This window comes from Pongo pygmaeus, chromosome 8 (genome assembly GCF_028885625.2).
Source record: "Pongo pygmaeus isolate AG05252 chromosome 8, NHGRI_mPonPyg2-v2.0_pri, whole genome shotgun sequence".
Lineage (NCBI taxonomy): Eukaryota > Metazoa > Chordata > Mammalia > Primates > Hominidae > Pongo > Pongo pygmaeus.
This window is the reverse complement of record NC_072381.2, coordinates 129,407,402-129,550,031: the sequence shown is the minus strand read 5'-3', so window position 1 is coordinate 129,550,031 and position 142,630 is coordinate 129,407,402. Positions and strand designations below refer to the sequence as shown.

Sequence of the window (142,630 nt, the reverse complement as noted above, 5' to 3'; positions counted from 1 at the left end):
GCTAATTTCTTTCAGATACTCTCCGAAAGTATTATGCATATTGAAAATAACAGAGCTCTCCTCTACTAAAACAAAACTTCAAAAGGGATTTCCAAATACCATGTACTGCTTGTTGTGGGGTTGCTAGACGCGCCCCCCGCCTTCCCACTACACCAGCCCCTGCCCCATGGTAGAGAGATCCAGTGTTGGTAACCACAGGTGACCACCGACTCTCTACTCTCCTTTTTGCCCAGGCTGGCCCTGTGCAGGTATTTCATGCCGGAACAATGCTTTTGTTTTTTCCCCTGAAAAATTATGGGATTAAAGCAACTGGTAGTTTGGGAAGTGTACAAATGCTAAAAATATGTAGAAGTACCCAAGCAGCTTTAAGTGGTGCCATTACCTTCAAAACCAAGCCAGGCACATAGCTCGATTAACATTTGTGCAGTGAATGAATGAAAATGTCAAACCCTTGAACCACGGGGCAGGAAAAATGATCACGCAGTAGCCGACTTCTTAAATTCTCTACTTTAGCTTGTTCTTGCTTTAAGAAAAGCGCACATGCCCGTGTTAATTTTTAATATCCAGGAACTTCCAAGCCTCAGCCTGAGGCTAACTAGAAATATCAGTGACTCTGGAGAGATCTGGCGAAGTGACAGGAGAAAAAGGGTAGAAACGGCTTCCACCCAAGCGTCTGCAGGGAGGTCCCAGGACGTTGAGTGCAATGCTATCAATGACGCTATTTCAAAAGACTTTTTTTCTGACTTCATTTTTTTGAGCTACTTGGATTCCTTCTTTATCTTCTTATCCCATTGCTCGTGACCCCCAGGCTCCTATCACCCCTCGCTATTTTCCTGCTTTCTGGGTTCATCTCTGTCCTCTGGACACATAGCATATGCCTGGTGGTGACCTGAAATCTGGGAGCATGAGGGAGGCTGAGAGAGGAGTGAATGACAGATGGGAAAGCCAAGCAGGAGAAGCGGCGGAGCAGGAAGAGGAGCAGAAAGAGGAGCTTTCTACCTGCCCATTCTGTTGCCCTGCAATAGGGTCGCTTGTGCCTGTCCCTCAGGCTTCAGACTCCCCCCGCCCCAGACAATGGGACAGCACCTGGGAGCATGTGACTGTCCTGCCTATGATGTGCTAGCCATGAGCCCTGGGTGAGTGGGCCTTTCCACCATGCCACAGCATCAGGGTGCTCTGCATTCTTGGGTGGCTGCCTCAGTTTCCCTGTTCAGCAAACCAGGTCTTAAGCTAGTCCTAAAACGTGTCCTGAGCTGTGGCCTTCTTGGCTGGAACCCTGACAAGCAGGCTTCACTTCTGCTCAGACAAGGCAGCCTCTCTTGTAGCACCCACAGCTGAGTTATTTTCCAAAGTCCCTTTACACTTTCCTCTGACTCCAGCAGGTGAGTGGAGGCTCTGAGGCCCCTGTGCATCTCAGGGCTGAGCCATTGTGCATGACAGTGGGCTTGGACTGTGCACAGAGACTGCGGGGTCCCTCTTTTCTTCATCCCTCCACTCCAAGGAAGAGGCAGTGCCTCCCAGCTCCCCCAGGGAAGGCTCTAGGAGGGGTGGCAGGTGCTCAGCAGGAGATAAGTTTGTTCATAGTGATCTGGCAGCTCCTAGGGCAGGGAGAAGGGAATGGCATTTGGAGAACACGGCTTAGTCCTGGCCCTGCTATTCCTGAGCGTGCGTGTGGCACTGTATAGGATGCCTAGCATCTCTGGGGCTCAGGTAGCACACCCGTAAAACCAGTGACCTACTTCTCGGCTGCTGCAAGAGTGGGGCGCCCTGGCTGGGAATCACACTAGGCTGCATCCTAGCTTTGCTCCCTGGTGGCGACAGCCGGCTGTCCCTGCTCCTCCAACCTCAGAATCGGGCAGTCTAGTTTCACATAGCTTCCCCTTTGGAGACCAAGAATCACTCTTTATAAAAAGAGAGTGGAGAGGGAGAAATGGTGGCCCAGCCCTCTGGGAGAACCCAGGCAAGGCCTTTGGGTGGGGTATGCTTTTGGGACAATGGCTGTCTGTCTCCCTGCATTGCACCTAGACACAGGCCTGGATCCTAGAAAAGTGGGACTCCTTCTTTAACAATCCCTGGAACAGATGTAAGTGGATGGGACTCCTTGGAGGACACACATAGGAAAGGCTTAGGTGCTTCTAGGAGTATCTCAGGAGGATTTGTAGGAGGAAATCAAAGCTGAAGCAGGAATCATCATTGGAAACCCCTTTGTGACATTAATTACTCCTCTTGGAGATGAGAGCCGTGTCTTCCCAGGAAGCTTTTAACATCCTGCATTACGGCCACGGATGTCTCAGGGCTCCACCAGAGAGAAGAAAGTCTCATCAATTATACATGGCCTGCTGCCCCGAGAGTGACTCGATATTGACAGGCAGGAGTCTCAGAAGGATGATCTGCTGGGAGAGGGGATGGAATGCGGCTCATTTCCCAGGCCGCCCCTGCCTGGCCTCGCCCCACATAGGCTGGGCCTCCCCTCAGAAGTTCCTTGGGAGTGAAAAAAATATTATTTGTAGGTTAAAAGGGAAAATAACTGTTTGGAGATGTGCGTAAAATGGGGCTAGTTAACATGTGTGGACGTGGAGCAGGAAGAGCTTGGTCTCTGGCTTTCCCAGGCCTGGGTTGGACACTGGAGTTTGGATTTTTAAAAGCTTCTGCAGGAAAAGCCTTGAAGGACATCTAATCCATGTCCCCAGTTCACAGTGAGGCTGCACAGAGGGGAATGCAGTCGTTTAAGGCCACACAGCAGGTCAGAGAGAGTGAGATGTGGCAGAGCTGAGGGTGAGCACAGAGAGGCTGCTTGGAAGGAGCCTGGGAGCCTGGGATGGGGCAGAAAAAACTGCTCGCCCTGCTAGGTTTTGTGGCATCACAAACACGGGAGGCCGAATGTCTGCTGGTCGCTCCTGGCCAGAAATTCAAGTGTCCTGAGGCCTCCAGATCCTGAGGGTTTGGGGAGAGAACCATGACAGCAGAAGAGGAAGGAGACAGCAGGGTCACGGGAGGCAGGGGGAGGAGACAGAGCTAGACATGTGATGGCGACGTGTGCACAGGAGCGGGAGTCGAAGCCACCTGTGTCCTCTGCAAAGAGGAGGCTCTGGATAAGTATTTTCTAGGCACAGACCCTGCACCCAGCAAGGGCTAAGCACTTGTCACATGTCACCTGCTGGCATCCTCTCAACGGCTGCCCAAGACAGGTACAATTGCTATCCTGTTAACCAGAGGTGACAGCGACCCTGGCTGCAAGAGGTCAGGGACTTTCCCAGGCTCCCAGTCAGCAGATGGCAGAGCCGGCCTGGGCCTGTCTTCTTAACTAGACAGCCTGTTCCACCTCCTCCAGCTGTGGGCTGCTCCCATGACCCCATCCCACCCCGCTGTCCCCACCACGGCCCTGCCTTCCCTTCTGGGCCTGCCCTCCCCTTCCAGCATGTGGAGGGAGAGTGCTGGGCTGAAGTCCAGGACCTGGTTCTAGTTCTGCTCCATGGGCCAAACTGTGGTCACAGGCAAATCATTTGTCCCCTCTGGGCTGGGCCGTCCCATCTCAGACCTCTCCCGGGCTGGCATTCACCGAGTCCATCTTCTCCGGTGGATTCCAGATGGTTCTCACCCACCCCTCCCACCCACAGGAGGTGGAGTCTCCTGAGTTCTCTTGTGACCGCTATCCCCACCCTCAACACCCCCATCCTCATGAGGAGGAGAAGGGGGCCCCAAAGCAGCCCTCCAGGCTGGTGTCAGAAGTGGCAAAGTAGTTTCTGTCCACCCTGGGGATTGGCCCCAATTTTAAATACACACTGTTTAGAAATGTTCTCGGTGTGTTTTGAGATTCTCTCCAAGCAGTAGTCATTGCTAAGGACCCTACGGGCAGTTAGGGCAGTGTAGGACCAGGACAGGCCTGTGCAGGCACAGCTTGCAGTGCCCTCCAGCCTCCTGTGCCTCTGTCCAGTGCCTGGCCAGCCAAGCAGGGTGTAGGGCAAGGCTCTGTTGCAAGGAAGGAGTGGCGGGGGAGGGAGGAAGATGCCCCTGTGTGGGCCAGGCCTTTCCATAGCACGTTGACTCACAGCCACCCGTGAGGCTCACTGGGTCATCTCCTTTCCCCAGAAGAGGAAACCAAGGCCAGGAATCAGGAACAGCGGGGCCACAGTCAGAGGCACCAGCGGCAGAGTAGGGACTTGAGTCTAGCCTGCCATCCTGAGCCTTGCCCCCAACCTGACCAATGTGGGATCCCAGGCCATGCCAGGAAGCTCCGGCTGAAGCCTGCCCATACCTGGCACTGTCCTCAGTCCTTGTCACCAGGGATGACCCTCAGTCCCACTGGCCAGCCCTGCTGTTCTAGGGCCAGGATCTCTGCAGCCCCCAAGAGTGTGTGGAGCGGGGAGGGTGGCTGTCCCAGTGCCTACCTGGTCATGGGGGCCACAGGGCCGATCGAGAGGATGGAAGGAGGCTTTGGAAGGTCAGGCTGGGCTCGGTACTGCCTTGTGAGAGGAAGATAGTGGCAAAGGAAGTGGGCGCTAGGGCTGATTCTGGACAAGAACTTATGTCTTTCCAAAGGAATGTTGCCACCTGGTCATGGTGACCATCTAAGTAGGTCACTCTCCTGCCTCCCACCCCTGGAAGCATGTCATTTCCCACTTTCCTTGGGGACCAAGGGCCAAGCCCTCAGCACGGCCTGGGGACTGCCCCGAGCAGTGGCTGTGGCTGGAGCCTCATCTTTGCCTACACCCAGCTCACTGGCCAGGGCCCCAGTGTCTGCCTCACCACTGCCTTCCACTGCCTCTCCAGTCCTGCTGTTGAGCCTCCTGGGAGACATATCCCTGCTTTCCCCCTCTGCTGACCCCTCCCTCCTTTCCTTTGCATCTTGCTGGGGTTGGGAACAGAGCTCAGCAAAGGAGTGCTCAAGCTCAGAGGAGGAGGCTGAGCTTCTCCCAGCCCGGTCCACCTCCACCGCGGTGCTGGGCTGGCTCTGCAGGGGGGATCCTCTTGGCCCTTGGTGAGGCTGGTGCCTAGCCTGGCATCCTGGGTGGCAAATAAGCCATGGACTTCTCAAACCATCAGCTGGCCAAGGCTGCAGCTGAATCCCAACACCAGAGCCTGGCCAGGTGAGGGGGCAGGAATGGCAGCTGTGGCCATGTTTTCAGAAGCCCCTCTGTACCCACAGCAAGGAAAAGAACAAGATGAGGGCCTGGGGTGGGCTGACCAGCCAGTGAGTGCTAACAGGAGGAGCAGCTGGGAGGCTGATGGCTGTGGAATCTTCTGGGGGCCGCTCAGGGTTGAGTGGATGGGGGGATTGGGGAGGGATGATCCTTCCTAGGCCAGAGCGGCTGGAGGGGGTGGGGTGGGGTTGGAGGCCCTGGTGAGCACAGACTGCAGACTGGATAAACAGTTCATTTCTGTAGGCAGCTGTGCCACCCCTCCCCCAGGGTCCCACTCTGCTGCTCAGGGGGCCTCCTGGGTGAGGCCCAGTTAGGGTGAGGCAAGCCCGGTCTTGCCCATGGGGTCATCACGGGGGCTGCCGCCTACTCCAAAGAAAACCCTGATGGCCTGGGCTTGTCCAAGGAGATTCAGGTTCCCTGGGGCCAGGGTCCCTCAGGTCTCTCAGGGACCAGGGGAGGCTGGAGGGCTGGTGATGCAGCAGGGGGCCAGGCCACTCCCCGCCAGCAGGAGGGCCTGCTCGGAAGGGGTGACTGTAGGACCCTGGTAGGAGGGACCCATGGACAGCAGGATTAACAGATCCCTGGGCCGCTCACTGAGCACCTGTGCTGGACTTGCTGCACCAACTGTGGGCTTGACCCAGTTCATTTCTCCCTCCCAATCTCCTGGTTTACAAGCCAGAAACCGAGACTCATTCGTGTTCCGATCTGGTGTGTCTAGAAGCTTCCACCCCCTTGGTTGGGCCAACTGCCCCTGTTGTCATCCTCTCAATGATGTCCTGAGCATCGGATCTGGAAAGCTCTTCTAGGCTTATCCAGTGCAACCCGTGAAGGGTGCATGAGAAAATTGAAGCCCAAGGCCCCAGGGCCAGGGAGGGTCAGAACTGGGAGTGGAGGGGAAGCTGCCTTCCCGACACCCTCACCCAGGCAGTGAGCTTCCTTTAGAGTTGATCTTCCTTTAGAGTTGAGGCCAGCACCTCATGCAGTGGGGACGGAGGAACTGCCAGGGCTCTGTGGAAGACCCAAGGCCTGGGGCTCAGGAAAAGGGCTGCCCGTAGGTCTAGAGGATCCAAGAGCTCAGAGGCACACTGATGTTCCTGATAAAGAAACCTCAGCTCTGAGGTGCCAATTACAAACATTTAGAGAAAATACCAGCTTAAGTTCTCCCCACCGTCAGGCAGGATTGGCAGAGAGCTAGATCATGGGCCCAGTGCGACCAGGAGGCAGAGAGCTAGACCATGGGCCCAGTGCGACTGGGAGGCAGAGAGCTAGACCATGGGCCCAGTGCGACTGGGAGGCAGAGAGCTAGACCATGGGCCCAGTGCGACCAGGAGGCAGAGAGCTAGACTATGAGCACAGTGAGACCAGGAGGCAGAGAGCGAGACCATGGGCCCAGTGCGACCAGGAGGCAGAGAGCTAGACTATGAGCACAGTGAGACCAGGAGGCAGAGAGCGAGACCATGGGCCCAGTGCGACCAGGAGGCAGAGAGCTAGACTATGAGCACAGTGAGACCAGGAGGCAGAGAGCTAGACTATGAGCACAGTGAGACCAGGAGGCAGAGAGCGAGACCATGGGCCCAGTGCGACCAGGAGGCAGAGAGCTAGACTATGAGCACAGTGAGACCAGGAGGCAGAGAGCTAGACTATGAGCACAGTGAGACCAGGAGGCAGAGAGCTAGACCATGGCCTGGTGCGACCAGGAGGCAGAGAGCTAGACTATGAGCACAGTGCGACCAGGAGGCAGAGAGCTAGACTATGAGCACAGTGAGACAGGGAGGTAGAGAGCTAGACTATGAGCACAGTGCGACCAGGAGGCAGAGAGCTAGACTATGAGCACAGTGAGACCAGGAGGCAGAGAGCTAGATCATGAGCACAGTGCGACCAGAGCTGCTGCTCCCCTGCACACAAGAAGGTGCTCAGGGCATACTGGGTGAGTGGAAGGCGGTGGAGGGACAAGCTTGGATGTCTGGTCTTGGCCTTGCATCCAGGCTGTCCTCAAAAGCTGCTCTCGGTCTCCAGTTCCTCATCCCTCACCAGAGGGTGGAGTGAGGCCATCTCTTGGGCTCCTTCCTCAGGCTCCAAAACCTCCCACTGCTGGTATCTGCTGCCATCCCCGGGTGCTCAGGTCTGGCGTCCTCGTGGGTGCGTGGAAAAGGCATCCACAGGGACCTTGCAGGAAGGTCCGGGCCACAGGCATCACAGGGGTCCAGCCAAGAGCCCCACGTGCTCACCCTGGGGAAGAGGCTGCTGTGGAGCATGACCAGATGCATCTCTAAGTTCTGCTTCCACAAATGGGCTCCGTGCAGTAGCTGAAGAAAGGCCAGGGTTTTGTAACTATGAGTTCAAAATGAGAATAGATTTGGTGTCTGGCAAGAATACCATATTGAGGAGTAATTTTTTTCCTGTTATAAATCCATTAGGAAATTAAAAATCTAGGCTGTGACTTTAAAATATGGAATGTAATTTTCTTCTGAGCCCCCTAGGTAAATTTTTTTCCTTGTTAAAGGCAGAAATCTGATGAATCTAAATCTTCTCATTGAGGATAATGTTCCCAGAGGCGACTGCTGCACCTTAGCTATTCACTGACATGCAGCTAGGATCAGATTTTCAAAAAAAAAGTTAACATAAAATCTGACAATGTTTGCCCTGGGCTGGAACTGAAAGCTGAAGGGTATTAAGAAATACCTACTGTGTGCCGGGACACAATGGGTGCTGGGCCAAGGTGTGGAGAGGGGAGGGGAAGAGGGACGGGAAGACTCTGAGATACGATCAGCCCTCAGCGGCTCCCAGCTCAGTGTGGGAGGCACAGACTGGAGAGAAACAGTACAGAGATGGTTTGACGAATGAGCATATCAACCAGGACAAGTGTACAACCAGGAAAAGTTAGTGTACAACCAGGATTAGTCAGTGTACAACAAGGACAAGTTAGTGTACAACATGTGAACACCCTAACACTCCACCAATCTAGAAATCAGAATGAGTAAACCTGGATCTAGAATAAACTCGAGATGTGGATCTGGGGCTGCAGAGAGAAGTCAAGTCGGGCTCTGCAAACCCTGGCATTTGACTGTGTGGGCAGAGAAGCTTCGGTCCTCCCTCATTATGTGTTCTTCTATGAAGGTTTGAGTGGCAAGCAGCAGCACCTCCAGCCTCACCAACCAAGCCATCAACAGCAGCCAGGAACCAGAGAAAAGACCCATGGCGAGCCCCAGGGCTCAGAGCCTCACACGCTACCTGCGATGGAGCAGGTGTCTCCGTGTTAGCTCATGCCCCTAGTGGTGATCTTAAACTATCAAGAAAATTGTAGTCATCCTATTACGTGAGAATCCAAGAAATGCACAAAACATTTTATCAAGGTTTTTGATCAATGTGGTTGAATTTTAAAAACGTGTATCACTGGTCTGGGATAGTTGATTTCATTGGATGCACATTCTCCAACCATGCTGGGTGAAGTGCAAGTGTGTGTGTGTGTGTGTGTGTGTGTGTGTTATATGTGTGAGTGTATGTATGGTGTGCATTGGTGTATGTGTGAGAGTTTGTGTGTGGGTGTGTGTGTGAGTGTGTGTTGGTGGATGTGTCAGTGTATGTGTGAATGTGTGTGGGGGGAGGGGTTAGATGTGTGAGTGTGTGTGGGAGTGTGAGTGCGTGTGTGTGGGGTTATATGTGTGAGTTTGTATGTTGGTGTGTCAGTGTGTGGAGTGTATGTGTGACAGTGTGAGGGTGTATGTGTGAGTGTATTGGTGTGTCAATGTGGGGGGGTGTGAGTGCATGTATGTGGGTGTGTTATATGTGTGAGTGTATGTGTGAGTGGGTGTGTGTGCGGGTGTTGGTGTATGAGTGTGTGTGTTGGTGTGTCTGTGGGTGTGTGGGTGTGAGTGCATGTGTGGGGGAGGGGTTATATGTGTGAGTGTGTGTGTGTTGGTAGGAGTGTGAGTGCATGTGCGTGGGGGGTTATATATGAGTTTGTATGTTTGTGTGGGTGTGGGTGTATGTGTGTGTTGGTGTATATGTGAGTTTGTGTGTGAGTGTGTGTTGGTGCATGTGTGTGTTTGGGTATGTGTGTGTTGGAGTATGTGTGAGTTTGTGTGTGGGCGTATGTGAGCGTGTGTTGGAGTATGTGTGAGTTTGTGTGTGGGTGTATGTGTGAATGTGTGTTGGTATATGTGTGAATTTGTGTGGGGATGTATGAGTGTGTTTGGGGGGCATGAGTGTGTGTGTAGGTGTATGACTGCATGTGGGGTGTGTATGTGTGTGTGTGTGTTTATTTGCTGACTACTGAAGTGCCAAGGAGATGTCGACCATGGGCTTAACTGGTCAGGAAGGGTTTTAAAGAGAATGGGAATTTGCGATGACCTGAAAGGTGGGGAGAGTGTGTTGTAAGCAGGAAAGGTATAAACAACTGAACATACTGTTTTGACCTCCAAAATCAGTGAACAGTTTTCTCAAAATATTTTTGCACAACTTGGTTGCATCTAAGCCTTATCAACAAAAAGACGTCCCCTTGGCAAACATCCCGACAGGGCCATTGGAGGTTTAAGAATGTTACAAGGAACTTGTAGATGTAATTCCTGAACAGGGAGCTCTGTCATATAATCTATGCAGTGCTAGGAGACCAGGTTCTGGTTCCATCTCTGCCCCTGCCTAGCTGTGTGACCTAGTACAATGATCTTTCTGGGTCTCATTTTCTGTAAAGTCTGTAAAACGAGGAAGTTTGTCTAGACTTCCAGAGGATCGTGATCAGAGTTTGTATCAGAACCACCTAGAATGCTTTTTCAAGATGTGCATGTCCAGACCATCCACGAGATCTACTGAACCAGGACATCCGGGGTGGATCTCAGGGGACCTAAGATGTCAAAGAAGGTCCACACGTGATTTTAGTTGTGAGCCAAAGTTGGGATCCGATCGTGTTAGATGACACTGGCTCCTGTAACGAACAACGCCTCAAATCTCACTGTTCAACATGATCCAAGTTTGTTCTCATTCATGTGTCAATCCATGCAAATGCACCAGCAGCCAGCCAGCTTCCAGGTGGACGATTGGATGACCCTGCCTCCTCTGTCTTGTGTCTGTCATCTTCAATATCATCTTCAGCTACCTCCATGGTCTCAGTGTGGTCATCTCCATGCTGGTGAGTTGGAAGGGGAGACAGCGTGGGACATACTATGTGGAGATGTGTCGATGGGCCAGGCCCAAAGTAGTGCACACCACGCCCATTTCTATCCCTGTAATGGCGACGCAGTCACCAGCCACTCCTACTGCACGGCTAGCTGGGGAGGGGAAGGTTGTCCACAGGAAGCAGGGAAATGGGTCAGGGTCACAGCTGTCAGTCTCTGCCACCAAACTAACATGAATAATTTTTTTTTTTTTGAGATGGAGTTTCGCTCTTGTTGCCCAGGCTAGAGTGCAGTGGCATGATCTCGGCTCACTGCAACCTCCGCCTCCCGGGTTCAAGCGATTCTTCTGCCTCAGCCTCCCGAGTAGCTGGGATTACAGGCATGCACCACCACACCTGGCTAATTTTGTATTTTTTGGTAGAGTCGGGGTTTCTCCATGGTGGTCAGGCTGGTCTCGAACTCCTGACCCTCAGGTGTTCTGCCTGCCTCGGCCTCCCAAAGTGCTGGGATTATGGGTGTGAGCCACCGCACCCGGCCCATAAATAATTTCTAAGATTCTTTTTAGCTGCAAAGTTCTGGAATGTTTATCTTTTTGCTGCCACAGTCCTCACTAAGAACCTCTACAAAGAGCTAGTTTCTTTCCACCTTGCGTTCAAGTGTTTATCTGTGTCATCATCCGCCCCAGATGGTGCTGTCCCTGAAGCAAGGTTGCACCTTATTCATCATTGTTTCTGTTCCCCAAAGCACCTAGCGCAGTATTTTGCACATATTATGAACATAATATTAACTGAGTGAATGACTTAAATGCATGATTTAGAAAAAGTTCATTAGCCCAAGGAGGAAGGGCAGGAGGCCTGGTGTCTGCAGACACAGGATCCGTCACAGCGCTGTCTTGTACTCAACTGTAGTGCCTTCCCCAGGCCTTGGTTTCAGTAGAATTTGGCAACAGCAGAACCGGCTCATTAAGTTGTTGAAAGGATTAATGAGATAATGGTTGTGAAGTGCTGAGCACAACATCTGGGTGAACAACTGCGTCTCCTTTCATCTTGGCATGGGCTCGTGCTACCTCGAGACAGTCTCAGCGGAGGTCATATTCACAACCGGCAGGACCGGGACTGATCAGCTCCATTTCGTATTTGCAAACGGCCTGGAAGTTTGGCATCATGGAAAATCACATCTAGAATGGTTGATACTTTATCCAGGGGGCCCAGCAGACTCTCGTGAAGTCCTGGCAGGATGAGGGACAATGTAACTGTCGCTAGAATTCCTCATATTTATGCAGTGCTTTGTGGTACTCCTGGATCTTTTACATTTGTTTTCCCTGTTCAGGGTTCAGAAAACATAGCAAAAATGTTAGTCTTTGCAGGCCATAGAGCCTCTGTCACGACTACACAACTCTGCTGTTTTAGTGTGAAAGCAGACACAGACAATGTGTGAATGAATGGCTGAGGTCATGTTGCGATGAGGCTTGATTTACACAGACAGGTGGCAGGTGGGATTTGGCCTGCTCACAGCCCCACTGAAGGCTCAAGCTTGGTCAACTCGGTGTCACGCGACTCTTCCTGCCATAGCTGATGGACCAGGGGTGATGGAACCCAAGACCAGCCAGGGTTTGGCCAGTGACCAGTCAGATTCTTTCCTTGGAGAACTGGAAATACCAAGTGAGCACATGAGGACCGATCTGCCCTACTCACTCTGCATCCCTTTTGCTTCTCAGTGCCTGGGCGTGGTGGGCACCTTTCGGATACCCAGTCAGATGGAGGAATGGCCCAAGCAACCTGGAGACTAGTAGAGGGAATGTCAGCACTGCAAGATCCTGCACACTGGATCCTGCACACCGGGTCCTGCATACTGGATCCTGCACACTGGATCCTATATGCTGGATCCTGCACACTGAATCTTGCACAGTGGGTCTGATCAGAAGAGAAAGCAGAGAGGCCACGTGGCCCAGGAAGAAAGGAGAGGGGAACAGAGAGGCAAAGAGAGACACAGGCAGAGACAGAGATGGAGACAAAAAGACACTGAATCCTATTGACATTCCAGCTCCACCTGAATTCTGCTGATTCTTAAGACAAACTCCCCTTTCTGAGCTTTCTCGTGTGGGTTTCTGTCCTGGCCAAAGCAATGGTATGGTGAGAATCAGGATTCAGGCTTCCCAAGTCTATCCGGGCAGTTTTCTGCTATCAACAGTTCCCAACCCTTTACCTTTTAGTCTGTGAGTGGCTCTCCCAAAACCCCTGGGCTCCTCCACGTTGGACATGGAAGCAGGCTTCCTGAGAGCGTGGCCCCAAGTCCTGGGTGTCCTGGGCTCCATGCTGTTCCGAGCTCCTGACACCTCACTGCACGCCATCCTCCCATCCCCGGGATCACCCTGGGCCTGGAGAGCTCCTGGGGGTCAGGACGCACCTCAGGCCACCCCATCCATGGGTGGGCTCACTCCACAGCCTGTCCACACCACACACACACACACACACACACACTATACATCCATATACACACCACACACACACCCCCATATACACACCACACACACCCCCACACATATACCACACACACTATACTCCCATATACACACCACGTACCCACACCCCCATATACATACCACACACACCCCACATGCTATACACCCATATACACACCACACGCACCACACACACACACACACACAATACATCCATATACACACCACACACACACCCCCATATACACACCACACACACCCCACACATATACCACACACACTATACTCCCATATACACACCACGTACCCACACCCCCATATACATACCAAACACACACCCCACATGCTATACACCCATATACACACCACACGCACCACACACACACCCCACACACTATACACCCATATACACACCACACACACACTCCACACACTATACACCCATATACACACCACACACACACCCCACACATATACCACACACACTATACTCCCATATACACACCACGTACCCACACCCCCATATACATACCACACACACACCCCACACGCTATACACCCATATACACACCACACACACACACACACACACACACACAATACATCCATATACACACCACACACACACCCCCATATACACACCACACACACCCCACACATATACCACACACACTATACTCCCATATACACACCACGTACCCACACCCCCATATACATACCACACACACCCCCCACACGCTATACACCCATATACACACCACACGCTCCCCACACACACCCCACACACTATACATCCATATACACACCACACACACACCCCCATATACACACCACACACACCCCCCACACATATACCACACACACTATACTCCCATATACACACCACGTACCCACACCCCCATATACATACCACACACACACCCCACACGCTATACACCCATATACACACCACACGCACCACACACACACCCCACACACTATACACCCATATACACACCACACACACACTCCACACACTATACACCCATATACACACCACACGCACCACACACACCCCCATACATGCACCACACACACTATACATTCATTTACACACCACACACCACAGACACCACACACACCCCCATACACACACCACACACACTATACATTCATTTACACACCACACACCACACACAACACACACCACACAAATGCACCACACACATCACACCACACATACATCTCTCACACACACACCACACACGCACTCCACACACACACCACACCACAGACACCACACATACCATACACCCACATACACCACACCCCCATATATACCCCACACACCCATATATACACTCCCCACACACTACATACCCATGTACACACATGTACACACACACCACGCACACCCCCATACATACACCACACACACTATACATTCATTTACACACCACACACACACCACACACACCACACACACCCATACATACACCATACCCCCCACACACACACCACACACAGGCACCACAAATACACATGCCATACACTCATACACATATCACATGTACATCACATACCACACATACCACAGACACCACACACATCACAGACACCATATGTATACCACATCACATATTACACACACCACATATCCATACCACAAATACACACCCTACAAATACACACACCCTTCACACACCACCCCCCACCACCCCCCGCAGACACCACACAAATGCACATACCACACACCACACCACCCATACCACAAACACACACACTCTACACACATCACAAACACACATCCACACACAAAGCACACTCTATACACACACCACAGACACCCCACCCATACCGCAAACACACACACCACACCCCCCACATCCACCCCACACGCCCTGCACAACATAGACACACACACACCCCACATACGCACCACATGTCACACACACATCAGACACGTCCAACACCCCCAGCTTCCCACACCAGTTCCTGTTTTTTCACTGTCAGGCCCACCCTCTTGGGCCTCCTCTCCACACCACCCGCATCTTCTATGCAAGGCTCCTGAACAACTGGGCAGGATTCAGGTAGCATTCCCAGGCCCCCTCATTTCCGCCTATTGTTCCCGGGGACTGTGTCTGGTGCACGTGGGTTTGTAAGGCGGAAGCTGCCGCAGGATGGACTATGTTTGTCTGGTTTATCAGTGATGGGGAAGGTGGCTTCAAATTCTAATTTCTGGAGAAGAAACACAGAGGGGAGGCAATCCCAGTGCCTTTCTTTCTGGGCACTTTTTAACACATTTAACACAAATTTGCAAAATATTTGTGCAAGTGCCTGGCCAGGCACTAGAAATGCTGGTGGGAACTAGGAAATGCAAAGGGAACTGGGAAAGGCCTGGCCTCAGGGGCAGGAGGGGCTGCCCATGGTCATGAGGGGCTCAGGGAAAACAACACCGTTCGCTGGGCACTGTGGTGTGCCTGGGACTGTGCTGACCACGCTCTTCCCCCTGCAGCCCCAGGAAGGTAGGCTCCGCTTCATCCCCATTTTAGAGATGACAATGAGGCTCTGATAGGAGGTGACACAGCTACTAAGTAGAAAATCTGAGACCTGAACCCAGGTCTGCCAGGGCTGGGTCACCAGCGGCCCATGAGACAGGAGCTGGAGTACAAAGAATTTAGGCAGCAGCCAGGGTGAAGAGCAGGCTCCTTGGCAGAGGAGGTCCTGAGGGAGGTGGAGCAGTGGCCAGTTCTGTGTTCAGAGGGGAACCTAGGAGCCCGAAGTGGTGGGAGTGCCCATGCCAATCTCGAGGCTCCTAGGGCCAGGCCCTGCCCAGGGTCAGGGGCTGAGTATCCCCTGCTGCATCGGGGACCTTCCTTCCTGGCCTGAAGGGGCTTGGATCCAGCAAAGTTTCCTGCCCTGGCCTGCCTCCCCTTACCTCCTCCTCCCCATCTCCCATCCCTATCCCGCCTCCTCGTCCCCATCTCCCATCCCTATCCTGCCTCCTCGTCCCCATCTCCTATCCCTATCCTGCCTCCTCGTCCCTTCAGGCACAGCTGGTGGGTGCGGTGTTCGATGAGCTGGGGCTCTTCGTGTCTGGAATGAGCTTAAATGTGAATGTTTCCCTAGAAAATTGCTTATTTCACAATGTGACAAACGAAGAGCTATCTTTCTCAAACGTATGGAGCCCTGGTCTTAATAATACCCTCCAGTGAGAAAGGGAGATGGCTCTGAGCCATCCTTCAGAGTGCTGGCATACGTGGGCTGACTCACCTGCAGTTGGCAAATTAAAATGGCACAGGTGGGCAGAAGCTCCGCTTGGGCCACAGCTCTGTTACCAGGGAAATCAGGAGGTCGCCTCCCCCCTGGACCCTGCGTGCTGCTCCCAGAGCCTGGCCCAGGCAGTGCAGGGAGCTGGGGTCCTGCTCAGGCTCTGAGATCAAATCATGGTGTGACCTGGACAAACTTCTCTCCCCTCTTGGCCTTGGTTTCCCCACCAGTTCAGTGAAGTTGTTGGACAAGACAATGGCTGTGTGTTAGAATCTATGAGGAGCTTTAAGAACACGACTAAGCCCAGCTCCAGCCCCAGTGATTCTGACTCCATTTGATTGGGGTGGGACCTGGTTATTAATGTTTTTTTGTTTGTTTGTTTTTGTTTTTGTTTTCCGAGATGGAGTCTCACTCTGTCACCAGGCTGGAGTGCGGTGGTACGATCTTGGCTCACTGAAACCTCCGGCTGCCTGGTTCAAGGGATTCTCCTGCCTCAGCCTCCCAAGTAGCTGGGATTACAGACATGTGCCACCACGCCTAGCTAATTTTTGTATTTTTAGTAGATTCGGGGTTTCACCATGTTGGCCAGGATGGTCTCGATCTCTTGACCTCATGATCTGCCCACCGCTGCCTCCCATAGTGCTGGGATTACAGGCGTGAGCCACTGTGCCCAGCCAATTAGCACTTTTAAAAATATACCCCAGCAGATTCTATCATTCAGCCAGGGTGGAGGGCCACGGGGCCAGACGGCCGCTCCCGTGCTCCCCCAGGTCTCTTGTGGTGGGTGGGGTCTTTTTCTTGGAAGGAGGCACGAGTCCATTTGGAAATCAGAACTGCTTCACTTTCGTCTGCATCTTTATGTTGTTGATCAACTCAGAGAGTTTGCAGGTAATGTCATTGCATGGTTGGCTAATGCTATTGCATCATTCTGGAGTGTTGGATGAATGGCCAGCGTGGTTAGAGTCTGACACGGTAGCTACCAGCCACATGCGCCTACTCAAATTTAAATGGATAGAAATTAAATAAAAAAGCCAGTTCCTCAAGTGCTCAATACCCACACGTGGCTAGTGACAGCTGACCTGGGCACACAGATGTACAAGTTCCCATTATCGCAGAAAGTTCTACAGCACTGTGATGATCTAGAGGTTATAGTCCAGCCTTTTCACTTTACAGGTGGGGAAACTGAGGCCTGAAGCGGCTAAGTGGCTTCCTCTCTGTCTCAAAGCTGAGTGAGGCTGGGAATCCTGGGATCCTGACATTCCGCGCCAGAATCCTTCACTCTGGGGGAACTGGGGAAAGAGTCTGGACATGCGAGACTCGAGCCTTCTTGATCTGCACCTTGTTTGTCTTCCTATCTGCCTTACCCGCTAACATGGACACTCAGTGTCTATTCCCCCCTGCCAGGGCCTGGCCCAAAGTGGGTGCTCAGATATCTACTGATGGAATAAGGAAGAGCAGGAAGCTGGATGGAACCCTGCAGGGGTGTGCATGGTGCCAACGGGATGGGAAAGAGACCAAGGCAGAGAGGGAGGGTGGCCCCTAGTGACAAGTGCTGTCCAGAGGCTAAAATCAGGACCAAAAATGTGCAGGGGCCTTGAGGGCATTTCATGGCATCAGGGCTGAGGGCAAGGACCAAGGCAAAGGACCGAGTTTGGGTGAGGCCAGGTTTGCACAGCCCCTGGCTCCATGTTTGGCTGTGTTCCTATTCTTCTGGAGACTTCTATGCCAGGGTGTGTCCCAAAGGGCTTCCACTTCCTTGCCCTGGATCCCCATTCAGCTGAGGATGAATAGGCAGAGCACTGGCCTATGAGGGGAGCAGACCACGCTGGTTACCTGAAGAGCTGCCTTCCCTGGCAGCTCCCTTTCCTGCCACACCAGGTGCGGAAGAAAGTGGATCTTCCTCCAAGGTCCCTTGGCTCTCAACCCCAGAACCTGGAGCTCCAAAGCCTCTTGACGAAAGGGTGCTGATTTGATCAAGCGTGGCTCAGAGCCAAGTCTGTTATCTGAAGAGAGGCCTCAGCTGGGCTGCTGTTAGCCCATGGCACCTGGAAACAACCTCCCACTGAGGCCTCCTCCTTCTCCTGCAGGCCTGGCCCAGGCTGTCCCCTGGAGCCCCCACAGCCATGTCTTCACACTGAAATGAAATCCCAAGTGGAAGGTGTTTTTAGAATAACATTGAGTGGATTTTTAAAAGTACAATTTCATTTCCTTTTCTTTTTTCGTATTCTCAGTGGAGCATATAACTATTAGTATTTCGGGATGTTTTTAGTATTCAGGAGGCTGAGCCATGGCGATTAGAACAGTCACTTTAAAAATTCCACCCCAGTGCTCTACAGTGGTGTGCTAATGGTGATCAAATTATAAGTGTTAGCAGGCTTCCTACTGGAAGGAGGAAAAGAAGGGAGCAGCTTTGCGAGTTTGTGTTCTGCTTTGCGAGTTGGGAGCAAGAAATAACGCTGGCAGGAAGGTGCCCTCGCCCCTGCAACACGGTTGAGATGTTACAAGCCAACAACACAAAGATGTGTGCTGGCATCCTTCGCATCCCCATTGCGAGGTAGGAAGGAGGTTCTGACCGCCCCTTGAGATGCAAGGCTGCCCCATCCTTAGGGAGACCACACAATGTGTACAGTGGATGGGCTGAGGTCAGATAGCTGGCTTCCCTGGTTAAGTTGCCGAGTTCAACTGAAAGCTGGAGTCACTTGGTGTCATGCCACATCCATATAGACTCCAGTGGGGATGGCATTAGGTTTAAGAGGCCAAAGAAGAGACCCAGAGCCAGCGAATGAGACATGGGGTTTTACTGGGGGCTACATACAGAAGAGAGAGTCCAGGGCCAGTGGGCTGGACAGGAGAACCATAACCACTTGCAAAAAGCATGCACTTTATGTAGCATTTTCACTTAGCACACTCCCCCTAACGACCTCCACCTGGCAACCTTCATGTAACCCAAAACAAAGGGCCTCAATCCCCTGTATGGCCAGTGCTCCACGGGACAGGCTGGAGACTCAGATGTTCCCTATAGATGAGGAATGAGCCTCTGGGTTGGGCATTCCCGATTCCTTAGCTCAAACTCTGAACTGCATTCAGGTGCATCTTCCATACAGGGTCATTCTCAGGGGATGCACAAGTTATTGCTGTCAGGTGCATTTACCATACACTGGGGAGGTCTCTCAGCCAATAAAGGTGAAGTTAGGATTTGAACCCAGATTTGGGACTTTAAGTCACGCAGGGTTTTGCCTCAATGCACTGCAAAAAACCATCCTTTGGGAAGGCTTCCTCCTCTTTGTGCCTCAGTTTTTCTACCAGTAAATGGGTTTATTGGATAGACTCGACGAATAGTTTGTAAACGAGGTAGGATCACTACCTTTTCAAAGCAGGGTGGGGGTTCCATGTGTGGAACGGGTATTGGGGAATGGTTAAGAGCCTGGCACTGGAGTCAGACTGCCTGGGCACACGTCCAGCTCTGAGGCCCCCTCTGTGGCTGGGAGCAAATTACTTAACCTCCCCAACCATGTCCATGTGACTGGAGAATGGTACTAATTCTCCCTTATTATCTTGTTAGAATTAAGAAGGACAATCTATGCACAGGGCTTAGAACAGGGCCCGCCATGTGTAAACATGTGAGTAGTCCCTGCAGCACTATTTGTCAGAAGCTCCAGGGAGGTGAGTGATTTGAAAAGTACCCCAAAGTGTCTTCTTCTAAAGGGACCATAGGAGCCTGGAGGGGGTTGCCATCCATCCACCCATCCACCCATCCATGATCTCCTCACCTGATTGTGCTTAGGGGAATGTTGGCCTCATAGAAAAGCCCAGCAAATACTTGAGTGAAGATTTGCCCAAACCAGAGCCACAACTGGTATTTGAACAACCACCCCCTGCCTTGGTTTCTTCCAATCCGACGATCCATTGACCCATCAGGAGGTTCTGTCCCTTGGTCCTGCCATCTTCTCACTGTCCCCCACCCCATCCTCACCCAGCTTGAATTCCCTGGGCTGTCATCATGACCACTGCCTCACATCCTTCTCCACGCCCCAGCCCCTTTTGCTTTTTTGTGCTTTCTGGGTAAACCACACCCCTCTTAAATCTACCTTTCTGCTACGTACCCTGGCCTGCACTCTGGAAGCCAAATGTGGCTGGAGGAAGACACAGCCACAGTGCCTGGTCTGCCTTGGGATGCTGGTCCAGGACCACACGCAGCTGGCCATATGTCCACTCTCCTGTCCCTGCAAACCCCAGGGCCTCTGCCCCATCTCCGCTCAACACTGAAGGCCTTGTACCTACTTTAACGAGAAAATTAAAGCAACCCAAGAATGTCCATAAGCGCCCCACCCACCAGCCTGTTGGCCCTCACAATCTTCTCTCCTATTACTGTGGACAAACCATCTCTGTGTCCAGCTAAGGTCAATCTCTGGTGCCAGATCCCATCTTCTCTTTCCTGCTCTAAAGGATACTGTTCTAGAAATTTCCCCCTCCTCCTCCTTCAAGGAGGTTTCTCTCTTCATGGGTTCATTCCCATCAAAACCCAAACGTGCCATACTTTCTCCTTGTATGGAGAACCCCTCCCATGACCCCACCTGCCTTCCAACTCCAACCCACTCAGTTCCTTCCCTTCACAGCTAAACTCTTGGAGAACCTGGTCTCTGCTCACCATCTCCAATTTCTGTCCTCTTATCCTTTTATTTCTCCTTCCCTGATGTACGTTTTCTCTTTACATTTTTTTGCCACTGAAGTGTTACACATTTTACTTATTCGTCTCATCACCTGCCTCCCTACTAGAAGCCAATCTCTCTAAGGGCAAGGATTCAGTCTGGTTTACTCATGACTGTAACCTTAGTACCCAGAACAGTGCTGATGTATTTGGGTTGCTTTAATTTTCTCGTTAAAGTAGGTACAAGGCCTTCAGTGTTGAGCAGAGATGGGGCAGAGGCCCTGGGGTTTGCAGGGACAGGAGAGTGGACATATGGCCAGCTGTGTGTGGTCCTGGTCCAGCATCCCAAGGCAGACCAGGATATATATATATATATATATATGGAGAGAGAAAGAGAGAGAGAGTTGGAGTTTTGCTCTTGTCACCCAGGCTAGAGTGCAATGGTGCAATCTCAGCTCACTGCAACCTCCGACTCGCGGATTCAAGCGATTCTCCTCCCTCAGCCTCCCGAGTAGCTGGGATTACAGGCATGCACCACCACGCTTGGCTAATTTTTGTATTATTAATAGAGATGGGGTTTCACCATGTTGGCCAGGCTGGTCTTGAACTCCTAACCTCAGGTGATTCACCTGCCTCGGCCTCCCAAAGTGCTGGGATTACAGGCGTGAGCCACCGCACCCTGACAATAAACATTTTTAAATGAATGAGTAGATGCATTCATAGATTACAGAATGCTTTTATGTACAGCAATGAGTTATTTCATTGGATTTTCACATATGAGGTGGTTTTCAGTGGGTCTCACTTTGCAGCCAAGGGGACAGAGACATAGGGGGTCTCATGGGGTAGGATGAGGGTAGGATGAGGGTGGAGGCAGCCTTGGATGCACATCTCTGACTCTTGGTTCAGTGCTCCATCCTTTGCCCACAGCTCACTCCAGCAAAGTGCTCCCATCTCTGTTTTCTAGGCCCCTGGTGGGAGGGGCTTCCTGCCCACCAACTTTGTTGATGGCCAAGAATGAGCAGGAGGCGCTGCATTGAGCCCACTGCCCAGTGCTTTAGTGCTCCCCTGCCCCCGCCTGGGGCTGCACTGCCATCGCCTTCCAAACCTGCCTAGTTCGGCAAAGCATCGATTGTGTGGTGCATTGGTTAAGATATTACATGTGGGGGTGTCATTAATTCAAAGGCAATTAGGTGTTCGATATTTCTTATTCTGCATGCCAGTAGGAATTAATAGAAAACCTTTCAATCAGCAACAACTGCAAAACAACTTCTGGCCCCAAAGATAATCAATATTAGCCAGCAGAGCCTTCTTCTGTCTTCAGGAGGCTATTCATTTCTGGTACTTTCAAAACCAGAAACGGACATTTCCATTTCCATCTTCTTCAGAAGCCCCTGCCCGCACAGTTCTTTAGACACAGTCTTTACAGTCATCTATACGGCTCTCTCGGGCCCTCCCTCCCCATGTCATGTTCCCAGTGCTAGGAGTATTCATAGAATAGCCTGCCCAGTGGGAAGCAGACGAATGATGTTCGAGTTCTTAGGAACATTGGTCGCCACCTTCCCCTGAGCATCCCGACCAGAGTTGCTGGGGCTCATGATGGGAACCTAAGGATATAAGATGCTAATCTTGCCACTAGGTGGTATGTCCTGGAACTCCTCCAGAGCCAACGAACCTGACATCATCCAAGGAGCCCCTCTGGAGCACTTGATAGTGTCTTCCCTTCCCTCTGCTCTACAGGCCCAGTCCCAGGGCTGGCTTCTGCCTCAGTTTCCCTGCTTGGCAAGGTGCCTGACATCCTATCCAGCTCTTGCCAGCCCTCTCCCCTGGATGGGGCTGAGTGAGGAGGCTGTGTAGAAGGTTTATTGTTGAATTCTACTCCCTCTATCTCATATCCCCTGACTTTTCCTGCGCTCACACCAATGTTCTGCTCTTAAGCCGGCAGGAATTATGAGACGGACTCTAGAATAATGTCCATCAACGGCCTGGGAAGGTTTTTCCTCTGCTATTAGGGGAAGTCGATCTCAGACCCCCATATATACAACAGGGTAAGGGGGACTCTAGGTCAATCAGGTCACAGAGGAGATGCAGAGAATGATCTAGAACAGTGGCATTTTTTGCACCAGCTTCCCAGATATGTGGATTCATTGGAACTGACACCATTTATGTACTTTCTGGCTTTTCCATCCTCTTGTGGAAACTCCACAGGGTGAGTGCCCAATACTTTGGGTTCATCCTAATGCTGGCCACATAGGCTGCTGTCTTGGAGACACCATGGGAGTTTTGAAAGCTCATGGAAAAATGACCACATAAGCACCCCTGCTGAAGCTCCTCACCTCCGCCTCCTTCCCTGACCCTTACATAAGGGCAGGGGGACATACGGGGCTCAAAGAGTATGAAGTCAGAGGTGAACCGTGAGGGTGTCCCTGGCCAGCTGAACCTGAGGGTGCTGGTGAAATTGGAGGAAGCCTGTGAATCCATCAGGGTGCTGACAATCTTGGTTTGTGATAAGGTGGATTAGGGAGGGGTGTGGCTCAGCTCCGGCCAACACAGAAAGTGCTTCATTGGACTTTCACAACTGAGATAGGCCTCGGTGGGTCTCATTTTGCAGATGACTGATAAATAAACTGTTTAAGCGGAACCCAACAATGTAATATTGAATCTATGGCAGAGAATAAAATTTTAGGAGGCTAAAAATCATGGTGAGAAAACATGAAAAAGCCAGCCCTTCTGTCACCTACACATTACACCCTCCCTCCCTCCCAACTGAACTCCCTGCTTTCAATTCCTCCAAGGAACCCAGCTCCTCTGCTCTCCCTGACATGGACCTAACCCTTACGGAAAAAAATCCCCCCTCAAACCGCCATGTTACACTTGCCGAGGAGAGACCACCTCAAGATCATCCAGGCGGGAAATGACAGAGCCGTGATATAAGCCCAACCAAGTGTGATTCCCCGTTCCTGCCCCAATAGGTTCTCCCAAGAGATTTCAGATGAACTCCACACCAATGTCCTGTAAGCACCCTGAGCATCTGTTGTCCATGACCCAACAGTTAATGAGCATTTAGGATACACAAGGTGGCTGCCTCGGGCAGGGTGGCTTATCGGAGTAGCAAGCGTATAGGAGAGTAAATGCCCTAATTTCGTGATCTGTTTTCTTCTCCCAAGTCCCCACACTGACATTTCTTGGGCTTTAGGTCTGAGATTTACTTCTTCGTTTATTAAAGGGAATAGGAGGTGATGGCTGTGATTATGTGGTTGTGTTTTCAATGAAACATGCTTTTTAATGACTGTGTGCTGACACAGTCAGACACACAGTCACTCCACTTGTCTCTGTGGGTGGAGAGACAATGCACGTTGTGCCTCTGCAGAGTTTTACTCATGTCGGCATGACAACAACAGTGGGAGCCGTGTTGCACTGGATGCCTGATGTCCTTCTAGGTCATGGCGCCATCTCAGCAGATGGATAGGCTGACTGCTCCATGCGGGGGCTTCCCATCTCTGGTGAAGATTCTCTGCAAAGGTGGGGCTGGCATGGACTGGTAGGCCCCTAACTCCTACTAGATTCCAATCCTTCCTGCTTTTGGCTCCTGAAGCCTCCTCCTGACAATCCATTTCCTTTATAGCAGCCTCATGTTTTTTGACCGGGCAGTGACCATCAACCATCCATCCATCCATCCATCCATCCATCCATCCATCCATCCACCCACCCACCCATCCATTGATCTGTCCATCCATTGATCCATAGATCCATCCATCGATCCATTCATCTGTCGATCCATCCATCCATCCATCCATCCATCCATCCATCCATCCATCCATCCACCAGCATTCATTATCTATTCTCCATTGCCCCAGGATAAGACCCAGACTCCCAAAAACATCCTTAGGATGATGTTGTTATAAGCAATAGAAGGTCTCAACTCAAACTAACCTAAGACTTAAGGACATTTGTCATCTCACAGCCCAGAAATCCTGACAGGGCATGCTCCAGACAGGATGTCAAAGCTCTGACTTCACTTCTCCTGGATCCCATGAGCTCTGCCCATTGGCTTCATCTTCAGGGTGGAGGTGAGGTGCAGCTGCTCTGGGCATCACAGCCAGACACAAACATGACAGTATCCCAAGGGAAAAGAGGGGCTCTCTCTTCCACTGTCTCCTTCCTGCAGATGGTGGAGGTGGGTGGGGCAGGAGACAGCTTTAGGCTGTGGATTTTCTAATCCCCAGGAGAAGCTGATCATGAAGAGTGAATTCAAACCCCACAGGCTGTCTCAGTGGGTCTTCAGGCAGGCCAGGCAGAGCAGAAAAAGACAAACAACTACCTTCGGCGGGTTCCCGAGGCCCAGTGACCAGTCAATTGGGTACAGCCATGCCAACAAACCCCTGCCCACGGAAGGCAGAGTCACTCTCTTCTGCCCAGAGCTTGGCACCATGCCACCAGTCATGGAAGGACAAACTCCAAACTGTCTGCTCACCTTGCAGCCCTCCTCCTTCCATCCAAACCCCCTCCCAGAGCTGACCACCCACCCACCCCCAACTCCTCGGGGACTCTCAAACAGCCTTCTCACTTGTCACCTTGGCTGTGCTTTTCTTTTGCCCAGGAAGGAAGACAATTGGCATAATGGTTCTTTGTGCTGGATGTGTCACCAGAGCAGAGGCTTCCAGAGCCCCTGCAAGCTCCCCTCTTCATCCTGGCTCCCAGTGCCCCACCCAGTGGCTCAGGCCCAGCTCAGCCATCTCATCCTCCCTCCCCCAAACAGAGGTGGTGAGAGGCAGGGGCAGTCACCTGGGCGCTGCTGCCAGAGGTCCTGAGGCCAAACCACAGCCTTTAGATGAGTGTCAGGGTGGATGCAAGCGAAGAGGACTGTGGCCAGCCCATCCTTCTTCAGTTTTCTTTTGAACAAAGAAAGGAAAAAAAGGCCCATCACAAAAGTACCCTGCAACTTGAGTTGAGGGAGAATGTCTGGAGTCACCTGCCCTGGATGTACCTTCCTGGGCACAACTTGCCATTTGTCCCCAGTGCCCAATGGGAAACCCACCCCACTCGCCCAGCCCCAGGCTCCACTGCATAAAAGGAAGGTCAGAAGGTGGAGCATCTTTTAGGTATTCATTCAACAAACTTCACCAGGCTCCCACTGTGGGCACCCCTGTGCTAAGTGCTGGCTGTGGATACTGATGTGGAAAGCATGTGGGCTTGGACAGGCTGTCCCTCAGTAGCGGGGTGGCTAAACAAGCCACTTAACCTGTAAGAACTCAGTTTCTGGGTTGGCAAAATGGGAATAGTATAGACCTCAGAGGGCGACTATTGGGATTAGATGAGATGTGTAAAGCATTTAGACAGAGCTCAGAACATGATAGGCAGTGATGGCAGCAATGACTATATTAGTCCATTTCGCATTGCTATAAAGGAATACCTGAGGCTGGGTAACTTATAAAGAAAAGTGGTGTGATTGGCTTACGGTTCTGCAGGCTATATGAGAAGCATGGGTCCAGGATCTGCTTCTGGTGAGGACCTCAGAGAGCTTCTACTCATGGAGGAAGGCAAAGGGGAGCTGGCATATCACGGAGTGAGAGGAGGAGCAAGAGAGAGGGGAGGAGGTGCCAGGTTCTTTTTTTTTTCTTTCTTTTTTTTTTTAACAACCAGCTGTCATGAAAACTCGCTTGTTACTCTGGTGGATGGTACCAAGCCATTCATGAGGGATCTGCCTCCATGACCCAAACACTTCCCACCAGCCCTCACTTCCAATATTGGGGATCACATTTCAACATAAGATTTGGAGGGGACAAACACCCAAACTCTATCAGACACAAAGCTCCTTCCCTCAGGGAGATCACAGGATACTATGGAAGCACCGCTTGGACTTGAGTTTAGCTGGGGGCTCCTAGAGGAGTGACTGAGCTGGGCTTCGCCAGGCATAGCAGTCCACGTATGCGTACTCGGCATCCAGGTGTCTTTGCAGTGACTCAGGGACTGTGGCTGCCTTGACCTTGGGGGTCCTTGGTCTCATCCTGAGGGAGACAGCACTTGGGGAGCTCCACCTGCTCCTCTGGGCCTCAGCTGGAAATGACACTGACCATCCTGCTCTCCGTCCCTGGATCAGGACTCACCACGTGGCCCCACATCACTGCAGAGGGGCTGGGAAATGCCGGGAAGCACATGGATACTCGACCAGCTGTAAATGTGCACCAATCAGAGGGTGGGGCCAGGGGGGTTCCAGGCCGGGAGAGCCGGGACAAGAGGCAGAAGGGCCTCTGGGAACCGTCAGTGCTCCAGGTGCCTGCAGGGTGATAGCAAGGAAGGTGGGTGGGGGCTGCTTGGTGGCAAGGATGAGACGGTGGGTGGGGCTGGGCTGGGCCGGGCTGGAGAGCTCTGGCTACAATGAAATGAAGGCAGTGGAGTGTATAGGACACAGAGACCTTTTGGGAGGCTGTTGCAGAGATCTACACCCGGGGGATGGACTCCTGAACTGGGGCTATGGCAATGCAGTAGGGGAGGAAGAGGCAGGGCCTTAAGCTATCAACAGTGGAATCCAGCTGGGGAGGGGGCAATTCCCAGACTCCTCACTTGGGCGACTGTCATTCACTGAGCTTGCGATCAGGGAGGCTAGGGCAGCTTTGGGGAAAGATGACGGGCTTGTTGATGGATTGCCCCAACAGGCAGCAAGATACAGCGTTAGAGGGCTCAGAGAGACCTGGGCCAGAGTCATCAACCTGCTGAACACCAGGTGCCCTGGCCACCTCCCCTCACACCCTGCAAAGCACCCACCGCCCTTCTGCCTCTGACCCCTGCTGGGCAAGCTTAGCAGCCAGTCCCCAAAGAACAAAGGGGAGCCTGACAGATTAAAAAGCCGCGTGTGTTATCCTGGCAACTGAAGCTCAGAAGCCAGTGATCAATTCCCAGTCTGAACATAAGTAATCCCAGGACAGGCAGGGGTGGTATCGGGGGACAGACATGAAGGTGCTCATTAAGGCAAGTGGAAGGATGCTTTTAACACGGAGACGGCCAGGGCACATCACGTAAATATCATGCTTTGCAATTGTGGAGGTAATTGAAACATGATTAACCCCCCTGGTCTTTGGTCGTTGGGATTTGGAATCCAATATATTATGAACACTCTGTTCTGAAACTGGCTCTGTTGGCCTCTCCTCTGCAGACAGGAGCTCTTCTCATAAGCATCATAAAAAGCTTTGTGCATTATTGAACAGTGGAGGTAGTTTTCCTGTGCCCTGAAGTCCTTTGCCATTTTCTCTGTTGCATTCTGGCATTTATTTCAAAGGCTCCTTTCAAGTCAACACGGGCCCACCCGTTCAGCCTCCAAGGAGCCCCCTCAGCCCCAAACACAAGCCCTCGCCTCTCACTTCTGGGAAGAATCAGGTTATCTGGAGGTGAATCAGAGGCTAGCTCTTTACAAATCAATCAGCGTCTACATTACATTCTAGCCATTTCACAGATGGGTAAACAGAAGTGCAGAGGAGTTAAGTCATTTGCCTAGTTCACCAAGCAAAACCAAAATAGGGTGAAAATAGAAACTGAAAAACCTGCTCTGACTTAGGTAAATCATGGCCGCACCCTGTGCTCTGCAGAGGGAAAACACAAGCTCTATTGGACAACTGAGGATGAAGCTACCCTTGAATAATCCCAGTGGAAAGTGGCAGGCTTGGGAAATAGAGTCGTGCTCGCTAGAGCCTCTCTGCCCCACCGAGAGGCCTGAGTGCCTTTTATTAAACAGAGGACTATTCAACAATAAATATTTCTCACGCAAGGCCGGAGAAGTTACCACACTTGGCTCCCTCCCAGCCTGGCTGAGTCAGCAGGGAATTTGCCAAGGTGCGGAAACCTTGTGTTCTGTGGTTTTGGTGTGTTGATATTTTTTAAATACTGAGCTGGAAAGCCTGAGGACTGCAAAACACACATGGATGGACCACCCCCATGGGTTCTGATCCTGAGAAACATGGGTTAGGCTCCTAGGGTGCTGGGAAGCTACAGCGGGGAATGGGTGGGTGGACGGATGCTACAGGGGATTTGGGAAGGGGTCAAAGGCAATGCTCTCTCTCAAATACAAGTTTCCTTTTCTATAGAATGGGTCGAATAAGGTGTAGACCCAGGGATGCTGTGAGATTAAGATTTTTAAAGTGCAGGGGCTTTAGCAGGGAGAGCACTGGACTCGGATTTCAATCCTTCCTGATACAGTTATGACTTATCGGCTGTGAGTCCCTGGGTAAGAGGTTTCCCCTTTCTGAGCTTATTGTTTCATTTACAAAATGGGGCATTAATATTTCCTACATGAACCTTTAAGAGATAGGTACCAGGGCCCAAAGAACTGGATGAATATAAATGCGTTTGCACAGAGATACTTACGGCATGATTATTTTTGGTGTGTTGCTACTGCAGCGCTTTGCCTGGGGCAGGTCCTGTTCAGCCTCGGGACCTTGTTTATTTGTATTAGGCTTTTTGATGAGACTGGGGAGAGCTCCTTCACTAGGACTTCACAGAAAAGAACTCGTCTGTCAGTCCCTTCACATAATTAATATTCCAAATAAGAATTACACAGCCATTTCTATTAATATTTTATTCCTTGCCTCTTCAACTATTGGCTCAGTTTTCCGACTGAGATGAAAGAAGAAATAATTGTTTTTATAGCCACTCCTACTGAGGAAGCGGCTGTAGACCCTGATCGCAGCTAGGGAAGTAACAACTTTGTTTGGCCTGAGGACAAGAGGTGGGATGCCTGTGTTAGCCTCGGTGGTTCCTGCGGGGACAGAGAAGCCCCCCTCGGCTGCTTTTGAGGCAGATCCTGAAGGAATCACCTTCTGAGTTCTGAGTGCCTTGGAGGCACGGGGAAGGCCTGCTGGAAGGCTGGTTCAGATGTGCTCCCTGCTGGGAAGAGATTGGTGCTCCGCTCCCAGGACTTACAGAGGCCCAGCCTGGGGGAGGCAGATAATTAGCAGGTGGGGCCAGAGGGTCACTCTCAGCTTTGTCTCCAACACAGCCCCTGTTGGGCACCTGCAGGAGGCAGACAAGGACCTGGCTCGGAGGACGACTGAGCACGGCCTCCTCATCTTGGTAAAGACGATGGGGCTTCCCACTCTGGAAGGACAGAAGCCAGCCCTACACATGGTGCAGGGCCTGGGGGCCTCTGTGGTCCAGGAGATGTCCTTCTCCACTCCTTCACTTCTCAGAGGCTGGGCTCCTGCCTCCTGGAATTGCCCTCACCTGGGGCCCAACCAGAAGCCAGAGGCATGGGGATAGTGAGGGGGTAGCCCCTGATCAGAGTCTCCACCTGGACTGAATTCTTAGAATTTTACGTTGCCCCAGCATCCATTTTGAATATAAATTTAACTTTCTCAGACTAGAGGTAGAACTTAGACCTGCCTGACAGTTTCCACTTCTCTGGCTCCTCCCAGTTCCTCAATGTGTTTGATCCAGACATCTACCTTATACCAGGCCTCCTGGTGGCCATGACCCCCACCACCTATGGGACAGCTGGGTACAGCCTACTCGATTCACCCCACCGATGTCCAGACTGCATGGACTGAGCAGATATGCCGCAGCGACCCCCTCTCGGCCACAGCAACCCCATGGAACGTGTGCCTGCTTGCTCCAAACCCAACAGCTAGAACTCCCATGGGAAACCTGCTTAGGTAAGGCCCTGGACCCCAGTAAAGGTTCTGGCCCATGGATCCCCCCGGCCCTGTTCCCGACATGCTGATGGAGCCTGCGTGCCCCAGACAGCTCCCTGCTGCTTGCTGGCCCTGAGGCATGCTGCCCTCTTCTCTCTGGGACCTGTAGGTAATAATACCTGGTTCTGTTATTTCATGTGTTTTGCTGAGTTGCCTCCTCTGTGTCTCACTTCACTGAGACACCCAAATCTACCTTCCCTCTTGTTCAGTGCTGTCCTAGAGAGTGGCTGTCCTGGTAGGAATAAACTGGACAAAAGTCAGGCAAGAGTCACAAGGGCATCTGCCAGCACAAAGGACAGGGACACCTGGTCATGGGTCAGACACTTGGGCCTCAATCAGGTCGTTCCCCAGGGCAAAGAAGCATCCCATGAAAGGTACACAACCACCTCCCCTGCAGCGCTGTCAGGGCAGGGCTAGAGCTTATAGTTGCTCTCCTAGGAGAGATCTGAAGGCCACATTAGGGGACAATATAACACCAGCCTTGGAGCCTTTGCAAATTCTGTTCCAAAGCAAGAAGTCATTGTGATGCCATGTTTAGAGGCAGGTGGCCCCAGGCAGCAGGGACACCATCAAAGGTGGTGTCCACCGTGAGTTGTGCCCCATCTGTAGGCCCTGCTCCACCTCTGTTTTGTCCTAGTCTCAGCTCCATCACCCCTCTACCCTCTCCCATGATAGAGCCTGGCCTGTCTTGGGAATAAAAGGAGAAAACAGGAAATAGCAAACTGCCCCAAGGATTGTAATTGTGACATTGTCATCTGAAAATGTTTGCAGTCCTTGTTGGCATACGCTGCTGGAGCAAAAACATGCAAATCTGGAGCAAGGTGACAGGTGGCCCTCAGGATCCTGGAGGAGACCCCTGGGTTCCAGTTTGGTTCTATTCTGCTGGGGTGGGATTCTCAGACAGCATCTGGCCCATTTCTGGGTTGGATGGTACTCTGAACAGGGCACTGATTCAAGGGCCAATGAGTCCCATCCCAGCTCCTGCAAAGCTGTGTGCATTTTGCCAACCGCATGAGCTTATAGACGGGGTAGTGTCCTCTTAGCCCTATTCAAGCCCTTGCAGGCTCAGCTTAGCTGGAGCACCTGGAAACCATTGGTGCAGAGCTGCAGACTCAGCCGCTGGTGTTTATCACCCCAGAGGTTGCAAAGTGATGGCCTGTGGGACTCTCCTGCAATCTGATGGCATTGGTTCTCACTGTGTTGTACAATTATTTTTTCTGATTTAGTTGCCAATCCAAGATTTATTTTTTAAATTGGGCTATTTCACAATAATGTTCAAGTTTCAGACTCCCATGCTCCATCCAGTGGGAGCTGAGACATAGCTGCTTCCTTGGATGGGCGTGTGTGCTCCACCGTGATGAAGACCCGTTTCCTGTTGGCCACCTCAGGTCCTCTCATTCATTTCCCAGCCCCCCTGGCCTGGGTGGGTCAGGACTGCCCAACCATGCTCTACACCATCTAAGAGAAGCCAGAACAGGGCAGGTGGCAGGCTGCGGTGTCTTTGCCTGAGCTAACAGGCATGCCCTAGTATAGTGCTGGCCACAAGGTCAGTGTGGGATGAGCATCCTCTTGCCCTGTCCCTTGCAGTGAGGTCAGGAGAACACTCACTGCCCCTAGACCCTGTGCTCTTTGAGGGGGATCAACTTCTACTCCCATCCTTCCCCTGTAGCTTCAGCACAGCCAGTAGTTTGCTATAGCCTTGCTCAGCCTCTGTCCTTGGAGACTGGGGTGGGCTGGAGACCTGGACTCAGAGAGGCCAAGAGGCCAGGAGGCCTGGCCTCACCAGGGACCCTAAGGCCCAAAGCCCAATTCTGGATGGAGGGACCAGCCGTGAAGCTGGCCTCCCTCAGGGTTTCAGGGATGTGGCCCACAGGTGTAGGCCCCTGAGCTGTGCCTGGGCTGAGAACACGACACCTCAACCTCCTCAAATGCTCAGGACATAAGAGGCTTAGCAGACAACGAAGTACTCCCCTCTTAGACCTGGGGATGGCGGGAGGGGCAGGGTTTTCACTGGATGCTGAAACCAGGGTATGGAGGGCCCTTGGGCCCTTTCCCAGAGCAAGCTTGGGGCAGAGGGTGGGGAGCATGAACAGTGCTTCCAGGTCTTGAGTCTTAAGGGCAGGGGGATTGCAAGTGGGACCCAGAGAAGAAGGTCGGGTCCTGAGGTGGGAGGAGGGGCCTCGGAGGCCATCTCTGAGCCCGAGCTTCCCTTGCCGGAGTAGATTCTCCCTGGCTGCTTCTGGTGCTCTCTCCATCCTCTGGCCCCTCTCCCACCTGCATTCCTCTTCCCCCTGCACACATGCAATGTGCCCAGACAGGGCTCACCAAGACCACAGGGGATCCTAGGTGATGCAAACATCCAGCACTAAAGACAGCAGGGCCACAGACTAAGAATGGCATTTTGTTATCAGCTTTCTTAAAATCAGAAAGATAAAAATAAATCTGATGCATCTTCTTAAAAACTGATCCCTGTGAGAAAGCCTGCTGGACCCTGGGCCCTAAACTCTGGCACTCACTCATATTCCTGTTAACAAGGAAAAAGGACTCATTAGTACCTAGTTGAAGTTGAGTAACTTTGTTTTCTTTTCATTGTATTTACTTTGTGATTTTTTTTTATGGTAAATGATGGTGGTTTTTCCTTTGTGATGAAGACAAAAATTGTCATTTAAAATGCATTTTTAAAACGCTTTTTTAATGAGTTTCCAAATATAGACCAGAAATAGGGATGAATGCCAGCATGCCACCCGCCAGCCTCAATGACCTTGGTTAGTCTCATTTTTTGACACCCCAAGCTCATCCCACAGCCCATTATTGAAGCAACTCCCAGCCACCATAGAACTCCACCTGTGTATATTTCAGTGTCAACTGCTTCTGTGTGACTATATCAAAAGAACATGGTGAGTCAGTCATTGCGCAGGGAGTCCCCATGTAAAGCAAATCCCTGAGCATGGCCTGGAGTGATGTGGCTGGGAACACTTGCCTGGGCTGGCTTCTCACTGAGTGCACAAGAACTTGCACCTGATAGGGGGCAGCCACCTGCCCCAGCCCTGACGTGGGCATGGCACCTGGTTCTTCCCTGTCTGTAGCCTTTCAGACTGTGGGCCTCCCAAGGATAGGGCGGGAGTCCTGGAGGCTCATGTGTGATGTCCCTGGAGCCTGCTCAGAAAATATTTGCTGAAGAAGTGGGACAAGCTAGCTGGTTGGAACTCCTAACACAAAGGGTGAGGTAGGTCGAATTTTAAATGACCCCTGGGATGGTTAATTTTTTGTGTCAACTTGGCTGGGCCATGGGGTGCCCAGATATCTGGTCAAACATTTTTTTCTGGGGCTGTCTGTTGGGGTATGTATTAGTCCATTCTCACGCTGCTAATAAAGACATTACCAGAGACTGGGTAATCTAAAAAGAAAAAAGGTTTAATTGACTCACAGTTCAGCATGGCTGGGGAGGCCTCAGGAAACTTACAATCATGGTGGAAGGGGAAGCAACACGCCCTTCTTCACATGGCAACAAAAAGGAGAAACACTGAATGAAGGTTGGGGGAAAGCCCCTTATAAAACCATCAGATTTCATGAGAACTCACTCACTATCATAAGAACAGCATGGGGGTAACGGCCCCTGTGATTCAATCACCTCCCACCAGGTTCCTCCCACAACACATGGGGATTATGGGAACTACAATTCAAGATGAGATTTGTGCAGGGACACAGCCAAACCACATCAGAGTGTTTTGGGATGAAATTAATATTTGCATTGGTAGACGGAGCAAAGCAGACTGCCCTCCCCAGGGAGGGCGAGTCTCCTCTAATTCAATAAGGGCCTTAATAGAACACAGGGCTGAGTAAGAAAGAGTCCTCTCTCTCTCTGCCCCACTGTCTTTCACCTGGGATGCCGACCCCCTCCTGCCTTCAGAGTCAGACTCAGGCTGAGACTTGTGGGCCAGGATTCCTTAGCTTCCATGATCATGTGAGCCAATTTCTTATAGTGCACAAATACATACATGCATGCATTTATACATACATCCTATTGGTTCTGTTTCTCTGGAGAATTGTGACCTTTTCCCCCATCACCTTTACCTGTGCCCTGGTGTCATGCTCGTGAATATGTCGGGTTACGTAAGAAATGAGACTCTACAAATGTAATTATGGTTACTAATCAGTTGACTTTAGCAGAGGGGTTTATTTTTGGATTATCCTTGGTGGGCTTAATGGAATCACATGAGCCCTTAAAAGCTGGCAGAAAAGGAGGGCAGAGGGGTTTGAAGAGTGAGAAAGGCTTGAAATGCTGTTGCTGTTTGGAAGGTGGAGAGGGCCACATAGAAGGAATGTGGGTGACCTCTAAGCATAGAGAGTGCACCCACGTTGGCACCCAGCAAGGAAACGGGGGCCTCAGTTTTATCAACAGCTAAGACTTGGATCCCTCCCCAGGACCTATAGGTTTGAGCCTAGCCTCACTGACACCTTCCCTTCATTCTTGTGAGACCCAGAGCAGAGACCCCACCAGAATTCTGGTCTACAGGCTGTGAGATTAAAAAAAAAAAAGGATGCTGCTTTAAGTCATGAAGTTCTGGTAATTTCTTACTCAGCAACAGATCAATTCAGAGAGGGAGGAAATCCCTTTCTGTTCACTTGCCACAATGAGTGATAGTGATTTTGGATGACCCTGGACAGGGGACAGTCCCAGAAGAGAATCCTGCTCCACATTTCATGTCACAGGGAGGGATGTGAGGCTCAGAGGGGGTCACAGCAAAGGAGGAGTGGAGCTGAGGTCAGAGCTGGAGTCTGGGTGCTTGCAGCCCATGTACCAAGTGCTCAGGTGAGCCTAGCACGGGTCTGGTGGGGGTGGGGCACACCCCTGAACAGGTGCTCACACTGCTCCCCGCCCCCAGCTCTCACCCACACCCATAGCCATACCTACAGCAGGCTTCAATTTTGCCTAAGCAACTCCTAAGAGCCAACCCCCATCTAAGAGCAGAGAGTCCCTGGAAGTAGACACCAGTGTTCTGTGGTGACATTGTCACAGGACTCATCTTTTCAGAACCACTCTGTCTATTGCCCCTGAGCCACTTTGGGAAGCCATGTGGGTGGAGCTGATGGGTGTCCGGGAGCCAAGGAGGAGATGGGCCCAGGGAAGAGGCAGGACCACAGCTGCACGGCCTGGCAATGTGGACTCGGACCTGGCTAACCTTGTTGGTGCAGTGGAGGTGCTAAGGATGGGCATCAAAGGTGTTTAGTCATGGGGCTGACAGGATCAGATCTGTGTTTTGGAAAGACCCTGGCTGTGTAAGTAGAAAGAACCAGTTAGCAGATGTCGGGAGAGGAGGCAGGGAAAGTAGCAGGAGAAGGCTATTGTGACAGCCCCAAGGGAGACATGAGACCGGTCCAACCAGCAGCTATCAAAGGTCAATGCGAGCTGAGGGAGCTTGTTAAATCCACAGGTGCCCAGGTGCCACCCCAGACACTCTGATTCAGATGACTGGCCCCACCCCACTGTAATAGAATCTCTGGTATTGGGGCCTAGGAATCTGCATTTTGAAAACTGTCCAGGTACTTCCAAGACGAGCCAGGCTTGGGAAGAGGATGGTGGCTCACTGAACTGGGGTAAAGGAGCAGCAGTAAAGATGTCATGGAGACTTCTCCCACAGGCGCCACCTGAGAAGGTGCACAGTGGACACTCACAGAGCCCGGGGTGGTGGGGGTGAAGCAGGTCTGGGTTGGAGCTGGCAGCAAAGCTGGGCTAGGGAGGAGTGCCCATCATGATGCACTGCTCGCCACGTCTGCCTGTGGGTGTTCATTTCTATTATCCTCCTAAACACCGCTTTGTAACATTTCACTGCATTAAATGCTCAACCAGGAAAATGAAATTTATTTAGAAGGCTGAGGTATTTCACATCTAGGGCAGGCAATGCTGCTCTAAATTTACCAAGTCAACAGCTCATTTTTGCTGTTGAATGGGTTGTAGATCTTATGACAGAAGCAAGTAAGTGAGAACGCTACCAGCTGTAAACTTTATCTTATTGGCGAAATGTCTATTATGCAGCTAAAAACATCTACTTAATAGGTGCTGTCCTTCAACAGTTGGTAGCAACAGAGTCTTAGGTGGTGATAACAATGACATTATGTCTCTTTTATCACCTGTAGGTTCTTTGTATTGTCAGTTACTGGCTGCATATTCCTTCCGGCCTCAGAGGCTGTAGGATAAACAGGTTGCACCATTCTGATGAGGTGGTCATCCCTGGAGGCACTGGGGGTCTGCATCTGATTTTCCTTCAGAGGCTTCTGCCTGTATTTTAGGATCCCCAGTCTTCATCAGGACATAGTGAAAATCATATGAAGCTAACTAAGTCTGATGGATGAGTAAGTGCTAATCAAGCCAGGTGATTCCAACTGGGTCATTTGTAAACATTTACAGGCTCTGCGCTAGGGGAGGGGAATGCAGAGACATACAGGACTCCATTGCTCTGGAATAGAGTTCTGAAATCTTAAAGCTGCAGCAGCACTTTTGGAACAAGCGAACTGCCCCTCAGGGGGACCCTGTAAGAGCAGACGGCGCTCGTGAATATACAAGTCTGGACATTGGTTTAAAACAAGCCCCATTCCTTTTTTCAGTGAAGGTTTGATGCAGAGCCAAAGTCTGCTGTTCTAAGGAACCACTAGTTGTTATTGTCCTAAATCCGGTAGAGGTTTTGGATGGGGTGTAGGAAATTTTCACAAGAACCCAAATTTCATGTTGATTTGTGATGGATTAGCATACCAAAATGGGCTTAAAGTGCACTTAATGGATGCATTACTGCAGAAGGAAGCCGCCTAACCAGAGCATTGCTAAATTTATGAAATTGAAATGCACTTCAGGTTACTGAGCAGTCTAAATTTGTCAAAGTCACAGAGTGGGAAGCAGGTCGTTACTGGTGGCAGAGGTGGCAGAAATCTGAAGCCAGGGCTCCCAAAATGAATTTGAAGGCCTCCGCAATGACCCCAAGGGCTCCCTCACACCCAGGCGCAGCCTTTTTCAGTAGCAGGAGCAGGACGTGGGGCTCCTGAGCCTCAGTGTTTACTGAGCCCCTCCTAGCACGCAGGAGGCAGAGAGTGACAAGTTGTGTCCATTCTTTGCCCTGCCCCACGGTGCTTCCCTAATGGGTCTGCCCACTATGAACTTGAATTCATTGGCACTGGTGCACACTCATGAAATAGGCATGGCCTTTTGTCTTTGAGTGTTTGGTTTGTAAGCCTCAGTCTCCTGGCCTGAAAAATGGGGATAAGTAATACGGGCCTCATAGGCATGGGAAAGTGCTTAGCACAGTGCTTGTCACAAGGTGGGACTTTGAAGGTCCCTTTCTTCAGGAGGGGGCTGAGTCTTAGTGAACTTTGTGGTTCCCACATTCAGCCCTGTGAGTGGCACACAGCAGGTGTTCAGAGAGTGTCTGCTGAATGAATGAATGAATGAATGAATGAATGAGTGAGTGAATGTGATTTTAAGGATTCTGGCAGGTCCCTGACATTCCAGGTTGCTGGTGTCCTTGTAGCATCTCTTACAGAATCTTTATTCAAGTTATACTTATTAATGGATTCAATTCATTACATAATTGCATGTTAACAAACATTCAATTATGTGACTATCATGGGTAAAACTACTTGCAATAATAATGATTACTAATAAGAACTACTATTTTCAACTCTTACTGTGTCCCAGGAATTGTGCTGAGCATTTTTAAAATACTTTGTCTTCAGTCTTGACACCAGCCCACTGAGGCCATGTATCAGCCAGCTACAGCCACAACAATGCTGCGTAACAAAACACTTTGCAACATTCAGTGGCTTGCAACAATAAGCATTTTCCCTGCCTTGCTCATGTTCTGTAGGTTGCCTAAAGCAGCTCTGAGTCCTGCTGTATGTGGAGTGACATGGCTCCAGACAGCGAGTCAAGTTCAGGTTTCTTCCTTGTGTGTTCATTCTGAAGCCTCTCTGAAAGAGGCAGCCAAACGTTCATCTCATGGTGGACCACCAGAGCAGAGGAAAGCAGGTCTGGCCCTGCAAGCACATTCCAAGCCTCTGATCCAGTTATATTCCCCATTATCTCATTGTCTAAAGCAAGTCCAAAGTCAAGGAATGGGGAAGTACAGTCCCTGCACTGGAAGGCTGTGACAAGGATGCAGATGTGTAATAACCAGCACAAGAGAATGAGGAGTTGGGATCAACAGCTCAATTGACTGCTCGTAGGTGCTATCAGAAGCCTCAAACTGAGGCACGGAAAGAAGTGACTTGCCTAGTGTTGCTCAGCTAGTGGGTGGCAAAGGTAGAATTTGAATTTACTTCTTGAATTTACAGGCAATTTAAATCCACAGTTGTGGGGGCCTAGAGTGTACACACAGGAAGCGGGGATTTATTTTCTGAAAGTACCTGCATTTTTTTTTCTTTCTTTTTTCTTTTCTTTCTTTCTTTTTTTTTTTTTTTTTTGAGAGGGAGTCTCACTCTGTTGCCCAGGCTGGGGTGCAGTGGTGTGATCTTGGCTCACTGCAACCTCTGCCTCCTAGGTTCCAGGGATTCTCTTTGAATCTACAGGCATGCGCCACCACGCCTAGCTAATTTTTGTATTTTTAGTGGAGACAGGGTTTCACCATGTTGGCCAGGCTTGTCTCGAACTCCTGACCTTAAGTGATCCACCCGCCTTGGCCTCCCAAAATGTTGTGATTACAGGCGTGAGCTACCGTGCTTGGCCAGTATCTGCATTTTTTTCAGCCATGACTTGCTAATACCATGTTGGTACCAATCTCTCTTGCAGTTACACATTTATTTGTCTATCCTTCCACCCATCCACAGGGACCTGGCATTTGGGTGTTCTTTCAATTCTCTGCAATAACAGGCCCAAGTGCAATTCTTGGGTAATTTTTTGAAATTAAGGTTGAGAGGAAAAAATCACCCTCTAGTTAATCTCAGGCACGTGTATAAATACCTTTGGAAAGTCCCTGGTGGAATTCGTATCAAAGCGGCACCGTGATTTTTACTTAAAAACAATTTGCTCCATGTCAACCGTGGTTTCTGACACCTGAATTTGAAAGTGATCTGGGTGGGCCCAGCGCCATCTCCATAATGGAGTTATGTGTTTACTTGGAGGGAGGAGAGGAAAGGCATTACTCCCTGGCAGTATGTGTGGCCCTGGAATAATGTTCCACACACCCTTACAGGAGGGGATTTCCTCCTCGCTGTTTCCACAGACCCTTCCCTGTGTTTGTTTAAACCCGTTGCACACTGGTCTGACAGCTGCCTGGCCCAGGGCCTTCCTTGCAGACGCATGTACAACCAACCCTCTTTAACAGCAACCTGCTCTGTGTCCCCTGATGCAATTACTCGAGTATATAAACCTCAGTGAAAGGCAGGCTTTTCTTGGGAGCTAATAAATAAGCCCCAAAGCCACAACGTGTGTGAGACCTTGAAAAATGGCATCATCATCTATTGGGAATTGTGAACGCTGCAAAAAGCAGCTCATTGTATTTTCAGAAATAGGTTTTTGTTTAAAAAAATAATAAAGAACAAAAATCACCAAGTGGAGTCTATATGGAAAAGGCAATCTAGTCTGAGATTCTAAGGCAAGTCTCTTTGCTACATTCATCTTTCTTCGCAGATTTTATGTAAGAGGCATTATTTGTAGGAAAACAAGACAGGATTTTAAAGAACTCCCCTCTCATCCCGGTTTCCCATCTGCAGTTATAATCCTCTGATGGTGACCTCTGCATTAGTTGCCATGGATGCTGAGCAGAAGTTTATGACCTCAGGGTGGACTGTAGCTTCAGGGGGGGTGAGATGAAGCCTCCAGCAATAAAGAGATAATGGGGAGAAGCCACTGTCAGGAATGACCCTTTGGTGGCATGCAGTCTATAGTTAACGGAGCACTTTCATTTCCCCTTCTGGTTGCTTCGAGGAAGAGGGTGCTGGACTCTGGCCACGGGAACACAGGCCGGCAAGACTGCAGATTCTTTTTGTCCCTTGGACCTCAGTTTCCTGAGAGGCTGGGCTTGGTGCTCCAAGCGCCCTCTGAGCGAATCTGCCAGAGTTTCATGTGTCTTTTCTTTAACTGATGGCATCTTCAGCCCAGAGTCAGTGGAGTCGGCCACTGGTGCCGCTTTCTTGCCCTCGGGCTGTCCAGGTGGTTCCCTGGGGCAGCCGACTCCAGGCCACTGCGGCAGGCAGTGGCGATTGGGGTCCTGCAGAGCTTTACCTCCCCGCAGAAGCAAACACGCCGGGCCACAGAGCCGGGCCAGCCTTCCCGGCATGCAAAAATACAACAGAGGGCGCCGAACTCACCAGCGCTGTGGCTTTGAATATTAATGTATGGGCTGGCTCCAGACCACCAAGTTCCTTAAAGATGTCTCTGGCGGCCGGGCGCGGTGGCTCACGCCTGTAATCCCAGCACTTTGGGTGGCGGAGGCGGACGGATCATCTGAGGTCGGGAGTTCGAGACCAGCCTGACCAACATGGAGAAAAATACAAAATTAGCCTATTTTGCGTGGTGGGGCATGCCTGTAATCCCGGCTACTCGGGAGGCTGAGGCAGGAGAATCTCTTGAACCCGGGAGGCGGAAGTTGCAGTGAGCCGAGATCGCGCCATTGCATTCCAGCCGGGACAACAAGAGCGAAACTCCGTCTTTAAAAGAAAAAAGTATCTGGCAAGGTGTCACTGCCAGACTTCAGGGGTTTCGATGTGCTTTTATTTGGAGTCACCGCAACACACAAGCAGTGTTGACTCGGAGGGGGAGGGGGCAGGGGCCAAACCCACCGCTCGGCGCACACGCCTTGATCTCGCATTCCAGACTGGAGCTGATGTGTGTCAGCGCGACATGGGGCGGGGGGAGGGTTCTCTTCGGATGTTTCATTCGCCGTCTGCACGTCACTCCCAAACTTTTCCTCCCAGCGCTCGGGGAGTCAGGTTGACGCGCCCTGGATGCCGGGCTAGAGGCTCGGGGCTGGGCGCGCTCCCGCGGAGCCGGAGCCGCAGAGGCTCCCGGGCTGGACTCAGGCTTCTCAGGTACAAGTTAGGTGCCAGACGCCGAGGTGGGGGCGGCGAGGAGCGGCGGTAGTAGGTCTGGCCCTCGGCTCGGGGCTCCGGCGCCCCTCCGCGGGTTCGGGCCAGGCAGCGCCGGCGGCGGCCGGGGCTGGGCGTAGGGAGTCCAGGCCGGCGGAGGCGGCGCGCAGCCTCACTCCCCGCGGCGCTCCCGGCGCGGTGGTGGCGGTGGCGGCGGCGGCTCAGGCAGACAATGAACTTGCTAGCGCGACGAGCCGAGGCAGGTTTGGGCCCCGGGCTCCTTGGCCCGGCCTCCCCGAGGCTTCAGCGATCCCCAGCGGCAGGAGTCCCTTCGCCATTGGTCCTGGCCGCGCTCAGGGCGCCCTGCGCGCTTGAGGACCCCGCGGGAAGGGTTACCCAGCGGCGACGCACGCCCCCTCCCTCGCAGAGAGGACGCGGCCGGAGCGAGGGGACAGGGGACCGAGCAGTGGCGTGGTGGCGCCGTGGATAGCCGGAGGCCGGCGGGGGGCGCACGCCGCGTGGAACGCACCGGCGGGCTGTCCGGGAGAAGGAGCCCAGTAGTCGGAATCGGGGCGCCCCTGCACCGCCCAGCTCTGGGAGCCGCAGGCGGGGGACCCACCGACGGACGGACCAGTGCTTTCGCGGTGTGAGCGCGCGTCGTTTGGTGGTAGGGGACGGGGATTCCCCCCAGCCTTGCGCTCCGCCCCCACACCCCTATCGCACTTTGGGGAAGTTTCCAGGGGCGGCCCGGGGCAGGTAAGTGGGCATCCACCACTCTCTCCCCGGTCTCGAGCTCGGATGCGCTTCCAGAACCCTGGCTCTAGCCTTGCGGCGGTTCCGGGCGGGGAGGCCAGAGCTCTCCCGCGCCTAAGCCCGTGGGACCCGGTTCAGGGAAGGGGGATGGCGGGGCGGGCCTGGGAAGAGATGGGGGCGCGGCTGAGCCCCGAGCGGTGTGAACTTTTGCTCCCCACCCCCTCCTCCTTCCTCCTCCCCGCCCCGCCCCCACTGCTGTCCCCTCCCTGCGCCCCGCCGCGTCTCGGGAGGCAGCGTGACTCGGGAGTTGCCGGCGCTTCCCGGCGGTGGCGGCGGCGTCCCTGGCCGGCCTGGGTGCGGCGAGCCGAGCGAGGCAGGTCTGAGCCGCGCGGTGGGGCCAGAGGCGGGGAGCCGGGGCTGCGGGGCGGCGAAGCTGGGGAGCTGGGCGGCAGCGGCCGGGGCGCGGAGGCGACGCTGGCGGTGGAGATGTAATGCGAGTCTGTTGGGTTGTGTGTGCCGGGAGATAGGACGCGGTGGCTGTGGGTGGCTGGGTGGCGGGCTGTGGAGCAATTGGCCCCCTGGGATGGCAGGATAGAGGCGCCGGGGCGAAGAGAACCTTGCCTTTGGGAGAATGAATGAATGAAGAGCCGTGGAAGCACCTTCCCGACTCCTCCAGGCAACCGATTGGCCGGCGTGCGCCCGAGTGTGTGCGTGTTGAGGCTTCGGAGCCGCCTGGGTCCTGGGCACAGCTGCTTGACCGCCCCGTCGCGGTCCGGGTGTCCACGTTGCCCGCCCGCTCTGCGCCCGGGGCCGGCCGGCGCGGCTGGGACCGCGGGTATAGAGGAGGAAGGCTGGGGCTGGGTTGCCGGCTGCTGGCGGCTGGAGGTCCGCGCCCAGTGTAGGGAAGTCCGCGAAGGAGGCTGCCAGGCTGGGGGCTGGGACCAGCTCCTGGGGGCGGAGGCCCTTCTTCGTCTGCCTGCGTGCGCGGAGCCGCTGTGACAGCTGGGCGCCTTCGCCTTGTTCACGTTGGGTAAGTTAATGGTACCGAGTTGTCGGGAATGAAGTGTGGCTCCGGGATGCCCCGCAGAAGGATGTGACAAGCCGGTCAGTGAGGCTGAGCAAACGGGCTCACCTTGCCTCTGGGCGCCCTAGCAGTGCCCCCAGCCCCTGTTTATCAGCTGCAATTCCTGAGTGTTGTGGGATGCCTCGGTGGGTTAGGGTAGCCACCCAGTGTTGGGGCAGAAAGGCCTCGGAGGGCATCTGCACCCCCCTGAGGGGCCCTGAAGTAAACTGAGGCCTAGAGATTTGCTCAGCGTTTCTCGGGGACCCTCCTTGGACCTTCCTGGACCACTATCCATCCCCCGCTTTCCTGCTCCTCCTCCCACGACCAGCAACCTTGCAAAATCAGGAACCCTCCCTTCCAGAACATGGCACTTACTAATTTTACAAACTGAATGTTGAACTAGGATCTCTTGATTGATACATAAAGACATACATAGATCATATATGATTTTATTCAAAGTAGTATAGGAATAAAAATGCCTTGTAAGTAGATAGGTTTTTCCAAACAAGTTTTTCTCCCCCAAGTTCCTGAGAAACTGTCAGAAGATTTTCTTTCTTGCCACCTCCTAGATGGGCACACTGAGGTGGCGAGGTAAAGTGGCTTGTTATGGCCTTCCTGTGGGCACATAGGTGAGCTGGAGGTGGAGCTGCAGGTCTGGGCTTCCCTCCAAAGTCCAGCTCCCGAGGAGAGCCAGCTCAGGGGCCCTCTGCAGAAGTCCAACCCTGTCTTTGCGGCTCTCTCCTCTGGGCATTGGATGATTGCAGTGAGCTGGCTTGTAGGTGAAGCATGCAGGGATAATTCATCCAGAATATTGTCCAGGGGGGTGGCAGGCAGGTTGGCCCACAGTGGTCACATGTGTGCCTTGCTTTTCTGGGACAATCAAAGCTCTCCATGTCTGAGCCACTGTCCTGGCCAGGGACCCAGCACAGTCACCGTGGCTGCTGTGAGGGCTGCAGTTTCCTTCCACAACTTTGTCATCCCTGGTTGCTGCTGCCCCTGGCTGGGAAAGGTGAGATATCAGAAGCATTTGATTTTTCACATGCCTGGAAGAGAGAAGATTAATTCCTGCGTCAAGAAGAAGTGTTCGGGGAAAGGTTGGTAAAATGGGAAGCAGATTCTACTTATTTGGTGTCTTGAGAAACGGCAGACAAGAAACTCCAAGTTAACTAGCTGGGCCCCAGGAGTCTGCAGTAGGGGAAGCTGTAGATTAGTGCTGGATTGTAGTAGTCCAAGCCATTTCGAGTTCGGCTGGAAGGTCCCCTGCTAGTGGAGGGGGCTGGGGAGAAGAGGGAGACCCCAGGGCTGTCCTGAACAGGTGAGCACATGCCCATCTACAGGGGACAGACTCAACTCAGCTCCAGCCAGTTGGGGGGAAAACAGAGTCGACAGGTCTTGTGAATTTTCGAGAGGATTCTCCAGCCTGGGTATTTAAATGTGGGCTCAAATTCTAGAAGTATGTTAGAGGGTTAGGGGTGAGTGCCCTTCCAGGATATCTGCAGCTTGCCATCTGGCCCGGTGCTTATCTACTGGGAAGGGTGTCACTGCATCAGAGAGCAGGGCACAGGAGCCACACCCATTGTGGGCCCAGGGACTAAGAACTGATGGCTGCCTATTATGCCTGCGGCCAGGTCCCTAGGCTGGAGGTGAGGCGGGCAGAGCTCCTTCATGTACTCGTGTGCCATGTGTTCATTCAGCAGCTGTTGAATGAATTCCCATGATGTAGAAAGTCATCTGCATAAACCTTTTCATATAATTCCTTTCACCAAATAGATCCTACAGCTGAGCCTCTGGGATGATTTGGCAGGGCTAGGACAGACAGGGTCCCAGCCCTCATGGGATGGGGACAAGCGGAATTGGCTGTGTAGACAGACAAAAATGGTCCAGAAGCTGCTATAAGAGCCCAGAAGGGTGGTGATGCAAAGCAAGGCTTGGGAGCAGGGGTGGGGGAGTGGAGGGTGGACTCAGGGGAGTGTGCAGAGTCTCCTTTTCCAGATGTGGACATTGAATTTCAGAGCAGTGGGTGGGAGGCACCCACCCCCTGAGCAGGGGATGCTCAGGTATGATATTAAGTTGGGAGTGACTTGCCCAAGGTCACATAGCCAGTAAGTGGAAAGTCAGGGGGTCTCTGATCTCCAGCTCTTGGCCAGCTCCTTCATCTCCACTGTACTGGGCTGAAGCCTCTTAGAAACTCCCAGAGGAGTGGACACTCCCTGTAATTGGCAGCTCTCATTTTTCCCATCTACACGTTCAGGCCCTGTCCCCGTTCCTAGGGCCTCAACAGGCCCAGGATTGCAGAGATGCCCTTTGGAGCGCATTTGTATGAAAGAAGAGTCGTCTAAATTCTAAAAGCAGAGACTGTTTTTAAAAGTGGTAGCTGACTTGGGAGTGTCATTGATCTGAGCAATCAGCCAGCGGACGTCTCTTTAGCAGCTTGTGATTTGGAAGTGACTCAGTCGCTGGTGAGAATCACGCAGCCTCCCTCCCCTTCTGGTCTGTAAATAAAGGGGATGCTCAGGTATGAGATTAAGTTACTTCAAAGGGTCACTCTGTTCCTGTGCTGTGAATGAGGAGATCATGTTTGCACTTAGCTGGCTAAGTGTTGGGAGACTGAGTGTTTCCACTGCTCAAGGCATTTCTTTATTGGCCTCCAGTATGAGGGTCTGATTTCTTTACTGAGATAGTTTTTCCTTTTAAATAAAGCACTGGGACAAAATGATTTATGTATAGACCTGTGTCTCCACAGCAGGAGATGGAGCATAAAGGGAACAGTTATCTAATTAGTGTTCCAGTCTAAGTGTCTAGTTAGGAGTGTCCAGGAAGAAGGAGAAAGGATTTGTGTCCATTTGGGCCAACACAAATTTTTTAAATTGTAAGTATAGGAGTTGGGGAGGAAGACAGTTCATCGCAAGACCTATCACGTGCTGCGTGCGTCCCTATAGGTTTGAAGCTGGCCCTCTGCTAGGCAGGTCACACAGGTGTATCCCTTTGTGTCCTTTAGAGGGCTGGGAAGCTGTTGGAGATGACACACACCAAGCTCTCAGCCATCCGGATGTGCAGGAGGAGGGATTGGGAATGATGGTGGAGGCAGGAGGGAAATAAGGGGGTGAGGGGAGAAGAACAACTGTGGCTCCAGAAGGAGGAGGCGGCGTGAATCAGCAAGTGGTTAAGTTGTGGGGAGGTGGCAAGTGGGAAGCAGTTTCTCATCTTCGCTGATTTCCAAAGGGATGGAGAGGAAAGGAGACTGTCTGCAGCAGGACCTGCAGCATTTCTGCCCTGCAACCCTGGGCCAGGTGCATGGGGGCAGAGAGTCAGCGCTCAGCACACAGCACAGCACTCAGATCAGTGGGCGAGGTGGAGCTCGTGCAAGTCAGAGTTATATAACGCCGTTGACAGGCACCTTACGGGGCTTGGCAAAGTGCAGCAGGAGCCCGGGGTAGCGACTTTGAGATTGGAGTGTTCTGGGAAGACTTCGCCCCCTGGCTTGAGGGCGGGTGTCTTTTCAAAGAATTAATACCTGCCAGTGCTTGGCACAGTGCCTGGCATCCAGTAAGTGCTCAGTAAACACTGGCTCGGGTGATATTCTTCAGCCCCGGAGCTCCTAACCATGCATGTCTCCATATTTGATTCCAGTATATTCTACCTCAAAGGATATAGGCAGGAGTCCCTGCAAGCCTTGGCTCCAGCTAGGTTTCCTTAGGTTAGTGGCTTCACTCTCTGGACTCTGTCTCCTCCTCTGTATGAGGAGAACACTGGTAAACAGCTACCCTTCAAGACCCTTCAGCTGACCTTGCAGCCAGGCTGTGGAGCAGCTCGGCTGTGCCCATATTTGATACAATTAACCAGAGAGAGGAGACCACGCGGCTCTAGGTGGAACTGTGCTGGTGTAGCTCGCTTGTGAATGTTACATCTCGCCCCACTCTCAGCTTAAAAGAGCCCAGAGGGGGTCTGGGGGGGGGGACTCCTGGCTTCGGCAGGCTCTCCCTGATGCCTATTTTACATTTCTAGAACTTATCGTGGCCCAGGCCTTTTAGATCTCTGAAGAAAGTAAGGTTGGCAGATCCTCAAAAGTAGAGGGTATCATTATAATGGAAACTTGGACACTTTCCAGAATTGCATTTGTGGTAAAAATATTGAAACAGACAGCCCAGGCACCCAGGTGCCTGGAAAATACCCCAACATGGGCAAATAATTAGATACAGGCCAGGCACAATTATGTTTTTCTGACAATAGGTTGGAACTTGGTGGCTTAGCATTTTCTCTTGAAATGGAATACGCCCCTGCCAGACCCTTTTGCTCCCTGTGGTCAAAAAGATAGTGGTGTGGCCACCAAGGGGGAAGGCATACAAGGAGAAGTGGCAATCCCATCCCTCCCAGGGTGGCCCTGGATCTATCTCAGGGAGGTTCTGTCCTGCTTTTGCTTTTCTGTGTCCCTGTAGGTAGCTGTCCCGAGGGACTGGGCCCATGGCACCTTTGCTAGGAGGCCAGAGCCTGCATTTCAGAGTCTAAGAGGTCGAGAGAGGTGTAAGATGTATCATCTTACCCTTCCACGAAAGCGGTCTGGGCAGCTGTGTTCCCTTTTGTAACCCCTGGCAGCTCACTCATGCTGATGGCGGTAAGTTCACCTGTACCTTCACGTTTCTTGTCAGCCAAATGTTTGGCGCCCATGACATGGACACTCTTTTAGCCCAGGTGTTAGATCTCATAGGCACTGGGTGGGGCAGGGCAGGTAGTAGGTTGATCCTGGGATCCACGCTGACTCAGGTTCAAGTTCATGCAGTGCTGCTTCGTCCCATTACTGTGACTCTGGACAAGTGGCTTAGCTTGCATCTCGGTTTCCCCATCTGTAAAATGGGGTTAATGATCTCTACCTGGTTGGGTGGCTTGAGTATTTGAAATAGCACAATTCAGGGTTCAGGGGAGCTCCCCACATGGAACCACTTTTTTCTGGGCGAGGTCTAAACCTATGAAGAGATAGAGGAGGAGGAGGAAGGCAGGTGGAAATCCGCATGCGATGGCCGTTCCCGACTGCAGCTGTTGTTGGAGAATGTGGCTGAACCAGTGGGCAAGGAAGTAGGGAACAGGGGCGGTCAGGCAGACCCGCCCACCCCATCGCCTGCGGAGCTGGAGGAGCCTCTCCCAGCAGGGCAAAGGGCCTCCTTCCCATGAGGAAAAGCAGGGCTGGGCTGTCATGTCCAGGCCCTCCTTCCATATTCCTGGGATGGTGTAGAAACCACCAGGTATAGACAACAGGAAAGTTACACAGGGGGAGCTTCCTCCTCATGGAAGGAAACATCTGGAGTGGTGGGGAAGAGTCGCCCCGTGGCAAGGAATATGATGTGCTGGGCTCCGTGCCCGGCCCATGGTTAGAGGGTGGTCAATGGCATCTGTTAGGTACGTACTTGGTAGAGGTGGCCACAGTGTGTCAAATAGGTGTTGTTGTCTGCTCTAGGAAATAATCTGGCTTTAAATTCAAGAACATCTCTTTCCTACTTGTTGGCAGAGCATGATTGAGATAATGGTGAGCCATGGATCTCAAGGTCACATTCTAACTTGAACGCAATTCACAGGTTGCTGAGGTAGTGGTTGACTCCTAGCCTGGGCCTGGAGAAGCTTCTCCGCCTCCTCTCTCTTGGTCCCAGCCCCCAACAGGGCCTGTGCTTCTACCAGACCTGGCTCTGTCTTCGCAACGAGACGCCTGGCCAGCTGGGCCTGGACCTGCTGCACTTGGGTCCACCGGCCACTGGAGAGGGGGAGCCCCCACATCTGCCTACTTCATCATCAACCCCCCCCCAACCCCCACTGCCTTCAGGAAGCGTTTGCCAGTCATTCTTGCTATCTCCTCCCCGTACCTCCCTCCCCCATCCAGGTGTGGAGCCTTCCTCCTCTGAGCTTCTGCAGTTTTCCTCTATTGTATTTCTCAATCTTGACTCTGTCCCACACTGTGCTGGGCTCTAGTTTCCTGGGTGCAGTCTGCTCTCCCACACTGATGAGCCTCTTCTCAGGAGGAGGGTGTCTGGGGCTCACGGCACATCCATGTAGCTGGACTCTCACTTAGTGGCCAGTGACTGCCGTGTGTTGCATTAATGCATCAATTAAAAATGATTCTTCCAAAGGCTAGTTTCTCCTGGAGGTTTTATGTGAACCCTAAGTTTGATAGTGTGGTACAGGAGAGCTCACACTTGTCACTCAATTTCCCAAGGAGTCGAGAGTCTAATGGAATAACCTTGGATTTCCTGGCATTAGGTTTTGGGGCTATTAAAACGTAGTGACCCCAGTTTTTTGTGTCTTGAGAGCCTTAGGGGAAAATGTTATGGAAATTTGGTTGTTGTTTCAGGAATATAAGCGGAGCCGTCTACTCAGGCGAGAAATGTGGAGGCTGCTGGTGTTTCTTATAGCTGGTATAAATAGCTTGGCTTCAAGTTCCATGCTCCTTTGTTTGGAATGTAAATATTTGCATTAAAAATATAAAGTATGTCCTGGCATGTATTTTTAGGGACTATAATTTCCAAACCCCAAATCAGACTATGGGTCTACTGAGGATTAATTTTATCTGCTTTGTGAACCTGTGTATGTAAAGAGTCTTCCAAATGTACACACCAAACCCTGTTTGCTTTGTGCATGGAAGGAACCACCAGGATTACAAGAAAGCAGGGTTGCCCCGGGGAGTGTGGGCCGAGGGCTTGCATTTCTCTCCACACACTTCTGATGGTTCTGCCTGGTAGCTGCAGCAGCCCAGGGCGCTGGGGTGGAGGAGTTTTGGCCGAGATCTTGTTGGTATCATCAGGGGCCTGGCTTCTCTGTTGTTGGTTTCATGGACCTCCAGGTGGGGATTTGGCTGCAGCTGGCTGACCTCTGTGTCACGTAACCAGACACTTGACTTCGGAGTTGCTGTTGCTCTAGGAAGATGTTCGGGAGTTTTAGTGCCCTTTCTGTGGTCTGCTGGAGGGAGCAGGAAGTTCTCATGTCCAGTTCAGAGGTGAACTGTGAAGGCCTCTGTGTGGTGTCTTCCTCCACTGGATTCCTGGGGGCTGTTTAGCTTTAATTTTTCTATGAAGGACAACCCAGGTGATTTGTTAATCCCTTACTGTGGGTGGGATGTCGTCTCTGGTCTGGCCTCGGCCCGTTCTCGGTAGTGGGGGGCTTGGTGGGGCAGCAGGAGCTGGGCAGGCCATTTGCCCCTGGTATGGGGGAGCTTGTTCCTAAGGCTCTCTGGGCAGCCTTCAGTGGACACCTTCTGGCCCAGAGGTTCTAATGGAGAAGGCTGGGCCGTGGAGGTCAGCTGGCCTGCAGGGGAGGACCGAATGCAGGTGGGCCCCCAACTGGCAACCTCCCTCTTGTCTCATAATAGGATGAAGGACAGATGAGAAGACAGCCAGGAGGGTCCTGGGCCCTCAGCTGTGACTCCCCAAGAGGCAGGTACCAAGGGCTTCCTTTGTCCTTGCTTCACAGCCAGCACATGGCCCCTGCCCTTGGGAGGGTCAGCTCCTCCTCTGTCCCACTGAACACTGATGCCTCAGGATTGGACTCCTTGGAGCAGCGGGGACCCTTCTGTCTTTTCTTCCCTAGCTCTGCCTTGCAAAGGTGCAGCCTCCTGAGCCTCAGAGTGTCTGACATCTCTCTGCCTGGACACCCTCTCAGAAACATTGTGTGGGCTTAGAAACCGTGAGCCTTGGGAGGGACCGTCTTCCTCTGAGCTCTGGGTGTGTTGAACTGTGGAGGCTTACCACTTCCTCGCCTGTGGTCATCTCCAGCCTGACCCACGGTGGCGTGATCCTCTCTCATCATCCGTCACAGTTTTTAATAAAGAAAATATGTTCCAGAAAGGCCGAGTCCCATGCCGCATCAGGTCAGTGATCCAAGTGCATTATAGTGAAAGTCAGAGGAAATAGCTGCTTTTAGGACATGCTGAACTTGCCTAAGAAAGTTATTACTGGGAATAAATGAGGGGGAAGAAAGCACGCTCCGACTAACGAGAACAGTATCAGCCTGACATTTTGTGTCGTCCTAACTTTGAAAAGCTATTTATACCCACTTGATAGCAGTTTCTATGAGAAATTAGATATGAGGAGATGTGCAGAAGAGAAGAGTGGGAGCTGGGTGACTGTGAGCTCCTCCTCAGAAACATCTTCCAGGCAAAAAAAAGAAAAAAAAAAGAAAAAGAAAAAATCATTTGCTCACCTATCGACAATTGAAAATCCAGGGATCTTTTTCATTGTATAAAATTTGGCTCAGAGAAGAAAAATGATGTATTGAAAAGAAGATGAAGCTTCAGTTGCCATTTGAGTGGTAGAAAATAAATTGCTTTTGGCCGTTAAAATGGAAACAAGTCAATAGAAAAATGCAGGCCTGCCCCCTTTTGAGTCAGCAGTTTTTTTGGTTTGTGGAAGGCTGAGAAGACTTGCTCACTGAAAGTCACCCACTGGATCACTTAGGAAGCTGCAGAAGTGTTGAAAGCCATGCATGTGTATCTTTCAAAGTTCTCAACTGATTTATTAAAAAAAAATCCTAAAGCAGACTTTTGAAAAACCTGTTCAATCTATTCTTCTTTAACAGCTTTACTGAAATATAAGTCACACACCATAAAATTCACCCGAATTATACAATTCCATGTTTTTTAGTATATTGACAGATATGTGCAACCACTACCACAGCTAATTTTAGAACTTTTTTTATCTCAGAAAGAAATCTTGTATCCCTTAGCTATCACCCCTTTATCTCCCCATTCCCCCACATGTACCCTTCAGCCTTGAGCAACCACAAATCTACTTCCTGTCTCTGTCCAATCCAGTTCCTCTCTTGTGGACTTTCGTATGAGCAGAATCACATAGAATGAGGTCTTTTGTGACTGGCTTCTTTCACTCTGTGTAACCTTCATGGTTCATCCATGCTGTGGCATGCGTCAGTGTTTCCTTGCTTTTCGTGGCTGAATAATATTCCATTGTATGGATAGACCACAGTTTCATGGATCCATTTGTCCATTGATAGACACTTGGGTGGTCTCCACCTTTGGCTCTTATGAATGAGGTGGCCATAAACGTTTGTGTACAAGCTTCTTTGGGTGTGGACATGTGTTTCCGTTTCTAGGGTTATGTTTTATGAGATGTTTTCACTTTCTTCTAATACTAAGATTCCTTTTTTAAACAATGCTCTTTCCCTGGCCCTAGAAAAGGCTTTCTTCTTAGATGGGATCCCGATCCCCCTGTCAGCGATCCTGGCTGAGATACTGAATTGTCTGAATTTTAGAGCTGGAAAGGCCTTCAGGCGAACGTGGTTCAGCCCCTTTTTATAGATGGGGAAGCTGAGGGCCAGAGAGGCCATGCATAAAGAGACAGGATTGAATACAGGTTTTTGGAGTTACAATCCAATTACTCCAAATGTTCTTCCTAAACTCTTACTAAAACCCCAGGTTGCCTTCTTGACTGGCCTGGGGTAGCAGATTAAGGTGGGTTGGGTGAACAGACAGTGGTTAGCTTGCCCTCTTTTGTGTGATTATGGGTCAAGGTTTTCAGTTATCCAATGTACTCTTGCCTGTTTTCCTTTCACCCATCTGTCTGTCCATCCAATGTCCACCTGATGTCCAAGAACCAGAACATCTCCCCATCCACCAGCAGCCAAATAAGAACTGCAACTTGTGGCGCCAGCATCTTTCTAGTTCTTTCTCCCCTGCAGTGATGGGCGGCCCAGCTGCTTATCCGGGGAATAATTAAATTAGGAACCAATTTAGAGAATGAAATTTTATCTGATCTGGCCAAGCCCATAAGCAAGGGGCTGTAATTGTGACTCCAGGATACATTAGGAAGTTATTTTTTCAAGTGTACACTGGGTGAAAGCATTGAAAGAAATATGTGGAGGCCAGGCCGGGAGATCTCCCTGGGCCAGGTTTCTTGCATGGCCTGGGGGTGTGGTCCCACGGGGCGGCTGTGTCCTCAGGCTGGTCCTTCCAGCGTTTATGTTTCCAGGCACCATTTAGCTCTGATGAGGTAGATAAAAGTGTTTTGTGGCTGGAGTGTTCTCTGTGCTTAGGAAAGTTCTATTAAAATCCTCATGGATATCTATCTCATTGTTATCACTGATATTCTAAAGCACCTTTACAGCTGTAATAAGAAGTAAACTCGGCAGAAACTCTCTTGCTGTAAATCAGGGGCGCCGCTTTGCAACCCTCATGGAGCTTATTGAAAGAAATGCACACACTTTGGTCCTACATCAGCTCTGTTACATCAAATCTCTGGGGATGGATGCTGGGCATTTGTGTGTGTGTGCATGCGTGCATGTGTGTGCATGCGTGCATGTGTGTGCATGCATGGACCTGGATTCGTTAAGCTCTTTAGCTAAGAAACACCAAGGGAACTTAGCAGTGATTGTAATCATTCTTCTAATGAGAATTTCCAGTTCTCCTATGGCAAAGATAAGGGACAGATAATTAGCACAGCGGTCTCAGGAATGAGCCTCATTTGTCCTCAATCTGTGATGAGACTTTGTGACTGTCTTTGAGTTTCATGTTCAGATTCCCTGATTGTAACTAACACACATTGTTCATCACTTGGTAGCAGTGGTGGAATTTTAGATCTGTTTTTCTCTTGGGGAAGGACCCCATTCTCATCCCCACAGTGGCCCGGGCTGTGGCCCAGGAGTCTCCTTTGACAGATAGCTGGCCAGCGCAGAATTGCCTCCCTTCTGTCTCTGCCACTGGAAGGTTATCTGTCCCTTCAGAACAGGAAATGTGTCTTATTCAAGGTGGCATCCCCAGGGCCTAGTCCATGGGAAAGAATGATTGGACTGATGGACAGACAGATGGGTGAAAGGAAAACAGGCAAGAGTATAGTGAATAATGAAAACTTTGACCCATAGTGCAGGGATGGTGAGTGTCTTTCAGATTGTCTGTTTATAGCTGGGGAAACAGAGACCTGCAGAAGTCAGTGACTTGCCCCAGTCCTTCAGCTTTGATCAAGAAGAACATTTGGGAGCCTGGCCCTTCGATGTCTTCAACTCTTCTAACAGGCTCTGCACATCCTCTTGAGAGTCACTCTCCAGTGAAAAGAACTCTTTATTGAGGCCCTGCTGTGTACCCCATGCTGTCCTAGGAGCTGGGGATCTAGCAGTGAGTTAGACACACAGGATCTCAGTGCTCACAGAGGGCATATCCTCATGGAGAGGGCATATCCTCATCGAGAGAGACAGGCAGCAGACGGCATATCCTCATCGAGAGAGACAGGCAGCAGACAAGGTCGCAAATATCAGAGAATAGACAGGCATAAGGGCCATGTGCTGGAGTGACCAGCTGGTGGGCGGGAAAGGCCTTTCCACGAAGGTGACATCTCCGTTGATTCTTGAATGGTCAGAGGGTGCTGCTGTGTGATGCTTGGAAGGAGGGAACAGTCAGTGCCAGGACCCCAAAGGGAGAACCTGTTGATGGGATGGGATTCATTTATGCTCGGGAGAAAGAGACTTCATTTATTGGACGCCTGGGTTGATCTTCTTCTCTTCTGTATCCTCTGCACTGACATCTGCAGCTCTGCCTTCTCCCCATCCCATCTCCGGGTAAAGAACACCTGTCCGATGCTCACTGGCCTGCAGCTGCTGCAGAGTTTCAGAAAACAGGGCTAGCAAAAAGCAAAGTAAAACCCCAGTGTCCCTGTCCTCTCACTAAGGGCTTGGCTGGGGAGGCAGAGTTATTTTTATGTAAGCACATGCTCGAGGGGGGACGTCTTGGGGTGGGCAGCTGAAACCACACTCATAAAAACAAGACCGAAATAGGACTGTGAATGCCCAAAGGTGAACACAGGCCGTTAACTTGAATTTGGTGACAGTTCCATGCAGCCTAGGTCCTGGAGCAGGAACCCTTTGGAGGGGGATGAGGCATGGAAAACTGTTTGCTGGTTTGGCCTCTTCTTTAAGCATTGCTTTCCGGCCCTGGCTGTGACAGAGACCTGGCCCTTGCTCAGGATTTGAGCCCTCTTAAGGGGAAGTTCTTCCTCCCTCCTGGTGCTGCCTCCAGCTGTTTCTGTCCCCTCGTCAGTAAGAACCTCTGTTTCTTGAGGGCCCTGCTGTTGGTTGTCCTCTTGTTGCAGCCACCTCCCTACCTGCGAGGGAGTGGGCCCCAGGCTGCCTCTCCATCCCAGGTCCTGCTGTTAACCTGGGTAACCATGGTCTCCATGGGGCAGCACTCTGGCCTCCCAGGTCCTGCATCAGGACAATGAACCTTGTCTACTCCTGGACTGCTCCATACCACATGGAGTCCGTCCTTGTTAATGACGTGTTAATGCCAGGCTTTCTTGTGGAAACCACACCCAAGACACCAGCTGGTCAACCTGACACACAGTAGGGCCTCAACGGATTGTGTCTATCAGTTATTTTCATAAACTTTAAATCTATTTCTGGTCTCCCCAGACATCCTTAAGAGTGATCCTTTGTCACATTGCAAAGTTTCCCCAATAAATACTGATCAGTACTTGTGACAGTAATATACATCTCCATTTTATGTTGTTGACTAATTTTTAAATGGTGGACAAACATAAATTTTTCTGCATTTTAATAAATGGAAAGATAAGAGAAATATTTTTTTCTGAGTAGTTTGGTTTAGAGTCATTCCAGTTGTTCATTCAGCATCTCTTCCCAAGTCATGTGAGGCCCACACCAGGAAGCTGTGGCTGTATTGATATGCTGAACGCTTGTTCAGAGTCCCCATAATCTGTTGGCACTCCTATATGCTGCTTCATACTTTTATTTTAACTTTTTATTTTGAAATAATTTCAGACTCACAAGAAGTTGCAAAAATAGTACAGAGTCCCTGTGTACCCTTCACCCAGCTTCCCACAGGGAGAACATCTTATGCAACCCTCAGACGTGATCAAAGCCAGGAAACTGACACTGGTACAGTACCATTAACTGAGCTGCAGACCTTATTTTTCTTATCAAACCTAGGGATCTACAGCATTTTAGAAGCATTTTAGAATTTCATAAGCTTTAGCATTGTTGTTTGTCTTTTAGAGGATGTTTCAATCCCTTCCAATTGACAATCAATTAAAATTCGTTTCCATAAGTTCAACAAATACTGGAGGATGAATTTCACAGGTTCCACAGGTCCACATGGCACTCTATGGGTGCATCGTCTCTGATGCGTGCACACAGGTAAACTTCTACCCCAGATCTGAGAGATTCTCAGAGATAAAGAACCTTAGACAGTAGTTTGGTTCATAGGACAGACCAGGGGAGCTGGAGTTCTGATAATGGAAACCAAGCTGCATTGAGTACTTAGCATGCTTTAGGTTTTATCTATTTTATTTCATTTCGTACACTCAGCAACCTTTGAGGTAGATACAGTTAACATCCCCATTTTACAGATGTAAGAACTGAGTTCGGAGGAGTTCACCCTGCCCACATTCCTGCAGCTGGATGATAGAGTTGGGCCTGGAATATAGGCAGCGTGAAGTCAGAGACTGCTTGTTCTTACCTTGCCGGGCTCCCTCCTTGGCTCAGGCCTGCACAGTGACTGCTCTGTGCCCTGGGGCTATCCTGACTTCTCTGAGTCTCTGTTTCTCTACCTGCAATGCAAGAAGCTTGTGTGAGATCTGCCGTGTCCCTTCCATTTCTGAGTGCAGGTGGTTTTATTGGTGAAAACAATTCTACCTGTAGAGCTAGAAATGCCCAAGCAACATCCAAATGAAATTTATACCTTGCCCCTTGTAGGTGCTTTTAAGGTTGGTAAAATTTCTGCAGCCTAGTTTGGTTTGATGGGAGCCTCAATTCCAATTGAATTATGCTCTGGTGTATTTTAATTAAACCATCTACAAGCTGATTTTATAAAGAGAGAGAATCCCCATGTAGTGAGCTGTGCCTGCCTCCCTCTGCGCTCAACTCCAGAGCCGAGTGAGGCTCGTAATAACCAGAGGACTGTGCGAGCTGCTCACGCTCGGCCTCATGGGCAGCATTAATTGTGAGATGCCACCGGAACGAGATGCGAGGGCATTATCAGCATATACTTAATTGATTTTGCATTCTCCACAAAGGAAGGTTAAAATTAAGCTTGTTTGTAAATGGTATTTAAACTGCGCAGGCTTGGGGATGAGTTGCAGAAACTAACAGAGCAGGGCACTGGTTGGAGGGCCTAATTTTCTCTTTAGGTGGTGGACAGAGCTCATCACTCAACTAAGGTAAAGATTTTCCCATTTAAAGGGGCTGAAAGAGTGTAAGCCTCGGCTCGTAAATTTGACAGACAAGGCCTCTGCTTGAGTGCCTCGGGGATGGTCTGGACTCTGGGGATGAATGTGTAATCACATTAGTGTGATGAATTAAAGGGCCCCATATTTTTAAATCATCAGGCAGAGCTGCATTAGAGAAGATACTGTTCAAGATCAGACTTATGATAAACAGGCTCATGGAAACAGCCTTTGCTATCCTCATCCCTGGTATAGAATGTAAGATTCTGATTGTCATTCTGACATGCCCCAGGAAAGGTCTCTGCTCAAACCCAAGATGAGCTTTAAACCTGAGGCGGAATGCCATTCTCTAAGTATCTGTTCTTTGGCTCTAACATATACCAGGAATGAGAACAGCACTCTGGGTGTGTTCTCACTCTCCTTTAATCCTGATAAGAAAACTTTTTAGGTATCTCCAGGACCGTCTATATAATTTGCAAGATGCAGTGCAACATGAAATGCATATTAAAAATTATTAAGAATTGGCCAGGCGCGGTGGCTCATGCCTGTAATCCCAGCACTTTGGGAGGCTGAGGCAGGCGGATCACAAGGTCAGGAGATTGAGACCATCCTGGCTAACACGGTGAAACCCCGTCTCTACTAAAAATACAAAAAATTAGCCAGGCGTGGTGGTGGGCGCCTGTAGTCCCAGCTCCTCGGGAGGCTGAAGCAGGAGAATGGTGTGAACCCTGAAGGCGGAGCTTGCAGTGAGCCGAGATTGCGCCACTGCACTCCAGCCTGGGCGACAGAACGAGACTCTGTCTCAAAAAAAAAAAAAAAAAAAAAAAAAAATTAAGAATTTAAAAATAGGGAAAGCAGAACAATACATCCTGTATAGGGTGTTTCTGAGCAAAGGGCCCTGTGTGATTGACCATGGGTCCACGTCCTTGGAGTTGGCTCTGGGATCTTGTAGGATGCTGATCCTAGACCAGTGTGATTTATAGCAACTTGTGTGAATTGTGAACTCCCTGGGGGCACGGGCTGCAGCTGAATCACCTTGGTGTGCTGGGAGGGGTCTGGCTGGAGGCCTGACCCAAGCACACGCTTAGGAAATGCCCGCTGAGCTGAATCAACTAACTCATGGAGCCATCAGCCTGGTCTGCTGGGGAAATTTCATGTGGCTTTCTCAGTCTCCACGCATCGGGAATCTGGGACAGTCTACTGCTAGGCTCTTCAGAACAGACAGGGAAAAGGACCAACATTCTCCAATGAAACTCACTGACTTGACAGCTCAGCTTTGAGAAGAGAAAACCGGAATACAAAACCCATCTACATTATGTGTGTGTATAAGCCTCACATCCTGGTGATTTTTCACTGTAAAATGAAAAAGAGTGACACACAGTGACTCTCCAGTACCTCTGTGTGGTTAATGTGTGTGTCTGTCGTGACTCTGTGGCTCAGTCCCGAGAGAGGGGCAGCCCATCTCCCCTAGCTTTTCATCCCTGATGTCCTCTCTCTGTGAGCTCTGCCCCTCCCAGTGGAGTAAAAAGCTCCTGGAGACAGTCTAGGATTTTAGGGGCCACTGTAGGTCATCCTTGTTATTCTGGATCCCGGAGAATGCCACCTTGGAAAGTTGAGGGGGGCATCTTGGTAAGGAAATAAAATCCCTCCCAGGAAGCATCTCTCCCTGGAGCAAGAGGCTTGGAAGGGCCCGGGACTCCTTTGTGCTGACTCTTTGTTCCCTCCCTGCAGGCTGGCCCAGACTCAGATTTGCCCTTTCCCCTTTGCCAGTGGAGAGGGAGAGAGGAGCATCCAGGGCCGGCTGCCAAAGACAGGGGAGGTTCTAGCCAAGGAGAGCCAGGACTTTTCAGGTTTTAAATTGGAAGAGGGGTTCTTGAATGAGCATTAAAGTTACTTTTTTATTGGAAGGGAGTGTGGGGGGTGGATGCTGTGCTCAGAATACATCAGGAGAGAGCTGCCCAAGTCAGATCTCTTCCGAGCAGCGTCCCGGGGGAGTGACTGTGCACCGCCGCTAGATTTTCCTCCCTTTGTCCTCGGTTTGTACAGAGGTCACTGGAGATGTGAGCTCAAAGGGAGCCGGGACGCTGTGCTCTCCTCTCATTGTCACAAGTCGATGGGCCTGAATAGGCTGTGACACTTGAAGAAAGAAAGAAACCATCCTTTATACCTCCTGGCTGGGGAGACAGGCAGGGCAGGAAGCCCGCAGTGCTGGAGGCCAAAGCTGCTCCCGTGGAGCCTCAGATGTGTGGAGGGAGGTCTGTGCTGTTCCTGGGTGTCTGGGATTGTACCCTCCCCACCATGGGGATGCACAGCCTGTTCTTAACTTATTCAGCAAATAACAAACATAGCACCTCCATGTTTAAGCAAAAGCTGGCTTTATTTATTTTCCCCATTAAGCTATCCACAGTCATTGTTTTCACTTTCAAAAGCAAAATAATAGGAAAAAACTTCACAATATTTGTATTACCTGATGTGGGAGTCTGAGAGAACTTGAATAATAAATCTGGTTTAAAAGTATTAGGGGAAAAATCTTGATACACAAAAGAGAAACAGAAACATGAAAAGAGGAACGTGCTGAAACAGTCCTCCGTGCAAAACATCATTAACTCCGCCGGGGCTGGGAGCCTGTCTGTCTTGTCCACACACTGCACCCCCCCTGCCTAGCACAGCTGCGTTCAGAAGGAAAGTCAGCTCTGGCTGCTGGGAGGCAATGGCGAGTGAGACATGCCCAAGTCCTGTCCTCATGAAGGTTAGAGTCTAGGAGGTGAATGAGGTGGAAACACTTAGGCAAAGGATCATTTAATTTCAGTTGTGATGAGCTGGGGACAGGAACGGGAAGTGGTCTGTGAGCGAGTTTGCTGATGCCGTGAGCCCGGTCTAGCAGAGGCGTGGACTGCATTGGAGAGCTCCAGGTCATAATGGAGGAACCTGCAGGGAGGGAGAGGAGGCAGAGACTGCAGACATGGCGAAGGTGTTGGGAGTGCAGGGGGAAGTTACGTAAGTACCCAGTGAGGTCTCATTTTAAGGCTTAAAATGTGCTAGAATCCTTGTTTCTAGAGACTGGATTGATGATCACAACTGGGCGATGCTCCCACCCAGGCCCCCGCCCCTACCTGCCACCCGAATTGTGCCCTCTGCAGTCGGGTGGCACACTGTTTAGTGTCTCCTGCTCACTGCCTCCAGGGTTCCAGGGACTTGCTGATTTTGTCTCTACTGAGAGATTTGAGAAATTCTTGAAGCAACTTGCCAAGTAGAAACTGTCTAATGGCATCAGTGCAAGGATTCGGTGTCTTTCCCAGCCGGGGGGGCACTGGCCCTGCAGAGATGAAGTGGAAAGATCCCGGGAGGGAGAGCAAGCTACCTTCCCTGGGGGTGCAGCAGGAGTGACTTGAGCTTGCGCTGATCACACCCACTTCTGCCCTGAGAAAGTCTTCTATGGAAAGAGGCTAAAAACACTATGTGGAAAATATCTCTTTTAAAGCCCCCATTTGAGACCTCTCCCCTGCCCTGTGTGTGCCTAGCCCGTAGGTTGCTGCCAAGCTGAGCAGGCCCGGGATGTGGCTGGGGAGGATCTACAGCCTCCTGGCCTAGTCCACCCGGGAGGAGCCATTTAAGACCCTGGAAACCCATCAAACCTGGCAACTGGAGGTCATTAGCCGTCTGACTGAGAGGCGGGTCGTAAAATAAGCCCTAAGTGGTTATGAGCTCTGTTAACCATTTTAAAATGCACGAACAGAGGAGCTTTGGTTTGGCGCCTCTGAAAGGAAATGGGCGTCATCTGATGGGAGAACATTCGCCTTCAAGGCGCAAGGACCAGCCTGCATTGGCTCATTCATGCGCCTGTCGAATGGCTGCTGTGCCCTTTGCCTCTTCCTTGGTTTCTGATGGGGCAGAAACTTACCACCATGTATCTAGCTTTCTTTTTTGGTGAACTTTTAAGGAATTGGAGTATAACCTTCATGCATTAAAGAGCATCTATCCTAAGTGTGCTGCTTGATGGATTTTCACAAACAGAACTCACCTATGCAACAGTACCTAGATCAGGTATACAGACAGCACCCCAGGACCCCTGGGCTCTGTTCTGGTCATTAACCACCTCTCAGCCCCCATGCAAGGGAAACCACTATCCTGACTTCCGCAGCCTAGGTGTTTGGCCTGTTTTGTGTTGTCTCTAACTGGAATCGTGTGTGGTTCTCCTTTGTATCTGGGTCTTTTGCTCAGTGCTACATCTGTGAGATTCTTCCCTGGTGAAGCTTGTCCATTTTCACAGCTGAATTGTATTTATCCGTTCTACTGTGGGTAGACACTGTGTGATTTCCAGTTTTTGGCCCTGCAAATAGTACAATCAGCGTTCTAGTTCATGTCTTTTGATCAGCATATGGATGCCTTTCTGTTGGGCACGTAGCTAGGAGTGGAATTGTGGTCTTTGGGAATTAGTATGCCCAGCTTCAGTAGATAATGCCAGTGTTCCAAGCAATTGTACGCATTTACCATTCCCATCAGCAGCGTATGAGTCTCTGGAAAGATGAAATAAGAGCCCGGAAAAAATGTAAGGTGAGACTGACTCCCTTTTGTCCTCTGCCCAAGTTCCCAAAAAGAGAAGACCCCGGGGGATAACAGCTGGCACTTTTTACATTGAATGGGTGCACTGGAAGAGAGAAGGCTTCTGGGATGCCCCAGAAAGATGCCCCTGTCCCTCCTGGGGTTCTGCCCACGTGGTCACATTTCACTGGAAGCCAGTCTGTTTCTGAACTTGGGGATGGGGTTGGCTGGTCTCTGAGAAGAGCCCAGAATTCAGCATTTTAGTCTCCATGCTTTGGGTGTCTGCATGCAATGAAGCAAAGCCTCCAGGCTCATCTTTGAGATGAAAGTGGCTGGCCTGGTACATGGCCTGGGTTTTCTCTTGGGAGGGCTTGAGAGCTGCCACCATTTAATGGCTCAGTCAAGAAAGGTTTTTATTTGTAGATCAGTCTAGTCTCAGAACCAACTGGTTCTGCACCCACCCTCTGGACTTCCAACCCGGTGTTCTAGATGGAGAAAGAGCTTTCCTTGTGCCAAAAGCTGTTGTTTGGTGTGATGAGGGGTCCAGAGCAGTGGGAAGAGGCAGCTGACATTTACTGAGCCTCCTGCATGCTCACGAGAATGCTGAATGCAGGTGTGCTAGTCTCCCCAACCACGCAGGAAGTAGAAGAAGAGTCTCCCCAACCACGCAGGAAGTAGAAGAAGCTGGGGCTCTGTCCCTGAGCAGCAGAGCCCCAGCTGGGGTGTGTGTCCTGCCCTGGCTCTGTCAAATTTGTAACTCACAACAGTGGCAGTGGCTGGATAAAGGAGACTTGGAAGGAAGGAAAACCTGTGGCCAGGTTATTGCCCAGCTGTCTTCCCTACCCCAAGTAGATTCAGTAAATCTGGGGCAGGGCTTGGAAGCTGTTTGTAACAAATGCCTTAGGTGAGTTTTATTCAATTTGGGGAAGCAGTGACTTCCCAGGGCCTTTTGATGGGAGGCTGGGTAAGGAGAGGAATGGAGGAAATAAGAAACAGATCTCACGCTCCAGGAGCTCCTGGCCTGAGCAGCCTCGTGCAGGAGGCTCTCTGAGGAGCTGGACAAGCTCTGTGTCTCCTGCTCCACAGGGTCATGCTTGAAATGTGACTAGGACGGCCGAAGAATGGAAATTTTACATCTCATTTAATTTTAACTAATTTAAATTTAAAAGCAGATACTTAATTCAGTTATTAGAAAACTTTTAAGAATGTTTGGAACAGCTTGGGTCCATAATTCCTTTTCCGACTCTAAGTCTTATGAAATCTAGATACAGCTAAGGTACTTCAGATGAAAATGTAGCATCCAAATTGAGATGGACCTAAGTGTAAAATACACACTGGAATTTGAAGACTTAGTATGAAAAAAATGCAAATTTTTAATTAATAACTTTTATACTGACTACATGTTGAAGTGGTTAGTTTGGGTCTATTCGAGTTGAACTACGTGAAAATTAACTTCACCTGGAACATTTAACCAAGGTATGGGCTCACACTCTGTTTTTGTTGGGCAGGGCTGCTCTGAGGCACTTTCTTGCTGGACTTCGACTCAGAGTGCCAGGGAGTTGGAGGAGAGGAGAGAAGCCCCGGCTGTGGCCCCTTGTTTGGCTCACGTGGGAGCAGGGTTTCAGGCTGATGGCACACCTGGCGCTACAGATGGCCACAAGGCAACCTGTGATGGGTCCGTTGGGCTCTGGCTGGCCTGTCCATCTCCTTGGGTACCTTGCCCAAAGAAGGAAACTGCCAGTTACCTCCAGGTAGTGCCTTTAGAAAATGAGAATCTTCTCTAACGCTCTGGGCTAGGAAGAGAGAGCTGAGCACGTCTCACCCTGGGCTGCACTGCATCTCACACAAGTGGGACATGGCCTTGCTGCTGGTCAGGGTGAGAACTCTGCCTTTAAATTAGAATCAAATCAAATCAAATCAAATTGAATTCTTTACCCCAGTGGGGTAGAGAGCACCGCCAAATACTAAGCTACAGGAATGTGGCCCAGAAAGCAAATTAGGTTTTATTTCTGCCTCCTGCCTTTGCTCCGCTGTTTCTGGAGGAGACCCCGCAGACAGTGCCGTGAAGGGCAGCCTACGGAGGCTGTGGCAGGCAGGGACTTGCAGGTGAGCCGGGTAGTGGGTCGGCAGGTTCTTATCCATGGCGCTCAGCCCGTCTGAGGTCATCTGCCCTCTTCTTCATTGGGTTCTGGAAGCCTCCCCACCAGCCTGCGAGATGCAGCTGAACAGGGACTTGTTTTGTTTACTGCTGCATCCCAGGGCTCTACACTTGGGCCTTACACAGAGTAGGGCTTTAATAATCTTTATTGAGGGCCGGGCACAATGGCTCACTCCTGTAATCCCAGCACTTTAGGAGGCCCCGGGCAGACAGATCACGAGGTCAAGAGATCAAGACCATCCTGGCCAACATGGTGAAACCCCGTTTCTGCTTAAAAAAAAAAAATCAGCTGGGCATGGTGGCGTGCACCTTTAGTCCCAGCCACTCAGGAGGCTGAGGCAGGAGAATCTCTTGAACCCAGGAGGCGGAGGTTGCAGTGAGCCGAGATGGAGCCCCTGCACTCCAGCCTGGTGATAGAGCGACACTCAGTGTCAAAACAAAAACAAAACAAAACAAAAAACACTTTATTGAATGGGTTCATTTGGAGCATGCCCCCTAAATCTGATGGTCAAATATGGCCTTTGTGTTGACCTTCCCGAAGTGACATCCCTGTAGGTGGGCATATGCATTTCCCTTGAGAGAGATTCCCAGAGGGGCCTCTGGCTCGGGACTGGCTAGGAACCTCAGACCTACACTGTGTTTTTACTCTAGATCTGTAAGTGCAGATTTTTCTTTTTTTTCCAGCAACTGTTTCTTGGACAATACTGCAACTACTTTCCACTGCAAAGAAAAATCCTGTCCTTTGTGTGCTCTCTACAAAGCACTCACACAGCCAGGCTATATCATTTGTTCCTGACAACATGCTGGGGGAGGGGGGGAACATCACCATTTTCTGCATGTCCCCAGGAAATGGGCGGGACCACTTGTCCAAAGTCCTACAGCTAAAGGGAGGCACAGTGGCACCTTAGATTCAGGGGAACTCCCATCTCGGGGTGGCTTCTTTGCCCTCATTATATTCCACATGTCATGGAACCTAATGGATAATCTGGTTTGGTCGGGCCTGGAGTGCAGAAATGTTAAAGGCAGGCAATGAGAGAGAAATCTGCGTCCTTTCTCGAGGGATAAGCTGGCTGACTGGGAAGGTCCAGGCTCAGGCTGGCCTCTGCCCAGGTGTCCTATGGCAGGGGCTCTTGGAGGAGCACTGTTCCTGTTTTCTGGGTCCCCTGCTCTGCCTCACCTGTTTAAAGTCAGTGACTCAAATTTTTAAAACTGTGAAACCGTAAACTATCCATCCCTGTTCAGCCTTCCCCAGGCCACGAGCCCTGCACCCGGCACTGCTTGTTCGTGGTTCTCCTCTGTGCGGCCTTTGAGGCTCACTCATCTTGATGACTCAGAGACTTGCCAGAGACCCTGGACTCCCTGTCCCAAATTCCCTGAGCCTGGCCCCGATGATTCTTGCAATATTCCTCTGTTCTTGGTGCCTCTGCCCCATTTCCATCTGTGCCATATCACCAATGGTGGGGGGGTCTGCCAAACAACAGGGACTAACTTGAACTTTGCAAGACTCTTGAATTTTCTGGCTATATTTATGACCTGTATGGCACTGATTTGTACTAGAGCTGAGCCTGCAGAAGTCAGTTGAACCCATCCTCTCTATATTCAGGAGGACTACAGGATGTAGGAACTCAAACGGAATGTGGATCTGTGGGAGTTTGCAACTTTGCCTAGCAGCATAGAACTCCTCCTTGGGAGAGGCCTCTGGGGAGGGATGCTAAGCCGATAGATGTCTGTGCAGAGACAAGAGACTGTCCTCTTCACCTGAGAGGCCGTTCTCATCCTGCCTAGTCCTGTCTGATTCACATCTGACCCCAGCTTAGCCCAGACAGAGACATGCTAAAGCATGTTCTGATACTTTCTAGCTTGGATTATCTCCTTGTATGCTTTCTTTGTATACTTAGGGCCCAAAATACCATAAGGCGGAACATTCTAAAGTAAAAATGATCCCCTTTTTATTGTTTGAAAATTTGTGTTTATTAAAATAGAACATTTTACAGTTATTCACAAGACAAGGTCTTACTTTAAAAATAACTGTTTTCCTCTGTCTTTCTGACTTCTTTTTTTAATTCAAGAACAGGGATATTAAGGCAGGTGATGAAAGCAGAATTTTTAATAAGAGCATAGGGATGCTTTTCACAATGGACTTAGAAGACATTAAAATATATGTGTTTTGATCTTTTTCTGGATTTGAATATGAAGGACTAGTTATTGCAATAGACAGCAAAGTAATTCATTTCGGATGCATTTCAGCAAGCCAGCCCTCCAGGAGACGCTGGAATAAAATGTGGAAGTGTGTGACACAGACCAGACCGGACATGTACCCGGCCCATCGGCTAAAAAGCTAAAGAGCAGGTGGAAACAGGAATAACAGTGACAATGATGGTTACCATGATGAGGAGCACTGCCAACGATTCCAGCACCTCCCAGGTGCCCTGTCCTTGCTTGGTGCTGCCCATGGAGCATCTCAGTCCTCCCTGGGGCTCCATTACACTACATATTGTCACACCATCCCAATTTTTCAGATAAGGAACTGAGGTGGGCTAAGTGTCAGGCCGTGGAGCCAGGATGAGAACCCCAGCTGTCTAGACAACCCATGTCCTGGTAACCGCCATTGTGCTCCCGAGTGGTCAGCACGTAAACCACTGCAGCGTGGGGACTGGCTTCACCATCCCTTGGTTCTGCCTCTGACCCCCGGAGCAGGTGGGAGCTCGAGCCAGCTATTCCTGGAATTAGCCATATGCTCATTTTTTGCTTCAGTTATTTCACTAATTAAGGCAAAGATTCTGGTAATTTGACATTAAGTATCTGGATAATTGCCTCAATGTATCATTTTCACTTTGCGCCCTCAGACACAACCTTTAATGAAACTTGAAAACCCAACTCTACTTGGGGGAAATGATATTCACTTCTGTTTCCAGGCCAGGCGCAGTGGCTCACGCCTGTAATCCCAGCACTTTGGAAGGCCGAGGCCAGCAGATCATGAGATCAGGTGTTCGAGACCAGCCTGGCCAACATGGTGAAACCCCGTCTCTACTAAAAATACAAAAATTAGCTGGGCGTGGTGGTGGGCGCCTGTAATCCAGCTATTTGGGAGGCTGAGGCAGGAGAATCGCTTGAACCCAGGAGGTGGAGGTTGCAGTGAGCTGAGATCACGCCACTACACTCCAGGCTGGGTGACAGAGCAACACTCCGTCTCAAAAAAACCAAAAACACAAAAACCGTCTGTTTCTAAATCTGTTTCTGAAGGTAGTTGAGGGCTCAGACTTCCAGTTATAAGCTTAATTGCCCAACATGCAGAAGAAGTCTCCAACTTCCCTGTTTATCAGACTTGAAAGTCAGCCTCGGTTTGGGGCAGATGGCCTGCTCCTGGTCCTTATCTGGGAGATGAGAGGTTTCAACAGCGTGATCTCTCAAGTGCTTCAGTTTGGATCTGAGCTTCTGTTCTAGCGGCTTCCATGCCCAACTGGATTGCACGTCTTAGGAAGCAGGACAGAAGTGCGCCCGCACTAATTACTGAGCAAATTGGTCTGAATAAGTGCAGTAGATGCCAGAGATTTCCACGAATGATGTGAATGTGAATCACTGGCCAGAAAATATCCATGGATGATAAATATCTGGGCTTCATGCTCTGAAAAATGTTCCTAATCTCTTCTTTGTGATCCCCAAAGAGACTTTTAAGGGAGTTTGGAAGTATGCCGCTTGCAGAAGTCCTGGTGTTCACAGCATTAAGTGCAGGATGTGGAGTCTGGAGTGCGATTGTCTTGTCACTCAGATGGGGCTGCATGCCCAGCACAGTGCTAAGTGCAGCCAGTTGCTCTGGAATGTGCAAATGGCCCCTCTGCCCCAGCTGCAGAGCCCATTGGGGGTTGCTCAGGTCCTAGTAGGGGTAGGAAGAATGGGACAAAAGGAGGAGGCTAAGCCCAAGGCATGTGCTGTCACCAAAAGTCCCGGCTTTGTCTCAGAAAGCCGTGGCTGGGTTGGGCTTGGTTGGTCAGGGGAACAGGGAGACGCAGCCCAGGAAATGAGCTGTGGCTGGGCTGGAGCCCACCTCCCCAGGAGGGAGGTGCATGGCAGCCCAGGTGGGGGTGCTCCCATCCTAAGGTGAAAGGTCTCCACCTCTTGCTTAAATTGTAAGGTGAACACTTTTGGCCATATCTAAGGAAAAGCACCTTTGGGATTTGTTCTTCATCCTTCATTTTTGCTCAAGGTTTTGGGTGTGAAAACCTCAGAAAAACTAAGTCAACCAAAGACTTTCCAGCGATGTCATCGACTGTGTTGTCATCCAAAGGGGAAAATAATCCCAGCTTATGAATATTTAGAAAGAAGATAATTGCAAATTGCTTTGTGACCGTGTAAACTAGTTTTTTATTTTTTCCCCCAGCCAGTTACATAAGAGGAGGTGTGTATCAGTCCCAGAAATAGATGCAGAAGCAGTGACAGAACACGTCTTGGTGGTGGTGGAGACAGACAGCCCTGGGTTCGAGTCCCAGACTCACAGTGTGTTAGCTAAAGAAGTTTGAGAAACATCCGTCTCTTTCTTTCCATTTCAGCCTCCTCCCCCTTCCCCTAGCTGGTCGACACTCAAAGCTCTCCTAGCGCAACACTCTGTAACTTGATGAATAATTTTTTAAACCCCCAAATCTAGTCCTCCCATAAAACCCAGTGAATCTCTCAAATTGATTAAATGGAGGCACTCATTTAATTAGATAGGTAACTGGTATTTTGTCTTTTCTGAAGGGTAGAAGAGGGAAAAAGTGACTGAGGGGACCAAATAAGAAAAAAAGACAAAAAGAAGAATTCGGGTTTTTAGTTGATTCCGAATACTCGATGCTTTTGAAATGTTTCCAAGTTTCCTTTACGGGAAAGGAATGAAAATGATCCAAAAGGGAGGAGGGGTTTTTTCCCCCTTCTTTTGTCCTGAGCTCAGTACCTGGGATTTTGTGGCATGTGCTGAAAAATTATATCTTCTGGGTGCAGAAATTTGCCTGAAAGAGTTATACGAAACTGAGAATGGGTCAAAACAAAACGGAAAAAACAAGACTTCTGGCCACAGATAAGAATCATATAATTTACCGAGACATATCATTTTGGCATGTTTTGTTAAGGGTGAAAGCTAATTTGGAAGAGGCAGGAAGGGGCTCTTGAGGTTGGTGGGAATGAGATGCCGTAATGGGGCCCGCAGAATCACCCTTGTGTCTGCTCCCAGCAGGACTGAGGGGGGAGGGGCAGGGAGTAGCTCTCTGTGGGTGTCGGGAACCCTAGGGCCAGTGAAGCCTGGGGCCAACCCCAGCAGTCCCACAGCAGGGTTGGGTGACAACAATTCGCCTGAAAGTCATGGAGAAACAGGTTTTCAGTGACATAGAGACTAAGCCTAGAGGCAGAATTGTAAAACCTACCAAGTTTTATTATTTATTTACTGTTTTCTTCTTTTTGAGATAGGTCTTGCTCTGTCACCCAGGCTGCAGTGCAAGTAGCATGATCATGGCTCACTGCAGCCTGGATCTCCTGGTTCAAGAGATCCCCCCACCTCAGCCTCCAAAGTAGCTGGGACTATAGGCACCACCACTATGCCTGGCTAATTTTGAAATTTTTTGTAGAGATGGGGTTTTGCCATGTTGCCCAGGCTGCCCTTGAACTCCTGGGCTCAAGCCGTCCTCCCGCCTTGGCCTCCCAACATGTTGGAATTACAGGCAAGAGCCACCGCGCTCAGCCCAAATTTTAAATTCAACCCCCGCCCCCAACATGTATTGGGCATTCTCTCTTTATGACTGGGCTATGTCTTTATATGTGTTGCCTGCCTACCTTTATAATTTTCTTCAGGACTTTTTTTGTAAAAGTGAACAAAAGAAGAGACTCTTTTGCCTTCACAAAGCTGATAAGACTATCAGCTGGTTAAGGCAGATGCTAGTCAGACAAGCACACACAAAAAAGGGAACTGGGAAGAGTTGGAGGATCAGGGCAGGGCCAGTGTGGTCTGGGGTTTCAGGGAAGGGGTCCTTGCCTGAGATCTGAAGGGTGAGCAAGAGTGAATGTGTCTAGCAGGGCCAGTGGTGTTGGGGAAAATGGGATCTGGCTAAGGAGCCTGGGGGAGGCAGAGATGGACACACAGAGACAGCAAGATAAAGGCAGCCAGCAGGGGTGGGAGGTCAGGGGTGGGGTTAGGGGGGATACAGTGCTGCAAGGGGGATTGAATGTTCCCAGGTACAGCCCAGCAATGAAGGAGGGGCTCAGAGGTTGGGGGACCCGCCCAAAGTCACAGAGTGGGTGTGGCTGTTTCATGATCGCGTGGTGTCTCCTGGGCTGCAAGCCCCACAACGCCAGGGCTGTGCCTACGCTGCGCACCCTGAATCCCCATGGACTCCAAGTCAGGGGCTTGCGTTCTGCTCCGTGGCCGCTGCTGTACCTTTGCAAGGATGGAGAAGGCCTTGGGGAGGGGGAGGCCATCACACAGGCACTTTGATCGCATCGAGCAAAATTCTTACTTATTCTGAAATGACTTCAGGTCTGAACAACTGCGTGCTTTGATCAAATATTTATTTTTCTGAAACAGAAACCAGAGCAGTTCTTGATTGTACCAGTCAGCTTGAACCAGTCAGCTACGATGACTTTTTATAAGTCCATTTTTTTTTTGAGATTTCGTTTTAGCCCAGGAGGAAATCTGCTATCTGCAAAAAAGTCCTGGCCTTCATAATGAGGCCTGAATGCTTTCCAGATCTTTATGAGAAAGATTCCATTCTTCTGCGATTAATTCAGAGAGGTTACTAATTTCTCATACCATAGATCATTTGCTTTGTGGGAGACGACTGTGCTTCAGCCAAGATCCACTTATTATTTTTTGAACAAGTTTTTTTTATTATCATGTTTACATAGCACTGAGGACACAAAACAACGCTTGAAGCTCAGCTGTCTGATTCATACGCTGTATCGCTGCCTCTCACTTCTCCCTTCCCCTCTCTGCTCTACCTCTCTGCAAAAGAATGCTTTCCCTCCAGAGCTGGCAGCTGCCCCTGTTTCTTGACAGGATGAGCAAGACAGCGGCAGTTTAAGCAAGGTCTTCGCTGTGTGCTGGAGAGACCTGGGTATTCTGGGGGAACATGCGTTTGTTATAATATTTATTGAATGTTCACTTTTCCAGCTCTGAGTACTGAAGCTTAGTGAGATTTTTTTTTCAAGCCATGCCCCATCAACACTTTTAGGTTGTCTCTAATGGAAAAGAGAAAAGAAAAAGATTCCTTTTTGATAGACTGGGCATATCCAAGTTCAGTGTCTTGGGTGATAGGTCTATAAATAAATACTTGTTTGACCTATTTTACAGAGGTTGGAAATCTAGATTCTAGATCTGAGTGGAGTTATCAGAAACTAGGTCTGTTATCTAAAAAGCTAGAGGAAGTTGACAAGGAGAAGGAGGGTCTGAAATGACCTTTTTTTTTGAGACGGAGTGTCACTCTGTCCCCCAGGCTGGAGTGCAGTGGTGCGATCTCAGCTCACTGCAACCTCCACCTCCCGAGTTCAAGCGATTCTCCTGCCTCGGCCTCCCGAGTAGCTGGGTTTACAGGCGCCTGCCACCACGCCCAGCTAATTTTTGTATTTTTAGTAGAGATGGGGTTTCACCGTGTTGGCCAGGCTGGTCTCAAACTGCTGATCTCAGGTGATCCACCCACCTAGGCCTCCTGAAGTGCTGGGATTACAGGCATGAGCCACTGTGCCCAGCCTGAAATGACCATTTTTAAATTAGTTTCTTCTCTGGATCTCTCTCTCTTTGCCTCCTGGTGTCTTGGTGGGACCAGCGTTTTCATGGCCACATCAGGGTGGAGAAGGGCTCTCTCCCAGCCTCTCCAAAGCAGTTTTGTTCAGACATTGCTGTTCTGCATGCAGCTTTAGCCAAGCCCCCCAACTCTTGAAAATGGGAAACTGCTTGATGAGTGAATGTGAAAGTACATGTCCCCATCCTCCATGAGGTGAGAGGACTTCAGCTTGCGTTTAAGTCCAGCTCTGCCTCTTACTTGCAGTGTGATTTAGGGCAAGCCACTTCACTGTCAGAGCCTCGGGCTCCCTTCATCCTTTTTAAAAGTACTCGGCCACTGATTCCGGCTCGGCTGGGTCTTTATACACCAGGCCAAAGTCCTTACTGTTGGAGCTGAGATCCTGTTTGCAGAAACGGGAGGGAGGAAAGAAAAAGAAATGAGGCTGGTGGTGGTGGTGGTTGCCGTTTGTTGAGCAGTTGGAGTTGGCAGGCACTATGGGCATATTTTTGTGGGGATTTTCCCATCTAATCTCCACGCCTGTCCATGGGGTCGGTACTGCCGTTAATCTCCCTGCTACAGATCAGCGAAGGGAGGCACCGAAGTGCAAAGCAGTTTGCCCGAGGGCACACAGCTGGTAAGAGGTTGATACAAACCAGATGGCATGTGTGGATGTTTACCTGCCTCTGCGTTTTGGCTTTTCATCTTTCTTCCCCGCCACGTTTCTCTTTCCACAAGGGTATGTTCCCCTTTCCTATGTGCCCAGTAGCTGTGTGGGATGAGATCCTAGGCTGCCTCTGTCAAACGCTCTTTGGGCATTGGTGAACATTCATAAAACAGCATCCTCTGAGGTCACATTGTCCTTTTTGCTCTTGGAGCTGGAGTTCCTTTGGTCTGTGTGTGTGTGTAAAGATGCATGCCCACTCCAGGGAATTCTGTGGTCTGCTTGGGGTTTTCCATTGCAGTGGCAGAGAAGACAAGGGAAAATGTCCTTCCCGGTTGCACTCCCAGGCCTGTCATTTGGAGTTGGATGGTAATAGAAGGGTTTTTTTTATGATTTATAGTATGTCTTGAGGAAAGATGTTATTAATTCAAAGATAACTTGAGAAAGGAGGGGACACAGTGCAGCTTGGACAGAGCTTCCCACTGGTGCTTTGCACAAAGTCTTTAGCCCACCTCTGCCTTGCCTCGTGTGGTCCTGTGGCCTCATTTCAATTCCCTATTTCACCTGATCTGACGAGGGAGGCAAGGAGTACCTGCATTTTCAACAGATAAAGAAACTGAGGCTCAGAGACGTGTGTTACTGGATGTGAACTCACATCCTGGAGGCCTAGGCCCAGTCTGTTTTCTATTTGCCGCACCATTTTTTGTGCAACATTTATTATTTCTTCTTTATTATCTTTGTAGTTATCAAAGTGATGCTTGCTCTATGTAAGTAAAATTGGAAGCAAGATGGAATGTGTAAATAGAAAGCAAAGCCCCCCAAATGCTACCCACAATCAACAATGGGAAACAGTGTGGGGAGTGTATTAGTCCGTTTTCACGCTGCTGATAAAGATGTGCCCAAGACTGGGAAGAATAAGAGGTTTAATTAGACTTACAGTTCCACCTGGCTGGGGAGGCCCCAGAATCATCGTGGGAGGCAAAAGGCAATTCTTACATGGCCACGGCAAGAGAAAATGAGACAGAAGCAAAAGCGGAACCCTCTGATAAACCCGTCAGATCTCGTGCTTATTTACTATCACGAGAATAGCATGGGAAAAACCAGCCCCCATGAGTCAATTACCTCCTCCTGGGTCCCTCCCACAACACGTGGGAATTCTGGGAGCTACAATTCAAGTTGAGATTCAGGTGGGGACACAGTCAAACCATATCAGGGAGTGAATGTGAATGTGCGTGTCCCATCCTCCATGAAGTGAGAGGCAGTTTGGGCTTCAGCTTGTGTTTAAATCCAGTTCTGCCATTTACTTACAGTGTGATTTAGGGCAAGTCACTTCACCCCACCCAGAGCCACCATTTTCTTATCTGCACAATGGAGCGATTACACCTACCTTTAGTGTTGTCTAAAAGTCAGAAAGAGATGAGAGGAAGCAGGTTCCCAGCTTAACGCCTGCCATAAAACAGCAGCTCATCCTGGTTCCTTTCCCTTTCTCCCTACACCAGTGCTTCTCAAACTTTCCTCTTCGTACTCAAAGGTGAAAGACAGTGAGAGCTCCCTGGGGTTCCCCAGGCTGGCCCCGACAGCTTGCAGCCAGCAAGGCAAGCTGGATCTCTGCAAATTTTGTGTCAGTTAGTAATATATGTGGATGTAACTTCATTTGAAAACAATGTTTTCAATGTTGGAAATTTCAAATTTTTTAAACATGGAAGCTTCAGTTTGTCTTGCGGCTTCGTACAGCTCCTGGCTAACCTCTGCACATTGGAGGTAGAGGGGCTGGCACACCTCCACATGCCCACATGCCCCTGGGGGAAGCACACCTTTGCACACTTCTGGTGGGGTTGGCACACCTCCACATGCCCCTGGGGGTCTGGCACAACTCCACACATCCCTGGGGGCCTGGCACACCTCCACACACCCCTGGGGGGCCTGGCACACCTTCGCACACTCGGGGGGGACACACCTTTGCACACTCCTGGAGGATCCTGGCACAACACATGTTTCTGGGGGGGCAGACACACCTCTGCACACTCACTCCTGGGGGAGGTACACTTCTGCACACTCCTGGGGGCGGGGCTGGCACATCATACACTCCTGGGGAGGACCAGCACACTGAGAGGGGAGGTTGGAACACCTGTGCACACACTGCACGGGGGCTGGCACACCTGTGCACACACTGCATGGGGGCTGGCACACCTCTGCACACTCCTGAGGCCCCTACAGCCAAGATGGGTTGGTACTGGAGCTGTTCTCCTCACCTCTTGGCAGGCTTAGTAAGGGCTGGGTCCGTCTGGGGGCAGAAAATGAATGTCAGCTGACTTCAGGTGACCCCCTGGAGAAACTCCACTTGCCTGGCTCTAAAACCCTCCAGAGGACCTCGTCATTTATTTGGGTTGCTTGGTCTTTCCATCAGAAAGAAATAAATTCCAATGAAGGGTTTTCAGGCCATTCTTCTCATTGAAGGGTTAACCAGATTCTTATTTTGCTCATCTTTGGAAATAAAACAATGTTTAGAACTACCCGGATCAGCAAGGCCATCTGGTGGGGAGTGTGCAGCTGCTCCCCTTTCAATCGCGCCGCCTGTAATGGATTCATTCTAGGGTGCGTCGTGCATCTGCAGAATCATGATTTGCAGTTGGTTTTGAATGTGTGAGCTATGTGTCCATGCGAGACCTTTCTCTTCTGCCCATCCTGAAGGACATCTGGGCTGGGCATCTTCCACTGTCCTGCAGCCTTTTCGCTCTTCGTGAAGTCAGGTCAGAGTGGGCAAGGGGACTCTGGGGACCTGAGGGTGGACAGAGTCACCCTGCTCCTTCTGTCCTTAATCTGTAGTCTCTGTGCATTATACTCTGGGCTGCTTCTTTTCATTCATTTCTCTATTTGTGTCAAGGAAAAATTGTTGGACAGCAACTAGAATGTACCACTCATCTTTGTAGTCTAAATACACCACAGCAAGAATGACCCCTAGTCTGAAAATGGGTCACTTTTTCCTGATAATTAAGGTTTGATGTTGCAGGTGTTTGAACCCCAAAAACGTGCAAAAAGAATAATTATGACATGTATTAAACATCCTGGGCTCCTGAGATCACTGCACCCATGTAACAATGCTGAGCCTTCCACATTGACTTTGAGATGAAGAGAAAGAGGGTCTAAATGGTGAAGGGGTTTGCCTACGGTCATGTGGCTGGTTAAACCGTGTGGCCGGTGTTCAGCCTAGGCCTTGGGTCTCCAGCTCATCCCTAGGCCAGCTCGCTCTCCTGTATTCTGTAAGCCATTTGGGGGAGGAAGTGTATAGCATTAAATTCTCTGGGCCACAGTTTCCCCACCTGTAAAATGTAAGTAGTAATTGTACTGTCCTCTTAGATTATGACATTTAAATAGAATAATCCATATCAACCCCAGCCTGGTGTCTGGACACAAGGAAGCCCTCAACACATGCTAGCTGGTGTCACTGTCGTTGTGACTCAGCAATAAGAACTCTGTTCTGGATATTTGCTGGATATTTGCCATGCTTTCTGGAGCTTGTTCCCTGACTCTTTAATTTAAAAGTATTTATTGAGCACTTACTCTGTGCTATTCAGGATTGAGCACCACTGACCCTGGCCTTTTATGGATCTTCTAGTCCAGCCTCGCCTCCTTGCAAGGGAGACGGGTGGCCGGTGGGCTGAGTGATGGCTGACCGTGCTCCACTGTGAGCCTTGAGTTTTGAGCAGGTTCCCCTACAGCTGCCAATAACAGCTTCATTCGCCTGCTGCAGGAGAAAGGTCACAGGCTTTGCAGCCACACAGACCAGCGGTTGGATTTTGGCCCCACCACTGGTGAGCCCTGTGACTCAGGGTTATGTGTTTAACCCTGCTGTGCCTCAGTTTGCCACACATGACTTGGGGAATCTCAGTGCTGACCTCAGAGAGTGCCTTCAAGAAGGGACCTAGCATGATCCTCTGCAAGTGGCAGACACTGGACTATCAGGCATTTCCTTCTTCTTTTGCTGCCATCCCTGGGATCACTTAAAACCCTAAACTGACTCTGTGTGCTGGTGAAATGCTTTGCAGCTATATGACTGTCCTCGCTTTGTTCCCTAGAGCCATTTTGGTAGATGCACTTCTCGGCACACTCTGTAAGCTCCTCTTGGGTAGCCTCTGCCTTATTGGAAAACCGGAGTCAGTAGATATACAAGCATGAGAAAATCTAGTCCCTACACTGGTGTGATTTACTACTGGAAATAATAAAATGAGCACTCTGAAATAGTTTTTCTCTCCACTTGGTTTCAGAAAAAATTACTGATTGTGTCACAAAGACCTTTAGAGTCTTTTGTGCACATTGAAATCATTGGGGGAGAACTGCAGCATGAACATATTTGAAGTCTCTGGTCCACCCTGCCCCTTCACTGAGAAAACCTGATTATTTTGTGCATTTCAGAGAGACTGGGACATCTGCTGTGTTTGGCCCATATCTCGGGTGGTTGCACAAGGGAGCTGGAGCTGATTACCCTATTAGAGAGCAAGCTATCACAGAATAGGAAAAAGACCCCATTCTCCCTCCTGCCTGACACGGCCAGAGGCCCTGGTTCACTGAATCACTGCTGTTGTTACCATGCTTGTTTGGCTTCCTGGAGCAGAGCTAGTTCTTCTGCAGATTCTCTGGGGCTGGGTGGGCTTCACGGCTGTCCTTGAAATGGGATATACAGTCCCGAATGTGGGCATTTTTCTGGAGCCTCTGGGGTCTTTTTTCTGGAGTTAGATGGGATGTTCCCAGAGAACCCAGGCTGTTCATTTTTTTGTCTGTACAACCGGACACGCTGCAGCCCAGGCCTGTATGACTGGACACGCTGCGGTCTTTGTCTTTGGAGCCCCAGCAAATGCAAGCCCTACACATAGTAGGTGTTTAAAGAAACATGTGCAAAAGTGTGTGGGCCACTAATCTGGAGAAAACCCTGTGTCTCTGTTGGATTAATTATCTGGCTAATAAAGCAAGTGCTGCAGCAGCTAGTCAACGCTCACTGCAAAATCACTGGCCTCTGAGCAGCCCTGAAAGACATAACGGATGAAGATAATGAGTTTTTATTAAGGAGAAATTAACTTCAAATCATACACCGATGAGTGTTATGGCCAAAAGGGGTAGTCCCAAATCCATATCTTATATACGGAGAAACAGAGGCCCTGAGAGATGAAGTGACGCTCAAGGTGACCAGCCAGGTTAGTGATGAGGACACCAAGCAGCTCCCTGCCTTGCTGGGGAGGTCCCTCCTTTGCTGCTCTGAAGTTTTAAAATGCAAATTATCATGGAAGCCACCACCCGGGCCGCAGAGTGTCCGGTCGTACAGGCCTAGGCCTGAGAGTGTCCCGTCGTACGGGCCTAGGCCTGAGAGTGTCCAGTTGTACGGGCCTAGGCCTGAGAGTGTCCGGTCGTACGGGCCTAGGCCTGAGAGTGTCCGGTCGTACGGGCCTGGGCCGCAGCGTGTCCGGTAGTACGGGCCTAGGCCCGAGAGTGTCCGGTCGTACGGGCCTAGGCCCGAGAGTGTCCCGTCGTACGGGCCTAGGCCCGAGAGTGTCCCGTCGTACGGGCCTAGGCCCGAGAGTGTCCCGTCGTACGGGCCTAGGCCCGAGAGTGTCCCGTCGTACGGGCCTAGGCCCGAGAGTGTCCGGTCGCACGGGCCTGGGCCGCAGCGTGTCCGGTAGTACGGGCCTAGGCCCGAGAGTGTCCGGTAGTACGGGCCTAGGCCTGAGTGTCCCGTCGTACGGGCCTAGGCCTGAGAGTGTCCGGTCGTACGGGCCTAGGCCTGAGAGTGTCCGGTCGTACGGGCCTAGGCCTGAGTGTCCTGTTGTACGGGCCTAGGCCTGCGAGTGTCCAGTCGTACGGGCCTGGGCCTGAGAGTGTCCGGTCGTACGGGCCTGGGCCTGAGAGTGTCCCGTCGTACGGGCCTGGGCCTGAGAGTGTCCCGTCGTACGGGCCTGGGCCTGAGAGTGTCCGGTCGCAGAGGCCTGGGCCGCAGCATGTCCGGTAGTACAGGCCTAGGCCTGAGAGTGTCCCGTCATACGGGCCTAGGCCTGAGAGTGTCCCGTCATACGGGCCTAGGCCTTAGAGTGTCCGGTTGTACAGGCCTGGGCCTGAGAGTGTCCGGTCGTACAGGCCTGGGCTGCAGCGCGTCCGGTCGTACAGGCCTGGGCTGCAGCGCGTCCGGTCGTACAGGCCTGGGCTGCAGCGCGTCCGGTCGTACAGGCCTGGGCTGCAGCGCGTCCGGTCGTACAGGCCTAGGCCTGAGTGTCCGGTCATACAGGCCTAGGCCTGAGAGTGTCCCGTTGTACGGGCCTAGGCCTGAGAGTGTCCGGTTGTACGGGCCTGGGCCGCAGCGTGTCCGGTCATACAGGCCTGGGCCTGAGAGTGTCCAGTCGTACGGGCCTGGGCCTGAGAGTGTCCGGTCGTACGGGCCTGGGCCGCAGCGTGTCCGGTCGTACGGGCCTGGGCCTGAGAGTGTCCGGTCGTACGGGCCTGGGCCTGAGAGTGTCCGGTCGTACGGGTCTGGGCCTGAGAGTGTCCGGTCGTACGGGTCTGGGCCTGAGAGTGTCCGGTCGTACGGGCCTGGGCTGCAGCGTGTCCAACTGCACACAGCCCAGGCTTCTTTGATGTGCAGGGACAAAATAGGAGTTGGGGGCTGCGCACCGGGGCCTACCTCCTGTGCATGGGGCCAGTTCCATTCCTGTCCATTGTCTCAGCTGCAAAGGTAACTGACAAGGGACAGCCCCGTCTCTCCCTCCTCCCCTGCCCCTGCCCGCCTTGCTTTCTGTCCTTCCTTCCCCTGTCCCCACACTTGGCAACAGGCCAGCCTCTACACATCTCCATTCCGCCATCTCTTGTCTCTGTCCTGGAGCTGTACCCATCTCCTAGCACACGTCTCCTAACACACTTTCCCGGCTGCAGGAAACAAGCCTGAGCGATGAATAGAGTCTAAATTGAGACAGTTTAAGACTCAATGCCCCAGGCCGACAAGGCGCTCGAAGGAGATTGAAGGAGGTAGGGGAGTTTCATCCCATCGGCTGCCTCCTGGGATGCTTCCCTCACCTTCCTGTCCTGTGTCTCTGGGTGAGACTGCAAATCTGTTTTCTCGGAAGGGATTCCTCAGAAGGTTGGAAAGGGGAAGGGCACCAGGGGCCTGGAGAAGCCGCTGGACTGTCTGAGGCCAGGCCTGGGTGGTAGGGGTAGAGGTGTTAGGATGGGCTCCCTCTTAAGGGATGGTGGAAGACTGAGTGTCAGGCTCCTGAGGCCTCTTGCCCCATCTTTCTATAATGGGCTACATGTCCTTGGGGAAGTGCAGACCACACTGGCCTCGGTTTCTCCTCTATAAAAGGCAGGCTGGATGCAGGTAGCCGCAGGTTTGTACTGGCAAGTTGATGATTTGCTGGAGCCCACCTGGGTTTTGCCCTGGGCCTGAGTGTACCCACCATCATTGTTGACGGGTTCCGGGTGTTTCTCACTGTGAGTGACTTCAGTAGAATCCTCAGGGATCCCAGGAGCTTCACTGTCTTGCATTTCCCATCTGTACAGCAGTGGCTGGTTTACCCCGGATCTTTGGGGATGGGTGCGTGTCTGGAAAGTTGGCCCTTGCTGTTGAGCACTGAAACAAGTTCTGGATGGACATGGTCATTTGGAGGGGGGTGAGCTTTTCCAGAATTTTCCCCACAGCTGTGCCAGGCTCGCCAGAGCTACGGGCCCTGGTGACAGGGGTGCCCAAATGATCCTGGCCAGCTCAGCTTTTTAGTACCTTGTTCTACTATAGAACTTGGGTGTTACTTCCTGCATCTGTGTGGCCACCTGCCTCTTCCAGGGCATCACCTCAGATGAGTGGCAGACAGGAAAATTGGACACCGGTGTCTGGAATTATAATATATGCACACTGAACGCAAGTAACCCTGGAGTGAGGACCCAAGGGTCTCTCCAGTAATAACGCAAGGAATCCGGGTCATTTACTGAGAGGCAGGGGAGCCAGAGATCACCTCCAACCGCCTCCTCATGAGCTCTTATGCGGGCTCCTCAACTGCATCCAGAAGCCAACTTGACACCAGGCAGACAAACAAAAGGAAAGCAAACACGCTTTGTTAGTTTTACATGGACCTAGGAATCTTCACAAGAGAGTGAAGTTTGAAGGAGTGGTCAAAGCAAGATGTTTTTAGACCTTTTAGACAAAGAACAATCAATTTCAGAAGAGACAGAACAGAAGGGACCTGGTGGAGCCATATACATTTCTAGGGGAGTCTTTGGGAGATATATGGGGTGTGTAACACAGTGGAAGAGAAGGGTTACTTTGTGAAGTGTATTTATCCTGGGCCATTGCAGCCCCCAGTTCCCAGGCTCTGCTGAGGAGGGCCATTTTCTTGGCCTGGCAGGGTAAGGGTACTCCTCCCAGAGGAGTCTATGGCTTGGAGTATGCAGGAAGAGACAGGTCAGCTGGCCCTTTCTGAAACTATAATTTCTCCAATGTTTTCGACTCAAAATAATCAACATATCAATTTGGCATGTTTTGGGATGGCTCATCCTTCCACGGTGTGTGGGGTACTAGACTCTGGGTTAAGCATTTTGTGTATGTGGCCTCATTTCTTCCTCACATCCACACTAGGAGACTGAGATCATTTTATTCCCATTTTACAGATGAGGAAACCTAGTCACAGAATGGTCAAATTCGTTGCCTGAGATCATAGAGCAGTTACAGACTTGATTCGGGTTGAAATGCAGGTCTGCCTAACTCCCAAGCCTGGCTTAATGTCTTATTTTTGACTGCTTGGAAACCATTTTTCCCACATCCCATCTTTCTACCAAGTTGAGAATCAGTGAGCTCAGGATGCCGGGGAGGCGCTGGCTGCATATTGTAGAGATCTGATCTTGGGGAAATGCCTGTTTATTATGGATATGGCTTATGGACTAAAACAATAGCATTGAATGTACTTTGTATGTATGTAAGGTAGTTGTGATTAACCAAAACCAATGTTGATGACGAACTTAACAGAGAGTCAAGTGCGCTTTAAAAATAAGCTTAAAAAACTGCCTGGGTTTTGTATGCACAGATTTTGGGACAGACAGGAAGATCCCCCAGGTTGTGGTTTGAGAATACCTGTTTTAGACAAAGCACGGGTGATGTGTCCCAGTCATCGTGAAAGATGAAATCTGGCAAGGAAACCATAAGGATCAGATTACAGGAAGGGCTTGCTCAGGAAAGGGAAGGAAGCAAGGAAGAAATTGGTAACTGAAAAGAGGCAAGGAGGAAGGCCTCTTCATCAGGAGGTGGGAGAGTGTGGGGCAGTGGATAACTAAAACAAAACAGCTGTGGTTGTCATAAACACGTTTTGTCAGAAAATAACCTGGTGTGTTATTTTCCGATGTTTCAGCCATTGTGTCTTGATTCAAGAACAGCTCCCTTCCGAGTTTCTTTTTGTTTGTTTGTTTGTTTCTGAGAGAGGGTCTCACTCTGTTGCACAGGCTGGAGTGCAGTGGTGTGATCACGACTCACTGCAACCTCAACCTCCCCAGGCTCAAGCAATCCTCCCACCTCAGCCTTCCAAATAGCTGGGACTACAGGTATGCACCACCACACCCAGCTAATTTTTGTATTTTTTGTGGAGACAGGGTTTTGCCATGTTGCCCAAGCTGGTCTAGATGACCCTGGGCTTGAGTCATCCGCCTGCCTAGTGCTGGGATGACAGGTGTGAGCCACTGTGCCCAGCCTCCCCTCTGAGTTTCCATCATCACATTGGCATATCTGCTGCTGGTGGTAGCCAGCCTCTGGGAGGCAGAGGTTGCAGTGAGTTGAGATCACACCACTGGACTCCAGCCTGGGCGACAGAGTGAGACTCTGTCTCGACAAAAAAAAAAAAAAAAAGAAAGAAAAGAAAAATCAACCCTTTATTATGTCTCTGGCGTATTTAGGAATTGGCTGGGATCCAGTGGGTATTGGCTGCTCTGGGTGGGCTCAGCCAGGTGGCCCTGCTCCACCTGTCTCCCGCTCCTCCTGGCCAAGCAAGTGTGCAAGAGGACAAATGAGTACACAGGACATGTCTTAGGGCCTGGCACGTGCCAGCCTTAAGCCCACTTCTGCCTCATTCTGCTGGCCAAAGTGAGCCACCCAACTCAAACTGAAGGGTGGAGAAATACGTCACTCCTGTAGCTGAAGGCCCTCCAAAGTGGCAAAGAATGTGAACATGGCAAGAAGAAAAAATTGAGACTAATAATGCAATCTATTGTAAAGAGTAATAAATATCAAATTCCCACTGTGGGCCAGGATTGTGCATCTGTAATACCAGCTAACATTTATTGAGCACTGACTATGGGCCAGAGACTCTTTTTTTTTTTTTGTCAGACTCTTGCTCTGTTGCCCAAGCTGGAGTGCAGTGGCGCCATCTTGGCTCACTGCAACCTCTGCCTCCTGGATTCAAATGATTCTCCTGCCTCAGCCTCCTGAGTAGTGTGGATTACAGGCGTGCGCCACCACTCCTGGCAAATTTTTTATTTTTAGTAGAGATGGGGGTTCATCTTGTTGGTCAGGCTGGTGTCGAACTCCTGACCTTGTGATTTGCCCACCTCAGACTCCCAAAGTGCTAGGATTACAGGCATGAGCCACTGCGCCCGGCCGGGCTAGACACTCTTTTAAGCACCTTACATGAATGAGTTCACTGAATGCTTACAGCCCTGCCATGATACAGGTCCTGTGATTATTCCTAAGTCATATCCAAAGAAATGGGGAGAAGAGACGTTTAATATCTTGTTCAAGATCAAACCTGGGCAACCTGGCTCCAGCACTCGGGCTCTTAATTCCAATGCTGTACGTGATTTGTTGCTAGCAGGGACTTCTTTTGAAAAATACAGAGGCCCAGAAACCTTAAGTGATTTGTCCAAGGCCACTGGGTGGACATGGACTTGGAATCCTAACCCGTGTGACTGCTGTGTCCTCTCCGCTATGCTATGGGCCAGTGAATGTTGATGGAGTGGTGTGGCTTTATTCTGCTTATTGACTGGGATGTGATCAAAACTGTCAAAGTCCAGGCAGAAGACTGAATCTGATGATTTATAATTTGTACAGAACTCTTCAGTCTTGTTGGCTTTCTTCTCAGTCTCAGCAACAACCTTCTATCTTTGAGCTACATGTGAAAAATGTTCCTTCTCCTACTTGTTGATTAATATTCCTTGAAAAAATATATTTCCATATATATAGCCTAAAGAGGAATGTCAGCAGTTAGACATACTAATCAGAAGAAGGCTTTGTGTTTTAGTAAAGGTTAATTAAGACCCATTGAATTTTTTTCCTTAAAACATAAAAGTAAAATAATGTAATTAGCTATTTTTTTGCCTCTCTGTCCCCAGAGGGCAAATGTAAATGTTCTACCTAAATGAAGCTATTTATTTAAATCCATCCAGATTTCTTCTGAAGTTTCATACATCTTTCTTCTGCTATATCAGCTTATAGCTACAATAATTTAATAAGTTTTTCCTAGGGTGAAATCGGATGCCCTTTATCGATCTTACACTGAGGGGGCATTCAATTACTTAATCTAAAGTGGTATTTCTGGGTCTCTCAATTACAATTTCGTTATAAATGGCTTGCTAATGATGCTTGGGTGCATAGGTTAATAGGGGGTGTCCAAGCAAGGGCTGGGTAATTGAACACTTTCTATTTTGGGACCCGTTATCTGATTTCTCTCCTGGTGCCAGGTTCCCACAGTGATGGTCTGCAGCCATCAGGCTCAGAATTGAGCCCAGGTGGGAAGCAATCTCACTGAAATGTATACCTGAATCCTTTGGTTTAATACATGAACGGAAGTGCCAAGGGCCCCGTCTCGTCTGAGTCGACCGGCACCAAATGTGGACATTCCAGACAGGTGAAGTGCAGGGGGCATACATGACTCCTTTCTGAAGGAAGAACCACTTGAGTGTTAGGTTTCTGAATGACTGTTCTTGGGATAATTTGTGGCCTATGGAAAAGGCCAGATACAGAACATAACAGCAATCCATTTTCCTTTCAATACCACCCCATTAATTGGATTTTTCTTCCCTGAGTTATGTTCTTTAATAGTTATACATAGTGTAAAAATTCTTTTGAGGCCAGGTGTGGTGCCTCATGCCTGTAATCCCAGCACTTTGGGAGGCCAAGGCGGGCTGGATCACTTGAGGCCAAGAGTTCGAGACTAGCCTGGCCAACATGGTGAAACTCCGCCTCTACTAAAAATGCAAAAATTAGCCGGGCGCGGTGGTGTGTGCCTGTAATCTCAGTACTCGGGAAGCTGAGACAGGAGAATCGCTTGAACCCGGGAGGCGGAGGTTGCAGTGAGCCAAGATCGTGCTGCTACACTCCAGCCTCGGCCACAGAGTGAGACTCCATCTCAAAACAAAAAAAAAGAATATGTAGTATGCCTTCCTTCTTGCACTCGAGCAAATCCCACCCCTGACTTTGGCCTTCAGGACTCTACAGAGCCTGGTCCCTGCCTCCTCTCCCATCGGATTTCCACCTCCACCAGCCTGTGCCCCAGGGCCTACCCTGCCAGTAGCCCTCATGGGCTGGGACTCCCCACAGCGTCTCTCTATGGGGCCTTTGCTTCCCCTGGTCTCCACGTGACTGGCTTCTTTCTTGTTCAGGTTTCTCCTCCAACGTACCCTCTGAAATCAGGTCTTCCCTGTCACCCTGTGTATCATACCTCCCACTATTCTAAGGCAGTAGCTCCAGCCCAGTGCTGATTATGCACCCCAGGGGTGATTATGCACCCCAGGGGACATTGACAATGCCTGGAGGGAGATGTTTTTGGTTGTGACATCTCAGGGGAAGGGGTGCTATGGCATCCAGTGGGTGGAGGCCAGGGTGCTGCTAAGCATCCTACAGTGCGCAGGACAGCCCTGACAACAAAGAATGGGCCAGCCCTAGGACGGCACAAAGAATTCCAAAACACTGTTCCAATGGTTTTATTGTTCTCTCCCCCTTTTCTTTATTCTTTTCTGCATAGCCTTTATCTAGCAGCATCTGTGATTATCTTATTCATTTGGGACTTCTTTATAGCCTGTGCCCTGCAGCCCCTACCCCTGGTGGGACAGAAGCTCCACTTGGGAACAGGCCTCCTCTCTAGGTCAGCCCTGCACCACTCGCGCTTGTCAGGGGAGGTCTTGTCTGGAAGCCGCTGGGCTCTAGGGCCTTCACTTACAAGGGACTCACCTGGTCTTCAGGTTGCTTGTCCATCTTACTGAGTATCTGACATACTATACAGTGGCTATCGATTTTGGTAAAAACTTGTAAATGTAAGATAGTTTTATGTTTTTTTCTCAGAGAGGCCCCCCCCCCAAACACCAACCCCAGCCCAGGGGTATTTTCCAACACCAGCAAATCCTCCAACTCCAGAACCTAACTGATTATCCTACCATTCAATTCAAGTCTGCCCCTACCAGAGGCAGCCTCAGACTCTACAGGTTTGAGGGCTTGGTCTCACCAGACTGCCCCACTTCAGATGCCAGTCCCAAGTATTGGGTCCCCAGGTTACCCACACATCTGTCCAAATTGGCTACGAAGGCAAGAGTGTCCCACAACCTCCTCAGGTTCAGTAATTCACTAGAATGACTCACAGAACTCAGGAGAGTGCTTGACTCATCATCAGTCTATTATAGCATAGAATGCAGAAACAGCCAGCAGATGAGACGCATGGGGCGAGGTATGGTGGAGGAGGGTGTGTGGAGCTTCCACGCCCTCTCCCTCCACTCCACCCTCCCAGCACCTCGAAGGATCCACCAACCTGGAAGCTGCCTGAGCCCTGTGGTTTAAGGGTTTTGATGGCGGTTCCATTACAAAGGCATGATTGGCTAAATCACTGGCCACTGGTGATTGACTTAATCTGCAGCCCTTATTCCCTACTCGGAGTTTGGGGGGTTTGCTGAAAGCTGCTCACTGAGGCTTGGTCTTTCTGGTGACCAGCCCCCATCCTGGAGCTATCCTGGCCTGCAAAGGGTCACCACATCAGGATACACTCAGGTGTGGCTGAAAGGGGCTTGTCATGAATGACGAAAGGTGCTTCTCTCACCCCATCACTCAGAAAAATTCCAAGGATTTTAGCACCTGTATACCAGTACCTGAGGATAGAGACCAAATACTCATCTCTTATTTCCACATCACATCCCTCATCTTGTATTGGCTTTTGGTCTCCCCCTACGTGGACATGCGCAACACTCAGCTGTTCTTCAAAAGGTATTTGTTGAACAAATGAATGAATGAATGAAAGAATGCTAGGAGCTGAGAAAACACTGTATCTGAGTGTTTTGCTAAGGCTCTTGCAGCATCTTGAATTGCCTCCTTAGGTCTTTCTGTTTAGGAAGCGGGACTCGCAGAGGCCAGGCTTGTTGGTGGGGGCGGCTGCCCCACAGACATGCTCTGTGGACCCGGTCCGGGCACCCCATCTTCCCTCCTCTCTGTTGAGACTGTCGGCTGCTCATGTTTTTACTTTGTTTGAAATGAGCTGCCCCTGCCCTTGTTTAGGAATGTTTTGTCCATTCGTTTGGGTCCAGATTATGTACATTCCTGTCTTGGAGCTTCAAAGTCCGTGTTTTGTTTGCTTTTTAAAGAATCTAATTCGATTTTCTGCAGCAGAAAGACAGAAGGGTGCGAATTCCCTCCCCGCTGAGCTGCTGGTTGGAGTCTCATTTTTAACCCCGGCTTGGCCCTGTCTTGGACATGTGAAAAAATGTTTTCTTGGCTTTAATGATGGAGTTTCCAAGTAGGGGATCTTGCCCTTTTGTTTCTTTAGTTTGGAAGCATTGTTTGTAGCAAGCGATGGGTCAGGGGTGGTTGAGCAAGTTTGAAGCAGAGGTTGATCCTTGAGGTTTCTGACATGTCCCTTCAGCTGCCCTCATGTCCCTCCAGCTGCCCTCAGGGATAAGAGATGGGGGTAGGGCCTGAGATGTCTGGCCTGGCTTCCCAGAACTGGCCCCTTCCGCATCCCCGCCCTGGCGCCTCTGCAGGACTCAGGTCTCAGCCTCTACTGACCAGCCTTTCTCAAACTGGCTCCTTGATACCCTAGTGAGATTCCTTGGCCAATTATGTACTTCCAATTTTGTGTATTATATTCCTCTCTTGTGGATTCACAGAGCTTATTAGCATATCAAAGGACCTGAAAAGTTCAGCTGTAAAGAATTCTGTGTAATTTTGTCCATTCCACATTTTCTCCAAATAATTTAAGCACAGAACACTCACCAACGGAAAGCAGAACATTTTGTGGGAGGAAGACGTTTTGGGAAACACAGCTTGGCTATTTCTTGGCCACCATATTTTGAGAAAACATGAGGTTTTCAGTCCAAGGGGCATGAACATTTCTTCTGTTGAGTTCTGATTGTTTAATCCTTCAGCCAGTACGTGGAGATCTTGATGCGGGGTTAGTTAATGCTGCCTCTATGGAGACAGTCAGGGTTGTTTCAGGGGTGGTGTGTGTAGAGTTGGAGATGAGTCTACCACTCTTGGGTAATTTTCAATTGCTAAAGAATAATCATGTGGTATAGGATCTCTCATCTTTGATTCCATTTCAAATGTTTCTGGCATTCACTGACAATGAAAAATCATAATAACAATAGTTGATGATGCTATTATTATCAATGCTATCTACCTTTTATGGTACGCTAAATATGTGTCAGGCATTATTCAAACTGTTTACATGTAGTAGCTAATTTAGTACCTGTTAAGGTGTCCTTATTATCCTAATTTTACTATTGAGGAAACCAAAGCTCAGAGAGGTTATGTGGCTTGCTCAGGGTCACACAGCCAATTAGTGGTGATCTACCACTGCTAGAAACTAAGTAGGTCTCCTTTTTTGCTTATCCATGGCTCTTTTTATGACATCTACAAAGAAGTGTCATTTGGGCAACAATATATTTTATAACCACAGGATTCTATTAATGGGTTTTTAAGAATCATATCTTGCTCGAGATGATGAAAGTGAAAAATTATGTCAGGGTCTGAAGCTCTGTGTCACTCGAGGGAATACTATACATTGGATTTAATTGCTTGATAACTTAAAGTCAAGTGGTTTTTTAATATGATACATTCTACTGAAGGAGAGACTCATTTCATTGTTTCTAAATTTCCATTAACTTTTGCTTCCTAATCTGATAATAAAGGTTAACTCTAAGAAAGAGAATGCTGATGCCAGCGAGAGGGAAAAAACACATTTTCTCTGCCTGCTCCCTTTCTAACCATCCTCCTTAGTATTCTTGAGATTTTTCATTGACTGAAAAGCACTGATATTTCAATTCATCCCTCAAATTTGTAGTCATTGACTGTGCATGAATCTGAGAATGATCACAACATCCTGGGATTCAGAGATCCTATAACTGAGATGTATCAAGGCAGAGGGATTAGGGGAGATGTGGACTATGCACAAGGTGAGATGTTTGATGTGGTGCTGGTGGTGCTGGGATTGGGGCCATGTTTGGTGGCAGAAATTGAGCCCCAAAGCCAACTGCAAGGACCTGAAACCTCTTCCTTTATCCTCACGATTTTCTATGACTTGCTTAGAATCAGGCTGGCTTGGCTGGACTTAGAGGTGGAAAAGAGAGTGAGCATCTGTCTCTCCTTGGAGGATGAGCTTTGGGCTATTGCTATTACCACACAATGTAATAAAGCTTCTTGTCTTTCTGTGTAGGAAATCTGGCATTTTTTAAAGTTTGCGACCCACAAAGAGGAAATATTCCAAAGTTACTCAGGATGTAAAAGCGGAGATCTTCACAGATGCCTCCGTGGATGGCATGGCAATCCATCCATCAATGAGAAGACCATGGTTTCTTTTAATTTTGTGTGTGTTTCCACATTCCCCAGCGAGAATTCTTCCACCTTTTTTCGTGCCATGGGAAAAACCTGAAGGGCAGGCAGAGCTGCTCCCAAACTCGTGACCTTCTCTGAGGTTGCAGCGGCTCTTGTAGAACATGACTCTGGGACATCACTTCCTTTTGTTTTCTTTCGGAGCTGAACCAAAGAATGTGCATCCTCTTTCTCTAGTGCTGTGGTGTCTGCTTATTTTTGTATTTGTGCTTTCCATCCATCTTCTGTAATCACAAGGCATTCTTAAGGTTTTCCAGCACGACTTGTGGACATCCAGACTCCTGGGGGGCCCACCCATGGCTCTGTAAGCCAGCAGCCCAGGGCACTGGCACTACCATGAGGCACTGCATTAATTGCTGCATACAGCTGTTACCCGACGGCGCACACAAGCAGCAGGTCAACTGCCAAGGGGGCCCCCATCACGGTCACCAGGCGTGCCCCACGTGCAAAGGAGAAAACAAAATTCTGTTTCGTGTGGACAGTAAGCAGATGAACTTGCTTGCTGTTCTCGAAGTGAGGACTGAAGGGAATGAAAACTGGGGTGGGTTTTTGCGCTTCAAAAAGGGGAAGCGATGTAGCCTCGTTTTTGGACTGATAATAATGACCTTGGTAATGGCTTCTTACATCCTTTCTGGGGCCCACCAAGAGCTTCTGATCTCATCACCTTTCCATTACGGAGGCTTCCCCAGCAACCCCAGCTTGATGGACAGCGAAAACCCAAGTGACACAAAAGAGCATCACCACCAATCCTCTGTAAATAATATTTCATATGTGAAGGACTATCCAAGCATTAAATTAATTATCAACAGCATCACAACTAGGATTGAGTTCACGACCAGACAGCTCCCAGACTTAGAAGACCTTAAGAAGCAGGAGTTGCATGTGAGTAGCTTTGTGCTAATCTTGACTGATTGGTTGATTTTTAGAAATGAGTGCTTTTCTTTCTATCACCATCTTTGGGAACACAGAAGGAAAATGACTAAAAAATGTCTTCGATGTAGCAAGGATCATTTGACAGCCTTATGGATTTGAATGCACTGAGACAGTGCTGTTTGCTTACGCTATGGAATGCCAGGAAGGGAATCTGCTGTCCTGAACGCTGGGCTAGGCATGTTCAAGGGCCGCTGGCTCTCATTATTGTGTTCCAGGACTTCTTGCTTGACATGTGGTCGTGGTAGTTAAAAGTTGTTTTTGCAGATAGATCACCATCATTTGGGATTTTAAAGTTGCGTTAAATTTGATTTTCTGCTTCTATTCTACATTTTAATCTCTAACGGCAATTTAAATATACAACTAGTAAAAAGATTCTGTTTAATTACCGTGTGTGCGTGTGTGTTGTGTAAGTGTCAGAAAGGTAAATTATGGTAGAATGGATTTTAATTAAACTTTTATCTTTATTCTCTCCAAGTTTCTTTTTTTTTTTTTTTTGCGGGGGCACGGGGGTGAGGAAAGCACAGTCATTGACCGTCTACCAAGCTTTGCTTTATTTGTTAATCATTGTCAAATATTAGTTCAAATTTGAACACGGTCGTCAGTCTCAGGGCATGTTCCCATTGCGGTTAGATTGTGTCTGCTCATTTTCCCCTCCTCTGTGTCTCTCCTCTGTTTCCTTGCAGATGTTTTCAGTCATCCCCAACAAATTCCTTCCAAACAGTAAGAGCCCCTGTTGGTACGAGGAGTTCTCGGGGCGGAACACCACCGACCCCTACCTCACCAACTCCTACGTGCTCTACTCCAAGCGCTTCCGCTCCACCTTCGACGCACTGCGCAAGGCCTTCTGGGGCCACCTGGCGCACGCGCACGGGAAGCACTTCCGCCTGCGCTGCCTGCCTCACTTCTACATCATAGGGCAGCCCAAGTGCGGGACCACAGACCTCTATGACCGCCTGCGGCTGCACCCTGAGGTCAAGTTCTCCGCCATCAAGGAGCCACACTGGTGGACCCGGAAGCGGTTTGGTGAGTGCCGGGTCCCAGGGCTCCTGTCTGGTCTCGTTCCTTCATTCGTTCATTCCTCCCACAACGTTAGCGCTGGGGTTGGGGGGCGAGGGCGGCAGAAAGAGATTGCACAATTCCCTTGTTAGGAGGCTGTTCCCAGGCAAAGACCCAGCAGGGTCTGGAACCCGGTTCCCAGCCATGCAGTGAGCATTGATTGCCAGCTGTGTGCAGGACACGGGGACGAGTCAGAACTGGCAGCTCTTCTTGTTCCGAAAGCCTGGGCACATGACAGGTAAGTGCCAGTGGCCAGTAAAAGCCAGCAAGAAGGGCGTGATCCGGGCTCTTGGCTCCCAACTGTGTGCTGTTCCCTGCTCTGTGCCGCTCCCAAGCTCTGTGCTGTTTCCTGCTCTGTGCCGTTCCTCTGCTCTGTGCCGTTCCTCTGCTCTGTGCCGTTCCCTGCTCTGTGCTGTTCTCAGCTGTCTGCTGTTCCCTGCTCTGTGCTGTTCCCTGCTCTGTGCTGTTCCCCTGCTCTGTGCTGTTCCCCTGCTCTGTGCTGTTCCTCGGCTCTGTGCTGCTCCCTGGTCTGTGCTGTTCCTCCGCTCTGTGCTGTTCCTAGCTCTGTGATGTTCTTCTGCTCTGTGCTGCTTGCTCCTCTGTACTGTTCCTCTGCTCTGTGCTGTTGTTCCTCTGCTCTGTGCTGTTCCCCTGCTCTGTGCTGTTCCTCTGCTCCGTGCTGTTCCTCTGCTCTGTGCTGTTCCCAGCTATGTGCTGTTCCAGCTGCAGTCACTGCACGTGGGGGAGACTGAGTTGCTTCAGGCCTCAGCTTCTCTGACCTGCCCCGTCTGCCTTATGGGTTCCATATGATAACCACATGGAGATCATTCTGGAGGCCTTGCTCTCAGCCCTTTGCCGCAGGCTTACCGTGACCGCTGCCCATCCCTCTCTGCTCCAGCTTAGCCCCATGCACCCTGCGGTCCTCAGATCACTGTTTCCTCTCTGTAACCTTTTCCTTGTGAGAGGAGAGGTTTGGTCACTGGAGCTGAGGGGTGATACGTGCCTATTGTCAACCAGAGTCCTGGCAGGCCACGAGGGTGTTTTCCAGTAATGGACTCAGGTTGACTAGAAGGGAATCTTTAAAGTTTTCCCTAGACCAACTCTTAATGTGTTTCCTGACAAACGTTTGCTTTCATCCTTTTGATGTTCGTCCTACAGTGAGCTAAAGTGTAAATGTTTCTTTTGTGGTTTAGCAGCGGCCGCTGTAGGAGCCAGGGTTTCACATCCCTATGCATTTGCTGGACGTGTCTGAACACACTCCCTTGCTGTAGGGTGCTCCCCCGAGGCTCACAGTGATTTCCCCTTAATGAAAACCAGCTTCCTACTGGCAGGAAAGGAGGAAGAACAGAGGCGGGCCTCTGGAATCTATTCTTCAATGTCACCTTGAACCTCTTGTTGCTTTGGCCACGGATATTCTCTTTCCAATTTCCATTGACTTCAGGAGTTGTGTTGTTGGGAGGTGGATTTTTAAATGTTTGCAAGTGAAATTTATTTATTTTTCAGGCAGGGGGTGAATTTAAGCTGTATGTGGCCGATGTCAGAATCCATGCCTGTCTAGAGTATGATCTGTTCCCCTTATTGTTTGGACAAAGGGCAGGGTATTTGATTGAACAGGGGAGGAGAGAGAACATCAGGCAGGTGCTGGCTGGGCCCCATGAGGAAGGCATCATGGAGTTTATAGGATACTGCCCTCCTCTCTCCTGTGGGCTGCCCTTGGTCTTCTCTCCCTGTTTGACACAACACATGCATCCTGGGTGTCATCGCTGCCCAGCCGCTGAAGAGTCCCACCTGTGCACAAGTTAACCAGCCCCAGACTTTGTCCCTCCAAGCAGACATGTTTCTAGCTCTTGAATAGGTGTTCCAGCCTTTAATCTGCCACTGTCTAGCTTAGTGGTGGTATCTTCCAGCCCTTGAAGCATGCATGGATTGAAGTGGGTACCCAGGCCGCATAGACCCCCACCCCCATCCCCAGCGGCCCTTTCTGAAGCTTACCTGGGCTGAGCCTCTTGCTGCTGTAGCCAGGCCCTTTAGGCCTTTCCATCTCTCTTTGGTTGCTGTCTGGGAGGCCATCGCTCCAGCAGTAGCAACTTTGTCCTCAGTATCTCCTGCTTCTTGGTTCTCATAGGAATCGTCCGCCTAAGAGATGGGCTGCGAGACCGCTATCCCGTGGAAGATTATCTGGACCTCTTTGACCTGGCCGCACACCAGATCCATCAAGGACTGCAGGCCAGCTCTGCAAAGGAGCAGAGCAAGATGAATACAATTATTATCGGTAAGGCTTCTGTGTCACTCTGGCAGGGCTAACACCCTCCCTGGGGTCCTGGCTCAGGCTCCAGGCCTAGCCCAGCTCTGCTTCACCTCCAGAACATTTGCATGGTGGCAGCAGACTTCTTTTGAGCCTCCACTTCTCCACCTGGCTGTCACTCTTACCACTACATAAAATGTTCACATCACTTGAACAGTTACTATAAAGCAGAAATGTTGACTTTCTAATTCTATGGAGACTTAAGGACAGCTGATGGCTTTCTTGAGAAGTTGCCATTTCTTTGTTTTTAAGAAATTAAGCAGGGATATTGACTTCTTTTCCTGATGTACTGATCTGATAAGTTTGGATGGGGAATTATAAATGCAGTTAACTGGTTAGTCATCGATTTGCTGCTTGGGGCTTTTGTAATCCCTGGCCACTGGGACCATATAAGATGGAGGCAGCTTCTCCTGAAATAGACTTAGCTCTGACACATCGCCTATAACTAATTGCTGTTTAAAAAGCCTAGCCCCTGTCAACCTAATGCCTTTGGGCATTCAAAGTGAGGTTGATTAATAATAGTTTGTTTTAAATATTCACAAGAATATTTTATAAGTAAACATACATATTTACTCTTTTTAAAATTTATTTTTTATTGTATAATTTAAGATGTACAGCATACTGTGATGTTTTGATGGAAATAGAGACAGTGAAATGATTACTACAGTAAAGCAAATTAACATAGCCATTTTTTTTTCACAGTTACCTTTGTGTGTGGGGAGGGGGGTATGTGTGTGGTAAAAGCACCTGAAATATACTGTCCTGGAAAATTTCCAGCATGCAATACAGGATTAATAGGATTAATAACTACAGTGCACATGCTCTACCTTAGATCTCTAGACTTGTTATTTGTCTGACATAATTCTTTTTATTGGATTCAGCTTAGAAGGCGTTTATCCATTGATGCCTTCTAAAAGAGAAATTGAGTCACATTTTGCTTAAATTGTTTACCTTAGATAGTGATCTATTTTTTAATTTTCCTAGATCTGTTATATTTGCAATCTCCAAATTAAATAAATCTATTAGCTACTAAGAGGAATTGTAATCAGCCCTTTGAAAGATGACTTTTTAACTTAAGACTCTCCTGTCCAAGGGGACAGGCTTATGTGCCTAAGTCCTGACTTACTCTTTTTTTTCTTTTTAACTCAAAGAAATTAAGTCACTGGGAGTCACCTCCAGTATGATTTGGCTGTTAGCTAGTTTTTTGCAAACTTGGGGGTCCAAACTCCCCAAATCTCAAGTCTGACTTACATTTCATTGTGACTCCTATACCATATGCCTCTGGGAAAATCACATGTTCTTATGAAAGAGCTGAAAATATGTATTCTCGGGCCAGGAAACAGAGACTAAGATAATGAATGAAAAAGGAAAGCCTCAGTTTGGTCTCCTAATTTTGCTTGCTCCAAGATTTTAAAAAGAACAAAAAATAAAATCACTGTGCTGATATTTACTTAAAGCAGAGTTTGGTGAGTTCTGTGGTAGTCTTGTGGTGTGACAAGTATCTAGCCCTGCTTGGGCCAGCGGCCAGCTCTGTGCCTTGCGGCCGGTCATTTTTCCTGTTCCTGGACTCTGTCTGCACCTCTGCAAAGTGGGATTGTTGGACCAGGTCAGTTCTAGACTCCTTCCAGCTCTGAAATGCTGCTGACTCAGCTCTGCCCCAGCTCTTCCTCTTTGTTAGATTCCGGGCAGAAACAGCAGGATCTTTCATCATCTTGGGCCCCTAGGTCAGAGAGGACCTCTCTTCTGCTGTCTTTTTGACAGCTAGAGTCACACAAGAGGTTCAGGATTCAAGTGGCCTGAACGTGGTGGCTGAACTTGGGGCCAGAGCTTTAGACACGTTCAAAGTCTCCTGCCTCTACTCCCAGGTACCCCACGTGGTACTCTTCGTTTCTTGAATTGCCGTCATCCCCTTTATGTGTTAAGGTCCGAGAGAGGAGGGGCCGTGCTTTCCTCCCCGATCTGTCCCTGGTGCCAAGCACAATGCTGAGCACAGATTAGACACCAAATTAATGCTTCCTGGATGGACGAAGGATGGATGGTGGCTGGATGGAAGGAAGACAGTCAGGTGGATGGACAAACGCCTCCATGGCTCTAAAACCAGTTCATTTTTGAGATCTGACAGAATTTGTGCCAATTTAGCTAGAGAGTTCACTTGTCCTTTATGTTCTTATTCATTGTGAGTAGAATTTTCAAGGGACTTCTGATTCACTTGTTTTTTCTGTATCCTAGGGTATTATCTCTTTAAAAAAAGAAAGAACAAAAGGCCAGAACAGAGCTGTTCACCTGGATGTGATTACGCATCCGACAGAACTGATAGGGGCCTGCAGGGATATGATACACTTGTCACTGACCAAAGAGACTCAGTCATCTGGCTCAGTCTCTCCCCAGATAAGTAACTTTCAGATGTGTCCTGTGGTCCTTGGCAAACTGTCAGGAAATCAAGTGTAGAGCTGATTGATGGATTTGCCTTCCTTTTTAAATCTCTGAAGACTTTCCTAAACACACACACACACACACACAGACACACACACACACACACACACACTGTCTCTCCTCAAACCCTCAGGAAATTTGGCTTCATCTTCTGAGAGAGTCTGTGCTGTTGGAATGCCTGCCTGTGTCTTGGCATCACCTCTGTGCTGGGACGTGTGTTTGCCATTTACATCCTTCACTCGTGAGGACCATGATGAAATGTGAGACTGGCTGGGACCCGGTTCCCGTTCACCCAGTCTGCACTGAGTAGGCACCAGCTGTGTGCAGAGCAGTCTTCTCGCAGGAGACAGGGCGTGTGAGCCCTGTGGCAAAGCCCCTCTCTCTTTTAGTCTTAGAGTATGCCCTGTGATGAACAGTTACGGCTTCAAGGAAGGAAATCGCACTCAAATTCCTCATAAGGGTCAGTGTTCCCACCCTCCTCCTTTCTCCTGATGCTTTGGAAGGAAATCATCTAGTACCAGCTCTAGGCTCCTGGTCTGCTAGACCAGTTCTCGGCTCCTGCCGGCTCTGAAACATGGCTCAGCTCTGCCCCAGCTCTTTCTCTTTGTTAGATCCTGGGCAGAAATGTCAAGGCCTTTCATCATCTTGGGCCCCCAGTTCAGAGAGAGCTCCATCTATTATTACTAGAACCATCTACTATGTAGAACGTATATTGGAAAACTATACAGGAAAACCATTTTCAAAACCACCTATAATTTCCCGCCTAGATAACTGCTGTTTATGTTTTGGTGTATTTTTCTCACAGACTGCATTCTCAGTGGGCGCTTAAAATGCCACAGAGCTGTGCACCATGAGCAAAGTTAAATACTGTGAAACTGGGGGCCCAGGTGCTAGTGAAGGTTTTTATTTTTGCTCCCCTTGGAAAGAGGAGCTGAGGGGTAGGGGCACTCAGTGTTGCATGGATCGCCTGGACTTCCAGACAGAGGTTTTTGGGGTGGAGGTGGGGTGTGGCTGTGGCAGGGGTGGGCATCCAACCTTCTCTCTTTGGAGTCCCAAATGCTCACAAAGGCTGACAGCTTGGCCTCTCCCGCTGCTTAAGAGGAAGGCATTGGGGCCAGGTTTGGCCTCTGGCACCTAGGGCCACTTCGTGGGAGCCCGAATCCCACCCCTGCTCACTTGGAGTGTTTTCTGTTTCCAGGGGAGGCCAGTGCCTCCACGATGTGGGATAATAATGCCTGGACGTTCTTCTACGACAACAGCACGGACGGTGAGCCACCGTTTTTGACCCAGGACTTCATCCACGCCTTTCAGCCGAACGCCAAACTGATTGTCATGCTCAGGGACCCTGTGGAGAGGTGAGCAGTTTCTGTGTGTTGTATCTGGGGTGAGAAGAGGAACTTTTGAAGAACGGTGTTCCCCTCTCATCACAAATAAGATTTTGTGTTCTTTAGAAGAAATTAAACAGGCCGGGTACAGTGGCTCACGCCTGTAATCCCAGCACTTTGGGAGGCTGGGGTGGGTGGATCACCTGAGGTCAGGAGTTCAAGACCAGCCTGGCCAACATGGTGAAACCCCATCTCTACTAAATACAAAAACTACCAGGTGTGGTGGCACACTCCTGTAGTCCCAGCTACTCGGGAGGCTGAGGCAGGAGAATCGCTTGAATCCAGGAGGTGGAGGCTACAGTGGGCCAAGATGGTGCAAATGCACTCCAGCCTGGGCGACACAACGAGACTCCATCTCAAAATAAATACATAAATAAATATAAACAAACAAAAATAAACGGAACTTGCAATGTTACTGCTGTTTCTTACGTAAGTGTTATTCTTGAGGCTGTCCTCACTGAGTTGACACACGTTGCAGATTGTTTTCTTAACCATTCTGATCCTGGTCTGTGTGACTACAGCTCCAGCGGGCCTGACCAGGGACACAGGACAGTTCCTTGGTACTGTCAAAGTGAGGGAAACACCCTTAGAATCAGGGGCGTAAGCTTCTCCACGTGGTTTAACTCCTGGAATTCTGTGTCTCTCGATGTGATCGATGCCTTTATCCTTGTCTGCGTTGAATATACAGTTTCCAGCTTTCCTTGAGAGACCAGAAGGAAGAACAATGATGAGCAGAGCAGCTTTGCTTTAAGATCAAGGGTTGCCCAGTGTGGGTGAGGCCAGCGTAGTGGGATATTGAACAGCTACTATGGGGCGGCCCGGCTGGCACTGGGCGCTGCTTGCATCATTGATGCCTGTGTGAACGCAGAATCTCAGGGCTGCCAGGACCTTACAATTATTTAGTCCAACGCTCCCTCCAATACCACCACATCAGAGCTAAGGGGGCGCCTGTCTAATCCGAGGTCCTCTGAGTCAGGGAATTCTCCATGCAAGATGGCCAGTGTAGCTTAGGACAGCTGTGTTCCTATTTTGAGACCAGGTCTGTTTTTGGGGAACATCCACTCATTGGTCCTGTTTCTTCTCCATACAGTCAGACAGACCAAGTCTAATCCTTCCAAAACAGGAGAGGCTGGCAATACTTAAAGACAGCGACCACAGCCCTTTGTGTCTTATTTTCCTTTGGGCCAACTGCATCTTCTTATGGATTGAATTATGCCCCCCAAAAAGATATGCCGAAGTTGTCTCCCCCAGTGTGTATGACTGTGGCCTTATTTGGAAATAGGATCTTTGCAGATGCACTCCGGTTAAAATGAGGTCGTACTGGATCAGGGTAGACCCTCATCCACCCTAAGACACAGGGAGCATGCCTCGTGACGAGGCTGGAGTGATGCTGCCACCAGCCAAGGGGTGCCAAGGAATGCTGGCAGCCACCAGAAGCCAGGAGAGGCGTGGAACAGATTCTCCCCTGGCACCGCAGAGGAACCACCCCTGCCCCACACCTGGGTTTCAGACTCCAGCTTCCAGGACACTAAGGGAAGAAAGTCCTGTCATTATGTACCACCAGTTCGTGGTGATTTGTCCTGGCAGCCCCGGGAAACTGACCCCTGGGATCCCTTCCTCAGGTGGCATACCTTCCTGGCCCCATGTATTTGCCAATAAGGCATGTTTGTTGTGGAAATTTTGGAACATATATTGGAAAACTGTTTTCAAACTATTAATTTCTCACCTAGATAACTTCTATTTATGTTTTGGTATATTTTCTTCCAGACTTCTTTTCTATGCAAATAAGTGTATGTATATGCGTGTGTGTGTGTGCACATGGGTGTGACGGGACAGTCTTATGTCCTGCTTCTTTCACTTTGCATTGTTGCCCCCAAAAAACATGCTTTAAAGTCTGCCCTGGTCACACTTCTGAGCTGATGTCCCTCTTGTGGAGTCTGCATGGCTCCCGCAGCTCTGACTGTGACCTGGTCGGAGAGAAGCTGGATCTGCCATCCCTCAGCCCTGGCACCCTGAGCCTGAGCTCTCGGTGGCTATCTTGGTGCCATGCCTTCTGGCAGGTGCCAGGTGTGGTTTCGCTCCATGCTCTCTGCATCTCCCAGCCCAGGACTTCGCCCACTCTGTTCTGAGGCAGCCACTGACTTGCCGTCCCTTGCCATGTCCCACCTGCTGGTTCCCGTTTTGGAGGCAGAAATTGGCCCTGCTGAGTGGTCTCCCTCCGTCCAGCAGGGCTGACACACACTAGCTGAGCTCTCATGGTGACATAACTGTCACCTCAAGCTGACCCCTCGCCACTCCCGGAGGTGTTTGCATAGCTGCTCTGCCTCCCTCCCCCACACGGCCCCCAGCTGAAGGGCGCAAGTGCTCGGTGTGCTCATCAAATGTTTTCCTGTCACTGTTGCTTAGTTCCTCATTCTGAGAAAGGTCAGACCACGCCTTAACCTCAGGGGCCGAGAGTGCACACAGCAGCCTTGTGTACTGTCTGGGCACAGAGAGGTGGGGGCCCATCTGTCGGGACTGGGTTTGGTGTGTGTCAGCCCTGCTCTGGGCCCTGGGAGACTGGAGCTGCCAGTGGGGACGTGGGCATGGCTGTGGTTGGTTGCAGTTCTGCAGAGTAGGTGGTGGGGAGAGTGGGCCTCCTGAGTGGGGAGATCCAGAAGGAATTGACCTGGAGAAAACTGATGCCAGACTGGGTTTTGAAGGATGAATAAGAGTTTGCTGTGTAAACAAGGCAGGAAGGTGGGTTAAGATGAAGAAGCCTTCCAGGCAGATAGAAGGACAAGTGCAAAGGAAAGCACCACATGTTCTCCTGTTTGGGGTGGAGCCAGAATCCCTGTTACGGGGTGGAGCCAGGGTCCCTGTTAGGGGGTGGAGCCAGGGTCCCTGTTAGGGGTGGAGCCAGGGTCCCTGAGTGTGTTTCTTTCTTCCTGGAGTTCTGGTGCCACCTCTGAGGACACCAACACCACAAAGGTGAGCGTTGGAACAGAAGACAGCAGCACCGTGCAGGTGCAAGCAGCTCAGCTAGGAGCAAGACCTGCCAAACTCTTCTCTCTTACACCAGCCTGAGTCTGCCAGCTAGAAGGAGGCTCACAGTTCATAGCATTGTCCCCCCAAGTAGCCACCATGTTTTCTTCTTTTAATAACAAATGCTCTATGTATCCTAGGAACTGAATGTGAAAGCTTCTTGCCTCCCTGGTCCTCAGCCTAACAGAAATAGTTGGTCAATTCAAACACATATTCAGCCCCTGCCACAGGCTGGGTGCTGTACTGGGCACTGAGCATATGTGCCCTGGTGAACAACAGTGGCGACCCAGTGCCCTACCCCCTGGGAGCTGGTGCTTTATCAGAGGAGTGGGCGGCAGCTTCGTCATGGCGCATGTCCTGGGGAGAAGGGCAGGATGCCGGGACAGCAGCGTGTGTTAGGACGCTGACCCAGGCCTTGCGTTACCTGCTGTACTAGTTATGTACTGCTGCGGAACAAGTTTGCCAAAACTTAGCAGCTTCAAACAGTTTCTGGGGCTCAGGAACCTGGGTGCAGCTTTACTGGGTCCTCTTCTTAAGGTTTCTCATGAGGCTGTGACCCAGCTGTTATCAGGCTGGGGCTCTTCAATATGCTTGACTGCAGAAGGACCTGCTCCCAAGCGCACATGGTTGTGGGCAGAATATAGCACCTCAAGAGCTGTTGGAATGAGGGCTTCACATCTTTGCTGGCTTTTGGCGAGAGGCTACCCTCAATACCTCGCCACAGGGCCTCTCCAGTATGGCTGCAGGCTTTATCCAACCCAGCAAGCTAGAGCGTCTGCTAGCGGATTAGAAGTCACGATTTTTTCTAACCTAGTCATGAGTGTGAAATCCCATCATCATTGCCATATTCTGTTGGTTAGAAGTGAGTCATGAGGTCTAGCCACACTCAATGGGAAGAGACTACAGGGTGTGAATACCAAGAACCGGGGATCACTGAGGACTGTCCTAGGAGTCAGCCACCTCCCATTCTGCACCTGATCCTCAGGAAACTGGGGCCTGGGCTTTGCAGCCGGGAGAGTAGCTTCCAGCTTGATCCCAGCTCTAGTGGCAGAGAAAGTATGTTTATGTGCATATTTTCTGTGTAAGTTACTGACATAGCAGCTGTTTCATTTCTTCTTAAACATTTATAAAAATAAGTAACAATAGGAATTTCTTCTTTTTCGAAGCCCATGACTCATGGCCTATCTGAAATGGCTGGCGCGTTTCCCATCTCAGCTAGAAAGGATGATAAATACTGTGTGTTTAGGTCACTCTTGAAGAAACAAACACTCTGAGCCCAAGTTCCATTAGTCTAACGGGATCCTGGGCCATTAGCTCTGTTCTGTGGCCTTGCATTTCTGTAAGCAGGAGATTTTGGGGGCTGCTGGCTGCAAGCTGGATTGGTCCAAGTTGTTCTTTTCCTTCTATAAATTGGCTTGGAGAGGGGAAATACCACTTTTATTTTTAGTTTTAGGTTCACATTCAGCCTTTACTTCTATAATTGATCCAAAGTAGAGGGTTTGAAAACATTGGAATTTTAAGCAAAGTCAAATCACTTTTAAATTTCCAGAGAAGGATTCAAGTGGCAAGTCCATTTTTTTTTTTTTTTTTTTTTTTTTTTTTTTTTTCTGGAGGAGAACAGAGGAATAATGGAAAGAAGTGGACGGGATGGTTCATATGGCCAAAGAAGCCGGCCAAGAATTCGTGTTCCAGTTTCCTCTCTGTAAGAGATCATGACAATTTAAAACTAGCTTGATGCATTCCTATGCTAAATTGGCCCAGTTAATTAAAAAGAAGCCACCAATTGCAAGCAGAATTTTTCTTTATTTAATCCCATTTGTAAGTGGTGAAGACTATTCTTTTCAAACGCATCTCACATTAGCCTCCTGCCTCTTCATTTGTGAGACAGTTGATGGCGTTTGTCTCTTAATTCGGAGGCAGTTATAGCCCCCATTAAATGTGAAAAATGCGTGGAAGGTGCTGGCACCTCCAACCTAGTTGCATTCCTCTTTTATTCAAGGGACATTTGGAGTGGGGTCATGTACCATCTGTTAAGGATTTTACAGTGTCTATGTTTGAGGTTTGATTCTGTGTGTAGTCTTAATGCAATGCCCAGAAACAACCCACCACAGGAACGGTTCGTTTTCCCATTGTATGATGATGAGTCCAAAGGGAAGGAGAACTCAGCTCGCTGAAGAATTCAAACTCGATTTTGACCCAAACCCCTGGAGTCTTGGAACCTGGCTAGTTCTTTTCTTCATCTGCTTATATAAACTGATTTTTTAAACAACCCCTTGGACTGGTCAAATGATTCAGTTATGACGATAAACTAGGAAAGGAAGCAGGCTTTTAATGAAATGGATTCTGTTATAGGCAGTCACTCATGGGGACACAGAGGAATAGTGGGGCTGAACATTTGGGCAGGAATCCTGGTTTCATCAGTTTCACTGTCTGCAGAGTGTGTGAGGGAGCCTGAGCGTGGTGCACAGCTTTCACCCGCTGAGTGTCTGGGAGGGGTACCGGGGTCATGGTGGCAGGGACACAGGCATTGGAACCCCAGCCCTGTCACTTACTGCTCTGTAAACTGGGACAAGAAACTTAACCTCTCTGTGCCTCATTTTCTCATCGGTAAAATGGGGGAAGATAGTCCTACCTCCAGGGTAGTGAGAGTTAAATGACTTAATATTTGTAGTAACGTGTTCAAACAGTGCTTGACAGATGGAAAATATGTAATCATTATTATTATTAGGTATCAGTTATTACTAATAATAACAATAAACTGATCACTCATTTACTCACTCCCCAAATAGAGTTGCAAACCACATAACCAAGTTTTGGTCAACAGTGGACCCCATATATGATGGTGGCCCCATAAAGTTATAATCCCGTATTTTCATTGTGCCTTTTCTATGCTTCAATACATAAATTCTAACTCTTATGTTACAACTGCTTACAGGATTCCTGTGGTACAGGCTGACAGCATAGGAGAGCAGTAGGCTGTACCTTGCCGCCTAGGTGTGTAGGGGGCTGTGCCATCTGGGTTTGTGTGAGCGCTCTATGACATTCACATAATGACATCACCTACTGACGCATTTCTCAGAACATATATATCCCTGCTGTTAAGTGACGCCTGGCTGTATTTATTGAACACCCTTGATGTGCTGGATGCAAGCTGTACATAGGAGAGGAAAATCCATCCCGTTGCTCTCACGGACCCTCTGTGTAGTTGAGGGAGTGGGGCCAGGCTTCATGTAAATGATTGAGCTGGGCAGCCCCTCAGAGCTATCTCTGGGTGAGGCTTCTCTGGGTGAGGCTTCATCATTGGACAGGACCACCTGTGGAGGCTTAACCTTGGGTGCCGCTGGTGGTCTCTTCAGCTGAGGCTCGTTCCCAGGAGGGACTGGGCTGTGAGTTATTAGCAGGATGGCTCCCCAGTTTTGCAAAGCTCTGTAAATAGGAAGAACCCGGTCTTTGTGGATGCCTAAGCCTGGACGCACCTCATTCACCTACTTCCACATCAGAGGGAGCAGGATGCCCACCCTAGGGCAAAAGCCAGCACACACAGAAGGTTGCTGAGCTGGATTCATGCCTTTGAACCGCAGCGGAACTTTGACTTGAGAATCTCTCTTGCTATTCAGGCAGCACCGAAAGCTCTTCTCCAAACAGCTCAACTTTCCCCAGCCCCTAGAAGCACTGATTGAAAGCCCTGGATGTGTTCTCAATCAGAAGAGAGCCTGGCACTGGGAATGTCATGCGATGTTTTCTCTAGAACAGATTTGCACAAGGATTAAAACGCAGGCTGTTCCTAGCACTGAGGGATTCATTATTGATTTAAACCATCTCAAAGAGAAATTAGGAGAACGCCTCTGTGGAGAAGAGACGGAATGAGGAGAAAGCCGTGGGGGTGTAGAGGTTGCAGCAATAGCCACAGATCGATTTCTCTTCCTCGCCTCTCCCTCCAGCTCTCACTCTTTCCTTTTCTCTAAGATTTTGGAAGATTAAGAATTACAAGGGTCCTTGTGAGGACTACTGTAGTGTGGTGTCTTTATTGAAGCTGCCTGTTGACACCTTGATATGGGCCCTGGAAGCAGCTCGAGGTCACTTTAATAGGACTGAGCTGTTGAGCCACCCGAGGTCAAGGGGGTTGGCCTCGATCACAGAGCGGGGAGGGAGAGCTGGCAGCGCCCAGGCCAGAAGGACAGCTCGGGTCTTTGTGAAGGGGTTCTCTGAAGACCGTTCAGGAGGGACTGCCTGGTGAGGCGCCACATCTTGTTATTGGTGGGAGAAAAACCACCAAGCTGAAAACTCCCAAGTGTTGAATACTGTTTATGTTTTGGGGAAATGTTTGTGAAGTCCTTGGCAGTCCTGTGTATTCCCACACGATTGTTTGGAAAGGACTGTTCCGAGCAGGAGGAACACTGTAGGGAAAAAGAGCCCCGTGTGTCTGTATCTGCAGAGATCCTAAGGTGAGATGTGTGCCCGCTGGGCTGGGATCCGGGAGGGCACTTAGAAACGACCCTGGGGCAGCCAGAGTTCAGGCACCTGTCTCACCCGGAGTTCTGGGCTGCTTAGTGAGGTTGACGCTGTTGAAGGAGGGGGTGGCAGCACACGTCACATACTGGCACCGCACCGGTGTGCAGTGGCCATTGCCCTGCAGTGAGGGGCCCACACCCTGGGCCTGGCTTTGTAACCAGGGGTAGCCCGCCCATCCTCAGTGCACCCCAGTTTTCTTGCCTGTAGAAGCATCTGCCATGAGAGTCACTGGTGAATCACGAGAAGGTGCTTTGTAAACCACGCCAGGCTCGGAGATGTCAGGGATGCTTGGTGTCACCTCTGAGAAGTGCTGCCTCGCAGTCTGTGAACAGTTACCGGAGCCCTGTGATTGGATGCTCTGAAAGGAACAAAGAGGGGCTGGGAACCCCACTTGTGCACAAGGAACCTAGGGCCTGGTAGGAAATAGAATGGCCCCAACAAACAGGACACCTGTCATTCATTTGGGCGTTTTTAGGACCAAATATGGATGTTTTTAACTGGCAGAAAATGAGCCTCACCAGTGTCACCCCTGTGTTCAGTCTAAGGTGACCTTAGACAGTCCCTCCAGATCAGCTGGCCTGGCCAGTCCTGTCTCATCCAGCCCCTGATGAGACAGTCACAGTTTGTGATTCAGTGGAACAAAAGGGCTCCGTCTCAGCTACATTAAATGGCCTTTTTTTTCCTGGTAGGAAAAAAATATAGAATCATTATTGATGGCACCATATCACAGGCTGGGAATTATTGATCAGTGATTTAAATTCGGATGCCAGCAAATGGAGCATAACAAGGCCAGGTGCTCTGGCTGCCTCTCATTACAACCCTCACGTGGCCACAGTACTGCAAGATGTTGTTGAGGGTGAACTGGAGGACATGAGTGTGTCCCCATCTTGCGTCCTCCTGCCTGAGGAAATGTGGCCGTTCCGGTAACTGTCATTGAGGAGCCAGCTGGGGGGTGTTTGAGGAGCACGGGGAGGTGGGCCAGCGCCACCGGGGTGAGCCAGCCCAGGGATGGTCACCTGCTCCCAGCCGCCTGCAACTTCAGCACCAGCTTGGGATCTTTTCTCAAAGGTGGCCCTCTGAGAAGTCCCATGCGTGGAGCAGTAACTGGAGGACATGTCAGAGCTCAAGGCCACCGCGCACCTGCCCTTGTCTGAGCTGAAGCTGAGATTGAAGCTTGTGCGTTTGGGTGCCTTTTGAGCTGGGTAATCTTAGTGACTTCTGACATGAGTCCCTGTGGGAACTGCTGTGTTAGAACCAGCAGTCGCTCGTCAGGGTGATGAAAACATCTTGGGACTGGGGAGTGGTGGTGTTCACACAGCTGTGTGGTGTATACTAAAAACTGGCGAATTGTTCACATTAAATGGGTGGATGTTATGGTACGTGGATCATTTCTCAATATAAAAACGATATGAACAAAAATACAAAAGGAGGAGGAACCCACTATGGAGAGAGGTTTTCCCAAACTAGTGGCATTGGAGCCGGGACCTGCAGGGTTCTCCACATAGAGGCCAGGCCGATGAACAACCACATCATCACTTAGGAACTGGAACCGTCAAACTTTAATGAGCTATTGCGATCACCAAGGAATATTAGCTTTTCCAAGAGATACAAGATCCCGCAGTGTGTTCCGGCTTCATGAGAGATGCCGAATTCCCTTTTGCTGTTGCTGTCACTTTTCTAGATGCCCAATGTGATGTTCCGTAAACACATTTGCTGTTCCCGACCGTGGCATTGGAGTTCCCCACGTTTTTCCTAAGTGTTTATTTGCCACCTGAAAACTATCAGTGCAGACGGCCAGCACCCACTCTAGTCAGCCGTGGATTCGTCTCCTTCCCTAAGCTCGGAGGGCAGGGGCCATGTCCTGCTGGGTGAGGGGGGCTTTGGGGTCAGGCAGGCCTGGGTTGGTTTGGGTCCCTGCCCTGCTCTGGAGCTTCCTGGGCTGCGTGACCATGAGCAAACTCCTTAACCTCTCTAGTGTCAGCCTTCTCCCCCACAAAATGGGGTGGCCCACATCTCATTGTGAGGTTGTGAAGATAGACGCAGAGCATGCATGCAGCACCCTGCACAGGGCCTGGTGGTGGTGGGCTTCCCTACCCCTCAGCATCCACGTCAGGAGTGGAAACCGAGAACATTGCAGGTGCTAAACCCGGGAAGCAATCACGCAGACCCCTGTTGGGAGGAGCAGCAGCAGCTCCTGCTTTAATAGTGATCAGCTCACCGACCTCTGCTCACTGGCTCAGAACAGCTCCCTGTAAGTGTCTCTGAATGAATTCAGCAGTGGTCTTGGGTAATCATCCAGATTTTACATAGTAGGGCCTTGCCCACTGCTGGCAAGGGCTTGCCCACTTTGTCCCTTGGGGAGAGACATGGTCACTTTCAGAGGCACTGGATTGATGGAGCCCTATGCCCCCTCACATACATTTCCCATCCCACTGCTCCTCCAGGGGTCCCAGGACCCCTGCGCTCCACAGGAAAGGGGCTGAGCAGTACCCCATGAGCACAGGCCCAGTGTGAGGGGCCGCGCCGGCAGCCTTCTAAAATAACCGCGGCACAGAAGGCCTGGAATGCATTTGGACTTATATTTGGAATTGTCGTTGGAAACAGTCCTGGCCAAATGTAATACCCATCTGTTCGGGATGGTTTGAGAGTAAGAAAATGAGGTGGCTCTGCTGGAGGGGGCTGGGCAGCCCTGAAACTCAGGGCTGGGAGGGTATCAGGTCCCCTGGCCCCCATGCTATCCTGGAGCCCTCCTTCCCTCCAGCCTAGGCAGCTCCTGCCTCCTAGGACCATCCCGTCGTGTTGGGCTGCCCTGACTGGAGGTATTTCCCCTTGCCTGCAACCAGGCTTTCTTCCCGAACCTTGTGCCCGCTGGTCAGTCCTTCAGGAGTTCGGGACTGGGCTCCTTCCTGCTGAGTTTTTACATCTCCAGGGAGAGCAGCCAGGTTTGGTGCCCAGCACTGAAAGCAAGCGTCTACTGAGGCCGTGAGCTGCCCATTGCCTGGCTCCACCCTCCCACATTCCTGATGCTGTCCCTCTGTTAATGCATCCTGGGGTTACATCCGTGCCCCTGCAGTTCTGTGATGATTCATCATGAGCTGTGTGTTTTCCATTCCATTGGTCTCCTTCCCCCACTTCCTCATGGAATAGTGGATTTTGAAGACTAAAAGGTAGACATTACAGTTTGTTTCTGTACGTTTCATCTTGTTCCACGGTGTGCCTGTCCGGCCTTTTGACGTCCAGTGGATACTTATTCTTGATATGTTTGCTGTTCTCAGCATTTTCTGAGTGGCTTTAACCTATCCGAGTGGCTCTCCCTCACCCAAGATTATTAACTCACTCTTTTCCCCTGGAGAGTAGTCGAGGGGGAAATGATAGCTTTGTTATTTGAAGACAATCTTAGGAAGCATTTGCTTAATTCTTGGGGAGAACCCAAACAGTGCTCCCCTGTCTCAGTGCTCCCCTGAAGGGAGGTGCTCCTGTCTGCATTTGCCTCCCTTCCTGCTTCCTTGTGGGAAACCTGGCCACATGGCCCCAGTCCTCCCCTACCCTCAGGGCCACTGTTCCAGGGTCTCAGGGTGGCAGAGAGGTGTTGGCAAAAATAACTCCTTGGAGTTATTGGTCTTTCTTAGAATTGGGGTTTAAAATCTGTTTGATTTCCTAGGGCAGTCATAATAAATCGCCACAAACTTGGCTTCTTAAAACAACAGAAATGTATTCTCTTATGATTCTGGAGGCCAGAAGTCCTAAATCAAGATGTCTGCAGGGTTGGTTCCCTCTGGTGGCCCTAAGGGATAAAAGCTGTCCCCTCCTTCCAGCTCTGGGTGGCCTCCAGCAGTCCTTGGCGTTCCTTGGCTCATAGACGCTGCACTCCAGGCTCTGCCTCCGTCTTTCTGTGGTATTCTCTGTCCTCTCCTCTTTTTATAAGGACACCTGCCATTGGATTTGGGACCACCGTAAATCCAGGAGGATCTCGTCTTAAGATCCTGCACTTAATGACATCTGCAAAGACCCTATTTCCAAGAAAGGTTACATTCACAGGGGCTGGGCTTAAGACTTGGACATAATTCTTTGGTGTCCACTATCCATCCAACTACGGAATCCAGATGGTGGCCATGGCTTGTGGTGAATCTAGTTCCTGTTCAGATGTCTGTGACACAGCGGGATGCCAGAGACCCAGCGTAGGTTCTCGCAGTGGGGTTCGAGGGGCTCCCAAAGCCCACTGCCAATTCTCTGAGCAGATCCAAAGTACCCAGAGGTGACTGAGAGGCCAAAGGAGTCTCTTTTCATCCAGCCCAGGAAGGAGTGTGGCCTGGCTCTCAAAGGCTGTACATGTGACTCACAGGAAGTGAGGTAGTGAGTTCACTTTAACCCACCTCAAACATGAAAATCAGCCGTTTCACCTGCTGGAGGTGGGCTTGCCTGGTTGGAACAGTAGGTATGTCCCAGTTTTTCCCAGGGATTACTTCTTGATTTCTGAAGAATTGTATGGAATCAGCAGATTCCTCATGAAGTGACTTTGTATTTAAAATCAAGACAAGCTTAGGTGCTTTTGTTTTATTTATGAGCCAAATATCTGCAAGAAGTGTTATTACCACAAAGAAAATTCTCAGTATGGAAACCTTCAGCCAATGTTTGGGTTTGTGTGAGGTAATTTATGTGATGGAATTCCAGTTCCACCAAACAATTTGGGTAGTTCTGTGGGCATCTTTGGTAAAAACTGGGCTTCGAATTCTTATTTAACGTGGGATTTTATGACAGTTTCAGAAGCATCTGTTACTTTTCATTGACGTAGTTTCTTGGGCTAAGCCATAATATTGACAGGACTCATAGGAAATGTGTAAGCCAGGAAGGGTACCCCTCAGACCAACTGCCGCCTGGCACCCCTCAGTGCACACAGCCAAACCTTGCTTGAAGGTTCACGCGTGTCTGATTTTGTCATTTATTGACCAGCCATTTAGGTCATAGTAACCATGAGCCACCCTATGGCGACAGATGCCGTGTTTCAGTTTTGATGTGTCTTCTAATTCTGAGGAAGGAAAATAGCACAGGTGATGTTGGGGACACCAGTAATAAGCTGTTGTGGTGTTGTCTTGGGGAATATTCTCAGGCGAGTGTGGATCTGGGGAAATCTACTCAGTGACTACCGAGCACCTTTGCTGACTGTCCCTTTGGACAGTTTGGCTGGCCAGGCTGTGGTAGATGGAACACTCCTGTTCCGGTGGGTGTTTTGATTCTAGGAACTCTGTGGGTAGATCTCAAACCGCTCAAGACTTCCAAGAGGTGTCCTCTGTGGACATTGGCCGTGGATGAATTCTAGAGGGCTGTGTCAGAGGCACCCGATGTGCCAAGGTGGGCTACGGAGGTGGATAGCTTCTGGGCCTGTCCCTAAGAAATGCTGCTCCTTATATCATGACCTCAGTTAGAGGGGAGGGCAGCAGAGAAGGCGCATTTGCAACAGACCCTGCTATAAGGGAGCACAGTTTTTGCAGGATAGTGTGTGGCTGAAGGTCTGGGAGTGTTTGGAAGTATGGATGGCGGCTGGGCATGGTGGCTCACGCCTGTAATCCCAGCACTTTGGGAGGCCAAGGCGGGTGGATCACCTGAGGTCTGGAGTTCAAGACCAGCCTGGCCAACACAGTGAAACCCTGTCCCTACTAAAAATACAAAAAATCAGCTGGGTGTGGTGGTGGGCGCCTGTAATTCCAGCTACTCAGGAGGCTGAAGCAGGAGAATTGCTTGAACCCGGGAGGCGGAGGTTGCAGTGAGCCGAGATTGCACCATTCCACTCCATCCTGGGCAACAAAAGTGAAACTCCGCTTCAAAAAAAAACACAAAGACGGAAGTATGGATGTCAGATACCTGGATGCATGGGTGCAGAATGAGAGTCACAGAACTGCCTTCCCTGGAAAGAGGGGAAGCCAGGTTGGAGAAGTTGAAGGAATAGAAAGTATAAAGCTTTGAGGAGAGAGAAGTGTGACCCTGTAGAGCCACGTAGGCCACGTTTTCCATAAGCCCAGTTTCACCCTTGGCCCAGAGATGCAGGTGTGTGTGCAAGAAGAGAGTGGGACATATGGCAGGAAGGTTGAAAACAGACAAAAAGGGCTGCAAGGAGAGATAGAGGAGAAAAAAGAGTAGGAAACTCACACCCTGAAAGTTCTGTTGAAGATAAAAACACCTCTTTTTTTTTTTTTTTTTTTTTTGAGAGAGTTTCTCACTCCCATTGCCCAGGCTGGAGTGCAATGGCACGATCACGGCTCACTGCAGCCTCAACTTCCTGGGCTCAGGTGATTCTCCCACCTCAGTCTCCAGAATAGCTGGACTACAGGCATGCACCACCACACCTGGCTAATTTTTTGTATTTTTAGTAGAGACAAGGTTTCACTATGTTGCCTGGGCTGGACTTGAACTCCTAGGTTCAAGTGATCCTCCCACCTCGGCCTCCTAAAGTGCTGGGATTACAGGCATGAGCCACTGTGCCTGGCCCTGACATTTGTTAAAATGGCAGTGCAGGCCTTCTTCAGGACCATTGTGGTAGGTATAGGGACTGCCATGACAGTTTTCCAGTAGAGGAGAGAGACTCCCAATACAACTAGGAAAAGTAGGGATTTTAAAGCCGAGGCAGGTGGATCAGTTGAGGTCAGGAGTTCAGGACCAGCCTGGCCAACATGGTGAAACCCCATCTCTACGAAAAATACAAAAAAATTAGCCAGGTTTGGTGGGCAGGTGCCTGTAGTCTCAACTACTCGGGAGGCTGAAGCAGGAGAATCGCTTGAACCCAGGAGGCGGAGGTTGCAGTGAGCTGAGATCACGCCACTGTACTCCAGCCTGGGGGACAGAGTGAAACTCTGTCTCAAAAAAAAAAAAAAAAAATGCCAAGGAGCAGGGCGAGGGGGTTGGTGGCTAGAAAATTACTAAGGGGAAACATCAAGGGGGAAGGGGTGGGGATTCTGGCTAAACCAACCCGATGGGATTCTTGGTGGAGACAGGCCAGGTGGCCAGGCATCTCCTGGGGGTGGTGGACTAGGAACCTGATCAGATAAGAAGGGTGGTCAGTTAACCAAGGGTGGGGGATTCTGGCTAAAGCAGCATAGCAGTGTCAACAAACAATATTTTGACAAATTTAGTTTAGAGATCTCACTGGTATTTATTAGCACGGTCCAAGAACAGGGCAGCATCCCATTCCTGTAATACGAAGGTGCTCCTGTGGGCCCAGCCAGGTTCTGGCTTTATAGGCAGAAACGGGCTGAAGAAGCAAAAACAGGCAACGGAGAGTGGATTGTTCATTTCAAAGTGACTTTCCTTCTAGGGTTAAAGCAAAGAGGACGTCTGACTGGTTGCTGTGTATCCCCTGGTTTTTTGGAAACTGGCCCGTTCTGAGTTCAGTTCAATTATGTGGCACCTAGCACAGATGACTCTGTTCTGGCCTGTGGGGGCCTATTGCAGAAGCTCAGTCCAGAACAGTAGCCTCTCATACATTTTATTTAACAGCAGGATTCTTCCTAAAATAGGGTGATGCAGAGATGGACCTGGAGGTAAAAAGTTGAGGTCTAGTTGGGAGGAGGATACAGAGGGGCCTGAAGTGGGCCAAGGAAGACGATCAGCTCCTGTGCGGCAGCATTCTGCCATACGTGTGCGTGGTGTCTATGAACAGATATGTGTCCACGGGTAAACGTGTAAGTCTGCAGGCATTCCTGTGCATATGTGGGGGTGCTTTTACATCGTGTTAAAAACGAGGTCCCTACCAACCTAGAAAGATACATCTCATCATTTTTTTTTTCAATGTCAGGAATGTGTATGCAAAGGACTGGGAATTTCATGCGGAATTGTAATATTGTGAGAGCAACAGACGCTCTTATTTTTGTTCCCTTCAGTAGAGGAGAGAGGAATGAGAAGGTGCATAAAATTTTCATGACTTCTCTTTGCTAGTGTACTATTTTTGTAATCTGGTATTGTTTGAAGCTCCCTGTTGCTGTGAAAACAGAGGCTGCCTGAGATGATAGAACAAGCAACAACATAAAAGCGGCCGGTGGTTTGTGTGGGGCCAGTATAGACATGTCTGGGTCTGGAAGAGCTTAGGTGGCCACGAGAAGGGTGGGAGCTCGGAGGGATGAGGGAGGTGGCTCCTCTGCAAGGGAAGGAAGAAGGGTGGTTGTGTTTCAATCAGGAAAACTAGATAATGTAATTGTACACTGATTTTCATTGTCACCCAAATGGTGTGATTGCACGTTCATGGGTGGTAAAAATACACATTTATTTTATTCACAGGTTGTACTCAGACTATCTCTACTTTGCAAGTTCGAATAAATCCGCAGACGACTTCCATGAGAAAGTGACAGAAGCACTGCAGCTGTTTGAAAATTGCATGCTTGATTATTCACTGCGCGCCTGCGTCTACAACAACACCCTCAACAACGCCATGCCTGTGCGTATCCCCTGAGCTGGCCCCTGGCAGAAGGAGCTGGTTTGTTGTTATGCAAGTGGCATTGTGGGTTTGGGTTTTAGCATAGGAACAGAGAGAAGCGTTTTAATGTGCAAATGCTGTTCCCCATTATTCATGGATGTAAAAGCTGAAAACTGATGGGCTCTTAGTCTGGCTCTCTGCCTTCTTCCCTGCTGGTCACCTGCCACCTCCCCCTCCCTCAGCAGGAGGATGAGGGTGCGTTTAGGAAGATTACCATTTAGCAAGACACCCGGCAATTAGAATCAGCAGACATGAGGACACCCAACTCTCAAATTGTCTTAAGAGCATTCTCTTGAGCAGTGGATTGTTTTGTTGGTTTAAAAAATTACCCATCAATGATTTTCAATGCTTCTTTGACAGAGTCTCAATTGAAAAACATTTTCTGTTGATTCCTCAATCGTATCTCTTGTTCTTCCTTCAGAACTATGTCTGTAAATTTCTAGCCTTTTTGAATGCAAAAAGCTGTTATTGGTGAATTCAGCACCTTTTAGCCCTGGGATAGTTTTCCATGCTGGGCTCCCTGGGCTGGCTCTGTGCTTCAACAACAGGGCTTATGCAGCGAGGCTAATGCTGCTGCCTGTTCTGGAGTGGCTTTACAAGCCTTGCTCTGCTCAGCGTCTCGCGTGGCAAGGCACGAACAGGCCTGCTGTGGAGTCTTGGAAGCCCCCAGGTGGTGGGGCTTCAGGCCAAGATGCTCTGCCCCCTCTTTCTTATTACAGAGGCCGTGGGATCTGGGGAGGCAGCATACAGGGGCAGCAGGTGGGATTCCAGGCTGCCCTGTTGGACCTTGTAGTTTGGCAAGGAAGATGCCACAGGGACACAGGTAACCCCAGAGCCTGCTCTGGTGCCAGGTAGGAGGAGTTCACTTTGGAACCAGCCTTGGTGTGGGTCAGGTTTCCAGCTTGGCCGTTTGCTGGCTCTGTGACTCTAGGCAGTTGTCTCAGCCTCTCTGAGACTCAGTTGCTTTGTCATACAATGGGGTAATAATGCTGCTGTACCAGGCTGTTGTGATGGGTCTGTCTTGCATTCCTGCGTTCATTCTTGCCACTATGTCCCCTGCATGGCGCTGGGTCCTGGGGCCACAGCAGTGCCAGGACAGGTGTGGTCCTTGCCTTCCTGTGCAGCTGGTGGGGAGAGAAGATGGAGGCTGGGCAGGGAGCTCTGGCCACCAGAGAACCACCTAAGAACAGGGCTTCAGGCAGGTTCTTAGGGAATGTCTGTGCTGAGGCCTGAAGGAGAGTTGGCCAGGGAACTGACAGCAGTGTGTGCAGAGGCCTAGTGGTCAGCACCACCTGCCATGCAGAACACAGCCAGCCTGGTGTGGGAGATGGGGGGCACTGAGGGAGGGGGCTTGGGTGCGTGGCACGTGGGGCCACACCACCGGGTCTAGCCTCAGAAGAAGTCTAGACTTCACCCTGAGAGAGATGGGACCCCTCAGAGGGTTTTAAGCAGAGGATAGTGTAGGAGTGGAAAAGGAATATCTCACTACTATGTTCATGGCTGAGGCACCTGTAATAAAACACTAACGCGAGAAAGCACACATACTTGTTTAACGTAAGTTTCATGTAACCCGGGAGGGAGCCTTCATAAGGAAACGGAGACCTGGAGAAACGGGAAACCTGTGCGTGTTTGTGCTTGGGTTTGATGAAGAGAGCAGTTGGGGCGAGGGCCATGATTGTCAAAGGGGGAATGACTCAATGGCTCTGTGGCCACCGTCACAGGGGACACAGGGTCTCGGAGAAACTCTATTTGTGTGTGGCTTGACCAGCACAGCTTGTCGACCCGGCTTCGTGACCCAGAACCACTCTCAGCTGTGACTCTTGGCCCTGGACCCCTATGGAGTGAGTCTGACAGAACAGGCAGGGCAGCCCTCCCGGTCCTCAAGGCAGCTCCCTGAGGGCGGTCTCAGGGCTGGGGCTGGCAGGAGGAAAGGGGCACTGGTGTGACGCCTCAAGGTGGGGTTGTGGTTTCTTCCAGCACTGATCATGATGCTGAGCAGAGAGGGGTGCCCAGTGTGTGCTGACACGAATCAAGTTGCAGCTGTGACTCAGGCCAGGCCCATTTTGTGCCACATCTACCCTTTCCTGCGGCAGGTGGCTCTTCCATCCTGCAGGCCCCGCATGGAGGACCTTCAGTCCTGGCATAAACAGTAATAGCAGCAGCTAAGAGCCAGGGCTATTATGGGTCAAATGCCAAGGTTGGCACGCAAATCGGGGAACGTGCTCATGGACTGGGTTTCCCCATCATCCTACCATGCCTGATTCAATCCACCCACGAGTACTTTTCCCTCTTTCTCCCAGTATTTCTAGAGAGCTCCACTGTTCTACCCTCTGCTGTTGCCCTCATTCAGCCACTGGCCCTTTCATTTGCAACCTCCACCTGCACAACTTCCCTCTCTCTGGGAGACAGCCCCTCCCCAGACCCCTTCTCACCGTGATCCATTTCACCAGGCATCTTTCTAAGATGCCGAACTGCCATCACTATTGATGGGGTTCAGGGCACACTGCCCCCAAATATAACAGCTTGGCATTTGAGAAAACAGCAGAAGCAGGAAGGCCATTCTTGCTTCCCTGTCCCCTCCTCCTCTGAAGCTGGCCATAAAACGCTCAGAGCAGAGGGGCCCTCCCTGTACATCCTCATCTTTGAAGATCCAGGGGCACAGAGGCGAATCTGAACAGACAGGCCTGGCTGTGTCTACCCCAGTGCATGACCATGAGATAATTCCCCCTTACAGGGACTCGTGGCTCCGAGCTCACTTCTTTGGCTGGCACTCATGCTCTCACTTAATCAGCCAATATTTATAAATGCAAAGCAAAGAGAGGAAATTCCCCAGCATTATTAAGTGATATAATTTGAAATCCTAAACAACTGTAATTACAAACAAAATGTGTGACATCGTCAGGAGACTGTCTCCAGGTGAATTTAAAGCATGGCTGGGGGATTCGCCTACTTCAGTGTGGGAAGCGAGGGTGCACCTTTGTCCCCCGAGGGTCAGGGGTGCAGGACCCCTCCAGGAATGAATCTTGAGGGAAAAGTCCAAGGAAAATCCAAGAGGAACCAAATAGGAGTGTTGTCCCGTCTTTGACAGGGGCCTCCTTTCAGGGAAGGAAGAGCTTGGTGCACGGCCTTCAAGGCTTGTCTGAGGCCAGCACCCTGACTGAGGGAGGGATGAGAAGGAGGAAGGCATTGGTGGTTCCTGGCCCCAGCCGAACAGGTGACCCAGTTTGCCTGGCCCCCTTCTCTGTCCAAGTGCCTTCTGGTAGACAACAGCCACCAGGTGGAGCCTGCCGAGGAGGCTGTGTGTGCTGGTCAGAGTATGGATGCGAAGTGATGGATTCAGCCAGTGTAGGCTCAGCACCAACCTGGCACTACAGCTTAACACAGGCCCTCCCATGCCTGGGGCTTCCTACTGGGAAAACTGAGTCTCAGGGAGGCAGCCTTCCTCTGGAGTCACAGCCAGTAAGCAGAGGATCTAGGACCCAAATCTAGGCCTTTTAACCCAGCTTCCCCTAGACGTGTGTTTGGCCTCAACATTTCCCCAACAATCTGATCTTCAGTGGTTGCTACGCTGCACCCATGGCATGGCAGGCCCTGATCCAAGAGAGAAGGTGCAGGACGGTGCTGTGACCAGTTGTGTGCTTGGAATGAGGCATGTGTCCCCACCTTGGCGTTTCTACCACGTTGTGCCTTTTGAAACTTTCTCCTGTTCGTGATCCTGCGTGACTCTCAAAACAAACCCAATAGGTGGGTGGGAAGACAGGAGTCAGTCAATGTCACTGTCAGCAGATGAGGACAGCGAGGGGCAAGGTATCCAGCTAATGTGGTCGTAGAAGGGGCCGGAGCTCTCCCCTGCAGGCCCTGGGACCACTGAGTTCTCTCTGCAGGAGACTGCCTGAAAAGGACTGCGAAAAGTGGGGCAGGTGTGGGCTTTGCACTGGGGACTCCTAGGAGGAAGCGGCTTAAGCTGGGCTGGGTTTAGATGGGCAGGGAGAGGCAGGGCAGGGGGGAACTCCTGACCCAAGGCACAGTTTATTTTAATAGCTTTAAATAGTGTTTCTTGCTGCGGAAGAGCTAATATCTAATATGCACGTGCAGTCTGCATGCTACCCAGCACTTTGTACCATGCAGAGTGTGCCGACTCCCATCCAGTACCCTGGGGGCAAGCCCTTGGATACTTTCTCCCACACAGAAGGGAGGGTGTGCCCCTGCCCTCCTGCTCCGGGTCAGCGCTCCGACTGTGAACTGGAGAGCACTGCTGAAACTGAGCCATTAGTTCATGGCATCATCGTGATCCTCCCTGTGTTGTGTATGCTTGAGTCTTTGTGAGAAAAGGTGTCTAAAACTCCATCTGTGAGAGGTGAAAGGGATCTAACCTTTGTTCATTACTGCCAGCGCCTGTCAAGCCCTTTCAATGCATCATCTCATTAGAGATCCCCTGAAATCCATCCCTGTTTTACAGATGGGAAGACTGAGGCTCACAGAGGTTAATTCTCTTACCCATAGCTGGTATCAGGCAGGCTCGAGGTTCAATCCCGGGTCTGCTGGCCTTTGACACTCAGGGAGTTTTTGCCTTCCCTAGCTGACTCCTAAAAGCAAAGGGTTTTGCTGGCAGGAGGCCTGGGCTTTTATGTTCAATTTTGCGTTTTGCTGAGGATGACAGGACAGTAGCTTAGCGGGTGCCTCTGGTCAGAGGAGATCCCCAGGGGCAGGCCCAGTGGACAGGAGGGATGCAGCAGTAACAGATTGACCCTTAATCTTCTCTTCAGTCCCTGGAGAGCTCACACACCAGAGAAAGAGCCAGGCAATCAGAAACCCTCCTTATAGAGGTGAATTTTCATTTCTGGGAGGAGAAGCCAGTTTCCCTCCAGATGTGAGTCCCAGCCCTGGGAGGGCAGCTTTGTAAGGCACCCCGGCCCCTGGCACACCCTGCTGGAGTCATTCACCGCCTTCCTGTGGCACCTAGACGCAGGGGTAGCACAGACCCCTCTGCCTCTGGCCAGCCCCCGCCACTGTTCTGCAGCACACCCTACCCTGGGGGGTGCTCAGAGGGGCCAGTGAGCCTGCCTCAGAGCAGTGTCCCGAGAAGCCTGGTGCCTGGATGAGCAGCAGCCACAGCCCCTGGGAACTTGTCAGAAATGCAAATGCTCTGCCAGTCCCAGACCTGAATCAGAAACTCTGGGGACGGGGCCGTGGTCTGTTTCTCAGGCCCTCCAGGTGGGTGTTTGTGGGCTCCGGTTGGAGAGCCACTAGGGCTCTTGTCACCACTCCCCCCTTCGTGCCCTCTGGGGTGCGGGAGACTTACTCTAGGGCTTGCTTTACTCTGACTGTCTTCTCTGTCCACCCACTCCTTTTCTCCATTGTGTGCCTCACAAGGTGATTGCTCAAGTCTGTTTCTTTACCAGTTGAGCTCTGTCTCCATGAGATTGCAGCCTCCCTGAGGCCAGGGCCACTTCTGTTAGCAGCAAATCACCATTGCCTAGCAGGGTGCCTGGCACATGGTGGCATGAGCTCAGCTTATTTGCCAAATGAATGAATGGGGACTAGTGGAGAGGCTGGCTGGGGACTCCCAACTGAAATCCCTAGTAGGGGACGGAGAGGCTCGGCCAGGTACATGTTTGGGGAGAACGGGGGACTGGGACTGTGCTCAGCTCAGCCTCGGCTCTCGGTGGGGATTGCTCTTCCCTGGGGCCCTGCATGGGGGACAAGCTCCACATGCACAGGTGACCTGGCTTCAGGTCCTGGCTCCAAGGGTATTGGCCACCGACCCTGAGTAGCCGCCTGCCCTGCCCTGCACCTCCGTGTTTCTATTGGTGAATCAGCTGGCACAGTTAACTTCAAAGGCTTCTCACAGCTCTGATGTTTTCTAATTTTAAGCACATTGGGCACTTGCCCTAAATACCCTTTTTATTTTTGTTCTCTTTTGATTCTCTGTCCTATACTGGGAAAAGGTGAGGGGAAAAAATCTGCTGGGGGCTGTCTTTGCCCTGTCTTCATCGTGCGTATGGTGGCAGTAGTGATACTGCCTGCACCAGAACCTGTCACTTCAGGTGACCACACTCCCCCTGCCTGGCAAGGGGGCTGGGGGTTGGGGTGGGAATTGAGGGGCTTTGGGGTAGCTAGATCAGAGGGAAGGCACAAAGCTGGAGGGGAGCTAGCCCCGGGAGAAGCAGCCGAGCACCAGGAGGCCTTCCCCGCCTGCAGCCCCTGTGGTTTCCTCTTTTCCTCCCCTTTCTGGCTCAGCCCTGCCTGCTGAGGAGGGCCATGCTGCGGTGCAGGCCTGTGTCCACCTGAGACAGCGAAGGGGGCTCTCATGAGCATGGGCACAAACGAGGTTTCAGAGAACTATCTGTCAGGTGCAGGTGCCCAGCCAGGTGCTTGGACAGGCCACAGCTGCTCTAAAACACCCCAGCCTGCCACAAACACCTGGCTGCTTTCCTTCTGGAAAGTTCTCCTGTTGAAAGGCACGTTCTCTGGAAAAGAAAAACCTCATCAGACTGGTCTTCCCTACGAGGGATGGCCTACAAGCCTGCCAGGGAGAGAATTGAAAAGCCCTGGGAGGCGGGTGACTTAACAGCGAGTTGGTCTTGTCATGATTTGTCTGCGTTGGAGGCGACGCATGTTTATTTCTGAGACCGGCACGTTCTCATTTTCTCTTTAGTTTCGGCCCAGCTTGAGGTCTTTTTTCTGAGCTGGCATGTGAGGTAGCAACAAAGTGTGGGTTGGAAACAGCTAATGAATTTTGAAGGCAACTTATCCACTCTAATTGCTTTTCTTCCTCTCCATCCTCCTCCATGGGTAGAAAAATAATGAAATGGGAGAAGAATAGTTAGCATCTATACTTATTTTGCCCAATCTTTCATTGTCTTATTGTTAACACTGTATTCAGCAATTGCACCCGAGAACCATGTTGAGGGCCAGAGTGCAGGCTTTGCAAGGATGGGATGGTGGAGAAGCCACAGTCCCTGCCCTCAAGGTCAAGGTCCAGGTCAAGTTGGGCAGGAAAGGAAACGTGACATGAGCTAAAAAATGGGAACTCCAGAAAGGAGCCTGGGGAGCCGGCAAGTGCTGCATATATGAGAGGATGAGCTGGAAGTTTAAGCCAGGCCCAGGACTTTCTACACATAGAAAGCCATGGAGGCTTTAAGCAGGGCTGGCTGTGGCCAGGTCACTGCTTTGGAAAGCCGATGCTGGTGGCAGGGTGCATATAAGAGTGCAGAGACCAGGGGAAGGAGGACCAGCCAGGAGGCTGTATCAGCTTCAGGCAGGTGTAGATGGGGCATAAACAAAGGGAGAGGTGTGAACTGGGGAGAGGTGGGAGATGAGAAGTTCTGGGCAGACACAGATAGGCAGAGCAGGGTCCCTGGGCACTTGGAGAAGGGGCAAGGGGAGAAGCCCTGGAGAAGGGAGCCTCACAGCAAAAGGGGAAGAGGCTGTTTTTTTTCTGGAAGCTTTGCTAAGAGTTCAGGGTGAACTGTGGAGTTAGAGGAAACTGTTCCCAAGACTGCTCTCACTTCTGACACCAGTTGCAAGTTCAGGAGAGATATTCTCCAACCCACCTTCAGGTTCAGTACTTTTCCAGAAGGATTCTCAGAACACACTGGAGGCTATTATGCTGTTGGTTATGATTTATTACAGGGAAAGGATGAAAATTAAAGTCAGCCAAGGGAGAGGAAGTGCAGGGGGCAGAGTCCAGGAGGGGCCCAAATGCGGAGCTCTGAGTCCTCCTCTCCCCGTGGAGTCATGGACGGTGTTAGTGCCACTGGCCATGGTATGTGACAATCCTTGTGGAGTATTGCCAGGCCAAGCCTTGGGGGTCCAGGCCTTTTACTAGGGCCCCGTCACATGCAGCTCCTGTGGCTGACCTTTAGTCTCCAGTCCTAGCAGAGTCAGAACTGATACCATGTGGCCCAAGGCCCCATCATCAATCTCAGTGTTAGCCTGCCTATGACCAAAGCCCTCAGGCCAACCAAGACACTTCTGTCAGATAGGACGTCCAGGGGCCCAGAGATCACCCCCCAGGAGCCGAGGGAAAGGCCCGAGTTCTCTCTGAGTAGAGTTAAATCTTCACCACACAGCTTGCAGTAAGGCACGAGAGAAGGAACAGAAGGGTGAAGACCCCGGAAATGGGTACTGGAAAGTAGAAAGGACTTAAATAGGAACATCCTCCTGTGTACTTGGTTCAGTAATGATTAGATGCTGACTTACACACACCCTTACCGTCAAGGATGTTCCTCTGGCATCAGGGTCTTCACTCATCTAGGTTGTCTTTGGGGTGTCTGTGGTTGACTTTTCGCAGCCCGTTGTGTGCTGGGCATAGAGATCACACTGGGAACAGAGAAACAGCCAGGATATTGTGCAAGGAACATGTGCACCATTGGTGGCCACAACCTTGACCTCTTCCCTGCACTTCAGTCCTTACCTGTGAAATGGAGGCATGGAGCTACCCACAGGGTGTTGTGAGGATTCAATGCAACCCCTAATATAGGAATTCTTTGCACATGTAGCACAAAACCCCCCATAAAGAAGCAAGAACACCTTGTGTTGAAATCCAGCTTCTGAAAGTAACTTTGCTAGGATAACTCTTTTGTGGTACAGTGAAATGCCGTGCCACTTTGGAAAAGTGCCCTATGGTGTTGGGGCAACTGCTCCTGAAATAATGCCGTTCTTCTGTGGTCCTAGGTGAGGCTCCAGGTCGGGCTCTATGCTGTGTACCTTCTGGACTGGCTCAGCGTTTTTGACAAGCAACAGTTTCTCATTCTTCGCCTGGAAGATCATGCATCCAACGTCAAGTACACCATGCACAAGGTCTTCCAGTTTCTGAACCTAGGTATGAGTATGGTGCTTAGACTGACGGGGCAAAGCAAGAACTCTGTGGACTTGTTCCGGAAGTCCTCTGGGGCAAATGCAGACCTGGTCAACTGGGTGGGAATGGGCTGAGCTGGGAGGCCTGGGGATGTCCTTCAGGAGGCCTGTTAAGTACCATTTATTGAGCACTAGCTGTACACAGGTCATTGTGCACAGTATGGTGAGGGATTCTCTGGAGAGGAGGAGATGGTTTCCCTTCTGGGAGCTTATGGTCTAGTGAAGGGAGAGGAGGAAGCCATAGCTCACCTAACTGAATGACAGGTAGGGTGCCATGGGGAAGGTCAGCACTGTCACGCAAGGTACGTGCTGATGGTTTGGGATCCCAGCTGCTGCAGGGATGAGGAAGGCTTCATGGAAGGAAAGGACCTGAGAGCTGAGCTTTGTAGGACCAACAGGATGTCACCGGGGGTCTGGAGCAGAGGACATGGGACTTGGAGGAGGGAACAGACAGATCATTGCATCATCTCGGGTATTCTTGGAAATTCCTGGAGTCAGAGCTGTGTGGCTGAGTTTTGGCTGATGGTCATGGATGCTGGGCCCCTGGGGCATGAGCGCCTGCCCTCAGCCTGTGGATACTAGCCCCCCAGGGGCCTGAGAGTCACTTTGTGGTGACAGGCCACACTGCTGACTATGGTGATGGCTGGCAGAGGCATGTGCTGTCGGAGCGAGTGCTGCCCATGTGGATGGGGCACTTAGGGATGGCTTGAAAGGCTGAGCAGGCTCGAACAAGCCGCCCTCCTTCCCAGAACACCTCCTGCAGCCCTGACTAATGGTCTTGCTCAGGAACTTGGTTAATTGAGTATTTCTGGAAATATATCTGCCTGCCACTGGGACTTGGGCCTCTTTGATCATTTGATTTTGTTTCTCCTTTTTTTGGAGTTGGATGAGTTCTTACCCTTCCAAGGCTTAGAATCATCTTTCTTTGATTTGACCACATGTTGACTCTGTCCCATTAATGAGCTTGTCTTTTGTCCCCAAGATGGATAGTAAGGCCATTCTGTATCTTATATGGCCCTAGGATGCTGGGACATGCTTTTTCTGTATGTGGGCTATGGACTTTAGCCAGATCCCAAGAGCCCCCGGTAAAGAGGCTTGAGCAGTGATGGGTTACACCAAGAAGCTGTGGCCCAGAGGGTGGGGCGTGGGGATGGCAGTCCCTGCTGTTCTGTTTCAGGGCCTCTCACTCCAGAGGGCGGGGCGTATGGGTGACTGATAGCCCCTGCCGGCCTGTCCAGGGCCTCTCGTCACTCCAGAGGGCAGGGCGTGGCGGTGACTGACAACCTCTGCCAGCCTGTTCCAGGTCCTCTCCTCACTCCAGAGGGCGGGGCGTGGGGGTGACTGACAGCCCTTGCCGGGAGGCCTCTTCTCGCTGATCTCTGCTGCAGATGGAGGTTCAGCCAGTGGGCGCTCTGGGCACAGGTGGCCTCCTCCCAGCCCTCCTCCCTATGGCTACTTTACAGCAAGACGCACAGGGTGAAACTGTGCAGGCCCAGGGCCCTTGGCATGAGCAGCCTGAAGTAGAAACGATGATGGCGGAATTCCGGAGGGCTGCTGAGCAGGAAAACCGAAACCCATGGGCTGTGCCCGGCAGGCCGCACGTTCCTCCAAGGATGGGTTGACACCCATGGAGAGCAGCCCACCAAGGGCAATTGGAAGGGCATCCTTGAGGTCAGCCTTAGACGCTGTATCATCATTAAATGCCAGCTGGGCTCCCCCGAGGGTGGGCATCCTGCACCCGCCGCAGAATTTCTTTGCAATTTCCTAATGGTGTTTCCACCTTCCTCCCTCAGTGCTTCCAAAATGGATCCAGCCAAAGAATTTTAATCCCTAAATACATTCTCTTAAAGGAAACTCCTGTCTGAATACGAAGCATAGCTGAGATTTTTGCAAAGTCCCTTTTACTTCCTGCCATGCCTCCTGCCTTACGGGACTGGTCTTCTTTTATTTTAGGGCCCTTAAGTGAGAAACAGGAGGCTTTGATGACCAAGAGCCCCGCATCCAATGCACGGCGTCCCGAGGACCGGAACCTGGGGCCCATGTGGCCCATCACACAGAAGATTCTGCGGGATTTCTACAGTCCCTTCAACGCTAGGCTGGCGCAGGTCCTCGCCGATGAGGCGTTTGCGTGGAAGACGACGTGAGAGCTGAACTGTTGCTGCACGTGCTGGGCCCGCCAATGCCGTCATCATCAGGATTTTACAAATCTCTTTGCGGGGAACTGTTTCACTCATGGTGTGGAAAACCCCAGGACTCTGCCACTCTAGGCACACATGAATTATAACCATTTTGGAATTTCCTTTGTGATGTTCAAGAGCTCAGCAATGGACCCCTCACAGAGCCCCTCTATCCGAGGCCATTGGAGACCCCAGTTTCTCAAGAATTCAGCTCTGCTCTGAGCGTCCTGGAGCTTGGGGATGCAGCCAGCTGGCCTGCACTGGGTGTGGAGAGAACACCTAGGGAAGGCAGCCTGGCCCTGCCCGCCTCTGCCTTCTGGAGAGCCTGAGTCTGGGTTCTGAGTCAGCAAGCCAGAGGTCATGCCACAGGCCTGGCTGGAACTTACACTTCACGTTCCCTTTTTTCCCCCTAGAGATGGGGTCTCGCCGTGTTGCACAGACTGTCTGCATTCAGTGGCTATCTTCACAGGTGTGATCATACCACATTCACTTCTGAAACACTCTTGTTGAGATCGCTAACCTCACTGGGACAGAGAACCGCAGTCTTTCGAGAATGGAGGCTCTTCATTTTTTTTTCTCCTTTACTCCAAACTCAGCCCTCCAGTTTCTTCAGACGTAAACCCTGTTAACGTCACTGTTTCCAAAAGGAAAAAAATAAGTCAGTTTTTGGCAGCACCTTCATCATTCTGACCTCCTCCTATTCCCTCCTTGTGGACTGATGTTTAACATAGAGAATGAATGCGTTTAAAACAAAACCACTTTCTGCATTTAACCAGTCCTGGCTCTCTCTCTGCTGCCTCTTTATACGTTTTCTCAAGAACTTCAGTTTATAATTGGAAGGGAAACTTTTGCTGTTAATGCCAGAATGAGCAACCTCAAGGAATTGAATACTTCATGGAAATGAGGTAATTCAAGCCCTCATCAGGTTTACAAGATGATTAGAGGAACAGAGGATTTTAATTTTTAGTTCTGGCCGGCTACAGGCTCCATTTCTCTGCCTTCCCATTGGATATAGTTTATTTCCACATTCTCCACTACGTGTGGTCAAAGTTCCTCACCCAGCAAGGGACTATAGGTACTCGTGTCCCAATTCCAAAACACAATGCACAAGCTGAACTTGGGCTGAACGTGGCGTGTTGAGATTTGGAATGAGGTTTCTAAGAGCCGTGTTCTTCATGGAATTTTCCAGGCTACTTGGCAGCGTGGTTTACTGATGGATGGGCTAGAGATCTTGTCATTTCTTAGAAGTCACAGGGAAGATTGAAGAGAACACTTGAGTATCCTTGACAACAGCCCAGGTGGGACCTGGACGAAGCTTTGCACTCAAGTGTTGTCAAGGGAAGCTTCCTGTGAACCAAAGTTCTCAGGCCAAGGTCTCGCCCACCAAAGCCAGAAAGTGCAAGCACCCGTCTACCCAGCTCTAACTTGTATGTGTGAGACAGACCAGGCTTCGGGGGTAGGAGGATCTCAATCGCTCAGCCGTCCCCTCCTGGTGGTGTTGTCTTTTTGCCATCAGAGAAGGGACACACAGCCCGTTTGAAGGTGTGCAGAGGGCTCTGAGCGCCAGGATGGCCAGGGCAGTTTTTGCTACTGAAGGAGCATGTGTCCTGAACTCCCACTTGCAGGGACAGTCCCCACCTTCTCTATAGCCGGCACTGGGAGCAGCCGCCAGCAGGGAAATCTGGCCTGAGCACAAGGATGCTTTAGGGAGAGATCACTTCAGTGTGTGTGTATATTTATTTGCAGTACAGTGCGTATGTATGTGTGTGTATGCGCACGTGTGGGTGAGTGCGTCTTCTGAGTGGGTTCTGTTCAGTTGCTAATGAGGCTCCTCCACTCTGGACACAACCCTTTTATAGATTAATTTCTCTGCCAATTAACTTGTCATTTTCAGTACATATTTTACTATTCCACACCAACCATAATTACAACAAGGGATTTTTCTTATGCACTTCTATGCATGTGAATAACATGTGGTGTAATTCTGCTTCTTACAGAAGTATTACTGAAGGTATTATTTCCAATATTATTTGGTTTATTATGCGGATCTTTTTTATATATGCAGTCCCATCCCTTCTGTGCCACTCAATGCCATCCAGACATGGTTTTTCCCTCCAGGGGCCTTTCTCCAGAGGGCACTTTGGCTGCCTCTGCTTCCTCTCGTTCAAGGCCCGGCTCTTGCGACAGAATAGGTTCCGTTCTGGGCGGTGGTTCTCGAGCCTGCCATTCAAAACCAAAGCAAATTGGAGCATTTCTCACAACATGGTATTGAAGTTCCTTTTTGTTCTCAAAAGCTGTGACTGTGTTAAATTGTACTCCCTTAGTCCTGTAAGGTATGTTAAGTGAATTGCAGTTACGCTGTACTTTTATTAATATTTAACATAATTAAAGATGGGCCCATATGAGTGACGCCTGTGGAGCGCGTGCTCTTCCTCTGCAGCCAAGCTCTTCCTGGTGCATGAATGAATCGCAGTGGTTTAGTGTCGGACCTGCTCGAGTTGTGCAGGCTCTGTGTAAAGGGGAGTTACAGCTGTGCTGGCTGCTGAGAGATGAGGTGTGATTGTGTGAGCAACAGGCAGAAGAAAACTCAAGACCAGAGAGAAAAGGATTCAGATGTTAGCAGGGACTCCCTGTGCGAGTCCTGTTGGGGTGTGCGTCAGGGTGGGAGGCCTGGCCCAGCCCACAGTCAGGCCTAGCATTGTCTTCAGACCTTCAAATTTGAAGGTTAAGTGACCACAGGCCTCATTCCGGTGGCCTGCCTGGCCCCTGGCAGCTGTGAGTTTGAGACCCCCGGTGTCTCTGGCACATGTCCTTATTGCTGAGGGCAAGCCCGCAGAAGGAGGTGGTGTGCGCTCAGGTGGGGCAGCCGGGACAAAGACCACAAACAACGGAAACTGATTTTCTCAGTCTGGAGGCCAGAGGCCCGAGATGAAGGTGCCGCAGGGCTGGTTTTTCTGGGGGTCTCTCTCCTTGGCTCGCCAATGGCTGATTCTCTCTGTGTGTTCATGTGGCCACACACACTCGCCCCTGCTGCCTCTTCCTCTCCTTATAAGGACACCAGTCGGAGTGGATGAAGGCGTGCTCTGACAGCCTCATCTTAACCTCATCATCTCTTTAAACAACTTTATCTGCAAATGCAGTGACATTCTGAGGTACTCGAGATTGGGGCTTGAACATATGAATTTGGGGCACACTTTTCAGCCCATACAGAGGGGACATCTCAGGCTTAGGGCTCTGAAAGCTGGGCCATCCTGAGCACAGCGTGGACCATGGTGGGTCCCCCAGTTCTGGGCAGACCTTCCTGGGGGAGCTTTTCTCCCCAGCACTGCCTCCCACAGTGGTGTGTTGAGGTGGGGGCAGGTGTGTCCAGGCTGGAAATAGGGAAGACCCCATCTTTTCCTGCCACGGTCAGGAATGGCTTTACCCAGCAGGGAATGGAGGACGGGTGGGAGTCAGGAGCAGGACGGCTGGGGTGCATCTTTGAGGGCTGAGGGCACGACCTCCCTCTCTTTCAGATTTCCTCTGAAAGCGTCTCCCGTGAGGCCACCCACTCCCCACCGAGAAACCAGCCCTCGGGAAGGATCCTGATGAGGAGCGCGCCTCTTCCCCACAAAATCCCCCTGTTTGGGAACTGAAGCTAAGGCTGTGCTCTGGGTGGAGGAACTCCAAGGATCCCTGAATGTGGAGACAGGGATTATGTGGGTGGCTATTTTCCTGTTATTCCAGAAATCTGACCCTCCAGGCAGCTGTGCTGCCTATGGTGAGGTGGATCCCATGGGGACTGATAGGAAAACATCATCCGACGAATCGGGTTTTCCCAGTACTTCAGCGGGCGAGGCTCCCTGCAGAGCAGCAGAGACAGAACAGGTCCCGTGGGGCAGAAGCTGCCTCGGCCGGAGCAGCTGTCGGCCTGGGAGCTTTGTGAGTTTGTGTTGCTATAAAGGAGTACCTGAGGCTGGAAATGTATAAAGGAAAAAAGGCTTGTTTGGCTCACGATTCTGCTGGCTAAGGATTGAGCATCGGGTGAAAGCCTCAGGCTGCTTCACTCCTGGCGGAAGGTGAAGAGGGCTGGGTGCGCAGAGGTCGCACGGGAGGACAGGGCTGGGGGAGGGAGGTGCCAGGCTCTTTTTAACAACCTGCTTTTGGGGGAACAAATAGAGCAACAACTCACTACCCCCAGGACGGCACCAAGCTATTCATGAGAGCTCTGCCTCCATGACCCCAACACTGGGGATCAGATTTCAACATGAGGTTTGGGGTACACACATCCAAACTACAGCAGCTACTATAAATCACCCCAGACTTAGTGGCTCAAAGCAACAGAAGTTTATGATCTTACAGTGCTGGAGGCCGGAAGTCTGAAGTTGGTCTCACTGGGCTAAATTCAAGTGATGAGTGGGACTGGTTCCTTCTGGGGGCTCAAAGGGAGTCCGTTTTCCTACCTTTTCCAGCTTCGAGAGGCTGCCTGCACTCATGGCTCCTGGTTCTTTCCTCCATTGTCAAAAGCATGGCATCTTCAAGTCTAACTCTCTCCCTCTGCTTCAGAGATCACATGGCCTTCTCTGACCCTCATGCTCCTGGTGTCATAAGGACCCTCGCGATGACACCGGGCCCACCAGATAATCCGGGATCATCTCCCCATCTCCGGATCACATCTGCAAAGCCTCTTTTGCCATAGAAGGGAGCGTATTTGTAGGCTCTAGGGATTATGACGTGGATATCTTCAAAGGCCGTTATTCAGCCGACCACAGGAGGGTGGTGTGGAGGGCTGGCCTGTCGGGCAAGCGTGGGATGGAGGAGGTACCCCCTGGGCTGGTTCCCTGTGCTCTACTGTACACCCCAAGCAGGTCTGAGTCGGGAGGGGGCTGCCCTCCGCAGAAGGCAGAGCTTCTGGATGCATCTATTCCGGGACAGCGCATCTTCCCGTCCAGGCAAGGCCCTGTGACTGGGGTAGTGGAGTAGGTGAGACAGGGCGACGCAAGGGGTCAGGCCACAGACCCACCTCCTCCTGAGTTCACATCACAGTGTTTTTCCCACGGAAGGTCACCTGCTTTCCAAGAGTCAGCCTTGTCCCCCACAATGGAGACAGGACAATTTCTCCAGCTCTTGGTAGAAGTAATTTTTGAGTGCTTACTAGTTATTTACCTTTTTACTTTTTAAAAAAATTTTGTGAAGTTACTTTGTGAGTTTTCCAGGTTGTGTGTAAACTACACACATCAGCCACCTGGGTAGTTTTGAGTTGCTGAAGTTCAGCTGTTGTTGACTTCAGAGGCACCAGCTTATGAAAGTTACAGAAATAGTTAGAAGATTTTCCAGTCCCTGTTCAGGGGTTGGTGACCTCCTTAGCCCCCAGCCTCACGGCTTAGGGCTTTGGAAGGCTGGTGTCCAGTCTCACTGATGACTACAGGCTGGACTCACCCGCACCATCTCTGTCCTCACCAACCCTGTCCCCAGCCCCTGGCTCATCCCCAGTATCCTCTGCAAACCTGCTCCTATTCAGGTCTGGGGCAGCAGGCTGAGCACTGTGGGCCGTCCTGGGAGCCTCGGGCTGCACAGGTTGCTGAACTTGGACTGTAAGGGCTGAGTACGAAGGCAGAAGGTGGGGATTCTCAGGCAATGCAGCAGGCCCGCGAGAGATGCTGGGGAGGAGCAACAGGGCTCTCTCAATTGCCACCTGCAAGTGGCTGCGTCCTGCTGCCATGGGGCACCCAGGACCCAGCTCAGGCTTGCAGCTGGGTTCTTCATTGTTGAACCTGTGGCAAAGCAAGGAGGAGACTTGGTCTACTCCCCTAAGGAGGAGACTCCCCAAGGAGGAGACTCCCCAAGGAGGAGACTTGGTCTACGCCCAACGCCCCCTGAGGAATTCTTTTCCTGGCAGGGCAGGAAAGGCGGGGGCTGGGGAATCAGGGTGGGGAAATCCCAGCTGCCTCTCCCTGCACTCTGGCCCATCTCCCCCAGGTCATGAGCCATCCCCCTTTGACTGTTTTTCCACCATAAGGGACTATGATTTGCATCCACCAAACTCTGCCCCCGACAGGGACAGTGTGGGAAGAGGGTAAGCCCTGAATTTGGAGCCAGATGAGCTGGATTCGAAGCCCAATTCCGCAGCAGAGGGCCTGGGACAGCCATCTCACAACCTTGGGTACACCACAGGCCCTTTCTCCACCCACAGGTCTGTCTTGCTCATGAGTAGGTCTCAGAGTTTACAAATATAGACTGAGGATCAGAGAGGCTGCACGCCTGCCTGAGGTCACACAGCTCAGATCCCCAGAAAGACAGCAGAATGGCAGCTCAGACATTCCGAGTCAGTGCTTTTAACCATAGTGCTGCATTGTATCAGCACCAGCCCCAGGCTTCCATCCTCAGCAGCCTGTCTGCATTTCGAGGGTCAGTTCTCCTTCCCCTCCATTTCAAATGCCCCCCTTTCAAGTTCCCTCGGGGAAGGCCAGTGGGTTCTGGGGTCACCTGGGCCAGGGGTTTCTGCAGCTCAGCCCATCAAGGGTCTAGGTGATGACTGGGATTTCTAGGGGGAAATAAGGGAAATAAACATGACTTTTTCTGCCAAAAGCCTCTCTCAGCTGAGACGTGCTGGCACGGATATTCTCCCTGCCCTGGGCTGGCTGGCGTGAGTTGTCTGTGCCTCCCTGAAGGCAGGCTTCAGGGGCTGGCTGTGATGGGCTAGCTGTGGCGAGGACTCCCCTGAGCCCTGAGTCACATCAGAAGCAGATTGCTCCACCCCAGGGCTCGGCCTTGCCTAGGGCCTCAAAGGCACCAAATGTACACACCTGAGCTAGAAAGTGTAAAAAAGCCAAAATATAATTTTCTCAGCAAATATTTTCTGAACATCTACTATGCAGGAGTCATTGGGCCAGGCATTGTGGTGAGGGTGGGACATTGTTCATTTGCTCATTCGTTGATTCCTTCACTGGTTCTTCCAACAAATATTGAGGGATCGCCAGCCATGTCCTTGGTATTAGAGGCACCTGGGAGAGCAGAGCTGGTCCCTGCCTGCATGCAGTGCAGCAGACAGATATCGATCAGAAACAGACAAGACATTGATCACAGCATTGCCTGAAGCATTTCAGAATTGCAACAGGCATGAGGGGTGATACTGGGGACAGTGACATATTTCTGGTGAGATACCCTCATCCCTCCCCAGCTATTCCACTCTCTATGACCCCCACATCTGCCTCAGAGACCAAGCCCCAAGAGGAGGCTGGGCTGGAACTGACCCCCCAGTTTTCCCCAGGCCACACGAAGACCACTCCCAGAATGTTTCAGGCCTACCAGAGCCTCTACCTACCAGGTCACCCCCAAGGCTGTCATGCCCTGATCCTCAGGAAGCCACTGTACCTTGCATTGGGTCCTATGTGTCCCATGGCCCCTCATCCATTCTCAAAATGCCTCCTCCACTTTCATGCTGTAGCTCAAGATGACTGAAGTGTTTCCATAAAGGGCCAGATGGTAAATATATTACACTTTGTGGGCCCAAGAGGAAAAATAGAGATATTAGGTACTAATGTAACACAGAGAAAAGAGGTTCCACAAATATTTAGACATGGAATTCAAAATACAATAGTTGAGTACAATTTTTTGGTAATACAGCTCTGCTTATGAGAAGCAAGGGGTTCTTTTGGGAGTGGGTAACATGCTGCTTCATTGAGGGTCAAGTTGAGTGCACCCTGTCAGACCCTCCGCAGATGCTCGTCTGGAGACGCCATTCCTAATCCAATCTCCTGGCCCTGTTGACTTTGTCGACAGCTCTTCCTGAAACTCTCACTTGGTCTCCAGGACAACGGACTCCTCGCTGGTCCTCATCCTTCCTCCATGTCTGCACCTGTTCTTCTTTCTGGCCATGAATGTCACGGTGCCCAGTGGCTCAGTCCTTAGCCCTCTCCCATAACTGTTCTTATCCAGTCCGTGGCCTCAGACGCCATCTCTATGCCGATGACTCCCAGACCTCAGCCCTGAGCGCAGGCTGGTGCACCCACTGCGTGACAGGTGGCGCCCCCAGCATTAATGACTCAGAGCTCTTGGGTCTGTCCCTCCACCTAAGCCGCCTCCCCAGCAGGGTTCCATCTTCAGTCGCAGTGACCAGCCCATGCAGGCCACGTCGCTGAGCTCCACCCAGGCGCTGTTCACCCACACCCACCCTGGAACCCATCTCACCGGCTGTCCTGCTCCTGCCATCTCTTCTGCGGGAAGGCTCTGCCCCCAGCTTCCTCCTTCAGGCTGACAGCCACTTCCCAGTCAACCCGACCACCCTGACCAAACAGCCACCCCGCCCCTTCCCAAGCCACTGTCTCACCGTCCTGTCTTCCCCTGCCTCATAGGATCCACCATTCTCCCGGCTCTGCCCCCTCATCTTGACCACTCTGGTATTAGTTTGGTTGATTATTTTCTGTATTTTATGATCCTTTGACATCTTGCTGGCCTGGGAAGGACTGCCATCTCGGGACTAGCTAACCCCTAGATACAGCGGCACTTGGAGCACACCTTTTGTGTGCAAAACAGCCAATGCCAGCCCACCCCGACTATCTCCCTTCCTGAGCTCTTACAGTGGGCAATGCAGCTCCCCAGTCGCCCCGTGGGCCAGGGGCCAGAAACTTGGAAGCCCAGACACCCTGAGCCCCATAAAATTATTCAAACTCAGCTCTAGCCCTGCATAGCCCGGTTGCTGTTTGTCCATTTCTTCCTATGAAAACCACAGCAAAGGCTCTGGCTCACTATTTCCCCGAGGCTCTTTCTGCCTCCTCACCCTGGTGCTTCCCAGTGGCCCCACATAGCCCGGTGTGTCTCTTCCTCTTGGGAACTGTGAGTAACAAACCATTGTGTCAAAGGCAATCTTTTTTTTTTTTTTTTGAGACAGGGTCTCACTCCGATGCCCAGGCTGGAGTGCAGTGGTGCCATCTCAGCTCACTGCAGCCTCAACCTCCAGGGCTCAGGTGATCCTCCCACCTCAGCCTCCTGAGTAGCTGGGACTACAGGCACCTGCTATCATGCCCAGCTAACTTTGTGTATTTTTTTTGTAGAGATAGGGTTTCACTATGTTGCCCAGGATGGTCTTGAACTCCTGGGCTCAAGCAATCCACCCACCTCAGTTCCTCAAAGTGCTGGGATTATAGGCATGAGCCACTGAGCCCAGCTAAAGACAATCTTCTGAGCTGTTGGTCTCACTTTACCTGAATAACAGTGAAACCTGTGCTTCAACACCCCCCACCCCCGCACCACTCCTGCAAGGTTGTGAGAGCCGGGGCCAAGGCCCTCCTGGCACCTCCACTGTCACTTTTCCCCTGCAGTCCTTCAAACCATGTCACTCTCTTCCTTGAAACCCTCCCCAACCCCCCAACACACCTAGGATGAAGGGCAAGACCTGTCATGGCCCTCGAGGCCCTTTCTGACCGTGCCCTGCTGACCTCTGAGACCTCAGCTGCCTGCACTCACCTCAGCCCTGGCCATGCTGACCTCACCGCCATGCTCAGCACACCAAGCCCTTCCCTGTACTGGCCTGTGACCCTGGGGTGCCCTGCCTGGCACGCCCTTCCCTGGCCCTGGCCAGACCAGCACCTTCACCTCACTATGGTCGCTTCCCTGGCCCTGGCCAGGCCGGTGCCTTTGCCTCACTGTGGTCCCTTCCCTGGCCACTTACACAAAATAATACCTCTCCTGCATGTGCCAGACTCCCTGCTTGATTTGCTCACAGCTGTCACCTGAGACTGGACCATCTGTGTGTCTGCTGCTGCTTCAGCCAGCCCTCTGCCCATCAGGGACCTCTGCTGCTTGAGGTGGGAACTCTGTTCATGGCTGCAGCCTCAAAGCCTGAATCAGTGACTGCACATAATACTCACTCAACAAACTTAGATGGGGCAAAGGCATGTGTGATGATGCTGTAGAGCAGGCAATCCCCCACCCCTCGGGCACGGGCCAGTAGCAGTCCCGGGCTACACAGCGGGAAGTGAGAAGCAAAGCTTCATCTCTATTTACAGCCACTCCCCATCACTCGCATTACCGCCTGAGCTCCACCTCCTAGTGGTAACGTTGGATTCTCATAGGAGCTTCAACCCTATTGTGAACTGTGCATGTGAGGGATCTAGGTGGCACGTTCCTTATGATAGTCTAAGATCTGTTGCTGTCTCCCATCACCCCCAGATGGGACCATCTAGTTGCAGGAAAACAAGTTCAGGGCTCCCACTGATTCTACATGATGGTGAGTGTAGAATTATTTCATTATATATTTCAGTGTAGTAATAATAGAAATGAAGTGCACAATACATGTAATGAGCTTGAATCATCCCAAACCATCCCCCCTGCCCAACTGTGGAAAAACTGTCTTCCATGTAACTGGTCCCTGGTGCCAAAAAGTTTGGGCCCGCTGCTCTGGAGTGTGAAGCAGAGAAAGAGGACCTCACTGTAGGGGCCAGGCTCACTTTCCTAAGGAAGGAACAGGGAGAGCCTAGGAGAATGCAGGCCCTGTGCAAATGTCAGAACCTCCGGCAGAGGAGAGGGCTGCAGGGTGCCAGATGGCATCAGGAAAGAGGTGGCATTTAAGCTGAGTCCCGAAGGCTGGCAGGATCTAGAAAGGTGGGCAGGCATGCCGAGAGGAGGGGCTGCGGTGAGCAGGGGCAGGGAGCAGGGAAGGCACAAGAGCAGGGAAGGTCTCAGTGCCTCCGGAAAGGAGCATACGAACATTCTGGGCTTTGGAGTCAGGGAGACCTGGGCTACAATCCTGGCTCTGCCACTGTCCTCTGTCTGACCTTAGGCAGAGGACTTGATGCTATTGAGCCTCTGTTTTCTTATCTGCAGAATGGGGATGCACTCAGACTCAGGCCCTCATGGCGATATTCAGGGTTCACGCATGTAATACCCTCCACATGGCATCTGGACCCTGGAGATTGGGGCAGGTCACCTCAGCAATGGTCCTCAGGCACGATTGTTGTAGCAGTAGGAGATGAAGCCACTCAGGTAAGTGGGCACCAGGTCAAAGAGGGTTTGGATCTCAGGGTAAATGCCTTTGGTTGAACTAGTGGTGTATTGAGCTTCCCACACTGACATTTTCTGAGCAGAGGAATTACTTGGTTAGCACAGGGATTTAGGTCATTAATTTGGAGCAGGTAGAAGTGTCTGGAAATGGAAAGACTAAGGCTGAGGCTTTTATGGTCCAAGTGAGTGATCACAGGGGCTGGGAGCAGGAAGCACGGCTAAAGGGCCATCTCAAAGGCACTGTACCGGTGGGATGGTGACATCACTACTGATGGCACCCACAGAGCTGGGGTATATGCATGCTTATGCGTAACTTCCCATTTTACAGAAAAGGAAGCTGGGGCTCAGGGAGGTTAGGTGAGTGCTCTAAGGTCACACACTTAGTACTGGACGCCGTGTAGGAACCCACCAAATCTGACCCACCTTGTGCTAGTGACTAACTGAAGGATGTGGCAGGCAATGGAGGCAAGGTCAAAGGCAAAGTCAAGCCCGAAATGGTCAAAGACAAGGATTAGACTTGGAGCTGGTGTCCAGCCTGAGGGTGGAGGGGTCGGGGGCATTTACCGTAGCAGGGGAAGGCTGGGTCGAGTCAACGTTCTTGCAACATCCGTAATTGCAGCATTAGCTGGGCAAGTTAGATGGGTGGGGAAGTCCTACTTAACCACACAGACATTTCTTAAACATTTTATTTTTACTTAAAATATGTAAAGTACAGCACATCTATTTGTCTGCCTTTTGGTAGGGAGCCAAAACCTTTTCTCTGAGCATGAGCCCACTGATTGGAGCTCTGGGTCATCTCTGTGGTAGAAACCACAGTGCAGTGAATCAGCACTGATTTCTGGTTTCAGTGTTTCTAAAGGGACATGAAAACTGGAAGGTGCTTGCAAGGCAATCTCGAGGCAGAGTCCTTCATTATTTGTGTGATTATTTTCCCCAAATCATTACCCTCATCTGTGCTGGGACTTTCCAAACATTCCAGCCTGGCATTCAGGGAGCAGCTCCCTCTCTGCATTAATATTTCATCGGCTTCCATCAGTGGCTCTCCGAGAGTGGCCCAGGGACCACTTGCGACCCTTTCAGGGAATCCAAAGTCCAAACTCTTTTCATGGTCAAACTAAGATGTTGTTTGCCCTTGATACTCTCATTTTCTCCAGAAGGTACAAATAAAGATTTTCAGAGACCCCAGCCCTGTCCTCTGACAGCCCATGGAATGTGTGCTTTTGTGTTCCTGTGCTTTGAAAGTCTCTCATCTTTAATTTCGAATATGGTAAATATCAATCAGTGCAAGCCACAGAAACAAAAGCTGTTTGGGATCTTCAATGATTTTTAAGAGTATAAAGGAAATCTTTAAACAGTTTGAGGCTGGGCATGGTGGCTTACACCTTTAATCCCAGCATTTTGGGAGGCCGAGGCAGGAGGATCGCTTGACCCCAGGAGTTTGAGACCAGCCTGGGCAAGATGGTGAGACCCTGTCTCTACAAAGTAAGTAAGTAAGCAAGTAAGTAAATAAATAAATAAAAATTAGCAGAATGTGGTGGCACACACCTGTGGTCCCAGCTACTTGGGAGGCTGAGGTGGGAGGATCACTTAAGCCCCAAAATTTGAAGCAGCAGTGAGCTGTGATCATGCCATTGCACTCCAGCCTAGGGGACAGAGCCAGACCCCATCTCTAAAAACAAACAAACAAACCCAACTAGTTTGAAAACTTGCTAGCTTATATGATATTTAATTAACCTGTGCATTCATAATATCAAGAACAGCTGGCATGAAAAAGGCTTGTGGGCAAACACAATTGACTTGTGCAAATACAAGATCAGCTGGAAGGTGTTTTGCCAAATGGCTGAAAGCCAGTAGAGCTGAGCACGCCCAGGATGTCTAGGGGAGACGGACACACCTGTCACCTGCAAGGGCCGGATGAGAGGCCATCCACGGTAAAGGGGATGAAAACGGTCATAACAGGGCCAGCTATGATTGAACACACGGTGAGCGCCAGGCCCTGCGCTGGGGCGTCTCCTCGTGTCTCAGATTCTCACTGCAACCCCCGGAGGAGGTTTTATCTTTATTCTGGTTCCGCCATTATAAAGGTGGGAGAATTGGGGCTCAGATGGGCTCAGGCCCCTCAGCTAGTAAGGAGAAGAGCTGGTCCTTGATCTCAGGTCTGCTGGTCCCCAGAGCTCGAGTCCCAGCCTCAGCTTCTCAACTCTGAGTCTCTGAAAAGGGTTTCCAAGGAGGCGGTGGAACCGTGTGGACTCAATGACTTCGGACATGGTCTGGGGCTGGGAGGCCAGACCTCCCTACCTGGGAGCTGCTGCAGGTAGGGAGGGCTGAGGTCAGGGTTGGGTGCCATCTTCAGGTTGTGGAAGCAACAGCAATGCCAGGACAGCAGGGCCTCCTCCTCCCCTGCGCCCCACTGTGTGCCCAGACTCCTAGGGGCAGAAACTCCGTCCTGGGCTCCACTGCTGCCTTCACTGCGTCCCCTCCCTGTCTCACGTACCCCTGCAGGCCAGAGCCGAGCTGAGTGTGCTGCTGGCCCTGGGAGGAGCCTCATGGCTTCGCAGGCGCCGTTGAGCAGATGGCACCGGCTGTGCCCTGGGCCCTTCCACCTCACAGGCTGACGCTTGCTCGGAGCCCAGGAACCTCGAGCCGCCCCAGACACGGCCAATTCTGAGGTCAATACGGGGCCCCGGTGGCCAGGGGCTCCAGCAGCTGAAGGTTGGAGTCACGGTGGAGGAATGGGGCGTGGCCGCTCTCTTCCCCAGGGCTGGGCTCCCGGCCGCGGAGGGGCAGCGGCTCTCCACCTCCACAGGAGATAATCAGGAGGTCTCCTGCCATACCCTGCGCTTTCAGCATAATGGAATTCAGGAAAATTCCTGGGCCGAGCCACCCCGCAATTCCAAAGGCAGAGACCCGGGCAGCCGGCAAGGACCTCGGGATATGGGTACACTTCCTATCCCCACTATCTTTCTACTTCTCCTAAGAAACCACTTGCCTCCCGGGGCCCCAGGCCTCTGCCTCCTGCCTTTGCCCACGCGGTGGAGTGCCCACCATCAGTGCCCACCCCCACATTGTTCAACCGAGTCCGCCGCTTAACCCCACCCCAAGGCCAAGTTCAAGTGCTGCTGCTTCCTCCATGATGGCTGCCTGGATTCCTCCATCCCTATCCCCAGATATGCAGCAGTGGAGCGATGTTCCTGAGGCGGAGGCAGTGGATGTCTGGAGAGAGAACCGAACTAGGGGGCCAGAGAAAGAGCTGGACGATCTTACGCAAGCGATTTAACCTCTCTGAGCCTCAGTTTCCCCAGCCTCTGAACCAGGTGGGAATACGGAGGATTTCAAGGGGCCCTTTCAGATCTGCCTATTTATTGCCTTTTGAAAACTCGCCGCTTTCCCCAAGCGGCTTGAATTCCTAAGGCGTTTTGCAGAGGAGCTGCGCGAAGGGTGTGGAAGGGGGCGGGTCCGGGAGTGGAAGCCCCGTCCCCACGCCCCTGGGGTTCTGCGGACTAGCTCGCTGGAGATCAAGAGGCGCCAAAAGGCAGCCCTGCGCTGCCCCCTGGTGGCCGATATGGACACTGCAGCCGGGAAGCCTTTCCCTCCCGGCCTTCCGGAGAGAGGCTGCCCGCTGGACACTCCGCTGGCTTCGTGGCTCACCTCTCACCAGGCTAGGGAGCTCCTGACACCAAGGGGGACCCCAGGATGACGGCGTTGGAGGGTGAAAGACTGGGTCTCAGCTCAGCCAATCAAGAGCGTAGTTCTGAAGGCGCCCAGTTGCGGGAAAGGAGTGAATGTGGCGGCCCCTAGAGGTGCGCCCACCTGCTCCTCCGTCTGTGGGCTTTTCCCACGGCCCTCTCAGGAGCGCCGCCCAGCAGCTCCGCTGGAAGTGGTAGGTGCGCAGACACCTCCTCCCCACCCTTCTGCCCTCCTAGTCCTTCCACCCTGGGACAGTTGCCCCTTCCCAACCCTCTCACCTGAACCCTTGCAAAACCTTGTGCTGAGCCAGCTATACTTTGGCCTCATGCTCCCTCCTAGGACTGTGGATGGTGGAGGAGGGCCTCAGAAGGAGCCACCACTGTCCCCAGGGAGGCCTTGGAAGTGGGCGTGATAGTGATGGGGAGTTCCTGGAGTAGGATCAGGGGCCTGTCTGCAAACACACCAGGGCTCCTATTCTTTTTCACCATTGCCTGCCTCTGCCTTCTCCACTTCTCCCCAGCGTTCTGTCTTCCCTGGCCCCTCCCGTCTCCTCTCTGCGTCTCTTCTCTCCTTCAGCCTTGCGTCTGTGTCCTCGCAGTCCTCTGCAGGCAGGCTCTGCTTATCCCTGTTCCCCGAACCATTCTATTCCTAGATGGAACAGGATGGAACAGGTCCAGGGGCCGCTGGGCTCCGACACCCCTGGCCCTATTCCCAGGGCCTCCCTGTGTTATCTGAGCACCTTCCCGGCCTTAGTTCAACACGCTGAGGTCTGGGATTTCCATCTTGGACCCAGGTTCTCATCCTGCTTGGCCCTGACCTTCCCCTCCCCTGTCCACTTTGCCTTTGAGTCCTTTCTGCTCTCTCCTCTCCTTTACTCGCTCTCTCCTCCTCTCCATTTGCTCTCGCCCCTTTGGCAGTGAAGGAGATTTGCTGGGCTGGGCTAGGCCTGGGATTGGGGTTCCAAGGGACAGAGGGTCTGGAGAATAAGCTGCTACTGTGCAGGCTTAGGAGTGTCCGCAGTCTCAATGAAAAGCCGAGATAACACAGATAAATCCACATGCCCTGCTCTGCCGAAAAGACACACTTAGAAGATCCAATCTGTGACCCTTGGCTGCACTTGTTTTTTTTTTTTTTAATTTTACTTTAAGTTCTGGGATACATGTGCAGAACATGAAGGTTACATAGGTATACATGTGCCATGGTGGTTTGCTGCACCTATCAAACTGGTATCTAGGTTTTCAGCTCTGCAGGCATTAGGTATTTGTACTAATGCTGTCCCTCCCCTAGACCCCACCCTCCGACAGGTCCCGGTGTGTGATGTTCCCCTCCCTGTGTCCATGTGTTCTCATTGTTCAACTCCCACTTATGAGTGAGAACATGTGGTGTTTGGTTTTCTGTTCCTGTGTTAGTTTGCTGAGAATGATGGCTTCCAGCTTCATCCATGTCCCTGCAAAGGACATGAATTCTCCTTTTTTATGGCCGCATAGTATTCCATGGTGTATATGTGCCACATTTTCTTTATCCAGTCTATCATTGATGGGCATTTGGGTTGGTTCCAAGTCTTTGCTATTGTAAATAGTGCTGCAGTAAACATATGTGTGCATACGTCTTTATAGTAGAATGATTTATAATCCTTTGGGTATATACTCAGTAATAGGATTGCTGGGTGAAATGGTATTTCTGGTTCTAGATCCTTGAGGAATCACCACACTATCTTCCACAATGGTTGAACTAATTTACACTATCACCAACAGTGTAAAAGCGTTCCTATTTCTCCACAGCCTTGCCAGCATCTGTTATTTCCTTACTTTTTAATGATCGCCGTTCTAACTGGCATGAGATGGTATCTCATTGTGGTTTTGATTTGCATTTCTCTAATGATCAGTGATAATGAGCTTTTCTTCATATGTTTGTTGGCCACATAAATGTCTTCATTCTTTTTTATTATTTATTATTTTTAATTTTTTTAAAAAATAATTTCCTTGGCTGGGCTTGGTCTCGTCGTCCCCACCTTCCATGGTAGGCTGCTGGGGTGGCCTGGGGCGGAAAGGCCTTAGGTACCTGGGCGGGAATCTGGGCGGGGGGACCCGCTCATCTCCCTGCTGTTGGTGCCCCTCCAATGGGGCTGTCTCTTTGGTTCTACCCCATCAGTGCCCTCTATAGGCTGCTGCTGGTTGGGTGGCCGGGGGCCTCGCACAAACCGCTGTCGGTAGAAGGGTGGGGGCTGCCATCGTCTGGGCCGCTGCCCAGAGTCTTCGGCCCGCTCCCCTTCGCCGCCAGGTTCTGTCCCCCGAGAGGGGATCTCTGCTACCATGGGTGGTGGGGCAACTGAGGGAGGCCGGGGATGAATCGGCGGAACCTACGTCGGCTGGGGGCATAACGGGGCTCTTCATGGACACCACCGCCCCGGGCCCAGTTACATTAGCGGCTTCTGCGCCCTTCTCTCCTTCCAGGACATCAAATTCCACGGTCTCCCCATCTGCAACGCTGCGCAGAAACTTCCTGGGGTTGTTTCTTTTAACAGCTGTCTAGTGAACAAAGACATCTTCCTTGGTGTCATTCCTGTTGGTGAATCTGTAACCACTCCGGACGTTGAGCCGTTTGGCAGTGCCCAGGACGCGGGTTGCCAGCACCGGCTTGTCCGCCTGACTCCGGGCCGGGGGGGACGGGGGTTCCCGAGGCCGCCGTCGCCGGGTTGCCAGGGGTGCGGGGGCCTGGCGCCGAGGGGGTCCCAGCAGCAGGGTCCAAGGCGGCTCTGTCCCCGCCACAGCCGCCCGCCCCGCCGCCTGCTTTCTGCGGCTCCCCTGCGGGCACCGGTACCACCACCGCTACCACCCCTGCCCCCGTCGCGGGCACCGTCGCCGCGGGGACCGCTGTCGCCACCGCTGCCGCCTCCACCTCGCTCATCCCGCCGGGTCCAGTACCGGCCCCCGCCGCCGCCGCCGCCACCGCCCCGGCCCCTCCCGCTGGCTCGTGAACCCGCTGCCCTGCGCGATCCTCGTGCCCGGAGCCTCGCCCGCACGCCCAATGTCTTCATTCTTAATTGCTGCACTTCTTTTTTTTTTTTTTTTTTTTTTTTTGAGATGGAGCCTCGCTCTGTCGCCCAGGCTGGAGTGAAATGGCTGATCTCGGCACACTGCAACCTCCACCTCTTGGATTCAAGTGATTCTCCTGCCTCAGCCTCCCAAGTAGCTGGGATTACAGGCGTGAGCCACAACGCCCGGCTAATTTTTGTATTTTTAGTAGGACGAGGTTTCACCATGTTGGTCAGGCTGGTCTCAAACTCCTGACCTCAAGTGATCCTCCCGTCTTGGCCTCCCAAAGTGCTGGGATTACAGGCATGAGCCATCATGCCCGGCCTTCACTTCTTAATCGCTCCCTTTCCCCAGTCCCTCAAGCCCATGCTTGCTCACGTATCACAGCCCCTCACCAACCAGTGGCTATGCCTCTTGGAACACGGGGCCCTCTCAGCCCATGCACCAGAAGAGGGAACTACCATTGCCTTAGCTGAGAAGCGACCCATTTAAGTCCACTCGCATTTCAGTTGCCAGAACTCGATCTGTGTCCCCATCCAGCTGTGAGACGGACAGTCTGCCTTGGCCTGGATGGAGAGATGCTGTCAGG

The 142,630-nt window shown here is 50.8% G+C and overlaps 1 protein-coding gene and 1 pseudogene across 7 annotated transcripts; one reads left to right on the top strand and one right to left on the bottom strand.

Moving 5' to 3' along the window:
• The first annotated feature begins 41,149 nt into the window (after nt 1-41,149).
• On the top strand, nt 41,150-128,333 carry CHST15 (carbohydrate sulfotransferase 15). 7 transcript variants are annotated; one of them, XM_054435588.2, is made up of 8 exons: nt 41,150-41,303; nt 89,016-90,073; nt 90,808-91,147; nt 93,306-93,452; nt 97,117-97,273; nt 113,105-113,261; nt 121,980-122,127; nt 124,116-126,748. In XM_054435588.2, exons 2-8 carry the CDS (start codon nt 89,528-89,530, stop codon nt 124,304-124,306), a joined length of 1,686 nt encoding a protein of 561 aa, XP_054291563.1. In that variant the 5' UTR covers nt 41,150-41,303; nt 89,016-89,527; the 3' UTR covers nt 124,307-126,748. The 7 variants fall into 7 exon arrangements, with proteins under 7 accessions (XP_054291563.1, XP_063526438.1, XP_054291565.1 ...); XM_063670368.1 differs by lacking the exons at nt 41,150-41,303; nt 124,116-126,748 and adding exons at nt 41,369-42,056; nt 127,855-128,333; XM_054435590.2 differs by lacking the exon at nt 41,150-41,303 and adding an exon at nt 41,370-42,056.
• Nucleotides 128,334-135,259: 6,926 nt separating this feature from the next.
• Nucleotides 135,260-141,913, bottom strand: LOC129045094 (Y-box-binding protein 2-like; annotated as a pseudogene).
• Between the last annotated feature and the right edge of the window lie 717 nt (nt 141,914-142,630).

Excerpts from the sequence above, each read along its gene's own strand:
- CHST15 (XM_054435588.2), top strand. The coding sequence starts at position 89,528 with ATGAGGCACTGCATTAATTGCTGCATACAGCTGTTACCCGACGGCGCA. Across the intron at positions 90,074-90,807 it reads TTAAGAAGCAGGAGTTGCAT|ATGTTTTCAGTCATCCCCAA; the intron begins GTGAGTAGCTTT and ends GTTTCCTTGCAG. Across the intron at positions 91,148-93,305 it reads GTGGACCCGGAAGCGGTTTG|GAATCGTCCGCCTAAGAGAT; the intron begins GTGAGTGCCGGG and ends TGGTTCTCATAG.